The following is a 143,352-nucleotide window of genomic DNA, read 5'->3' as shown; positions in this document are numbered from 1 at the left end:
AGCCTTTTTAAACCTCAAATACACTATACGTTTTTAAATGTCCTGAATTGCAGGAAAGTTCACCTGCAATTGATCAAATTAAGATCGTATATCTATCGGTTCAAACCTAGAGCTACATCTATTTATCTATATCTGTGGGTTCAAACCTCTTGGGATGATGACAGCTGTTTTCCGTTTTAGCGAAATACTAAACTGACCCACTAAACAACATAACATGTCCTCCGCTTGTCCTCAACATCTGGTTTGTACATGAGTTATGTTTGTTACCATGTAGGTAATGGTTGCTTTCCAACATAATTATATGGTTTTAAAATATGCTTGATGTTCATTTTCTATTTTTTGTTGTATATTAGTTTAGTATTTGGTCCCATATTCCTAGCCCGCAATGACTACTTCAAGCTGACTCTTCAAACTTGTTGGATGCATTTGTTTTGATTGTGTTTCAGATTATGTTTTGCCCAATAGGAACAGAATAGTGAATAATGTATTGTGTCATTTTGGAGTCAGTTTTATTGTAAATATACATTTTTTATGTTTCTGAACACTTCTACATTAATGTGGATGGATAACCATGAATGAATCGTGAAGAATGATGAAAGAGAAAGTTAGAGAAAAACAAAGATCATACCCCCACCCCCCCAAATGCTAACCTCCCCTCTTATTGGTAATGGAGACAGGTAAAACATTTTTTTAAAACATTGTGGGGGGGGGGGTACGATCTTATTATAATTTTTTTTTTTTGTGGTGTGATTGTTGGTTACTGAAATATGAATATACTGATAATTAGTGCAGTGATTTATCAAAAACACATGCATGACCCTTTTCTTTGACAAGATCTAACTAAACTGACTACTGGAAATGTTTGCCCTTGAAAGGAATTTGATTGTGAACTAGACACAGGTGTATTTTTAATTGGCAAGCCTTTCCTTGATGCACACCTGTCTTGTATCAGCCCATGTCCATTCCTCCAAGGTCAGCTGTGGGAGCCAAGGCAATCCATCACTGACAGTGCTGTTCAGAAACTACAAGGCCTACTTCCCAAATGGCACCCCATTCCCTACATAATGCATAGGGCTCTGGTCAAAAGTAGTGCACTATATAGGGAAAGCCCATTTGGGACGCACACCTAAGGCTACCCAGAGTGCATTTCAGCCCCAAGTGCCCAGATCAATAAACCCATTTTCTCCTCTTTGTCTCTGCTCTTGGTTTCAACATGGGGTTCTGGTGGAGAGAAGGCCTGGCCACAATAAACACCTATTTTAGCATACCCCAGGTCGGGGGATTGAAATGTGTGAGTGCTCAGTGCTTGTAGATAAACACCGCGTGATGGATAGAAAGTGTGGAATATTCCATGAATCCATCGCTGTGGTAAATCTAAGAACCCCTACTGTCTCTGTCTGTCTGAGTGTCTGTCTGTCAGACTGTCACCCTCCTCCCACAGAGAAAAGTAGTGAGGTAGCCTTGCCAGCTTGAAAGAACCCAACCAACCGTTCCAGAACCAACAAGCTTCCATCTTCCTTCCATTCCACTCAGCATAGTCATCTCTTTATGAATGGACTAAGTGCTTAGAGTCAACAATGCTGATTTGCATATTGTGATGTACTGTAGACATTCCAGTAGGTGTCCAATTTATCCTGTTGATTTGAGAGTGGCTAGATAGCATATGGCTTTCCAATCATGACAGCAAAACATCTCACTGTAAAACGTTTGGGACAGATTATGACATGGTTTGTGGTTTCTGATTGTCTCTGTGAATAAATTGAATGACTGCATATTGTTTTATTCAAAATAACACTCACGGTGCTGTGTGCATGTGGACAGTTTGGCAAACAAAGCTGTTCAAATTATGTAGGACTGCAGCTGCTGTTGCCTGGGCATCAAGATGTCTGCAGTTGGAGAGGTTGTTCTGAAGGCAAAATACAGACAGAATATCACATTATAAAGTCACATTAGACATGGTGTCAGTAGCTACTGCACCGCATCTGATAGGGTTCATTCATATTCATTCAACATCAGGTGGGTTTATTGCATAAGATATTGAAGAATTTAGTGCAAATGAAGACTGGAGAGACTGCACAGAAGGAACTATCATCAGAAACTGATCGGAGAGGCACAACCATCTCTATTCTTGGGTTTGGGGGTGACACTAAAACGCCTGAGACAGGTTGAGATATGAGGTGTTCAGCGATACAGACAGACTATGTTTTTTTCATACCGCATGGGATGCAGATTTGGACGAAGTGCCGCGCACGCAAGCGGTATGCAGTGACCAAAGAGGACTTAACTGTGCTTTTCTTTAGTCTAGCCTTTCCAACTTGATATGAACAGACAGAGATCTTTATCCGAAACCTTTTGCCTGGCTTTTCCAACCCTCCATCGGAGAGCGTTTCAAAGGCCGGCAGGTTCACTGTTGAGACAGAAAAGGGGGTAAGAGAGAGGAGAGCAGTCAGTGGTTTTCAGGACCACTTTGTGGTCAGTGGGGAGATTGAGGAGCCGAGGGAGCCCGAGGAGGAGGCCTCAGAGCCAGACTGGGTGTTGGAAAGGACAACGGGGCCATTGCACAGGCCAAATGGCAAAGTCTGTGAGCGCAAATTACCAAGAAAATCGGAATGGGGAACATTTTTCATAGAAAAATGGGGCCGGGGGTGGGAGTGGGGGGGTGGGGGGGCTCGTCAGGGCCAAGTGCTTGACTTGACTTCTGCTCTACGGGTCTGACCCCGTCTGTTAAAAAATAACAAAAGTTGTCTTCTTCTTGGTCCTGCATTCCGAATCCAACTTCCAAGATCAATATTCCCACAACTGTGTCCCTCTTAGAGATGAGGTGCATCGCAAAAGGCAACCTATGGAGCCCTATGGGTCCTGGTCAAAAGTAGGGCACTGTGTGGAGAATAGGATGCCATTTGGGATGCAGACAAGTTCCTAATGGGGAAGGTTTGAGCCGTTCAAATCCTTTGAACTTCCAACGCTGTTTTGCGCTTCTTGATGATCAAGGTAGTCGGTTGTCACTCAATTCCTGCTTGTGTTATCAGATCCTGGCCTCCTACTGAGGAACATTGAAAGAGAAACCACCTCCTGCCACTGTTAAGCCCGTTTGGTGCGGATGTGTGAGGTGAAGGTAGTCTGGCTGGTACCGATGTCGTTCTTTTCTGGCCTTAATGGCTATGTACTCTTATAGTCTCCACCTGGCACAGCCAGAAGAGGACTGGCCACCCCTCAGAGCCTGGCTCCTCTCTAGGTTTCATCCTAGGAGCCTTTTTAGGGAGTTTTTTTTTCTAGCCACCGTGCTGTAAAAATGTAAAAATGGCTTTATAATTAAATGTCATTGATTGATTGATTTTCAGGAATGTCACGTTAAAATGGGAAAGGAACTAAAGAGAAAGTAGGAAGTGAAATGAAGGAGATGTTTTCATGTTTCTTGATTCGGAGGTTAATCGTTTTTTATATCAAAGAGGTGACAACTAATATACTGTACCTCAATGTTACATTCCATTTACTTTCACACGCGGGTTGTTTTTCAGGTCCGATGTCACATTAAAATGGAATAAGGAATTTAAAAAAGGAAATGGGAAGTGAATTTCAGGAGATGTTTTCACCTCTGAGATTGCTTCGGCGATTTTTTTTAGATCAGAAGGTCAAAACCCTCCTTTGATGCACCTCGTTAAATTCCCTTTTCAATTTTTTATGCGGCATTCCATTTACTTTTCACACACAGGTTGTTTTTCTGATTGTGCGTTTGATCATTCTCGCCGTCTCCCACCTTCTTTCACTCTAACAGATGTTGAGGTTCTCATGTTGTGCTCTGGTTTTCTTGATAGACTACTCTTCAGCCAGACATCTTTCTCGCCATTTCAGCCTTCACAAAGCCTCTCTTTGTGAGAGATGTTTTGAATAATTTGGAAGGTCTAGTAGACCTGGGCCAGTCCAATGGAATACCAAACCAATGTCTCAGAGTATTCCCTCAGAACCATACCAAACATGAATGTCCTCTCTCTCTGTCTCTCTCTTTGTCTCTTTCTCTCCCTTCTTTCTCTTTCTCGTCCTCTCTTTCTCTCCTCTCTTTCTCTTTCTCGCCCTCCTCTCTTTCTTCTTCCTCGTCTCTCTCTCTTTCTCTCTTTCTCTCTTCCTCGCCCCTCCTCTCTTTCTGTCTCTTTCTCTCTTCCTCACCCTCCTCTCTTTCTTTCTCTCTCTTTCTGTCTCTCTCTCTTCTCTCTTTCTCTCTTCCTCACCCTCCTCTCTCTCTTTCTATCTCTTTCTCTCTTCCTCGCCCTCCTCTCTCTCTTTCTGTCTCTTTCTCTCTTCCTCGCCCTCCTCTCTCTCTTTCTGTCTCTTTCTCTCTTCCTCGCCGTCCTCTCTTTCTGTCTCTTTCTCTCTTCCTCACCCTCCTCTCTTTCTGTCTCTTTCTCTTTTCCTTGCACTCCTCTCTTTCTCTCTCTCTGAACTCCTTTCCATCCACTTCTTATTGCCCATAATCCAATGCCAAGCCACAAGCCTGTGTCTGCCCTGGCGTTGCCAAATAATGATTTAATTAAACAAACACGCGCACCTGTCTCCAGTGGGCAGTACGAGACGAGTGCCACGCTTTGGTTGGACCACCTGGCACATTCCTCCTATCACCTCTTTTTAGGCTAAGCTGTCAATCAAAGAGAGAGAAAGACAGACAGTTTCAGCACTAAAGGAATAATGTTAGTAGTAGAGGAAGGAAAATATTTCCCTAACTAAGCTGCATGGTCTCTGGGTAACCATATGAGTGAGTAGTAAAATGACATTCAATGTATTTAAAACCAGAGAGGGATAAGACACAGGCCTACAGTAAATAGTATAAATATTAATCATTCTTGGGCTGATCAGAGTGAATTAATTCCCCTGATATCTGGGCTATCTATAGCAGGCTAATAAAGCCTGTCATAATCAATCACTGCATGAATTAAGTGTCTGGTTTAGAATATATTTGCCTAATATTAGCCTGTATCATACATTTACATAGGAGAGTAAAACGCCACTAGAGAACCAGTCTGCCTACCTCATAGGCCTACAGTATGTCCTCAGCAAAGTATTCAACTTTTACTGGGTCTGGCCTGATAGTTGACACCTCTAGTTATTTATAACATCATGTTTCATATGCAGCGTCAGCGTAGCAAGAGAGAAATGCTACCTCTCCTCTCGGTTTGCACTTTATCATCAATTGGAAACCACGCATTGATCCTAGGACCTGGAAAAAGAACACTGATCTAGATAAATCAGATTCATCTCACTAGGGCGGCAGGTAGCCTAGCGAATAGAGCGTTGGGCCAGTAACCGAAAGGTCGCTCTTTTGAATACCCGAGCCGACAAGGTGAGACATCTGTTTATGAGCCCTTGAGCAAGGCAGTTAACCTTCATTTGTTCCAGAGGTGCCGTAATACTATGGCTGACCCTGTAAAACAACACATTTCCCTGCACCTATCTGGTGTGTGACAATAAAACATATACACTGTGTGCTACAATACCTCAAGGCATACTCTGAGAAGCAGTAGTTAAAAACACTTGCAACAAATGTATTTTTACAGGAGCACAGAAAACAGCCTGAGTTACTGTATACCAGTAAGTATAAGTATCATTTGACACTTTCCTATACAGGCTGTACGATACTATCTAACCTACTGCATGTAGTGTTTCACCTCTTATAATGATGGGTTATTGATCACACGTTCATGCCATTTTTACTGAGCAATAATGATCAAATGAATCAATAACGGCTATTTAAAAATATATTTCTGTTTTAAACTATAGATGTTTGGCAGCTGGTTATTGTAATGCTATTTGAGTTATTATTTCCTGAACCATGGATATACAGACTGACATTCAAAAGGAATGTGACTCACATTGACTACAGTAGCCTAGTATAACAGTCACCGTAAAACGTACATGTAAACATGGACAAATGACATGAAAAAGTGTTCTTCTATGTCTGAAAATAATATCACTTAAACTTGACTCACGGGGCCGCCCATGGGCTACCTATCCATTAGGACACGGCGCTATATAAAACGCTATTGAGAAACACGCGTCAGAGAACCTGCGGTACAGCCTATCCGCAGCATTGGAATATTCCTCGCGCTCACTCTCCGGTCATGAAACTCCAATCAAACGGATTTAAAAGCGGTGAAGGCAATTCTGTTGGGAAGTTGTTGAACATTTGTTTTCCGAGAACAGTGGGGAATATGAACTCAATGTCATCATCCTGCCGAAGAGATATCATGGAACAATGGGTCTTCTTTTAGACTACTTTTATTCTGCCCCACTCGGTTTAGGAAGACTTTGGTGAATGTGTTTCGTTTTCAACGGTTTCTTTGGATTATATAGATACCTGTATATCTATCTGCAATCTGGTTTTAGAAAAAACACCGGGGACTATTCCGTTGACAGGGTGGACATCACCATTGACTGGAATTATTCATCCCTATCTGTAATGGTAATGATTATTCATGAAATATTTTCTTATCATAATTATTATGGCTTTTTGTGTGTGTGTGTGTGTGTGTGTGTGTGTATGGCAACAGTATTAGTAAAGGGTAAGCAAATGGACAGCTTTGGAAAAAAATAACCCTCCTCAAAGAAATGATGCTAAGAATGTTTCAGAGCCACAAAGACATGTCAGTGGTATGTTTGGCATGGTAGTGCATATTCAAAATAGCTAAACACACCTTCATCTGAATAACAATTACAGGGTGACATAAGGTCATCATTAGTCATTGAGTAGGGTGATTAGGATGATAGTGAAAGGTGAAAGGTCAACCCAGAAAATGTATTTGGATGTTTTCTGATTCATCCTCAGTGACTTGATACGAAAACCTATTTGAGTTGCATTTACAGTAAGGGTGAGCTGTGCCTGGAGAACTGTTTTCCTCAAGTTTAGTGAGTATGTAGGTCTATTCATGACGCATATATGCATTTATGCTGAATGTAAACAGGTGCAAAACGACCTGTTGGGATTTGTTTTTACCATAGTAGAACATAAAATAATAGAATATAATTGAGTAGAATAGAACAGCCTAGTTATTCAATGAGTTGGGTAGAATAATCTTTGCAGCATATATCACCTCAATCAGTGACGTTAGACCAGTGAATAAAACAGACAGATCTGTATTAGAAACATAGCCTCTAGACTGTCTGCCACATCAATACAATATAGACACACGGTTGAAGCACAAACACGTGTGTAGAGTTGTCAGAAATGTGTGTTTTTGCTGAAGATGTATTGCTTGAAAGTCTACTTTTACACCAACGAACGCAGACCATTTGAGGCGGTTTAAAAAAGAACCATCGCCTCAATGTGATGTCCATGTTTCCATGCTTCCCAAAGACAAGTGTCAATGTGAGGAAACCATTTTGTCAAGAGAGAGAGAGCGAGAACGTGTGTTGCCTACCGCCTCCCTGATCTAGAATAGAGCCCGGGGGATTGAAGCTGCTCATGGAATGTGTCTCAATAGTTGTGCGCTTGTCAACAGGGAACTGTTATAACTTGCCCTTAGTTCTAACCCGTCAGTGGCGTATGACTAATGTACAACAGATTGTGTGATACAACAGAGTGTTTTTCAGCAGAAAAGTCATTACACCAGTGTGTGGAGACACTGCAGAATGGTTGTGTCTATATTTGTGTGCAGACAGCCTCTCAGTTGTATCACAAAAATATCAGTTGTTTCACAACTATTGTGTCAAATGTGTACAACCTGAATTGAGCAGCTGTTTTCTGGGATTAGGTGGAAGCTGTCTCTAACCGCTGATACAGGATCAGATATTGTTTAATGATTCCTTAATAGTTATGTTTGGGAATTGGGGTAGAATGAGCTGATCCTAGACCTGTGGTTAGGGGTTAGGCGCTATTACCTCAAATAAAAATGTAAAATAAAGTAAAATCATAATTTGTCATGTACACAGTTTATAGCAGGTATAAAGGTTGAAGTGAAATGCTTGCGTGATAGACGCTCAACATTGCAGTACAATATCAATAAAAAGCAAAAGCAAATAAAAAAGAATGAGTAATTAGAGCAAGGTAGTATTCATAGTAAAACTGATATATACACAATATAATATACAGTATAGATCATGAATGTGTTATGTCAAGTATGACTGTGTTACAAATATAAAGTGGAGAGTGTCTTGGTTGCGCAGTTGAATAAATGGTATATAATAGAACAGCAGTGTTAAGTGTGTGTGTGTGTGTGTGTGCTTGTGTGTTTGTGCTTGTGTGTTTGTGCTTGTGTGTTTGTGCTTGTGTGTTTGTGCTTGTGTGTTTGTGTGTTTGTGCTTGTGTTTGTGTGTTTGTGCTTGTGTGTTTGTGTGTTTGTGTGTTTGTGCTTGTGTGTTTGTGGTTTGTGCTTGGTGTATGGATGTGTGGAGAGTCAATGCAAACAGTCTCTACGGTACAGATGTTCTCTGAGGTGCAAATAGCTATTTTTTTGTCAAGTTTAAGTTTAAATGGGCTTTAAACCATATTCTATCTATGTGGGTTGAATAGGATAGAGAACAGTGTGAATTTTGACACACCTGATTCTGTGGTGTCATTCACAAGTTCCTCATCGTCATGATATGTTATAGCTAGTAGTTAGCTAGATAGGGAAGAAGACATGTGTTGCTGAAACTTGAGAGTCTGAATTCCAGTATTGACTGTGTGTGTTTTCCATTTATATTGCTACCTATACGATGACCCCATTCCCCCATGTTACTTACAGGTCATTGAAGCCTGAAATACCACTATAATCATATTGTCTCTCTCCTTCTCTTCCCAGCCTCTCTCAGTGATGGGGTTCCTGACCTTCAAAGCCCAGTGATGCTAGCTATGAATCACTACAACCTCTCCGGGCCCCCGGGGGCCCTAGACCCTGTCTCCAACCTCAGCCAGTGGGACACGGAGATGGTAGGTAGGCCAGATATTAGAGAAGTGGAACAGTAACCAGAAGGTCACTGGTTAAAGTCCCGGGGGCCAGAACTAGCTAATGGAGGGAGGCTGGTTTCACTTCTGTGTGTGTGTGTGTGTATGTGTGATGTCCGGTGGTTTGGATAAAATAAGACAGCACAAAGACACAGTTCAGATTGTGATTGGACATAAAGTTGTATTGCATATTGTATAGGTGGAAATGGAGAGTCTGGCTCACCAGGGGAACCTCACCTCGGACAGGCCTATGTCCGGAGGCCCGATTGCAGCCGCTCTCTCCATGACCCTGGGCGTCATCTCCAACATCGTGGCCTTGTTCATCCTGGCCAACGCCTACTCCCACCAGCGCCGACGCTCCAAAGCCACCTTCCTCCTCTTCGCCAGCTCCCTGGTACTCACAGACTTTTTTGGGCACATCATCCCGGGAGCGCTGGTCCTCCGGCTTTACCTCTCCGGAGGGGTGTTCCCCGAGGCGGTCGCCGCTTCCTCAAACGGCTCGACCGACCCCATGTGCCAGTTCCTGGGTGGATCTATGGTGTTCTTCGGTCTGTGCCCGCTGTTTCTGGGCTGTGCGATGGCCGCCGAGCGCTGTCTGGGTGTTACGCAGCCACTGCTCCACTCCTCCTTAGTTACTACCACCCGTACCAAGCTGTCCCTCTCTGGTATCTGGCTGGTGGCCCTCTGTGTGGCCCTGCTGCCCTGTTTCCAGCTGGGGTCATACACCTACCAGCACCCCAACAGCTGGTGTTTTATCAAGGTTAGTAGCCAGCAGGGCTGGGGTCAATTAGAATTGACAGCTGTCACTTCAGAAAGTGATTTTAATAAAAAAATGAAGAAATGGAAAAACGTTTGAAATAAATAGCTTCTACTCCTCCGTTTATTAAGAAGTAATTAAAAATAGATGCTGTTTTTTAATGTATTATTTATTGATTGAATTCAATTCGAATTGACCCCAGCCCTGGCAGCCAGATACTGAGCTCCCCTAATGCTTTAGGTTGAACATTCTCAAAGTTATATGGCAGTTATTTAAACAATGTGACGTTTAGCAAAACTACCACCAAAAGTTTCATAGAAATAACACTAGTGTACAATAAGACAGGATAAAGTACAGAGTTATATACAACAACGACTAAATGTCTGTCTTCTCCTTCATCAAGGTCTTAGCTAACGACACCCAGGAAGCGGACGTAGCCTTTGTTACGCTCTTCTCCGGGCTGGGCCTGACGTCGCTGGGGGTGGCCCTGGTGTGTAACACCATCAGCGGGCTGACCCTGGTTCTGGCCAGGCTGAGACGGAGGCCATCGGGCTACTCATCGTCCCACAGCCACCGCTCAGTGGCCAAGAGCCATGATATAGAGATGGTGGTGCAGCTGGTGGGCATCATGGTCACGTCCTGTATCTGCTGGAGCCCTCTGCTGGTGAGTGGGACAACCTAGGACATGAACAAGTGTAGATGCTGATGCCACTGATTCCATCCACCACACCATGCCTATTCCCGCCCGCTACGCCCGCTACACATCTAGAAAAAAGTCACCCAACAACTATTCCCTACGCCCGCTACACATCTAGAAAAAAGTCACCCAGCAACTATTCCCTACGCCCGCTACACATCTAGAAAAAGTCACCCAGCAACTATTCCCTACGCCCGCTACACATCTAGAAAAAAGTCACCCAGCAACTATTCCCTACGCCCGCTACACATCTAGAAAAAAGTCACCCAACAACTATTCCCTACACCCGCTACACATCTAGAAAAAGTCACCCAACAACTATTCCCTACGCCCGCTACACATCTAGAAAAAAAGTCACCCAACAACTATTCCCTACGCCCGCTACACATCTAGAAAAAAGTCACCCAGCAACTATTCCTTACGCCCGCTACACATCTAGAAAAAAGTCACCCAGCAACTATTCCTTACGCCCGCTACACATCTAGAAAAAGTCACCCAACAACTATTCCCTACGCCCGCTACACATCTAGAAAAAAAGTCACCCAACAACTATTCCCTACGCCCGCTACACATCTAGAAAAAGTCACCCAGCACAGGCCCCTGCAGTTTGATGCATTTGTACACTGAAAATACACAAGATTTTATTTTACACATAATTATTTGAAAGAAATCGAATTAGGCCGTCAATAAAAAAAAATAGGTTGCATGATGCTTCTGGATCAAAGTACAACAATGAACAATTATATCTCTTCTCTTATGCCCCAGATCTTCGGGCTCATGTCTGTGATGCGCTCCTATAGGGGCTCCATTGATAAAGCTGACATGGCCACCTACGAGACGTTGAATTTGATGGGCGTGAGGCTGGCTTCCTGGAACCAGATCCTGGACCCCTGGGTCTATATACTGCTACGTCGGGCCGTCCTCCGCAAGATCTACCTCATCACCAAGTGCCAGGCCGATTTGAATGGGAGTGTGCTCCGACGCTGGGAGGGGAACTCGTTTCAGAGCAAGAGCTCGGAGAACAGTCCCGTTAACAGGATATGAGATCATAACCAAGCGCCAGGCCGATTTGAAGGGGAGTGTGCTGTTACGCTGGGAGTGGAACCCCTTTCAGAGTAAAAGCTTGGAGAAGAATACAGTCAACAGGATATGACTGTGTGACCGACAGTGTTCGAGTGAATGCCAGAAGAAGACTGCATTAGCCCACTAAGCTAAAGCCTAGTACTGACCAGAGAGCCAAAGCAACTCTTTAGGTCTCAGGCAAGGTTACTCATCATGCAACAAGCGTGGTCCTTGGTACTTGTGGTGGTCACCGACAGAAAAAGAGGACATTTCTGTTATCCCGTATAGTGAAGGATACGATGCTCTGAAAAATGAGGATTACATGTTCTTCAGCCATGGCAGTATCTCTCAATCTTCTTTATCACAGTGACTGGCAAGCTAAGATCATCCTCCTTTGGATATCTCTTAAATTAAAATTAGGAATTGAGTACGGACATACCTGGTGTCCGAGTACGGTCTATTGGACCAGTCAGTCTGCATTATCCCACAGACGGAGAGTTGGGAAACACAATACCCCACAGACGGAGCGTTGGGAACACACTACCCCACAGACGGAGCGTTGGGAAACACACTACCCCACAGACGGAGCGTTGGGAAACACAATACCCGACAGACGGAGCGTTGGGAAACACAATACCCCACAGATGGAGAGTTGAGAAACACAATACCCCACAGATGGAGAGTTGGGAAACACAATACCCCACAGACGGAGAGTTGGGAAACACAATACCCCACAGACGGAGAGTTGGGAAACACAATACCCCACAGACGGAGAGTTGGGAAACACAATACCCCACAGACGGAGAGTTGGGAAACACAATACCCCACAGACGGAGAGTTGGGAAACACAATACCCCACAGACGGAGAGTTGGGAAACACAATACCCCACAGACGGAGAGTTGGGAAACACAATACCCCAAAGACGGAGCGTTGGGAACACACTACCCCACAGACGGAGCATTGGGAACACACTACCCCACAGACGGAGCGTTGGGAACACACTACCCCACAGACGGAGCGTTGGGAACACACTACCCCACAGACGGAGCGTTGGGAAACACAATACCCCACAGATGGAGAGTTGAGAAACACAATACCCCACAGATGGAGAGTTGAGAAACAAATTACCCCACAGATGGAGAGTTGAGAAACACAATACCCCACAGATGGAGAGTTGAGAAACACACTACCCCACAGATGGAGAGTTGAGAAACACAATACCCCACAGATGGAGAGTTGAGAAACACAATACCCCACAGATGGAGAGTTGAGAAACACAATACCCCACAGATGGAGAGTTGAGAAACACAATACCCCACAGATGGAGAGTTGAGAAACACACTACCCCACAGATGGAGAGTTGAGAAACACAATACCCACAGATGGAGAGTTGAGAAACACACTACCCCACAGACGGAGAGTTGAGAAACACAATACCCCACAGATGGAGAGTTGAGAAACACATTACCCCACAGATGGAGAGTTGAGAAACACACTACCCCACAGATGGAGAGTTGAGAAACACAATACCCCACAGACGGAGAGTTGAGAAACACACTACCCCACAGACGGAGAGTTGAGAAACACAATACCCCACAGATGGAGAGTTGAGAAACACACTACCCCACAGATGGAGAGTTGAGAAACACACTACCCCACAGATGGAGAGTTGAGAAACACAATACCCCACAGATGGAGAGTTGAGAAACACAATACCCCACAGATGGAGAGTTGAGAAACACAATACCCCACAGATGGAGAGTTGAGAAACACAATACCCCACAGATGGAGAGTTGAGAAACACAATACCCCACAGATGGAGAGTTGAGAAACACAATACCCCACAGATGGAGAGTTGAGAAACACAATACCCCACAGATGGAGAGTTGAGAAACACAATACCCCACAGATGGAGAGTTGAGAAACACAATACCCCACAGATGGAGAGTTGAGAAACACATTACCCCACAGATGGAGAGTTGAGAAACACACTACCCCACAGATGGAGAGTTGAGAAACACAATACCCCACAGATGGAGAGTTGAGAAACACAGATGGACCCCCCACAGATGGAGAGTTGAGAAACACAATACCCCACAGACGGAGAGTTGAGAAACACACTACCCCACAGACGGAGAGTTGAGAAACACAATACCCCACAGATGGAGAGTTGAGAAACACACTACCCCACAGACGGAGAGTTGAGAAACACAATACCCCACAGATGGAGAGTTGAGAAACACAATACCCCACAGACGGAGAGTTGAGATGGAGAGTTGAGAAACACAATACCCCACAGATGGAGAGTTGAGAAACACAATACCCCACAGATGGAGAGTTGAGAAACACACTACCCCACAGACGGAGAGTTGAGAAACACACTAACCCACAGATGGAGAGTTGAGAAACACAATACCCCACAGATGGAGAGTTGAGAAACACAATACCCCACAGATGGAGAGTTGAGAAACACAATACCCCACAGATGGAGAGTTGAGAAACACACTACCCCACAGATGGAGAGTTGAGAAACACACTACCCCACAGACGGAGAGTTGAGAAACACAATACCCCACAGACGGAGAGTTGAGAAACACAATACCCCACAGACGGAGAGTTGAGAAACACAATACCCCACAGACGGAGAGTTGAGAAACACAATACCCCACAGACGGAGAGTTGAGAAACACAATACCCCACAGACGGAGAGTTGAGAAACACAATACCCCACAGATGGAGAGTTGAGAAACACAATACCCCACAGATGGAGAGTTGAGAAACACACTACCCCACAGATGGAGAGTTGAGAAACACACTACCCCACAGATGGAGAGTTGAGAAACACATTACCCCACAGATGGAGAGTTGAGAAACACAATACCCCACAGATGGAGAGTTGAGAAACACAATACCCCACAGATGGAGAGTTGAGAAACACAATACCCCACAGATGGAGAGTTGAGAAACACAATACCCCACAGATGGAGAGTTGAGAAACACACTACCCCACAGACAGAGAGTTGAGAAACACAATACCCCACAGACGGAGAGTTGAGAAACACATTACCCCACAGATGGAGAGTTGAGAAACACAATACCCCACAGATGGAGAGTTGAGAAACACATTACCCCACAGATGGAGAGTTGAGAAACACATACCCCACAGATGGAGAGTTGAGAAACACAATACCCCACAGATGGAGAGTTGAGAAACACACTCGCATAGTGAGTAGGTCAAAGGCTTGAAGCGTATGAAGATGTGCAGCTATATCAGCACAGAGGTTCATCTGAGAGATCAGAAGTTGAAAGCCTCGCTACATATCTTCATGAATAGAATGTAACGCAGAAGAATATCACAATTCATTCAACATATTGGATCTCATTTGTGGAACGTTGATTATTCTGAAGTCTGTTGGTTAAGGTTTAACAATGACATTTAACATCATCGATGTCTAACGATTCCCGGACGACTCCAAAAACGGAGTTGTATGCTATGTAAATGTTATGCTAAGATTAAGATCGCTTGTTAAGTAAAGGGAGAACTACGATTTTTTCCTGAGCTTCTGATGTATAAAAATGCTACTTCATGTCAAATATTGAAGAAGTTATAAATATTTATTGCTTTTCCTCAATTCTCTGGGGACGTGTAAAGAAGTTATGGAACGTAATTGAATGTGATGAAATAAATAAGAATGTTTTGACTGAATTAGATACCGTTGTTGTCCTTTTTTCTCTCCTCTCCGCCAAGGTATTAAATACAGTATTACAATAATACAGTATGTTCAAACGGTGTACAGTATCCTGAATATACGGTGGAAAAACACACGATGCAAAGAAATCAAATGGTGTAACTGGGTCCATTCTAGTAAACAGTGACTATTATGCTCAAGTGAATTTTCTTTGATAGGAAACTGAAGATAAATGCTGCAGCCTGCTCACCGCCTACGTAGTTCTCTGAAAACTTTCCTCTCACATAACTGTATATTTGACACAGCTTTTAAATCATACGTTTGGAGAAAGGCCAAAGTCAGCAAAACCCCAAATTCCCAAAATACATGCAACATCACAAGCCAACCCAGCAAACCAGGACCGAGGGTCATCATAACACCTCATAAAACATCCCTGTTCAGTTCTAAGTCCAACGCTTGATTTATTTATTTCTCAGGGCCCCGCAGTCTTGTCTACAATTCATATATTCTGTCTGACTTGGTCTTTTTTTTCATTCAAATGATAAGATGCTGGACACTATGCTCGAAATGTGATTCCCATGGGACAAGAGCAAGAAAGGAATGCTGGTTTAGAGTCAGTAAATTAAATAGCAAATTATATCGACCATGGCAGTCAATAAATAACACTCATAGTTCTTTCCTATAAAATGTTTGACTCCAAGCCACACTGAATAAAATTGTGGTAGCCACGTATGTACAGTTGAAGTCAGAAGTTTATATACACTTAGGTTGAAGTCATTAAAACTCGTTTTTCAACCACTCCACAAATTTCTTGTTAACAAACTATGTACTTTGTACTTTGTGCATGACACAAGTAATTTTTCCAACATTTGTTTAGAGACAGAATATTTCACTTATAATTCACTGTATCACAATTCCAGTGGGTCAGAAGTTTACATACACTAAGTTGACTGTGCCTTTAAACAGCTTGGAAAATTCTATAAAATTATGTCATGGCTTTAGAAGCTTTTGATAGGCTAATTTACATAATTTGAGTCAATTGGAGGTGTACCTGTGGATGTAATTCAAGGCCTACCTTCAAACTCAGTGCCTCTTTGCTTGACATCATGGGAAAATCAAATGAAATCAGCCAAGACCTCAGAAAAAATTGTAGACCTCCACAAGTCTGGTTGATCCGTGGGAGCAATTTCCAAACGCCTGAAGGTTCATCTGTACAAACAATAGTATGCAAGTATAAACACCATGGGACCACGCAGCCGTCATACTGCTCAGGAAGGAGACACGTTCTCTCTCCTAGAGATGAACGTACTTTGGTGCGAAAAGTGCAAATCAATCACAGAACAACAGCAAAGGACCTTGTGAAGATGCTGGAGGAAACAGGTACAAAAGTATCTATAGCCACAGTAAAAAAGTCCTATATCGACATAACCTGAAAGGCCGCTCAGCAAGGAAGAAGCCACTGCTCCTAAACCGCCATAAAAAAGCCAACTACACATGGGGACAAAGATTGTACTTTTTGGAGAAATGTCCTCTGGTCTGATGAAACAAAAATAGAACTGTTTGGCCATAATGACCATTGTTATGTGTGGAGGAAAAAGGGGAGGCTTGCAAGCTGAAGAACACCATCCCAAACGTGAAGCACAGGGGTGGCATCATCATGTTGTGGGGGTGCTTTGCTGCAGGAGAGACTGGTGCACTTCACAACATAGATGACATCATGAGGCAGGAAAATCATGTGGATATATTGAAGCAACATCTCAAGACATCAGTCAGGAAGTTAAAGCTTGGTCGCAAATGGGTCTTCCAAATGGACATTGACCCCAAACATACTTCCAAAGTTGTGGCAAAATGGCTTAAGGACAACAAAGTCAAGGTATTGGAGTGACCATCACAAAGCCCTGACCTCGATCCCATAGAAAATTTGTGGGCAGAACTAAAAAAAAGTGTGTCTGAGCAAGAAGGCCTACAAACCTGACTCAGTTACACCAGCTCTGTCAGGAGGAATGGGCCACAATTCACCAAATTTATTGTGGGAAGCTTGTGGAAGGCTACCCGAAACATTTGACCCAAGTAAACAATTTAAAGGCAATGCTAGCAAATACTAATTGAGTGTATGTAAACTTCTGACCCACTGGGAATGTGATGGAAGAAAGAAAATCTGAAATAAATCATTCTCTCTACTTAATTCTGACATTTCACATTCATAAAATAAACTGGTGATCCTAACTGACATAAGACAGGGAATTGTTACTAGGATTAAACGTCAGGAATTGTGAAAACTCAGTTTAAATGTATTTGGCTAAGGTGTATGTAAACTTCAGAATTCAACTGTATCTCCACCAGTTTGAATATCTCAAATAACACCTGGCTGCCACCTACTGTAGGCCATATCTAGGCCATATCTAGGCCATATCTAGATATCTAGGCCTACAGTAGGTGGCAGCCAGGTGTTATTTGAGATATCCAAACTGGTGGAGAGAGTGCTGGGTAAAGTGAAGGCTGTGAGGATCACGAGAGGCGGGCTTGTTTAGATTTGTTGTGCTTCTGCAGATCAGAAGGAACGTGTGTTGCGTCTCACCCAATTTGATACGTTTGAAGTGTTGTGTGTTTCTCTTCGAATCGGGCACCCTCAAGGGAGTTATAGCTGGCATCTCGTGAGAAGTTGATTTTGAAGAGATTTAAAAATATTCCTGGAGTGATTGATGCACATCGGATGAACAAGCATTTCGCTACACTCGCATTAACATCTGCTAACCATGTGTATGTGACAAATAAAATTTGATTTGAATTGTGAAAAAGTGAAGAGTTTATCTTATTTTATTTGTTGATATGGAGACTCTCCCTACTCAAGTGCAGTTGGGGTATATAAACTACAGAGTCGGCGCATTCATCCCAAGACCAATGGAGTGTGGCTATTGTAAAGCTTTTGGTCATGTTTCAAGTGTTTGCAGAAGGGAGAAGCCGAGATGTCCAAGTTGTGGAAAAGATCATATCATGTGTTTTAAAAGTGAGGAAAATGTGACATGTTGCAATTGTGGTGGGAACCATGAAGCTAAGAGAATGAGGTGGCCAAATTCAGGACTGTCCAGAACATTTCATATGCACCTGGTGTTGCTGGATTCTTCATCTGCGGGACAATGGCAGACTACAACCACTAAAGGTGTTATGCCGCCACCCACTGGATGAGTTGAAGAACCAAAACAATTAAAAAATCGTCATTATTGCGCGACACCGCGCAGCTCCACGCCCCCAAACAGCGCGACATTACTGTGCCTCCTTCCTTCTCAGGTGAGTGTTTTTAACGATATAGAAAAGGTTGTTGCTTTAGTGTTTGTAAATTAACACAAACGTTCTGCTAGCGATGCATTTAATTGCAGTTATGTGCTGAATTAAACATAAAAAATGTAGTAGCTTACCTTGCTAACCACAGCATCTGGTACGGTCTCTGGTCTGGTATTATCATGCTAGCTATCTTGCCATAAAAATGGCGTCGGCACCGCAGGTTGAAAACAAATTATGTTAGCCCAATTGGTTTGCAGCGTGTGTAATTTAGTTTTAAAACCAAATTACCCAAAGCTGTATGGACAGCTGCTTACACATTTGGTGGTAAACAAACAGTTAGTTAGCATAGTTTACCTACACTTCGATTTTTAAATTGTATATATTACCTGCACGTTTTTGTGCAACTGCCTGGTATGTTTACGAATGTTAGCTAGGTAGTTACCGCAGGGATGTCACGTGGTGTACAAGCCTGCCGTACGTCACATTAAAGTTTCACCAAATGTTATTATACAAACTGTATATAGTTTTCTTTGCCATGTGTTTATCATGAGGTGGTGCATTGTATAGAGAGTGATTTTCAGTGTTTCTGTTACCATGGCTACAGCAGGTGTCACACAGGTGGCAGTTAAAAGACAAGCTCATGGCTATGGCAGCAGAGCCAGTGCCAGATGCAGTCTGGGACGAACGCCAGGCCTATGAAGAGCTCCTGTACTGGGACAGCCTGATACAGCGAGGCCATCGCCTGCTACCACACGACTTTGACAGGTACTGTATCGCTCCAGGGTGACGTTTTAATGAGGTACAACTCTAGGGTCCACATCCCAATCCTAATCTTAAAGGAAAACTCCACCTAAAACTATATTTGGCTATTTGTTTCATTAGTCCATTGTTGATTTAGTCCCAAAGTGTTTTGCATGTCAGAAATATAGAGTTTTCCAGACAAAAACATTTGAAATACATAAATATAGCCAGTATGATGGATTTACATTATATGGTGCAAAATGCTTCATACCGGCTGTATTTATGTATTTTGAAAGTTATATGTCTGGAAAACTCTTTCTGACATGCAAAAAAAATATTTTGGGACTAAATCAACAACGGATCTAAGAGTTTTGGGTGGCATTTTCCTTTACCATTAGTGGGGAAATGCAAGCGACACTGACTGAAGAGCAGTGCCTTCTCTCATCCATGCCTTTTACTCTTACTCCACCTGGTTATAATAATGTTACATTATGACAACTACATTGTAGTATTTCTACACACAAGGCATTTCAATTCTCTCCAAATGTTGCACTAATCTCTGCCAAATTGGTCGATGTTGAATCTACACAGGTAAACTTAGTACTGTAATTGGTTTCTATTCTAACTACTTTGTCTCTCTCCTCCCAGATATGAGGAGCTACGCTACTGGTATGACTGTCTCTGTTACGAGGAGGAGTTGAGGCAGTACGATGAGTACATCGCAGCCATACAGGAGATCGAGGAGAACCGACCCCAAACTGAGGTTCAAACTTCCACCTCGACTGTTTCTCTCCACGTCAATACAAATTCCCTGTGTGTGTGAATGTAGCGCGGGCTAATGCCTGTCACCTCCGAATGAACACAAGGGTTGGAGAATCAGAATTATCCCTAGGTGTTGTGTTGAATTCTACTTGAATTCACCTGTGCAGCACAGGAGGCTGGTGAGAGGAGGCTGGTTCATTATAATGGCTGGAATGGAGTGAATGGGATGGTATCCAGCACTTGGAAACTGTTTGATGTGTTTAATACCATTAACTCTGTTCTAGCCATTACTATGAGCCGTCCTCCCCTCACCAGCCTCCTCTGCGGTGTATACTGTTTATAGGCCAACACGAGCAGCCAATTGCACCTACTTTGATATGTTGGACAAATGGTCCTATGATTTGTTTCCAACATGATGGCCATTAATAAAATATTTTATTTCCCTCTTGCTAAGAGGCATGTAATTGCAGAAGTTGTAGATGATACATTAACTATAATTTTCCAGTCACAGTTTTTCCCCTCGGTCTATTTGTACGTACTAGTCATACTGGTACTCCAGATCATTCACACCCATCCTATTCCATTGGAACAAATGAAAGCCGTGCTTAGGGCTGGCTCGGTAACTGTATAACCGTGTAACCGACGATTATGGATGAAGACTGCCATGAAAATAAAATAACTGTTTAATACCATAATGTTTTATTTAAAGTTAACGAACTTTACCCAAAACCATTAAAGTAAAATAAGCCTGCTTCACATCTAACAGCCAATATAAGGAGAGACTAGAGGAGACAAAACTAGCCTGTATTAGAATTTTGTGTTGTGGAACGAACAGCTGTCTAAAGATGGCTGGGCATTCAAAAAGGCAAGACGCACGGTTGATTTATTACAATAAGAACATAGATTTCAGTTTTCCTTTATAAATTGTTTTCTTACTGTGTGCCCAACTGACCACGACCCACATCTCACGTACACTTTTCCATCTTACCTTCTCTCTTCCAGGCCCCTCCGGTGCGCACGCCTCCCATGCGTATCTTCGTGAGCGACGACCGCCACATGATGGCGAAGCACGCGGCGGTGTACCCATCGTCTGAGGAGCTGGAGGCGGTGCAGACAGTCATCTCCCACGTGGAGTGTGCCCTCAAGACCGTCTCCGACCTGCTGGATGTGGAGGCCGGAGTCGGTGTGGCGCCTGTACCTGTGGAGGGGCAGAGAAGAGGTAAGAAAGACTGATCAAAGACCCTGGTACTGCAGGACCTATACCAGGCGGTGTCAGAGGAAAGCCCATAAAATTGTCAGAGACTCCATTCTGCCAAGTCATAGACTGTTCACTCTGCTACCGCACGGCAAGCGGTACCGGAGCACCAAGTCTAGGACCAAAAGGCTCCTCAACAGCTTCTACCCCTCCCCTTTTGTACACTGCTGTTTATTATCTGTGCATAGTCACTTCACCCCCACCTATGTGTACAAATTACCTCAACTAACCTGTACACCCGCATACTGACTTGGTACCAGTGCCCCTGTATATAGCCTCGTTATTGTGTTACTTTTTATTATTACTTTTTACTTTAGTCTACTTGGTAAATATTTTCTTAACTCTTCTTGAACTGCACTGTTGGGCTTGTAAGTAAGCATTTCACGTTAAAGTCTACACTTGTTGTATTCGGCGCATGTGACAAATAAAGTTTGATTTGATTTGTTTGGAAACGCTTCCTCCTTCATTTCCTTGAGTTAAGCACAGATTGATACATGATTGGATAGCTGAGAGCAGGATTAACATCCTATTACTTTCACTAATCCAAGCAATTAAGATATGTGACTCTTAGGCTGCAGGTAGCCTAGTGGTCAGTAACCGAAAGGTCGCTGGTTCGAATCCCCAGGCCGACTAGGTGAAAAATCTGTTGGTGCTCTTGAGCAAGGCACTTAACCCTAATTGCTCCTGTAAGTCATTCTGGATAAGAGCGTTTGCTAAAACTCTAAAATGTCATGAATACTTCAATATAGGAAGGCAAGATGCATTTTTAGAGAGCGAGAGAAAGAAAGTGAAGGATAACAGTACATCTAATCCTGGATATGTGTGCTTCTTCATATCTTGTAGAATTCCTTATTGCATTTGTCTCTGAATAAGCATTTCCTTGGTTCTCCCTCCCCTGTCCCAGTGAGGTGGCTCCCCCTCCAGAGCGTATCCTGCGTGGGGTGATGAGGGTGGGCCTGGTGGCCAAGGGCCTGCTGCTGAAGGGAGACATGGACCTGGAGCTGGTGCTGCTCTGCACTGAGAAACCCACCGTCACCCTGCTCAAGAAGGTGGCTGAGAACCTCTCCACCCAGATTGAGGTAGTGTATCTATTTCGTTGAACCTTTACTCAACCGGGAAGTCCCATTGCGCTCAGAAGACCTCTTTCCCAATGGAGACCGATGTCCTTCGATGATGTTAACGTTGTCTCTCTTTGGTAATTTTGAAGTGAGAGTATGAGAGGGACTGAGAGAGTTGCAATAGGACCTATATTTAAAAAGGTATTTTTGGTTGTGAAAGGTGCTGCCTCTATGCTAATATTGTCTCTCTTTCTGTACTGTAAGACAAAATCCTAACTGATTTATTTTCCCATCATTCCAACTCTACTAAAGCTCGTCACAGAGGACAAGTATGAGGTCACCCAGATCCCAGAGGAGGCGGAGATTGTGATCAAGAGCATCAAGGAGCCCGTCCTGACCCTAACCATTCACCTGACCTCCCCCATGATACGCATGGAGGCTGAGCCAGAGGGTGCCGGAGCTACCACCCCCCTGGAGGAACCACCTGGAGGTATGACCCCCCCCCCAGGGACCAGCCTCCAACCTGGCCAGGAGGCTGGGACTACCCAGCACAACCACGGCTGTGTTCAGGGCACAGCGTTGTGGGACGTCTCAGATAGAAATATGATGTAGAGATCTATTTGTGATAGATATGTGCACCAATATATATTATGTGTGATACTTCTATCTGCAATGTTCTACAACATTGTGCTTTGCTGAATGTAGGCAGCGCTGGACTGCACTTAACAGCAGGCAACTTCAGATCAGCTACAGCTGATAATCTATGTGTTACTATTCACTTAAAGCATGTTACCGTGCAGCTCCCTACTGATCCATACACTGAGACACCATTTAAATACCTGATCAGTCAATATAGAGATTAGTAGAACCTGCACAGTGGCTGCTTTAGAACCGATGCCAGTGAACAATCAATCTGATTGGTTCTTCACTGGAGATCAGAGTTCTTCTATTCGCTGTAATTATGTAACAAAACGGCGACAATCTTCATCGCTACAATGCCTCTTTTAGTCGTTAATAATGCATTGTGTAATAATGTGATTTAAATAACAGTAATGTACGACTTAATTTACAGTTAATTGTATTGTTCAAGTTAAGAAATGAAGGCTTTTCTGAGAATGCCAGCCAATGCGCGGATATAGATTTGATTGCATGTGTTTTTAATGCAGAACAGTGTAACGTGAGGCTCGTATTGCAGCAAAACTGATCGGCATGACAGGTAATGTTTTTGGACCCTTCCTTTGACCTGTCTGGTTGAGGAAAGGATATTGAAGGGAAAGTGTATGTGAGAGAGCAATATGTGTGTGTGAGTGAGTAATGCATGGGGGTGTATGTGAGAGAGCAATATGTGTGTGTGTGTGTGTGAGTGATTGAGTAATGCATGGGGGTGTATGTGAGAGAGCAATATGTGTGTGTGAGTGAGTAATGCATGGGGGTGTATGTGAGAGAGCAATATGTGTGTGTGAGTGAGTAATGCATGGGGGTGTATGTGAGAGAGGCAAAGGGGATGAATGTGATCTAATTAAAAGTCAGGAAAAGGGCATTTTGAGTTCAATCTGCTTTAGTAGCTACGTCCTCCAAGAGAATGGCCTTGTCTTGGATCAAGGCCAGATTTGGTTGCTGGGGGAAGCCAAGCTGAAGCCAAGCTGAAGCCAAGCAGTTATCAGTTTTGCTGCAGTACCGAGCCGACCACAAATGCATTCTGATTCCAACTGCCTTGTACAGTAATTCCAAACCTGATTGATTCTCTCTTACTAAGCCTTCTAGTGTGTCAGTTTTTAGGGACGCTGGACCTTTGACCAACTGGCCTCTCATTCTGTCTCGGAAAGGTACAGAGCAGCATGACCCAGTTAAGGGGTACTAAGACTAGGCTTGATTAAGACTAAGAAATCCCCCCAGCAAAACCTTATATTGAGAAATATTATGCTCTGGTACCCCCTGTGAATCTGATGGCTAGAGTACACTCTCATCACTTAGACCTAGCATAGAGTTTTTTGCTACAGGGTGGGTGGGTGGGTGGGTAAATCCATTCTCTATAAATGCGGGGAGTCCCCTTCAATCAAATTTATTCATAAAGCCCTTTTTACACCAGCCGATGTCACAAAGTGCTGTACAGAAACCCAGTCTAAAACCCCAAACAGCAAGCAATGCAGATGTAGAAGTCCTTGTCCTGCCTTGGGAAAAGCTTCCTCCTCCCCAAGCCTCGAGACAGAAACCCCCCTTGGTCAAACCGTACCTTGTCTTCTTATCCCACCCATCGACCAATAGAAAAGCTAACGGTTGACAGCGATGCGCCGGCGGACGTTCTGGACAGGCAGAAATGCCTAACTGCCTTGGCATCTCTCCGCCACTCCAAGTGGTTCCAGGTTTGCATCCCGTCTTTACTTGTCAAATAAAGTGTTCAAATGTGCCTTTTTATTCTGCCTTGTCCCATAATGAGTTGTGAGTTTGTATGCTCTCACAATGCCTCATTGTTTTCTATGATTTCATTCTGTCTTCCTTGGAACTATATTGCTGTTATTTGCTAGTACAACTGATATTGTAGCTACGTTGTTTTTAAGAGTCCCTACACACTATGTAACCATCGCTCATTTAGAGGGGTTGGGTTAAATGCACATTTAGTTTGAATACATTAAGTTGTGCAGTTGACTAGGTATCCCCTTTCCCTCCTAATTAAATGTTTGGCTCCAATGGTACATTGGAGGAATACTGCACTAACCTTCCTATGCTACCTCTGGGTGCAATATTCCTGATGACTCAGTACTTACACAACTGGTTCAATTCGACTCGTATCACACTTTTCCTTTGTGCTGTCCAGGCATATTAGCCTCGTGAGCTGCCTGCATCATGTGAGCTCGCGGGATCATGCGGCTCGCGAGGCTACTGGAATATTGCACCCCTTTTCTTTATTTTATTTGCCAGTGCTCTAGGTAGGTAGGTTGTTGGGTATCGCACCCTTTTTGACTCCGCTCGGCCCGTGCTTGTCTCTCTCAGGCTAAGGTCAACGACCTGAAGTCGGCCGCCGTCGTGATCCGTATCATGAGAGACCTGTGTAACCGCGTCCCCACCTGGGCTCCACTCAGAGGATGGGTGAGTCAAGTCACCCAATAATATTGACTATAATGATATACATGTCACAATAAATTATTACATTGGGTGGCAGCGGTGGGATCCAGGTCTGAACTAGATTCATTATCTACTGTTCTCTCTCTGTTCTGTCAAGCCTTTAGAGCTGCTGTGTGAGAAGGCCATTGGAACATGCGATCGGCCAATGGGAGCAGGAGAGTCTTTCCGCAGAGTTCTCGAGTGCTTGGCGTCTGGAATCCTGATGGCCGGTAAGTCTTTTATCCCTAAAGACCTGTATTGGGTAAATAGAGAAAATAGAGCTTAGCCTTGCAGAACACCTCTCAGAACAATGTAGAAATGACGTCCACCAAATTAAACTAATTCAAATGTTCTTCTGTTGTTCAAAGACGGTCCGGGTATCAAGGACCCTTGTGAGAAGGAGAAGGTGGACGCCATCAGCCACCTGGACACTCAGCAACGTGAGGACATTACACAGAGTGCCCAGGTAAAACAGGCTTCAGTTTCATTCGGTTAGGTGAAATATTTATGCCTATAACGTTCCAGGTAGAATTGTAACAAATGGAGCTGACATGATTCCCTACTCTACTTGAAAAATGATAATATCTGTTCTACACAAGATTTTTTTTGCTGAAAGTTATGTTGTGTCCTTAACACTCCCCAGATAGAATATCAAATGTGTTATTCTCTCCCATGTGCTTCCTTTTGTGATTGACTGTGTTCTATGTTTGTTTTTCCCTGTCAGCATGCCTTAAGGTTGTCTGCGTTCGGACAGCTGTACAAGGTGCTAGGGATGGATTCCCTGCCTGCCAGGGAACCAAGGAGGACCATAGGACCAGGTCTCAGAAACTACGGTTGTTAGTATCTCCTCAGTTTTTGGCGATCTTCCTGGCCTGTCCCATGCTTCTCAAATGTGACTTTCATATTAGCTGTCTAGTAGTAGTCTTGATGTGTTGTGAATTTGAACTTTTCCTGAACCCTGTCCCTTTTCCATGTCCCTACCAGCTCAGATCCTGGCCAGTTCCACCTACCCTCCCAAGAGACCTCATGATGCGGCGGACAAAGGGGGAGATGACAGCAAGAAGAGGAAGTCTCAGAAGTTCCAGAAATATCCTAAATTTCCTAGGAAGTCGTGTATGTATCCGAAGTGGTCTTCGAATGGGATTTTTCGTAGCTATTCTACCATTGAGGCTCTTTCTGAGGAGGTTACATTTTTTCCTGTTCTGATATGCTCTCTTCTTCTTTCTCCCCCATCTATCTCTTTCTCACTATCTCTCCCTGTCTCTCTTTCTGTCACCCTCCCTTCCCCCAGCCACAGAAGAGAAGCCCGGGGACTCTCCTATGGCCATGAACGCCCTGATGCGTCTCAACCAGCACAAGCCTGGTCTGCAGTACCGTCTGACGGGTCAGAGCGGTCCAGTGCACTTCCCGGTGTTCACCATGTCGGTAGACGTGGACGGCGATACATACGAGGCCTCAGGGCCGTCCAAACGCACCGCCAAACTCCACCTAGCTGCCAAGGTAAGGGGTTGTATGCCTAGGCGAAAACATGCTAGCTGTACCAATAGACTTCCAGTCATTGCGCTAACACTAGTTAGCGTTAGTGTGCAAATCTCCCTGCAAGTTCCTTCATACTGCACGTAGAAATGGTATCCACAACTCTGGGTAACTAGACACATCTCGCACTATCCCTTTTAAGATGATGGTTAACTGGTACAACACAAGATGGTCCCAATTTGTAAGTCGCTCTGGATAAGAGCGTCTGCTAAATGACTTAAATGTAAATGTCCCTGGAATCAAATGTTACTCTCTTTGAAAGAAAGAGTAGTGTTTCTCCTCTCTCTGTAACCTTCGCTTGCTTTCATCAAAGTGTTATGTCGTTGTTCTCCAAGAATGTAATCCACTGGTTTTGCATTGAATGCCTTGTCGTCTGTATTGACTCTGTTTTATAATGGCTGCCGTCCACCAAGTCCTCTCTCTCCCTGCCCTTCTCAGGTCCTGCAGAAGTTGGGCCTGCCCACTGGGGCGGATGTGAAGATTGAACCAGGCGAAGAGGGAGGAGCCAACGTACCATCCACACCTACAGCAAGTGATGCGTCCATGGCATCTGACGAGGTAGTCATTCTCTCTATGTTCTCTGGCTTTTCCCTGTTACTTTTTAAAATGGTTGACTTTAATATACTTTCATAAAGCAGCACAAAGCATTGCTACTGTACCTGTAGACTTCCAGTCATTGCGCTATCGATAGTTAGCATTAGCTTGTGAAACCACCACTTCCTTCCTTCCTACTGCATGTAACAACATAAAAATGGTATCTGTGAGTTTACATGCCCCTGGGTACGTAGAACAAGGTCTTAAATGCCAGAATCTCACAGTATACTTTCATAAAGCACTTATGTTGCAATAGAGTTGTTGTTGATGATGTTCATTGGACTTGACTGTTCTGCTATGTCTTCCATACTATCAGAACGGTCCCATCCTCACTAAACACGGGAAGAACCCAGTGATGGAGCTGAATGAGAAGAGACGCAGCCTGAAGTACGAGCTCTCTGCTGAGACCGGGGGCAGCCATGACAAGTGCTTCGTCATGGAGGTCAGTCAGTGGCAGATGGGTGGGGTTTGCACGCTTGGGACAATTCTATTGATTCATTGCGCAAGGATTTGGAAACTACAGTAGATGAATCAACAAAGCATCTCAGAGTAGAAATAGTGATCTAGGATCAGGTCCCCCATGTTTATGTAGAATGTTATTCATTACGATAATAGATCAGCACTACCACTCTGAGACGCTTTATGAATATGGGCCCAGATGTAGTTGACAGAGCAGGATGTGGAAACACAGTAACCAGCATGTCTCTTTGTTACCACCTCCGCCACTCACAGGTGGAGGTAGATGGACAGAAGTTCAAAGGTCGAGGCTCCAACAAGAAGGAGGCCAAAGCCTACGCAGCCTTAGCTGCTTTGGACAAACTTTTCCCAGAGGGGGCGGGGCCCTACTATAACCCTCACTCTGACCCCAAGAAGAAGAAACCAGTCACATACACTTCCATGGTAAGACATGATATAAACTCAGCAAAAAAAGAAATGTCCTCTCACTGTCAACTGCGTTTATTTTCAGCAAACTTAACGTGTAAATATTTGTATAAACATAATATTCAACAGATATAAAATGAACAAGTTTCACAGACATGTGACTAACATAAATGGAGTAATGTGTCCCTGAACAAAGGGGGGGTCAAAATCAAAAGTAACATTCAGTATCTGGTGTGGCCACCAGCTGCATTAAGTACTGCAGTGCATCTCCTCATGGACTGCACCAGATTTGCCAGTTCTTGTTGTGAGATGTTACCCCACTCTTCCACCAAGGCACCTGCAAGTTCCCGGACATTTCTGTGGGGAATGGCCCTAGCCCTCTCTCTCTCCGATCCAACAGGTCCCAGATGTGCTCAATGGGATTGAGATCTGGGCTCTTCGATGGCCTTGGCAGAACACTGACCTTCCTGTCTTGCAGGAAATCACACACAGAACGAGCTGTATGGCTGTTGGCATTGTCATGCTAGAGGGTAATGTCAGGATGAGCCTGCAGGAAGGGTACCACATGAGGGAGGAGGATGTCTGCCTGCAATGACAACCAGCTCAGTCCGATGATGCTGTGACACACCGCCCCAGACCATGAAGGACCCTCCACCTCCAAATCGATCCTGCTCCTGAGTGTAGGCCTTGGTGTAACGCTCATTCCTTCGATGATTAACACGAATCCGATCATCTCCCCTGGTGAGACAAAACCGGGAATCGTCACTGAAGAGCACTTTTTGCCAGTCCTGTCTGATCCAGCGACGGTGGATTTGTGCCCATAGGCGACGTTGTTGCCGGTGATGTCTGGTGAGGACCTGCCTACAACAGGCCTACAAGCCCTCAGTTCAGCCTCTCTCAGCCTATTGCAGACAGTCTGAGCACTGATGGAGGGATTGTGTGTTCCTCGTGGAACTCGGGCAGTTGTTGTTGCCATCCTGTATCTGTCCCGCAGGTGTGATGTTGGGATGTACCGATCCTGTGCAGGTGTTGTTACACGTGGTCTGCCACTGTGAGGATGATCAGCTGTCCGTTCTGTCTTAGGTGTCTCACAGTACAGACATGACAATTTATTGCCCTGGCCACATCTGCAGTCCTCATGCTTCCTTGCAGTATGCCTAAGGCACGTTCACGCAGATTAGCAGGGACCCTGGGCATCTTTCTTTTGGTGTTTTTCAGAGTCTGTAGAAAGGCCTCTTTAGTGTCCTAAGTTTTCATAACTGTGACCTTAATTTCCTGAATTGCCGTCTGTTAGTGTCTCAACAACCGTTCCACAGATGCATGTTCATTAATTGTTTATGGTTCATTGAACAAGCATGGGAAACAGTGTTTAAACCCTTTACAATGAAGATCTGTGAAGTTATTTGGATTTTTACAAACTATCTTTGAAAGACAGGGTCCTGAAAAAGGGATGTTTAATGCACCTCACAATACTATAGAATCATGACTAGGAATAGCCATGAATTAATCCACACACACACACACCATGATTAGGAACCCTTTAGTGACCTCTGACCCTCCCTCAACAGCATATCCCAGGCTTTGGCACTATTCGAGGCATTCCAACCGACACGGAGCCTAACAACCGGGGCCGCGGGCGAGGCAGGGGTCGAGGAAAGCCTACGACTGGCAGCAGCTACAACCAAAGTAGGACGCTTCACTTGGACTGTCTATCTCAGGATCTAGACGGGCCTTAAGGCCTTTAACCTCATCTCTGTGAGAACATGCTCTTATCAGAAAATCATTCAAATATGGCTTATTTTAGATTATTTAGTAAATACATTAATGATTAGACAATAAGCCTATAGTCGGACTGTTCTAGAGGGCTTGTTAGGAAATCGTCCAACTCTTTTCGGCTCCTTTGCCTTAAGGTAATAAATGTATATCTCTTTTCTTGTTAACAGCAAGCTACCGTTATGGAAGCAGTGCTGGCTCTGGTTATCGTAAGTGTCTTCTCTCCACACTGTTGTCAAGGGAACTAATGAGTGATAGGTTAGGTGTGTTCATTTGTGTTTGGTAACTTATCTATTTAGCCTTATCTATTCTGTAACCACTATAGTCTATTGAGTCACTGGTACCCATTTGAATTCCTTAAAAAGTACTTCCTTCCTTCAAGTATAATCACTAGAAATCCAAGAATTAGATAGCCATGTGCCCCCCTTGCATCACCTGTATAAACATGTGTAATGATTGAATTAGTGATTAGGCCTACTTCAAAGAAGGGAGGAATGGGGCCCCAGAAGTGGGATAAGGGGCTAAGTGGGCTAAGACTGCTAGCTTTGCTTTCTGTCCTCCTTGGCCTCTAAGTTGAGTCTTAACACTTACACATTGATTCTCTTATTTAAACCCTAGCATCTCTCCATCATGTTGACTTAAATGCTGGGGCTGGGCTGCAACACAATGTTGAGCATTTGTCATAATAATAATAATAATGTATAATAAAACAAATTAAAAGGAAAATAAACAGTATTTTTACTTCCTAGTTGAAGTTGTGTACATTTCTCAGTTTTTCTCAAAAAGATATCCCCTTCAAAGCATTTGCTAAGTGTTCCTCCAACCAATACTAAATGTCCTCCTTTCACCAATCACACTATTGTAACTTCATTGTCCATCTCTCCCTCAGACAATCTGTACAGTATGGGTGCAACAGAGGCTGCTTCCACAACAACCACCTCCACCGGTGACGCCTCCACAGAGGCAGATGCCAGCGGCAACACCACCGGCTACGGCACCTTCTACCCCGAATCATCCTACACAACACCGGCCATAACCACCTCCGCCACCTCAGCCGCCATGACCGCCCAAGCCCAGGTCGGTGCATCTTCCCTGGGTGACTACCAGTCGGTGCCCCCTCCCCTGGACCAGCAGAGCCCCTATAGTTATGGCTACGGAGGGGATAAGAAGAGTCTGCTGACTGCAGCTCAGTCTCAAGCCCAACAGACCCAGCAACAGGTGGACTACTCTATGTACAGTACAGCCTACCCCAGCTCTGTCACCGGGGGCCAAATGTACAGTTACGGTGAGTGGGGATTCGGTGAGTGGAAATCTATATAAGGGGCCAAAGGAGGCCCCTACCGCCACACACACTCATACACACATTGATATACCGGTAACTGCTCGATGTAACAGTGCCTTCAGAAAGTGTTCTTACAGATGATGATAATGATGATGTGTGGAGTACAGAGATGAGGAAGTCATTCAAAAATCATGTTCAACACCATTATTGCACACAGAGTGAGTCCATGCAACTTATTAATTACTGGAATGTAATTTAGCCTTGTCATAGCAAAGGGGTTGAATACTTATTAGCTCAAGACATTTCAGCTTTTCAAATGTGTTTCCATTTCTAAAAACATAATTCCACTTTGACATGATGGGGTATTGTGTATAGGCCAGTGACAAACAAATTCACGTTTATTTGATTTTAGATTCAGGCTGCAACACAACAACATGTGAAAAAGGTCAAGGAGAGGGAATACTTTCTGAAGGCACTGTATGTGTGTGTATACTAATATATAGATTTTTATCTGGTATTATTTCTGATATTGGTTCTGTCTTTAGTCACTTGATATCCAAATGTGGTCTTAATAATGGCTTAAAGAGTGTTAGTAGAGCATCTGATTGGTTGATTATTTAATGTCTTGTTCTTATTGATGTTTCATTGGTCCGTAGGCTACGGAAACCAATCGAGCTTCAGCATGTATGGGAACGCCTCCTCCCAGGGCTATGGGGCGGCGGCTACTCCCCAGACCCAGCAGACTTCCTACCCCACGGCATACGGAAACATGAACTATCAGTACAAATAGGGTGTACCACACACACACACCACGTCCCTCTCTCAAGCCTCCAACCAACCCTCTAAAGCCTTCGCCCAGAGGAAAAGAAGACCCTCATGTCTTTCTCTACTTTCATTATATTGATCTAATATTGATGAATCCTAAACACTCAAGTCATTTTCACCATCACTTTATTTCATAAACCAGACTATCTATTTCTTTATTTACCATGTGGTAAATGTAACCTACATGTGTCTAACAAGTAGTTCAGTTCTGTATAGGGATTAGAAAAAGGACATGATAATAATAGCACTTTCAGGATGATGCTATCTTGGGTCATAGACTTCTTGTTCTGTTCAAGTTTCTTTCTTTTTTACACTTTTTCTGTTTTTCTGTTGTCAAGCCACCTGAGGTTGAATGTGAATGTGAACGGAGAATCTGTTCTTATTTCAAAGACTTGTTTTCTTTATTTTTAATTTTAATTTGAATCACTGTTTTATGTTTTAACTGTTATTATATTAACCAGCAGTGTGGTAAAAAAACAAACAAGTTGACAGTAACTTGGATTTGTATGTGAAAGAGCAATGGAAATGTGTTAATTGCTGTTTCATTGGAAGGTTTCGTTAAAAGGCTTGTATCTGGTTGTTTGTAAGAATAAATTACTTTTATTTTGGAGCAAAGTGTCATACATACACTGACCACTGTTTTTCAGACCTGGGTTTAAATACTATTTGGCTTCTTCTCCACATGGCGACCGATCCCCTCACATGTTTTCATGCTGCGAGCCAACTGGTTATTTACCACCTTTAGTTCTGTATTGAATATAGACTAAATCCTATAGTTGACCTGACTGGCAGTGGTTACATTTTAAATCCCTAGAAAGACTATGCCCATCTTGAGCATCACTTTAAAATACCAGGGATGTTCATCACAAGTAACATTACGATGCCGATCATGGCTCATGCATTGTGAGCCAATGACCCAAATGCTTTCTCTGAAGGTATGCTATGCTTGAGTTTCTACTCTTAGCCAATAGCCACTGAATGCACTTCCTCATTGTGTTTCTAGAGCCTGGCCTACCATACCCCACTGTATGTACTGTAGCTAGAAGGGTTTATTTGCAACTTACAACTATCAGTTAATCATTCTTCAAAAAACCATATGACATAAATGGAAAAACATCCATTGTGGTGTACATTTTACATTTAAATATAGCCCCATATACATGCAATATTGTTTAATTCACAGCTTTTTCCCACAATTCTGATTAACCTCCATACATATTCTCTGTCCTGTTCTACTACTACAGGGGTGTCAAACTCATTCCATGAAGGGCCTATTGTCTGCTGTTTTTGTTGTTTAAGACCTAGACTACCAGGTGGGGTGAGTTCCTTACTAATTAGTGACCTTTAATTCATCAATCAAGTAAAAGGGAGGAAAGAACCCACAGTTTAACATGGAATCAGCTTGAGGAAGAGGCGATGCGAGAGGGATAACGGCCCAAAATCTGTTTTCTCCATCAGGTGGTGTTTTTTCGCTCGCCAAGCTAGTAGTTTTTGTGTGGAGGTCAATGAGTGTCGAATTTGGTTAACAAAAAATGTAATGGCTTATTTTCTGCGTGTGTCTTATTTGATCTAATGTACGTTTTTGTAATGCTTAGGTTGTTCTGAGTCTACTGATATAAGTAGGACAGGTAACATCCTGGCAAATTTGAGAAAAAAAACACTATTGGAGTTTATCAAACGGATCAATCACTCGCCACCAGCATTTTCTATTGAACTGTGATCGTGTCTGCTGCAAACATGGAGACCATGTAAGTCCCTCCTGTGTTTCACAGCTGTGATTGGATAAGTTTAAAGTAGCATTGAAAAAGTCATCAATATAGATATCTATCTATACAATGCTGCTACATACGTGTGTGTAGATATATAGATAGACCGTACCAATCAAAAGTTTGGACACCTAGTTTGGACCATATTCAAGTGTTTTTCTTTATTTACTATTTTCTACATTGTGGAATAATAGTAAAGACAAAAAAAACAATGAAATAGCACATGGAATCATGTAGTAGCCAGAAAAGTGTTATTCTGTGCTATTCTACAATGTAAAAATAAAGAATACCCTGGAATGAGTAGGTGTGTCCAAACGCATTAGCTGGAATGGGTCCCAACTGATCCCTTCCATTTTGAAGACATGTATTTTCATTGTTAGAGCGGCCAATTGAGTATCTGGTCAATATAATGGATAATCTGTGGTTTGACATGTTAAATCATTGATGTGCAGCTCCTTTGACCTCAGGACCTCTCAGGTCATGTTTCTGAGAATCTGCCCCATACATTGACAGATGAATGAATATGGCAAGGTCACACAATGCTGCTAGGTGGGGCCTGGTGGGGTCATAGAGGTAAATGTACAGTAGTAAACATCAGTGAAGTGAAACTAGCTGTGATTTATAAGCATGTAACATTGTAAACATATGATTCTAAACATATGATTGGGGGGGGGGGCATGTAACATTGTAAACATATGATTCTAAACATATGATTGGGGGGGCATGTAACATTGTAAACATATGATTCTAAACATATGATTGGGGGGGGGCATGTAACATTGTAAACATATGATTGGGGGGGGGCATGTAACATTGTAAACATATGATTGGGGGGCATGTAACATTGTAAACATATGATTGGGGGGCATGTAACATTGTAAACAACATATGATTCTAAACATTGTGATTGATTGGGGGGGCATGTAACATTGTAAACATGTAACATTGTAAAATTGTAAACATATGATTGATGGGGGGCATGTAGCATTGTAAACATTGTAAACATATGATTGGGGGCATGTAACATTGTAAACATATGATTGGGGGGGGCATGTAACATTGTAAACATATGATTCTAAACATATGATATAACATTGTAAACATATGATTGGGGGGCATGTAACATTGTAAACATATGATTGGGGGGCATGTAACATTGTAAACATATGATTCTAAACATATGATTGGGGGGCATGTAACATTGTAAACATATGATTGGGGGGGCATGTAGCATTGTAAATATATGATTGGGGGGGCATGTAGCAAAACATATGATTGGGGGGGGCAAGCATTGTAAATATATGATTGGGGGGGCCATTGTAAACATATGATTGGGGGGGGTATGTAGCATTGTAAACATATGATTGGGGGCATGTAACATTGTAAACATATGATTGGGGGGGCATGTATAGATTTAGGATAAAAGCGACTTACAGTCATGTGTGCATACATTCTACGTATGGGTGGTCCTGGGGAATCGAACCCACTACCCTGGCGTTACAAGCGCCATGCTCTACCAACTGAGCTACAGAAGGACCACATGTAGCATTGTAAATATATGATTGGGGGGGGCATTCCAAGAAAAGGAAGAAGACCCCTTGCTCAAAAGCAATCCATCAAGCCTTCAAGATACCGGTGAACAGAGGATAAGGAGAGAGAGAGCAAACGGAGGAGAGATAAGGAGAAACACTGAGGTGGAAAATGTGGAGTCTGACCATTAGCTTTTATAACCAATGTCAGTCACATGCTGCCAGCACTCCTCCTCTGGTCCCAAGACTGACTCGGGGTCAAGGGTGTGAGCAACTGTCATGCTCCAGTGGCATGGTTGTGGTCTGGGTTTGATCACAGACTGGCCTGGGGTGGTGGCTGGGGGTGGGGCAGGGGTTGTGGCTGGGGGTTGGGAGGGGCTGGCCCTGGGGTTACCTTGGTTCTATCAGGACAGACTGACAGGAGCTGATAAAAGAGGAGTGGAGACAGACTAGTGTTGACACGGCTGCAGTAGGACACTCAGGACAACTCACCACCATCACTTATCACAGTGAGTGTATTTACATGACATTCTTATCAACCTGTAGGGTTTCAGTGTAGGAGATACACTACTTTCAGGATTGTTTCATAAGGAATATGGCTGGCTATTTGTTTTTTGCTAAATAGATCTGCATTTTCTGTTTTCACTCCATGTAAAGTTGACTGTCTGTATCTAGGTGTTGGAGAAGTAGTTCTGTAGGTGAGATGTAGGTTATTTAAAATAATTTGCTAGGTACAATTCTTTGACACTTCTAATGCAACGGGCATGAGAGAGATGAGATCACGAGTCATTGACTCTTCCCTGGGTCATGGTTTGACCGGATACAGCTTATGTCAAATTGAATTCAAAAGTTGAATTTGTTAGTGTTTTAGCTAACCCTAACATTAACCTAATTATCCTAACCGGTTATGAAAGGTCAACTCTGACAAGCTGTAACACTGTCTTTCCTGCCACAGTGGTACTAGAACTCTGATTGGCAACAGCGAGTCCCAGCTGGGATTGGTCAACTCACTAAACAATCAATAAGCAGCCATTTTGGATTTACAAGAAGTGGTACTTACTCTGGGGAAGATAGAGAATTGAGTCTGTCAACACATGATGTGAGAGCCTTGGTTACTTGTGGTAGTTTTCTTGCTTAGTTGGTGCAATGTAAGCTTATTGCTTGTGCTGAGTTGGCAGTGTTTGCATGTTTTAGTTTCAATCTGTAGTTTGTGCTTTGTCATCTGTATTCCTAACATTGGACTTGGATTTTGTCAAATAAAACCAAAGCAAGTTATCATGAATTGTTTTTGTTCTTCAGATGGCCCTTCCCCTGTTCACCCTCCTGCTGACTGCCCTCCCTGTGGTCCACTGCCTCCCCACTGCCTTCCAGGACCTGGAGCAAAGCAGTAGTATGTACATTTAGAACAGTGGTGGCTGGTGGGAGGTGCTAGAAGAGGGCGGGTCTCATGTAATGGCTGGACTGGAATACATGTAATGGTATCAAATATATGGAAAACTCATGTTGGACTCCGTTCCATTGATTCCATTCCAGACATTACAATGAGCCCGTCCTCCTATAGCTCCTCCCACCAGTCTCCACTGCTATTTCAGTTATACTTCCACTGACACATCCCATTTGACTACAAATCAATCTGTTATAGCAAGTTGTGTATATACACTACATTTTCTGAGACGCTATGTGTTTGTTGGAGGATGTAATGGTAACCGTTTTCAAACCCCGATTCCTGCCATGGGTTCTTGAACTGATTTGCCTGCTGGTTAAATGGTAAAATAAAAATAAAAAAACACTTGAACTGTACATTTCTTTGGTTAAAAGTGTTTGTTAAATGGCTATAATTCTACATGTATGGTGGTGGTGGTTTCTCCCCCAGAGAACCAAACGTCCATCCGGTTCCTGGCTCTGGGGGACTGGGGCGGGGTGCCCTACCCTCCCTACATCACACCGGTGGAGAAGGCTACAGCCTGGGAGATGGGCAAGATAGCAGAGCAGATGGGTGCAGACTTTGTTCTTGCCCTGGGTGATAACTTCTACTACTCTGGAGTGAACAGTGCAGATTCCCCAAGATTCCAGGTCAGTTGTTAAGCAGAGTTACTCCAGCTATGGCAGAATGGATCAAATATCCTTACTTTCTTTGCTGTGAATGTTTTTCTGATCCTAATGGTTAGTTGCTGTGTCTGTTACATCTTGAGGAATTTTAAATGTGTTTGGTTTGCAAACGGAATGCGCTTGTTTATCAATCTAAAATGACCTTTGCCCTCTCAGGATACCTTTGAGCACGTGTACACGGCTGACTCTCTCAACATTCCCTGGTACATCCTGGCTGGAAACCACGACCACGCGGGCAACGTCAAGGCTCAGATCGACTACAGCCGCAAGTCTGACAGATGGTAAGAAACGGACACGTAGACCAGAGACCGAGGCGAGACATCTCACTCGCTCCTCTTTTCTGGTTCATGAACTAAGCAGACAAGACCCAGCTGATAATGCATTGGTGCCTATGCGACAGCCACTCCTTCAACAGAACGGAACTGTGACCCTTTTTTTCAATGGTAAACGGCCTGAGTGGGACATCTTCATTTATCCACTGTCTTTGCTTAGACCTTATGCAAGTCTTTGACAGCATAAAACCTTTAAAGTTTTTCGTATCTGTTCATCATGAATGTTTTATCATGCAGCAGAATCAGTCTTTTCACTGCATAACCCTAGGCTGCATCCCAAATGTCTAAAATAGTACACTATGTTGGGATTAGGGTGCCATTTGGGATTCAGACCGTTTCACTGAGTTGTTTCTATCTTAACCTTCATTGATTAGTCTTCATTCATTGAGCCTCAATCCCCCCTCAGGCGGTTCCCTCACTACTACTACGAGCTGAACTTCCGTATCCCAAACACCAAGCGCACTCTGAGCATCATGATGCTGGATACAGTGATGCTGTGTGGTAACTCTGACGACTACGATGATGAGAAGCCTCGCGGACCCCTCAGCACCATTGAGGCCAACCGACAGGTACACAGATTATTCTGGGCTTTGTTAAATAAAATGTTTTTGGCTTGAACTTTTAAAGTCATTTTAAGACTTGAGATTCTATTGACTGACTTTGTTCCACCGACCCTGTCAACCTGACCATTGTTGCAACTGAATGTACTTTTTACACTTGTTGTTCTTCTTGTCCTTAAGGTTAATTAATTGCAACTGCTGACAAATTCTCCATCAGAAATCCCAAAAACATTGTAATAGAGGAAATGATCAAGAACTAAGTCTTAATTTACTGTATCCACCTACCAGCTGACCTGGCTGCAAAAGAGGATGGCCCAGTCCAAGGCTGACTTCCTGCTTGTGGCTGGTCACTACCCGGTGTGGTCAGTGTCCGAGCACGGCCCCACAGAGTGCCTCCTGAAGAGACTACGCCCCCTTCTGGTCAAGCACAAGGCCACTGCATACTTCTGTGGTCACGATCACAACCTGCAGGTTTGCGGAGGTTTTGAAACTTAATTTCGCATAGTCTTCTCCTAAACTATTCTATCAACCAGAGGGTTGCTGTTAGATAAAGGAAGGCCATATGGAAGATGGATTGTTTACTTTAGCGTGTCACTTTAGCATTCTCGATTTATTGATGGATAATGTTAACTCCCTCGGAATCAGTGTCCTTTCCACAGGACGGTTGAGCTAACGTAGGCTAATGCGATTAGCAAGAGGGTGTAAGTAACAAGATCATTTCCCAGGACATAGACTTATCTGATATTGGCAGAAAGCTTAAATGTTTGTTAATCTAACTGCACTGACCAATTTGCAGTAGCTATTACAGTGAAATAATACCATTCTGTTTGAGGAGAGTGCACAATTTTGAACATAAAGTTATTAATAAAGAAATCAGGCACATTTGGACAGTCTTGATACAAAATTCTGAACAGAAATGCAATGGTTCATTGGATCAGTCTAAAACTTTTCAGACACTGCTGCCATCTAGTGACACATCTAAATTGCACCTGGGCTGGAATAATACATTATGGCCTTTCTTTTGCATTTCAAAGATGAAGGTACAAACATTTTTATTTCTTTGTAATATCTTTTACCAGATCTATTGTGTTATAGTCTTCTAGATTCCTTTCACATTTCCACAAACTTCAAAGTGTTTCCTTTCAAATGGTACCACAAATATGCGTATCCTTGCTTCAGGGCCTGAGCTACAAGTAGTTAGGTTTGGTTGTGTCATTTTAGGTGAAAATTTAAAAAATGGGATGAATACTTAAGCGGTTTTTAAGTTGCATCATGGTATTTTTCAGAATGGCAAACTGTAGAAAAATGTTAAACACAATTAAAAAATATTTTCAGGTAGTGGCTCTGTTTTAAAATGTTTGCGCTCTCCCAAACATGACCCTGACTGACCCCCCCCCCCCATTCTCTCCTCAGTACCTGAAGGAGTCTGGTGTGGGCTATGTTGTGAGCGGTGCCGGTAACTTCCTGGACCCAGACACGCGTCACTGGCACCATGTCCCCAAAGACACCCTCAAGTTTTTTACAGGCCAGGCCTCTACCCTGGGAGGCTTTGTCCACGGAGAGGTCAGTCATAAATAGAATTGTCCATTCTACTGTTTTAATGAATTGTCGTATCTGTATCCTGTTTGTGGTTTTGATACTTGTAGACTGACTGGATTGGATGTGTCACATGGCAGCCTATTCTCAATACTCTCTGATCAATAGTGCACTACATGGGGAATAGGGTGCCATTTCAGACGTACATTTGCCGTTCCTGGAGGAGGGGGATCAATAAAGTTGTATTGTATTGAAGGTAACCAAGCACAAGATGACCCTCACCTTCATCCAGGCTAAAGGGACGTCTCTGTACCGCACTGTCTTGCCACGCAGGGACATCGACGATGACCAAAATGGCAGCGACGACAAGGATTAGCCCTAGTGGAAGAGATGACGAAATAGACTGTCACAATTGACCTGTGTGTATATATATGACCGAGCCCTTAAATTAAGGACCTCATTGATTTATTTTACAATACTTCTACTTTAGCAGTTCAATTCTGTCAAATTACAATTTACTCAGATGTAGTCCTTCGTAAGGGCTAGATATTGACCATGTACAATAGGATGGATGGCAGAGGTGTGGATACAGACTGGCAGGTATTATAGCTCATGTTTTGTGGATGGATGAGTTCAGGTTGAGTTTTTAGAAAATAACTTTGGCATTATGAGTTTGCCTGAATGTAGCATGAAGGAAAATAATGTATTTTAATAAATAAGGAAAGGATGTTGTATGATTTTTATTTTTTGTGTATTCATTTAAAGAATAAATAACCTTTTGGATTTGTTTTCCTGTAGTTTGTACATATTGATGCCAATCTGTTAAATATTTCAAGGCTTTTGCTATATTGATCATTGGGTCTCAGCATTAGCCCATTACTTTGGCATTGAAGGACCAAATCATCTATTTATCCTTGTACGTGCTGCCCTCTGGCGACTAGGCTATTTCCCTGCACTGCAGTTAAGAATCGGGGACAACGCTTTGCCAGTGTCCTAAATTAATTGACTTAAAAAGGCCAGGCTCTGACAAGGGTTGATGACTGTAATAACTCAACTGAAGGGTGTTCATGTAAGTCCAAACGTCGTGATCAAATTGGTCTTAGATAGTTGGACAGATTGACAGTTGCTCCACTTCTTTTCAAACAACATTTGCTCTATTTAGATCTAAGTCTCTCAGTCTCTCCCTGAACCCACTGGCTGTAGGGAGCAGAGGTGGGTGAGTGCTGCTGACCATGCTCTTTTTAAAGATGGTGGCTAAATGATGTCCCGCTCACACTGTCTTAATATGGCACAAAATGGTCAGTTACTGTCCCCTTAAGGGGTGGCACTCCCATACTGTAGGCACCAATGCTTTCGCGTCTGGGTCTGGTCTGCGGTAGTTCATTGACTGCATATGAACCAGATAAAATGAGGGAGTAGGATGTGTCTGGTTGTGCTGCTGACCATGCACTTTTGTCCATTGGTGAAGAGAGCCTCTGGTCTGCTGCCAATAGATGAATAGGGATCGGGGCTGAATGGTGTTGGCACCGTCAAGACCCACCAATAGGATTGAACTCAAACACACCGTACCAGTATTGTAGTGTGTATTGTCCTAGGTTGATGTCAATGCATGTTGAGTGGGTTAGTGTGAGGTAGCCTACAATACCTTAACGTCTTATCTTTGGCCACATTGCACCATTTGTTATTTACCAATGTATGCATGCAAATCATGAAGTACACTAGAAAATAAAAATTGTTCGAGGTTAAATATAAGCCAATTGTGGAGTAGCCAGGCAGGCCTGGATCATCCAGTTGCAATCGTCACGTCACGCTATTGGCAGGTACAGTAGGGAGCTGAGCTTAGTGGACCTGAGAGCAGGACAGGGACAGAAGACGGGATAGGGCCAGAGACTTAAAACCGAGAACAGGTCATGTAGCCAGATGGCCGAGTCAGTCACACCATGGAACCAGGTCCTCTTAGCATGGGGTCAAAACCTTAAAGTGGAATTCCACTCCAAAATGATATTTTTGGTATGTTTTTCATTAGTCCACTGTTGATTCAGTCCCAAAATGTTTTGCATGTCAGCAGTCAAGTTTAAAAACCAAACAAGAGTTGAGTGATGACCCTTTAAGGGTCATGGGTAGGGTTTGTTACAACATTCTGTTTTGACTAATCTGAGACGATATCGAGATGTCTGAATTGTTAATGTAATTAATGAATAGATACATTAATTCAATATTTTTCAACTAACATCAAGGCGCTGTCCCGTTCCTGTAGGTTCATGCTCTACAACGGCAGAGTAATGACCTCGTTACCTGACTTTGTAGCCCTTGTGAAACACTTATATACTGTAGCTTGTTTTTGTACCTTTATTTAACTAGGCAAGTCAGTTCAGAACAAATTATTATTTTCAATGATGGGTTAGGAACAGTGGGTTAACTGCCTTGTTCAGGTGCAGAACGGCAGATTTTTACCTTGTCAGCTCGTGGAATTCCGTCTTGCAACCTTTCGGTTACTAGTCCAAAGCTCTAACCACTAGGTTACCTGCCGCCCCTTATATTGTTAAACACTGTAGCATGTTTACATTATTAGGTACTTTAGCAAGTTTACATTATTTAGGTACTGTAGCATGTCTACATTATTAGGTACTATAGCACATTTACATTAGATACAGTAGCATGTTTACATTAGATACTGTAGCATGTTTACATTAGGTACTGTAACATTTACATTATTAGGTACTATAGCATGTTTACATTAGATACAGTAGCATGTTTACATTATTAGATACTGTAACATGTTTACATTATTACTAATCTGATACAGTAGATGTTTATACAGTAGCATGTTTACATTAGATACTGTAACATGTTTACATTATTAGATACTGTTAGGACAGTTTACATTATTAGATACTGTAGCACGTTTACATTATTAGATACAGTAGCAACGTTTACATTATTAGATACTGTAACATGTTTACATTATTAGATACTGTAACATGTTTTCATTATTAGATACAATAGCATGTTTACATTATTAGATACAGTAGCATGTTTACATTATTAGATACTGTAACATTTTACATTAGATACAGTAGCATGTTTACATTATTAGATACTGTAGCATGTTTACATTACTGTAACATTTTACATTATTAGATACTGTAGCATGTTTACATTATTAGATACAGTAGCATGTTTACATTATTAGATACTGTAACATGTTTACATTATACAGTAGCATGTTTACATTATTAGATACTGTAACATGTTTACATTATTAGATACTGTAACATGTTTACATTATTAGATACAGTAGCATGTTTACATTATTAGATACTGTAACATGTTTACATTATTAGATACAGTAGCATGTTTACATTATTAGATACAGTAGCATGTTTACATTATTAGATACTGTAACATGTTTACATTATTAGATACAGTAGCATGTTTACATTATTAGATACTGTAGCATGTTTACATTATTAGATACTGTAACATGTTTACATTATTAGATACTGTAGCATGTTTACATTATTAGATACAGTAACATGTTTACATTATTAGATACAGTAGCATGTTTACATTATTAGATACTGTAACATGTTTACATTATTAGATACTGTAGCATGTTTACATTATTAGATAGTAGCATGTTTACATTATTAGATACTGTAACATGTTTACATTATTAGATACAGTAGCATGTTTACATTATTAGATACAGTAACATGTTTACATTATTAGATACTGTAACATGTTTACATTATTAGATACTGTAACATGTTTACATTATTAGATACAGTATCATGTTTACATTATTAGATACAGTAGCATGTTTACATTATTAGATACTGTAACATGTTTACATTATTAGATACTGTAGCATGTTTACATTATTAGATACAGTAGCATGTTTACATTATTAGATACTGTATGTTTACATTATTAGATACAGTAGCATGTTTACATTATTAGATACTGTAGCATGTTTACATTATTAGATACTGTAGCATGTTTACATTATTAGATACTGTAGCATGTTTACATTATTAGATACTGTAACATGTTTACATTATTAGATACTGTAACATGTTTACATTATTAGATACTGTAACATGTTTACTGCATGAAACTTGATCTCTTCATTACTCATATAGCTGAGGATGTCAAAGACCACTTGTCTACACACAATGTTCCCCCAAACCAGCTGCGCCTTTTCTATAATTTGGCAGTCACTACAATAGTTAAATCACAGCACGACTTTGCATGCACCATCACAGGTGTAGAAAAATGTGAATCCTCCAGTTTGGCCAAACCTGCCAGTCACTACAATGTCCCAAACTGCAGGGATCGGTAATCCACTCGTCACTTGTTCCAATCTCCAATCCGTTTTAGGATTATCCCAAAATGTCCTCTGCCGCACTTGGTTAAACTGTATCTCTACCTAGCAGGCCTATTCTCCCACTATGGACTGACATCCGGGCCTGATCTTTACTGGATAACCAAGTAAAACATTAATTTTCCTTGTATAAACACGTTTATGAGTGGTTAAAAATCCAGTAAAACTGTCTCTCGCACATTGACATTCTAGAAATTTTACATACATTTATTAGAATAAGTTCTAGAACATTCAAGTGGGACTCCAGCGGTGTCCCAGTTAGTCTGCGTCAGAACGACCTTTGCGGAGTCCTCATTAGTCCTGCATTAAGCCCTCTTTACCGGTGTGGGGCGATACCGATTCCCAACACCAACGTGTCTAAACAGTGTCCCTGCTGGGCTTATGATTTTTATTAGGCCTTGATCTGCTCTTAATACGGCAGTTAGCTTCAACCATGTGCTGACTGCCCAAGACAATGTGATATACCTCACCACCCCAAGAGGTCCTGCAGGTGTCGTCTTTGATATATAATAATAATAATAATAATATATGCCATTTAGCAGACGCTTTTATCCAAAGCGACTTACAGTCAGTCATGTGTGCATACATTCTACGTATGGGTGGTCCTGGAATTTCTTGTCAATTTACACACATTCTCTCATATATAGTTTCCTATTAAAATGTGCAGAGTAGTTGGTTCATATCATCTGGTCATGGTCAAACAGCTGAGTCAAGGCTTATAATCCAATTGACAGTAACACTAATAGTTTGATAGGTTTAACCTATATGAGATTGAGCTTTGTCCTCCAAAACTGGGGATGAAATTAACTCAGATGAACTTCTGTTCTGTCTCCATAGTAATAGTGTGACGTTCTGCCATCCTAACTGAGCTGCCAGAGAGGAAGGAAACAGATGTTTTAATCACCATTGGTCTCATGGTCACATCCCTGAACAGTTAGTTACCTTCCTCTCCAGAAGCTCAGTTAGGATGGCAGACTATGCCAGAGTTCAGTCAATGGTTGAGATGGAAGAACACTGTGGATGGATCCATCAAGACTAACGTGACAATACATCTCATTTCCCGTTGGTACACTAAGCTGCAGTCCTGATAAGATCATTCCATAACAGCTGTCTGTGAGGTTCTGAGCTTCTGCCTCAGATTAAACTGCTCTCTGAGCCTCTAATTCCCTGGCTGAAAAGTAATAAAAGGAGGCTGTATTATAGAGGGCTAAGCTGTGTGTGTAATCTTTACTCTTTAATCCCCCTCTTCTGCTCTCTCAATAAAGGAAGACAGGCACTTGAAAGACCCGCACAGATGGATGAACGCAGTCGGCATCAAGCTTGACGATAAAAGCTATAAAATAGCATAACAGTATCAAATCCTACATGCAATATCAGGTAACATCCAGCTTAAATAATAATTGTTTGTTTTAAGTTGTGTAACACTATGCCTTTCTGGAGAACTACATAAATTATGGAACATAACTAGCCACAGGAAGCAACAGGATTGAAATATACTACACTGTACTTTAATTCTACTACTGTGTGCTTACCCTCTAATATTTGTTTGCATAAGGTAGTGTGTTTCCACTTAAAATACTGTTTAGATAAGCCTATCACGAACATCTTCCCAGGCCACCTGTATGGGAATCACACAGACTCACCTTAACCTAACCTCACCCCTACTAACTGAATTAATTCAACCCTACTAGTTAATTAGTAAATCAACTAATCTAATCCTGCTGAAGCCTGGAAATAACCTTAGTATCAGGTGTTATCAAACAGAACAAATCTAATACCATATTCACACGAACATATGTTTACACAAAGTCCTCTTTAAATTGAAAGTTTTGAATGGCTAACCCACACTCACTTTACCATAACGTTTGACCACAGGAGGCTGGTGAGGGGAGGAGTGCTCATAATAACGGCTGGAATGGAGTCAATGTAATGGTAACAAACACATGGCAACCATGTGGTTGATACCATTCCATTCATTCTGTTCTAGCCAGTTATGAGCACTCCTCCCCAATGAAGATGCCACCAGCTGCCTTTGACACCCATACGGTTAAAGAATTAACAGATATAGATAGATATAGATAATAGATATATAGGCCTACTGAACAGATTCATTATAAAATACTCAGATGTGGCCGTTTTTCTGTGTTTATTGGTAGTTTTAATGTTTAAATGCTCGAGGAGGAAAAGTCACTAGTCTGTTGGTGTCAAAGAGAGGAAGGAAGTGTGGTGACTTGGCACAAATCCGATGGACAGTTCATAGGGAAGTCCGGCATCCCTCTCCTTGTCCCATGGCCATTAATACACAACAGCCAGTCAATCTGAAGCCATCCCTTCAAGCTTTAAAGAGGGATGATAGGTAACGCTTCCATCATTGCACTGCTCCCACCAACTTTGGTTTTTAAATCAGAACCCCCTTTAGTTTCACCTTTTGTTAACCAGGTGGTCCCATTGAGGTCAGAAGACCTCTTTGCCAAGGGAAACCTGGCCAAGTGAGGCAGTATCCCTGCCTGTGCAACTGGGGTTTCCTTGATAGGAAAGATGTGAAGAATATGTCCACTTGGGCCAACTCCAGAAAAGGTCCATCCATATACATTAAGCTTGACGGATATCTGTAACTCTCCAACCAAGTTGGTGAAATTACAAAAGCGTCATAAAACCGTCAATCGATTGTGTGCAGTCCCATGATGTCCCGCAATTTTCTTTTCACCTGGTGAATACACAATGATGTGCCCAAAACATTCAAAAGTCTTTCTTTTGTTCCTCTGACATTTTTGGATGGAATGTGTTGAGGCTAAACAAGGAAGTTTGGTACTGTTATACTTCGGGATTTTGGCAATGAGGCCCTTTATCTACTTCCCCCGAGTTAGATGAACTTGTGGATACCACTTTTATGTCTGTGTCCAGGAAGAGTATGAAGGAAGTTAGAGGTAGTTTCACAAGCCAATGCTAACAAGCGTTAGCGCAATGACTGGAAGTCTATGGGGATCTGCTAGCATGCTACAGGATGGGTACTGCATAGAGATCTGCTAGAATTCTACAGGTTTGGTACTGGAAATTACATGAGCCATATGAATCAAATTAAGATGAACACCAGAATAACCGCTAATGGAATAGCTAACTAAATATGGTTTACCAGTACTGGATTAAAATGTACCTTTCTGACTGTAAGCCTACTGTCCTCAAAAGAACCATTAAAATGACTTTTATTGCACCATGCTTTGAATGGCTTCAGATGATTTTAGACAAGACACTCACGCTAAACAATCCTTCATCTTTAGAGCAGGTGGGTCACCTTTGATAAAGTACTTATTGCATCATCCCACGGGTGGTCCCTAGGCCTCTTGCTCTCTCTGTGGCTATTTCACCGTATCTTGTGGGTGGGTGCTAATATTTGTCCTAATTCGCACAAATACAAGTGTGTGAATTGGAAAATGTGATTTTTATATCCCACTTTCCCTGAGACACCCTCGGAGAATGGGGTCAAGGCCAGAGTTGGCCATTACTAGCGACACTTCGGTTACTGGCCCAAAGCTCATACCGCTTGGCTACCTGCCTCCAGTGGTCGGCCTTAGGCGTCCGACTCTCTCATCTCTCGGCCATGTAGGGAATGGCTCAACGCAGGGCTGTTGACGCTGAGCGAGTGCGGGAAGAAGGAGGGTATGTGGGTTATGACATTCAGCAGCGGGCTGGCCAGAGGGCTCCCCTCGATGGGAGTCATGGGGATGATGATGTTGTCTGTGTCCCAGACGTGGAAGGCGTTGTGGTGGGAGTTGGTCATGATGGGGGGCATGTGGGAAGGACCGCAGGGCTTCAGGTCACCATCCTTCAGGGGATCAGGCTCCACGGGACCCAGCAGGCAGTCTGTGTGGAGAGAGAGAAGTGGGGACAGATGGTGTGATTAGTAGCATAGAAATGAATGGGGGTTAGAGATATGACTCATTTCTCCTAGGTTTCTCCAGTTCATAAAATGTAGGCTATTATCACATCCAAATATTTCACAGAGGCCTGATAAACAATAGAAACTCAATGGGTACAAATTGTCTTCAGCAGGCAGTCAGTGGATAGAGAGAGGTGGATGGTGTGATTTAGGGCCTACTTTGTACCTACTTAGGCCGATCATGCCTCAAGGAGCATAGGCTATCCGCGGCTCTCTGTGATTAGTAGGATAGAAACGAATGGGGGCCGGTATTACACAATCCCTCCTATACAGTAGATTCTCCCACAAAAGCATTACATTTGCTTTAAGTCAAAATCGTTTCCCACAGAGACCTGCTAACAAAGTCAATGGGTCCAAAGTATCTTCTCTAAGAAATTCTGCAATTGCAATGATCTATTAATACTCCACTCTAGCCTACAGTGCTGATGTGTGCAGTCAACATGTCAGTCTGAATCTCATTCCTTATCCTCTAAGGTAACCCCCTTTCAACTGCTGTACAGTCAGAAACCTAATAGGCTAAAACATATCTCAAATGTACAATTATCCATCAGTATGTTCTTTCTACTTAAAACTCTGATCAATATAGTACTGGAACTTTAAAAGAGAACACTATCACAGTATGTGCAGGTTACCTGTTAAGCTAATCACAATCTCGAGTAACATTCCTTGTCCTTAAATTCCCCCCCAAGAGATTAACTATCAGATATTTCCAGGGCCAGGTCCTTGATTTTCTTTAAAACTCTGATCAATATAATACTGAGTACTGAGCGCAGGTAACCCGTTAGGTTAATCCCAATCTCAAGTAACATCCCTTGTCCTTAAAGCCCCCCAACTACCTGCTATGTCCAGGGCCAGGTCCTTGATGAGGTGACCAACGATAGCGTAAGCCACAGCCACCACCACGACAGCTGCCATCAGCAGATATAGCATGGATTTAGGCAGCTGGATAATGTCCCTAGGAGGAGGCTTATACTCCTTATAGAGAATATCCTCATCATTAATAAGGATTTTGATCAAATGTCCTGCTTTGTCTGTTAAGTTCAAACTTTTCACGACGTCCATGTTGGCGGTGATCCGCTGCTTTGTAAATGCAGGATGTTTTCTGCGATGAGTTCCTTCACAACGTCCACAAAGTTACTCCACAATGTCCGGAGGTTGTAGGATTCTCTTATCCAAGCCTTTCAATGAGTCAATGCTGCATGCAGACTTAAATACACAGAATAAAAGTACATTAACTGACTGTGTATTCATTTCAACAAATGGACACAAAAGCAAATGCGTGGCATATTATTCACTCAATATCATGAAAAGAAAATGAGTCATTGATAGAGACTGATTTCAAGTATCACCTCTAAACACAAATAGGCTGGGGAAAAACATAAACGCTCACCTTGGAATTTCACTTACAATCACCAAAATCTTTGATCAGGTCTTCACAACCACCTGTTCTTTTATGTTCGATCATATTGGGATATGTGATCACACATAACTCTTTGAAAAAGTGTTCCAGTGTTGCCTAGGTGAGCAAGCAGGAGAGGTTCCTTAGCAGGAGAGCTTGATCTAGCGTAGGTCGGAGAGCAGGTGCGGTGGCCACTGTCCAGGGTGCTGAAGGCGCTCTGGCAGTACCCTCTGGTAACAGTGATGAGAGAATAGCTCACCGAGACAGGATTGGCGGATTACTGTGAGAGAACAAGAAACCTCGGGTAGTCCCGCCCCCTAATCCACTCCCCCATGATCAAACCAGAGGATCAGAACAGAAGTCAATGCAAAAGAAGGTAGTGTCGGTTGACAATCAGCTTATCTCTCGTGGACAGATGAAACGGTGAGAATCTGTCAAGGCTCACGTAGAATTGTGATTACGAGCAGCAGTAGTTCCTGCTTTTGGGTTTTCGTCATTTATTATTCACTGAAGGCGGTGCTTAAGATGGTGCGGTGATTTTCAAGCCTGTATGCAGATGATAAAAGGTTTCCACTAGATTCCACAGCTACAAAGTCAGAATTGGCTAAATTTGCTTCCTTCCTTAGCACAAAGGTAATGATCGAATCCCAAATCACCCCCTTCCCCATGCCCCTCGGGCCTCCATTTGCGTTCACACACGCCTCCACCATATGCACAAGTGTCCCTCAAAGCTGAAGGAGTGAAAATTATGTAGGGAGTACGGAAGGGACTAATTCGACTAGAGCTGGGACGATAAACCCGAACACCGACCATACCGATAACTTATTGCAGCTATTTTGCTGATAACGTTCATTATGATAAGTAGCCTATACTAAAATGTGAAGTTTGAAATTAAATATGTTTGCTAATATGTGTGATTATAAATGGGACAATGGCTACAACCATCAAACTAGTAGTAGTTTAAAGGATGATTTTTAAAAACTGTGCTGCACATCATTATAAACTTATTGTTCTATGTATTGTTATCGAACCAATTTAGGCAATTTTTTGCAATATGGATTTTTATCCATATTTCGCCCAGCTCTAAATTAGACCCTCCAACAACCACTTCGACCAGAACGTGGAATCCCATAAGGCACCGCAGTATTTTTGAGTTCGCGTAAATTAGGTGTGCCTAATTACATGCCTTGTGCATTTGACTGTCATATTTCTATATTTCACATGTAAAAGATTAAATACATCCCAAATGAAATGATTAACTATTCCCAAGGGTTATATCTTGTAAAACGACAGGGGGAGATTTGTTCATTTGAGTTTCATGCTCATTTCATTATTTATAAGTGGAACATGAATTGCATCATTCAAGTCACGATTCTGTCTCGAAGTTGATGAGTTTACTCACCCCCTCGTCACTCTCTGGAAGTCACCCTCTGAGTTATCAGCAACACATGACAACGGATAGCGGACTAAACTCCACTCCATTGTGAAAAAAAGTTTCTGATGACTCCACCAACGGAGTGGAGCAGAAACCAAGCTTTGTGGAATCTAGCTGCGACTACATTGATTCCCCCAAGGTGAATACTTAAAAAAATATATATATAATATAAAATGACTACCTTGTACCTATGTTTGTCCTCTGTAGTTGTGTGTATTTGCTGAAATCCATACTTTTTCAATAAACATTAATCAAATACCACCGATTTGTTTCCTTGTTGAATTCAATCATCTTATGAGCAAACAGTCAGTATTTACTTGATTTAACATTTATTGAAAAATATGGATTTCACCAAAAAAAAAAACAGGCATGCAACTACAGAGGACAAACATAAGTACAAGGTAGGCATTTCATTATTATTATTCATTGACCTTGGGGCATATCAATGTAGTCTGAGCTAGATTCCACAAAGCCTGGTCTCTGCACCACTCCGTTGGTGGAATCAACATAAACTTCCTTCACTATGGAGTGGAGTCCACTAGACCAGTGGTTCCCAAACTGTGGGGAGCGGGCTCAGCAAGGAACTCAGTCAGCTTTCAACTTACTCTGGAAAGTTGTAATAGTAGTCACCTTGTCCTAGAGAGATTTACATGGTTATGAAAACATCATGCCTGGGTAAGCCAGAGTGGTGCAGCGGATTAAGGCACTGCATCTCAGTGCAAGAGGTTTAACTATAGTCCCTGGTTCGAAACCAGGCTGTATCACATATAGATGTGATAATTCTATAGTCCCATAGGGTGTTGTCTGGCATAGGTCGTCATTGTAAATAAGAATTTGTTCTAAACTGACTTGCCTAGTTAAATAGAGGTTAACTTAAACAAATAACAAAAATATTTAAGCCTACACAAAACACAGCCCTTACATTAATTGTTTCTAAAAATCCCCTATGGGAAAAAAAATGTATGGTGGAAAAACAATTGCTGCCAGGTTTTATGGGTATTAGGTCTCATACTTTGGTACTCTATTCAGAAGTAAAACAGGAAATGTTTTACTTCATTCACTAGAGCATTTTACTTATAGGTAACCTAGATTAACAATCAGCAGAATTGTATAATGTCCGACTGTGGTTGTGTTAACTCAAATCAAATGTTATTCCCTCAAAATAAAAAGCTGACCCTGAAAGGCTCTCAATATTGCCCCACTAGCGCTCGAGGCTAATGTTAGGTAGCTATTTTCCCGGGAAACTAACAGGCGCGCAATTTCACATTCCATCTCAAAATCAAAGGCTTACTTTTCTTACACGGCGCTTGTAGTAAGTAGCTAGCTATTTTGAAACATTATACTCAGAGAATTGTAACAAGGTCGTACCATTATTAACTAGCTTGCAAGCCAGGATATAGTACCAAAATTATCTAGCTAACGTTAGCTTGTAAACAAACCGCATCGTCGCTGTAAGCGAGCTACAGGTTTTAATTCATGTAACTGCAGTACAAGACAAAATGCAATAACGTAAGCTAGCCAACTAGTTAATGTTACCTGTAGAAGCAGACTTTTCAAATAGCTGTCTTCTATAGAGTTCGTCGTTTTTCATTCCAGTGCATTTAGTTAAATGTTTCCCGTCCAACCTACTGTCACAGCTGGCTAGTTCATTTCTTATCCACCCACTAACGTTACCTACCTAACAGTTAGTTAACGTTAGCTGAAACAGCGACCCCCACTGTTCTGTCACGCGAAGTGCATTGCCATTGTACCTCCAGATATAAGGCGAAAGTCTGAACATTCACATTTACTTCTCATATGTAATCTGAAGATCTGCAAATGGATGCCTTTTTCTTTGACAAGCTGCCTTCCACCTCACAATCAACTCCTAAACCCAGACATGAGACTACCCAGGTACAGCTATTGATTGACCTTTTCTGACATTATATATCTAGTTACAGTAGATAGTTAAATCGGATTTACATCGTTGATTCTAATAGTTCCGCTGTATGTTCTTGTGATTGCAGATGAATGTCTCCTGCCCCCAGATGGACCCTGATGAAGGTCTTGGCACTGACCACGACTCAGCCAGTGAGAGATCTTCATCCATGACCATGAGCACGGATGAGAGTCAGGAACACCAGATAAGGTATTTAAGTCCCTAGTCAAGACTCTTTATTTGTTTGTCCTACTCCGGTCTCCGTTTCAGCTCATTTATTGCGCGATTTGGGGACATATAGTAAAGGAAGAAACTCAAAGGAAAGTCACGTCATCTGTGAAAAGTCAACCAATGCGTTAATGTTGATTTAAGATGAATGAACTAAATGTACTTTCTTGCTTTAAGTTCCAGGATAGATGACATTGGCAAGAAGGTCCAGGACCTGGTTGGGAAGATAAACGACAGCCGCACCATGGACCAGACGATTATGGACAACTTTCAGGACAAGCTAGTGGAAAAGGTATGTAGTTGACTGCCAACATCACAGTTTATCAAACCACATTTTATTGGTCGTGTACACATATTTAGCAGATGTTATTGCGGGTGTAGCAAAATGCTTATGTTCTTAGCCCCAACAGTGCAGTAATACCTAACAATACAAAACAATACACGCAAATCGCAAAAATAAAAAAGGAATTAAGAAATATAAAATATTAGAACGAGCCATGTCAGAGTCCAGAATATAAATATATATGTATGTGATGCTGTGTATAGGCATTATGGACAGTATATGAATAGAAAAGGTGTGTACAGTAGTAGTTATATAGTAAAAGCCTTGACTAGAATACAGTATATACATATGAAGTGGGTAAAACAGTATGGAAACATCATTAAAGTGACCAGTGTTCAATGACTATGTACATAGGGCATAGTTATCACACCAGTTGCTCAACAATTCAAAATGTACTCCCAATGTGTATTTACTTCAAGAAACTAAATGCACATATGTATAAATTAGTGTTATATTATGTTATATTTGTAGGCCGTTGTGTTGTACTACATTGTCATAGACTGTCCAACAGTTTCATTATAGCGTACTCTACATGCTATTCCATGTCAATGCTCTCCATCAGGTGGGTGAGATCTGCGGGCAGATGAAGGAGCACATGTACACTGTCTATGAGGAAAACAGCCATGCCATGCAGGCCACGCTCCAGGAGCTGACTCTGGTGCTGGAGAGCTGCAGTAAGCTCAACACTGAGCTCCACACCGTCTCCCAGGCCCTGGCAGGACTCAACAGGGGCCTGACTCTGCACCGGAGTACTGAGTGACTACACTCTTAGAAATAAAGGGTTCCAAAGGGGTTCTTTGCCTGTCCCCATAGGAGAACCCTTCTTGGTTCCAGGTAGTATCCTTTTAGTTCCATGTAGTACCCATAAAGAACACTTTACACAGAGGGTTCCACATGGAAACCAAAAAGGGTTCTCCTGTGGGGACAGCCGAAGAACCCTTTTGGAACCCTTTTTCTAAATGTAGTTTGACAGCCTTTGGAAAACCATTGATGACCCCACTGTACTGTGCCAGCCCCCGTGCAGTGGTTGGTTATAGTATAACGGTGCTGGTTCAAGTGTTAACTAGCTGATTAAATATACCTGCCTTGTAGTTTCAAGTCTGGTGCTTTTGTAAGTGCTGTTTTGGTTAATAAACCTGAGTGTGTTGTTACAAAGCCAAGGCTCGCTTCTTTGTCATTTCAGTTAGTGTGATTGTGTGTCAATGGCTTTTTTGACCAGATTATGTGAAATAATGAGAAAGAAAATCATTTGCAAATGATTCCCTAATCCTATTACTATTTCGATATGGCAGATCATTGAATTGGGATATTCTCTGTCCTCAAACTGGGCACTGATTTAGGTCAGCCGTCGGTATCACAATTACGAAATTCTACAATTCATAATTTCAAAATATGCTTTATGTACAGTTCATTTCTTTCACCTAGAAATAAATCAAATAGACCAGTTGTGAACAAATCTCTAAAGATACACATACATACTGTACAACCTCTCACCCATTAAGTGAACTTATTCCATAACATATCTTTCTAATCGATACAGATCCCTTATCAACATGCTACATGCCATTGTGACATCCCTTCGTAGTAGGAGACTGAAGCTACTGTATCAACATTCAAGCTGACATTGTATTTCAATCGTAGATTGATTGAGTACAGGTACATAAGCAAAACAAAAACCGTCTCATATTTGGACCCGGTGTTTCTTTCAGGTTGACTTTTACTTTAATATTCTCTCACCAAACAAAGGCACTTGGGGATGGAAGTCCATCAGCAGTCAGGCACACACCCTCACTGATTACTTCTCAGAAGGCAGATAGATGGGCAGCTCAAGGCTTTCCCAGTCTACTTTAAGTCCGTTATTCAGTCCGTTGTAATAGGAGGACAAGGAGGAGAGTTTACTTCTCAACAGTGAATGACTGCAGTCCAGTGATGGCTCGGCCCAGGATCAAGGCATGGATGTCATGGGTACCTAGAAGAACAAGCAAACACAACCGCATTGTGGGTAGATTATTTAATAAGAGAAATGTGCAAGTGAGGCTAAACTTTTTAATTTAAATTACATTAGATATTGTAGGGATATATAATACATACATACTGAGAGCACAGGAGGTTGGTGGCATCTTAATTGAGGAGGACAGGCTCGTGGTAATGGCCGGAGCTGAATAAGTGGAATGGTATCAAACACATGGGTTTGATGCCATTCCATTTACTCCGTTCCAGACATTATTATGACCCGTCCTTCCCTCAGCAGCCTCCACTGACTGAGAATTATACCACAAAACCAACAAGTAACTGTAACACTTCATTTGTACACTACTGACCTCTGTTGGTCATCCAGTCTCATTGTCTCTCTCAATCCAGCCTACTTTCTGCTCATGTTCCAATCACCTGTTCTCCTATCCAACCTTTCCATCCTTTAAATACCATATTCAATCAATCTTCTCCTCACCTTCGTATGTGTTGACGGCCTCCAGGTTCATGACGTGTCTGATAATGTGGTACTCGTCTGCGATGCCGTTGCCTCCCAACATGTCTCGGGCCTGCCTGGCGATGTCCAGGGACTTCCCACAGCTGTTCCTCTTCAGCATGGAGATCATCTCAGGGGCCGCTCTGAGGGAGGGAAGACACACAGGATAGAGATCAGTGTTTAATATAATGAAGAAAGATGGACACATACAGTACACACACAGAGATAGTCTCTCTTCACATATAAAAACTGAAACTAGTACACAGACGAATGCATAAACACACATTGCAGTCTCTCCTCACATCCAAAAGCAAACATTTCACTCACTCAGTGGGGACAACACTCACTTCTTGTCATCGATGAGTCTTCCTAGTGCCAGACAGGACTGCAGGCCGATGGTGATCTCTGTCAGCATGTCAGCCATCTTCTTCTGCATCAGCTGATTCCTGGCCAGGGGCACGCCAAACTGGATCCTGAATGGACCAAAACAAAAGAGAACGAATCAGATGTCAGCAACATAGAATAGGGTCCTAAAATGCTGAAAGAAGAGGCAGGATGGCAGCTTGACTCCCTTCAATACTCTTTACTACTGAGCGAACGTCTTCCTGAACAAGCTACTTCATCCGTTCATACCAAAAAGTGCTCTGAATGAATAGAGTTGATGACATAATGAGTAGGGAGAGAGGTGTTTACCTGTCCAGTGTGTACTGGCGGGCAGCGTGGAAGCAGAACTCGGCAGCACCTAGAGCTCCCCAGGCGATACCGTAGCGGGCGTTATTCAGGCAGCCGAAGGGACCCTGACCAGAAATTAGACATATACAGTATTATATTTTAACAGAGCACCTTTTCTTCATCTTTAGAGAACTGACTTTGTTTTCTAGATCACATCTCAAGAGTTCTCTAAACATACAGTATCTCGGCCAGTAACTTTGATTCAGTCAGAATTGTTCCTATAGTACATCATTTTATTTAAAGTATTTCTAAACATCATTATGTGTTTGAGTCCAACAGTTAGGCATACTCACAGCCAGTCCAGAGACGTTAGGCAACATATTCTCTTGGGGCACCTCCACCTCGTCCATCAGGATCATGCCCGTGGCCGACGCCCGCAGAGAGAACTTGCCCTCGATCTTAGGCGTTGCCAGGCCCTTCATGCCACGCTCCAGGATGAAGCCTCTGATCCTGCCATCCTCACACTTGGCCCAGACCACCGCGATGTCTGCCACGGGTGAGTTGGTGATCCTGGGGAATAGGGAGAGAATACGCTAAATCAGTTACCCATAGTGAGAGTTAGGGTATTATAGGTTCAACTACATCATATATGAGGGTAAGCGTATATAATATGCTGGGGGGGGGGACAAGCAGGGAAAAGCTAAAGGGCCAACTAGATAAGCTCATAATTATGGCCCTGAGTTTTAATACAAGCGCAATGGGGTTACTGCTTGCATTACGAAACATATATAGAGACGTAACAGTGCCAACAGTCTGGTGTGGGCTTTGCCAACAACTGGTGTAAGGTTACTGCATCTATATATGGATGGCTATGCATGAAGCTGTGCATGAGGTCCCTCTCATAACGTTCTTTCCATAATGAGACGGTCACACGTACATCTAACCTTCATGTCATGCCACCTAAGTTTCCCACAGTGGAGACAACAAACATTGTGGAAGTACTGTTTGTTACACCTGCATTTTTCAGCAGCCATATAACTGAAGGGATATGTCTCCTCATTGGGACATTTTATAGTTGACTCATAACTACTCTACCTACCTAGCCTGGTCTTTCAAAGAAGTGAACTAAAGCAGAAACGTATGTTAACCCAGACTAGAACCTCCCCAGTCAGACATACATGCCGACTGGTCAGATAGATAGACTGGTACCCAGGTTAGAAGAACCTTACCATGTCTTGGCTCCGCTGATGGTGAAGGTGCTACTGGAGGGGTTGTATTTGGCCTTGGTCTCCATGCCCGCGGGGTCACTGCCGTGGTTGGGCTCAGTCAGGCCGAAACAGCCCAAGATCTCCCCACGAGCTGCAGCATTACAGAGAGAGATGGGATTATGAAGAGGCCTTATCTAACTGGAATATGAGCTCTGCTTCAGTCTGCATTAGTTTCATTCTCACTTTCGCACCACATTTACTTTGTACAACAACTTAGACTTTTGTCTATGTGCCAATATTAACTATCTATAAACACTTGTTGTTTGTTCATCTACGTTATTTTTCTATATACTTATTTACCGAAAATGATTGATACTGACCGAACCAACCATTTATTGAGGACATTGATATTGAGGACATTGATATCGATAATAACGATAAGAATCCTTTACTAGAGGAATGTGAAGTTTGAAATGAAGTAAGTCTGCTAATATGGGCTATTGCTAATGGGACAATTGATAGCTGAGTGAGTGCAGGTTTTTCCTTTCTTCAATCGATAGCTACAACATCTAAAGTAGTAGTAGTTTTAAGGGTAATGTAAAAAAGTAACTGGCGCACATTAATGTTATGAATTTATTGTTATTGTGATGCTTCAGTCAATTTATCAGGATATGGATTTTTTTTCCATATCGCCCAGCTCTAGTTTCTATACTATGTGTCATTTTACTATGGAACATATAGTAGTTATTGCTTACCTAGCCTGGGTAGCCACTTCTCCTTCTGTTCCTCTGTGCCGTAGGCGTTGATGGGGTGCATGACCAGTGAGGACTGGACACTCATGACTGAGCGGTAGCCACTGTCCACCCTCTCCACCTCCCTGGCAATGAGCCCGTAGGCCACGTAGCTGGTTCCAGCACAACCATAACCTGGGTGAAGAAGAGACTAAGTTGAGGAAGATGGACAGTTAGTGGACTAATCGAGTTGAGGATGAAGATTGAGTATGAACACATCAATAACAGGATGATGCATGTTTCATATGTTATTTACCTTGGATGGTTGGCCCCAAGACACCCAGCTCTCCCATCTCTGAGACAATCTCACGGTGGAAATCTGTGGGGGGGGTGAACAAACAAACAGAAAGTGAGCATGAATAAATAGTTTATAGAGAAGTTCCTTGTATGACATGAGAAGTCTTCTCTCCAGGCATAGCACCTCAGCCTGTGTTTACATTTGTGTCTGTTGGCCATGTGTCAGTGTTGACATTTATCTCCGTTGGCCTTGTGTCAGTGCTGACGTTCGTGTCCGCTGGCCATTTGTCAGTGCCTCAGCTTGTCGCTGTTGGCCATGACCATGCCTCAGCCTATGTCTGTGCTTACACACTGTGCCAGTGCTTACGTTCGTGTCTGTTGGCCATGACCATGCCTCAGCCTGTGTCTGTGCTTACACACTGTGCCAGTGCTTACATTCGTGTCTGTTGTCCATGATGATGCCCCAGCCTATGTCTGTGCTTACACACTGTGCCAGTGCTTACGTTCGTGTCTGTTGGCCATGACCATGATGTCCTTACACAGCCTATGTCTGTGCTTGCCTCACACACTGTGCCAGTGCTTACGTTCGTGTCTGTTGGCCATGACCATGCCTCAGCCTATGTCTGTGCTTACACACTGTGCCAGTGCTTACGTTCGTGTCTGTTGGCCATGATGATGCCCCAGCCTATGTCTGTGCTTACACACTGTGCCAGTGCTTACGTTCGTGTCTGTTGGCCATGACCATGCCAGTGCAGCCTATGCCTCAGCCTCTGTGCTTACACACTGTGCCAGTGCTTACGTTCGTGTCTGTTGGCCATGATGATGCCCCAGCCTATGTCTGTGCTTACACACTGTGCCAGTGCTTACGTTCGTGTCTGTTGGCCATGATGATGCCCCAGCCTATGCCTAACATGTCTGTGCTGATGATGACACACTGTGCCAGTGCCAGTGCTTACGTTCGTGTCTGTTGGCCATGATGATGCCTCAGCCTATGTCTGTGCTTACACACTGTGCCAGTGCTTACGTTTGGCCATGATGATGCCTGCCTGTCTGTGCTTACGTGGCCATGATGATGCGTGGCATTAGTTTCTCCTGGCAGTAGGTCCTGAAAGAGTCTCTGATCATCACCTCCTCCTCTGTCAGCAGGCCGTCCAGCTCCAGGGCGTCACGCCAGTTAAACTGCACCTTGGCTGTAGAGGGCCATGGGAATTAGAACATGAGGTGACACAAACATGGTGATGTCATACTGTCCACCACCACGTTTCATAATATAATACACCATGTCTGCATGTGTAGCCAGTGGCATCTAGCGGTTAAGTTTACATATGTAATACATTGGTAATGTACACAAGATGTGGTTTGTCCAATACTGTAGCTTTACGAGTTTAACTTGTATAAATGACTTACGTGCTTTTACTGGCTTCTTGGTGGTCACTTCGGCTTCTGAAAGAGTCAACGGCGCAATAAGTCATCAACCGAGACCAACACAAAAGCAGCAATACAGTCTAGACACTTAAAAATGTCACTTTAATACAATCCCATTCTATGTTATTTGTTGCTCACATGTAAACTCACCGTTTTGGGCTGGTGACGCTGCTGCTGTGCCCTGTGCCCGGGAGGCTGAGACTGCAGCACGTTTCCCAGCGTTGGAGAGCAAACGAGTCACAGCACCTCTGAGAGCCATGGTACACAGTCTGAAAGAAATCACAACACAGGACACATTTAATGGTACACTAAGGAGAGTAAAGGTTATACATTTACAAAACATGATATTATCATATTATCAATTTATTTTGAGAAAAATGTATGACATTTAAAACAATGTGATGGTCAAAAATCACATTTGAAGCATTTCAGTGACAATACTGTAAGATATTGTACCAATAATGGCAGTTATAATCAAAAGGAAAAAAATCCTATGGTACAGATTCTTGTTTTAATATCATTTTCCTGGTGTTCCTCCATAGCTCTATTTGAACGAATAAGATAAGAAATGTCATGTTTTATGGTAGCTGTCCTTCATTACACAAGCCTGTTACAAAACATTGTATAACACATGTTGAACAGCAGGTTTTAAAAAACCGTTCTGAACAGTAGCAGTAAAAACAGGTCTTCCTCCGCAACAATGTAACATTGCAGTGAGCAACTTCATGCACAACATAGTATCATTACTGTACCTGTTCTTGTCTGATAATTATTTCCGATGATCTGATAACGTCGAATGGTGATGGCCTTATCTCGTGCAATGCTGGTTGTTTTGTAATCGCTGCAATGTGACGTCAAATGGCTGCGTGGGGACAGCTTTTCATCATAAACGAGTCAAGCCAATAGACACGAAACCTGTGATGTTGAAGATTATGCAACAGAGTGCGTTATGAAACTTTGATTTTGTTAACCTTGAATTAAAGCATAAAAACAAAAGCATATATATTTGCATTATACAATTATTTAGAATGTAATGATTCATAAAGTTATGTGTGGGTTAAATACTTTTTGTCATTGATTTTTCTTTTTGGATCATTTTCCAAAAGTGAAGAATGCCACACTCAAAATGGCGCTAATGTATAGCCATCTGACCGAGGGCGTTGGCACACTTCCTTCCCATCTCATTGGCTGTGAGTATATAAATGCCGCGTTCAAATGCTTCTCGGATTTTTTTGATTTGCCAATTCGTCATATGCAGCCTTCAAAACAACTGGCAACTGGGAATTCGTAAATATCCGACTTCAGTGGGGTCAAGAAAACTGGAAACTCGGAAAAAACGAGCTCCGACTGGGAAATATTATTTTGAACGGTCATCCAACTCGGAATTCCAAATCGGCCTAGAGGGCCGACTTGAAGATCACTGACGTCATTATTTGACCTCGTATATTTCAGTGTTCCCAGTTGTCTTGAATGCACCACTTGATTGTAAAAAAATAGGTACAGCTGACAAATGGCCAAATGGAAAGTATTATGCAATTATAGGGTTTATTTACCATAACCATACACATATTTGTTAAAAAAACAAAACAAAAAACATATTTGTTGAACGTTTTCAATTAAACACATTGAGAAGTGAAATGTAAGCTTTATATTAGGCAGTGGTGGAAAAAGTACACAATTGTCATACTTGAGTAAAAGTAATGATATCTTTAATAGAAAATTATTCAAGTAAAAGTGAAAGTCACCCAGTAAAATACTACTTGAGTAAAGTCTAAAAGTATTTGGTTATAAATATACTTAAGTATCAGAAGTACATGTAATTGCAAAAATATACATATAAAAAATAAAAGTAAAAGTATAAATCGTTTCAAATTCCCTACGAGCAAACCAGACAGCACGATGTTCTTGTTTTTTAAAATTTATGGATAGCCAGGGGAACACTCGAACACTTAGGCAATAGTTTACAAACAAAGCATTTGTGTTAAGGAGTCCTCCAGATAAGAGGCAGTAGGGATGACCTGGGATGTTCTCTTGATAAGTGTGTGAATTTAACAATTTTCCTGTCCTGCTAATGTAATGAGTACTTTTGGGTGTCCGGGAAAATGTATGGAGTAAAAATGATGTACTTTTCTTTAGGAATGTAAGTGAAGTAAAAGTAAAATTTGTCCAAAATATAAACAGTAAAGTACAGATACCCACAAAAACTACTTAAGTAGTACTTTAAAGTATTGTTACTTAATAAGTACTTTACGCCACTGATATTAGGCTATGTGGCATTAATCAGAATTGAATGACATAAGCCTAAATGTGTTTGTTTGGTGAACAACATGTGTGGTTGGGATATTTTCATATAGAAAAAGTAAATAGCTCAACAGGATACTTTGAATAGATCGGTTTGCTGAATGAAATGTGTGTATAATGACTACAGTTGTCAATGCAAATGAACAACAACATAAAATGCATTATGCAGAAATGATTAATTAGGCAAACATGATTACTTCCAAGCATTCAAAGGCCAGGAAACTAAATATATGTGTAACCTCCTTCATTATTCATGGTATGTTATGTTAGACGAATCTTGGCATAGTTCATCCACATGACACCCCTGAAAGCAAGGATAGGGTTGTCAGGGCTGACCACAATAGCCTCTATTTGCCATGTCACCCGGCCTACACGGTTGCCGAGGTAGGATCTCTCTCTGTCTTAAATCAATTGAAAGGGGCTTTATTGGCATTGGAAACATGTGTTTACATTGCCAAAACAAGTGAAATAAACAATAAACAAAAGTGAGAAGATACAAAACAACATCAACAAAAAACGATTTGAATTTAACAGTAAATATTGCACTGAAAAAGGTTTAAAAAAAGATAAAGACATTTCAAGTGTTATATTATCAGCTATGTACAGTGTTTTAGCAATGTGCAAAATAATTGCTGTACGAATAGTAGGGGAAGATAAATATGAAATTGGTGGTATTTACAATGATGTTTGTGCTCCACTGGTTGCCCTTTTCTCAAGACAATGGACCACAAATCGTGTTGCTATGAATGCACACTGCAGTATTTCACCTACCAAATATGGGAGTTTATCAATATTTGATTGTTTTCAAATTCTTTGTGGGTCTGTGGGAAATATGTATCTCTAATGTGGTCATTCATTTGGAAGGTTAGCAAGTGCAGCTTAGTTTCCACCTCATTTTGCCAGGAATGCCTACGGCGACCTCTATCAATAGCAAGGCTATGCTCACTGTCTGTACATAGTCAAGGATTTTCTTAATTTTGGGTCAGTCACAGTGGTCCTGTATTCTGCCACTGTTTACTCTATGTTTAGGGACAGATAGCGTTCCAATTTTCTCTGTTTCTTGGTTGATTCTTTCCAGTGTGTCAAGTAATTGTGTTGCTGTCCTGAAGCTCTGTTGGGTCGTTTTATGTTTGTGAACAGAGCCAGCTGACTGAGGAGACTCTCTGCAGGTGAGAGCTTTGTGGTGGAACGTGTCGACATTGTTTCCTTTTAGGTGGTCGTATAATTGAACAGCTCTTTTCTGGTGGGTCTAGTCCTAATACTCTGACTGCATTGTTTGGGGTTTTGCGTTGTACACAAAGTATATTTTGGGGTGTTTGTTCCATTTTGTGAATTATTGGTTGCTGGGTGGACCCCAGACCGCACAACCACAGAGGGCAATGGGTTCTATAACTGATTGAAATATTTTTAGCCAGATCCTGATTGTGATGTCGAGTTTTATGTTTCTTTTGATGGCGTAGAAGGCCCTTGCCTTGTCTTTTAGATTGTTCACAGCCTGGTTGAAGTTACCTGTGGTGTGGATGTTTAGGCCGAGGTAGGTATAGTTCTTTGCAGTGGCGATTTTAGCATGTAAATCTTGGTGGGGCAAAAATAAATCAAGTGGGATTTAAAAAGCCACAATACAACACTAAACAATACATGAACTGTACTATAACGGTGACAAACGGTTCCCACAAACTGTTAGGGCCTACATGAAGCTGTCCCAACAGCAGTCCCAACACCTTACCACTGCTACACCTGGCTATCAGCAGCTACTGGTCTGGCAGAGCCTTGTCTGGCAGCGAAACAGCTTCATTTACTGACTTTAAAAAAACATAGCTGCTATTAAACAAATATGGTTTCTAATGACAATTGAGATGTACAAACTGTGGTATAAGGGGACGACAAGTGGATAAAAGGCAATCCGTGATTTAGATTAAGACATTAATGAGCGAGTTAGGACGGACGTAGTCAATATAACCATTTTTTAAAGCACTTTTGAAATGTACAGCGACAGAATTCAGAACATGGGCCGTTCTTACAGTGTTCTCCTGTACACCAAGTCAGAACCATAGAATAAATAAAGGGGCATATAAACACACAATGAAAGCTCTTACAATATTCTCTCAAATCTTTCTCTAAAACAGGCTATAGGCTACATGTGCACCACCAAGTCAGAACAGTAGGCGAAATTAAGATGGGTAAATAGACCAAATTATTAGGGTGAGGCACATGGGCCACTAACAGCAGCATACAATACATTTTTGGACTCACCTTGTTGTGCTGTGCTCACTTGAACAGGAAGGTGGTGTGACGGTCCTTCGTGGGCAAATTTTGCTGTCAAAATTTGGAATTCTCTGGATTTACGGTGATTTCAAAACATCTGGAAACACAGTTGAAATATGATGATGTCATAGATCTTCAGGTCGTAGCTCTAGAAAGAGGCCAGATTTACAATTCTGAGTTGGATGACCATTCAAAACTTATTTTCCCAGTCGGAGCTTGCTTATTCCCGACTTCCCAGTTGTCTTGAACTCACTGAAGTCAAGTTTTCGCAGTTACGGGTTAACAGTTGTTTTGAGCACGGCACAAATCACACTTCATTGACAGCATTGACCATGTTGAACGTTTATCATTTTAAATTTGGAAAATCCCAGATCTGGGACCCCACAGCCACTGTCACTGTTTCCTTCCAAACCACACATTGTTGAATTTACGATTTCCAACTTGTTGTGTAATGTTTATGTCCAATGGCCGATGAGCACCGATACGTTTTATCTATACTTTTTCTTCATTATATATCTTTGTATGAAAAGGACTAAAAAGGATTTGCTAGTAGATTGTCGACTTCATTCATGATGATGACTGCTAGCTAAGATTTTGAAAGTATGAAGTTGACATGATCAGTCCGATCAATGCTACTGTAGATATAACATGATTTGATGCCATTTTATCTGTGGCCAATGACCTTGAGCCTTCTTGGATGGGAACTTCTAATTTAACTCTATGGCAGCATCCAAAGTGCTAGAATTTTCGAGGTCTACCCTTAGACTTGGAGGTGAAGTAGTGTCCCCATGAGTGACAGAACACTGAGCCAATCGCGCCGTAAAGTTCTGTATGTCCTGTTGGCTTGATCCACCACCACAGAAAGCACTTAGCTAGGCTGAAACACTGTCATTATGGACCTGCCTTACTCAAGAAAACAAAAATAGACCATGTTTGTATGTGGCTCTATTAAGTCCATTATATATATATTTTATTTACATTGTTTGCAAACTGATATGTGACACACATTAATGACAAAATTACATGCAAAACAGGCAAGACCCCCAGAAATGTGGGAATTAGCATACCCCCTGAGTCTCTTCCCTGTGTAACACCTAGAGGGCAACCAGTCGGTCCATCTCCTTTATACCATGTTTCTGGCAGGATGACAATGTCTATATGCCTGATTTCCTTGGTGAAGTCTGGGTTTCTGCTCTTTAGGTGAAAAGCCTCAGAACCCCTTCTCTCTCTCTCTCTCTCTCTCTCTCTCTCTCTCTCTCTCTCTCTCTCTGTGTGATTTTAACACAAGTGCTCTCTTTCTTCCTCTCTTCACTGCATGCACCTTTTTACTGTTTGCATTCTTTTCGATTTTGTTTGCTATCAAGTGAATTTTTCCACTCAAAGCTGTGAGAGATTTCCTTTAAGTTTTAACAACTTACAGTCTCTATATTTTATTTGCATGTTGTAAAGAATAATTTTGCCTAATGATTTTGACATTAAAATAGGCTATTCACAGTGTCTGACCGCACAACCCTTCTTCACATTCCTTTGAAGTGGCAGCAAGAAATAAATAGTTTTGGTCCGGCCTTCAGGGTTACTTAATTGGCCGAGCAAGCTGTCAGTTGTTAGTTTTTTATAGCTGATTGGCCACTGTCTCTCTCTCTCGTGGTATGGAATGTATCATGATTTGGGATGGGGTCTTGCCACACACAGTACGTTTGGTTTTGACAGCGAATCAGGGAATCGCTCACTGTGTTATTGATGTTTTTTTCTTCGACATTTCCATGGTAACTGTCCAAAATTTGATCAGCAGGCAGCAGCGAGAACACCCAAGTATTCAACCATGGAGCTAAACGAGAAGAACCCGACTCCGGACTCGAAATATGGTAAGAAATGTTCCCTTTCTTCGCATTCTCTTCGCACTGTTATTTTAGAAAAAATGGGTGTGGGTGGAAAAAAATGGAAACAATGACTCGTGAATGATGGGTGGGGACCGGCCGCGTGTGTCCCACTCCCATACAGATTTACATCGCAACATCATCATAATCAGCGTGCAGAATAATAGTTTACGTTTCCCATTAAAAATACCCTTTACAAATAATCAATCCTGCATTTATCAAAGGCTTGCAGCTGTGCTGTTTCAGCCTACATCTATCGAGAGATTTTTTTTTTTTATTTGACCTTTATTTAACTAGGCAAGTCAGTTAAGAACAAATTCTTATTTTCAATTACGGCCTAGGAACAGTGGGTTAACTGCCTGTTCAGGGGCAGAACGACAGATTTGTACCTTGTCAGCGCTCGAGGGTTTGAACGGTTTGTTTATGTTCAATTTAAGGACTAAGTGATATTCATTGTTGCCCTATTATGTACACTGATCATATGGAAATGAATAACCCCATATGGCCTCGGCCAATATGTCTCCCACATGGTCCATTGTTCCCACTAAATGGAATCAGAAGAATCAGAAAGCAAAGTCGGATAGTCTATTCTACAGCCTTTGTCCATTTGACTTTAACCAGTATATAGGACAATGCTATTAGTCAAATGATGCTTTGCGGGCAATGATTAATTCATTGCCAATTCATTTCTATAACAGAATAATCAGAATAATCAATAGAGTGAATGTGTACTGACAGTTTATAACGGTGAGGTTTGCTCTCTCACAGGAGCAGAAGTTGTTTGTGTGACAACACCCATGTGGTGATATCTAGAATGCCATATGGTTATTACTCACACACACACACACACACACACACACACACACACACACACACACACACACACACACACACACACACACACACACACACACACACACACACACACACACACACACACCACCGCTGCGGAAACAATTGGCCCTCAGCTATAGTACATCATTAACACTGATTTATTTAAGTTTTGCTAAAAAAATGTCACTCATTGCGTGGCATGTCACATGTCTCTCAAGAGGTAGACAGATAGTCAGCCTGTCCTTCGCTGCAGTTGCACTTCCAAATGGTGGTTGGACTTTGGGTTGAGTTGTTGTTCAGAAGATCTGTTGAGTCATCGAGGTCCTCCATCCTGTTTAGCCTTAATCCCTCCAGTCAATGTCATCACATGTTGGAATAGACCTGCACTTCAAACCTCAACTGATTACCAACATAGCAGGCTTACAATACGTTGTCGGTAATTCAGCATTTAGGCCCCACCCTAGTCATATTATGATGAAGATAGAGGCCTAGGTTTGTAATAATATATATAATATATATATGCCATTTCACAGACACTTTTATCCAAAGCGACTTACAGTCATTAATTCCAAAGTAATCTAAGTCATGTTAAATTGGATTCACTGATATCCATTCAGTATGACTGGTTTGTAAGAAAGGGAGTGAGAGACGGACAATAGTTGACTTATAGGCACATTCTCTATGGCAGGGTTCCCCAACTGGCAGGTGATTTTATTTGGCCACCCAAGTTATCTGAGCCAAACAAAAATGTATTTGAATAATCATCATTTTTGGTTGGAATTTTCATTGGTGGACATAAGACTGTAAAAACACCAGAAAATCAGCTCCAAGTGATTTTAACTTTGGAAATCTGTTACAAAGTATTCCCACGCATAATAGAGAGACATGATTGTATACAAATGTAAGCAAGGTTTGAAATTATTATGTTATTATCTGTTTGGGCTTCTTGCAGTCAATTTGCAGTCTACAAATGATTTGTAACTATGTTCCGGCCCACCGACCATCCGCTCAAGAAAAAATAGTCCTGAATCTAGTTGATGATCCCTGCTCTATGGTTTATCTAAGGAGCCACTGATGTCAGTACAGTATCCTTGTGACTTTCCTGTTGCCATGTAAACAGGCCTTGTCCTCAGTCAGCTCCCTACCCACACATCACACATCAGCCAGAAAGATCATAAACTGAACGGAAGGCCTTTAAACCAATGTTTCAGGTACCTATAGAGAGTCAAAGCCTGGATCCCAGTTTTCTGCTAGCCAGGGCCTGTATCCATAAAGTGTCTCAGAGTAGAGGAGTGCTGATCTAGGAGGAGGAGTGCTGATCTATGAGGTAGGAGTGCTGATCTATGAGGAGGAGTGCTGATCTAGGAGGAGGAGGGCTGATCTAGGAGGTAGGAGTGTTGATCTAGGAGGAGGAGTGCTGATCTAGGAGGAGGAGTGCTGATCTAGGAGGAGGAGTGCTGATCTAGGAGGTAGGAGTGCTGATCTAGGAGGATGAGTGCTGATCTAGGAGGATGAGTGCTGATCTATGAGGTAGGAGTGCTGATCTAGGATGAGGAGTGCTGATCTAGGAGGAGGAGTGCTGATCTATGAGGTAGGAGTGCTGATCTAGGAGGAGGAGTGCTGATCTATGAGGTAGGAGGAGGAGGGCTGATCTAGGAGGTAGGAGTGCTGATCTAGGTGGAGTGATCTGGAGGATCTGATCTAGGAGGTAGCAGTGCTGATCTAGGAGGTAGGAGTGCTGATCTAGGAGAAAGAGTGCTGATCTAGGAGGTAGGAGTGCTGAGGAGGTAGGAGTGCTGATCTAGGAGGTAGGAGTGCTGAGTGCTGATCTATGGAGGTAGGAGTGCTGATCTAGGAGGTAGGAGTGCTGATCTAGGAGGAGGAGTGCTGATCTAGGAGGTAGGAGTGCTGATCTAGGAGTGCTGATCTAGGAGGTAGAGGCTGATCTAGGAGGAGCTGATCTAGGAGGTAGGAGTGCTGAGGATGAGGAGGAGTGCTGATCTAGGAGGTAGGAGTGCTGATCTAGAGGTAGGCTGTCTAGCTGATCTAGGAGGAGGAGTGCTGATCTAGGAGGAGGAGTGCTGATCTAGGAGGAGGAGTGCTGATCTAGGAGGTAGGAGTGCTGATCTAGGAGGAGGAGTGCTGATCTAGGAGGAGGAGTGCTGATCTAGAGGTAGGAGTGCTGATCTAGGAGGTAGGAGTGCTGATCTAGGAGGTAGAGTGCTGATCTAGGAGGTAGGAGTGCTGATCTAGGAGGTAGGAGTGCTGATCTAGAAGGTAGGAGTGCTGATCTAGGAGGTAGGAGTGCTGATCTAGAAGGTAGGAGTGCTGATCTAGGAGGAGGAGTGCTGATCTAGGAGGTAGGAGTGCTGATCTAGGAGGTAGGAGTGCTGATCTAGGAGGAGGAGTGCTGATCTAGGAGGTAGGAGTGCTGATCTAGGAGGAGGAGTGCTGATCTAGGTGGAGGAGTGCTGATATAAGAGGAGGAGTGCTGATCTAGGAGGTAGGAGTGCTGATCTAGGAGGTAGAGTGCTGTTCTAGGAGGTAGGAGTGCTGCTCTAGGAGGTAGGAGTGCTGATCTAGGAGGTAGGAGTGCTGATCTAGGAGATAGGAGTGCTTATCTGAGGTAGGAGTGCTGATCTATGAGGTAGGAGTGCTGATCTCGGAGGAGGAGTGGTGATCTCGGAGGTAGGAGTGTTTATCTTGGAGTAGGAGTATTGAAACTGATCCTAGATCAGCACTACTCTGAGACACATACAGGCCCTGGTATCATGTCTCATTGTGCTGTTTTGCCAACAACCTGGAGACAGCAAAACAGACCAAACAGCCCACGGACCAGGCTAGTTTCCTGCCATGTTGTCTGTCTATATGAATATCCTCTGACTGTGTATTAGTGGGCCAGTGTGCCGGCTGGATGTCTTGTCTAGTCTAAAGCACCCGCCGGTAGCAGCATGCACAGGCCTGTTGCTGAGTGTCTGATGTACCCACTCATCACACTGAGTCTAGGGGCACTGAGTCAACTCATGAACTCAAGTGGCACACACACACACAGCATATGAATGAGTGTGTTGTTTCACAATGATCCTTTGTCATGCTGTCTCTGGCTGTCAGGTCACAGCAAAACTGTTAGACAGAGTTGCTTAGTGTGATCGTAGTGAGCCATGTAGGGAATGAGAGGGAGCGGCAGGCAGGATTTGGGATGGATTTATTTGGCAACCAGCGGCAAGTATAGACACTTCAGAAAAGGGAATTGAACACGCCCCCCTTCAGTCTCAGGAATATCTGACGGCTTCTCTCAGGCTACTGCCAAAGAAGAGTTTACTCTGGAAGCAGTTGAGTTGTGCAGTATAAACTACACCATGACCTATTCCATATACACATCAATATGATGTACTGTTGTTGAATTGCCACCTACACCAGATAGGTGCAATGAAATGGGTTGTTTTACAGGGTCAGCCATAGTAGTACAGCACCCTGGAGCAAGTTAGGTGTCAGTGCATTGCTCAAGGGCACATCAACATATTTTTCATCTTGTCTGCTCAGGTATTAGAACCAGTGACCTTTTCATACTGACCCAACAATTTAACCACTATAGTAACCTGTGTTATTAGCGAAGTCCTTCCAAACTATTCCTGTACAGACACATGGAATTAGTAATAACTCATCAATATACAAGATTCATATCGACACTCAAATGCCATGTTTTTGAGTAACATTGGAACCACATCTGCTGACACTAGAGGCTTCTTTCTCCACCAGACCACCTATCTGCTGCTACTGTTATGTTGGCCATCCAGCCATGGCAGACACTAAACCATTAGATCACTAGACCACAACAGACCAGCAGACACTAAACCATTAGATCTAGACCACAACAGAAAACCACAACAGATGATCACTAGACCACAACAGACCAGCAGACACTCCCATTAGATCACTAGACCACAACAGACCAGCAGACACTAAACCATTAGATCACTAGACCACAACAGACCAGCAGACACTAAACCATTAGATCACTAGACCACAACAGACCAGCAGACACTAAACCATTAGATCACTAGACCACAACAGACCAGCAGACACTAAACCATTAGATCACTAGACCACAACAGACCAGCAGACACTAAACCATTAGATCACTAGACCACAACAGACCAGCAGACACTAAACCATTAGACCAGCAGACACTCCATTAGATCACTAGACCACAACAGACAGACCAGCAGACACAACAGACCAGCAGACACTAAACCATTAGATCACTAGACCACAACAGACCAGCAGACACTAAACCATTAGATCACTAGACCACAACAGACCAGCAGACACTAAACCATTAGATCACTAGACCACAACAGACCAGCAGACACTAAACCAGCAGACCACAACAGACCAGCAGAAAACCATTAGATCACTAGACCACAACAGACCAGCAGACACTAAACCATTCGATCACTAGACCACAACAGACCAGCAGGCACTAAACCATTAGATCAGTAGACCACAACAGAACAGCAGACACTAAACCATTATCAAGACCACAAGACCAGAAACCATTCGATCACTAGACCACAACAGACCAGCAGGCACTAAACCATTAGATCAGTAGACCACAACAGAACAGCAGGATCACTAGACCACAACAGACCAGCAGGCACTAAACCATTAGATCACTAGACCACAACAGACCAACAGACAGACACTAAACCATTAAACCATTAGATCACTAGACCACAACAGACCAGCAGACACTAAACCATTAGATCACTAGACCACAACAGAAAGCAGACACTAAACAATTAGATCACTAAGACCACAACCCCATTAAGAGTGTCTAGGTAGTGGACATTCAATAGTCCCACTGGGTCTGGAAGTGGAACATGTCCATCATGACAGCACTGTGTGGCTCAGCTGGTAAGGGCATTATCCCAGCAACGTCAACCCTTGCTTATAATCATGTGACAATTGACAAGACAGCACAAACAGATCTGCTGCCAGGCTACTCCCACTCTAGGTCCCATTGTCAGACTGAAATCTGTCAATACATACAAGTCAGTATTGTCTCCGCTGTGTGTCTATCACATGGCCTTGGAGGTTGGAAGGTGGGAAGGTGTCATGGCCAGACCAGGGAGAGCATGTAGGAGGGCATATGTCCTTCCAGAACAGACACAGATATGTATGGTGGTCTATGCAGGCTGCATTTTCATTTTTGATTGAACCTTTATTTCGACTGGGAAGACATATTGAGAGCTCTCTTTTCCACATGTGCCCTGTCTAATGCAATATAAAATACACATTCAAATACACATTCAAATACAATACAGTACAAAAGAAAATGCTGGGTAGACTACAAACATTGCCAGTGTTTTGTTGAAAACTCATTTATAGACTATAGACTTATAGATCATATATTTGATAGTTAATCAATTGTTTGTAAATCATATGTAGTCTAGTTATAGATACTTTCAGCACGGTTGTGAAGGCAATCAGGAGTGAAACGTTAAAAAAATACGTCTTAACTTTGAAACAAGAAGTTAGAAAGTTCAGAGAAGTCCCATCATCGCTGGCTAGCGAGAGAACTGCCGACTCATATGAAGGATCCTCTTCCTGTAGGCTTTTTACAGATATAAGGTTGCATGTGTTATTTGAAGGAACATTCTGGATGAACCACTAGACCTAACTAAGTCATGCACAGTGCGCCACACACTGTGTGTTCTGCAGTCGACCCAGTTAGGTGCATAGCCTGTTGCTATCCCCTGAATAGGAAGGGAACTGCAGTTGAGTTTTACGAATGATCATATTATATCAGTGTCTACATACTTGACCTACATGAGAGTGATAGATGTTTAGCTTCGTTTCTAGTCGCCCTGACTTTTGCATCCACACCCATCTATTTTTAGGATAGATGCAAGTCCTGTAAAGCTTTTAAAATCCCCTCTATTAGGGTGAACTCACCAAAAGTCATTTTAGGAGTGAAAAAGGTTAAGTTATGCCGGTGAAGGGAAAAGAAAAACACTGTTACCTCTCTCTCTCTCTCTCTCCAACCCTCCTGTGTGCCACCCATTCCCATGATAACAGCCCAGTAAAATAGGCAAAGAGAGGGAGAAATGAAGAGAGCGAGGGAATGGAGGGAGCGTAATGGTAAAGGAAGGCAGAACAAGATTTGACTCGTTCTTTATTTTGCAATACACAGGAAGAAGGAAGTGAGGTCTGAGGTGGTGGTCTGGAGTCGAGACACACTTAACGCATTAAAAGTGTACTGAAATAAATATAGGCAACACAACACAACACATGAATACAGCCAACCTGTTGATGAAAAAGACAGAAAGGGAGTGACTGAGGAGTGAGAATGGCAAAGAATAAAGGTATTGTAAATATTCAGGACGGCGGTGTAACGGTTTTCGTTGTGCCTGTTGTTTCTTTCACTTCTCACTGATTGAGGGCATGATGGGAGTAGCCTTTTCAGTTGTTGTCTGTGACGTTGATTATGTTTTGAACTGAACATTATGGGCTGTAATTATAGACAGTAAATGAATGAGATTGAGGCAACTCACTTTTGTTTACAAACCAATATGGTTTATTTTATGGGACACTGGGTGGTGGTTGCAACGTGTGTGATCTGATGACACAGTGAAATAGTGTACACTCTTAGAACCAAAAAGGGTTCTCCTATGGGGACAGCCGAAGAACTATTTAGGAACCCTTTTTTCTAGGAGTGAAGGCTACAGTGTGTCATCACATTGCAGCTGTTGTGTACAATGGGATTTCCAACACTCATACAATAATGTTCTTAAATACTGTACAGTCAAACTAATTGTTCAGCCATCTGAAGAAAAGGGGTGTTTCCTATTTTTTTGTTGAGCAGGATGGAAAGCCTGACTCACTGTTATATCTCACGTTGACAGAACAGTATATCATGCCGACAAGAAGCTGCAACAATGTTCTCAGTCACACTGTGCTCTATGTTCAGAAAATAATGTGACACGTTCGTTAACAAGACACATGGCCATATGTCATAACAGGATAAGGGTCAAGATCTTAGATGCAAAACAGGAAATACAATGTTGCCCCACATCATTTGCGTATTGTAGAACTGTGTAGCTCAGTTAGTAGAGCATGGCATTGGCAATGCCAGGGTTGTGGGTTTGATTCCCACGGGGGGGGGGGGAATGCACTCAGTACTGTAAGTCACTCTGGGTAAGAACTAAAAATGTTTTTGGGTGATTGAGCTTTTTGTGTTGGTTTCTAGATGTTATGTAGAATACATTTTATCAGGACCATTCCGACTGTATACACAGCATTATAATTGTCTTGCTCTGCTACCAGACTATGGTGAATTGAGTAGATGCGCTGTCTGATGTGGTGCCTGCCTAGTCTCTGAGGTGTTACCATAGCGTTACTATGGCGCCTAAGAATGTCCACCGGGAGCTCTGAGTCACCGGGGAGCCATTTTGTGGGTTGCTAGGCATGTCAGTCTTGCGGGAGAATCCTTTTGTTATGGAAAATATGTCTCAGCGTTGTTAATGTGTACACACACTTACAGATATACTGTTACACACATATAAACACACACACACACACACACACACACACACACACACACACACACACACACACACACACACACACACACACACACACACACACACACACACACACACACACACACACACACACACACACACACACACACACACACACCTGTGTATAAATATAAAGAAAAATAATAAACTCTCTTTGCTTGTTCACAGGTGAAGCACGGAAGTTTGACCCTACCTTCAAAGGACCCATCCACAACAGGTAATCATCTCATTATCACCTTTGACAGCCAAACCTCAGTCTATCAATTACCTACATAGCAAAGCGTAATAAAGCTCAACGTCAAAAATAGCAGTCGAACCATCTCTCTCTCTCTCCTCCCTCTCTGGTTGCCAGGGGCTGCACAGATGTGTTCTGCTGTATTCTCTTCATCTTGGCCATACTGGGATACTTTGCTGTGGGGATCCTGGGTCAGTGTCTCCACAACTACACTATTACTGGCCATTACATCAGTTCTAGGGCCCTGTGTTTTGGTTAATCATGTCACATGAGCTGGATTTGAACTTTTATTGTAAGCCTTTTCCAGAAATGATAATTGGACCAAAAATGTAAGAAATTGTCTGAGGATGGTGCTGGGCCGTCGGACATAAAAAGAAAAGGGGGCAGTTTGATGAAAGAGCTTTAAATAAAGTTTCAATTCCAGGTCATGTGACATGATTAACCAAAATACAAGGCCCAAATATGACACAGTAAAGTTATATTTTATTCTATTTGAAATGATTCTATTAGATTCCATCATGTGTCGTTATGATAACTGGACAGTATCTGAACTACAGTGTTGTTATACTTCCTCCTACTCCAGCCTGGTCTCAGGGGACCCCAGGAAGGTTATCTACCCGACTGACAGCAGAGGACAGTTCTGTGGCCAGGCCGGGACCCCCTGGAGTAAGCCCCTTCCATTACCCCCTATTTATTCTGCCTTTGAACATCTCTCTTCAACACTGATTCTTTAGAATTCCTCTTGTCCATTCACATGTCAAGATATTATCTGTCTCTTCGTGTTAATATGTCCTGTGGTATCATGCTGATGCTCTGTGGGGAGCCTGAAAAATGGCTTAAGGACAACAAAGTCAAAGTATTTCTGTGGCCATCACAAAGCCCTGACCTCAATCCTGTAGAAAATTTGTGGACAGAACTGAAAAATCGTGTGCGAGCAAGGAGGCCTACAATCCTGACTCAGTTACACCAGCTCTGTCTGGAGGAATGGGCCAAAATTCCCTAACTTATTGTGGGAAGCTTGTGGAAAGCTACCTGAAATGTTTGTCCCAAGTTAAACAATTTAAAGGCAATGCTACTGAATACTAATTGAGTGTATTTAAACTTCTGACCCACTGGGAATGTGATGAAAGAAATAAAAGCTCAAATAAATTATTATCTCTACTACTATTCTGACATTTCACATTCATAAAATAAAGCGGTGATCCTAACTGACCTAAGACAGGGAATTTTTACTAGGATTAAATGTTAGGAATTGTGAAAACTGAGTTTACATGTATTTGGCTAAGGTGTATGTAAACCTGTAATTGTCTCTAACAGGAAGAAACCTCTCCTGTTCTACTTCAACATCCTGAAGTGTGCCAGTCCCCTGACCCTGCTGGAGTTCCAGTGCCCCACCACTCAGTTATGTGTGGAAAGTTGTCCTACCAAACACACGACGTTGCTGAAAGCCTACCTGAACAAAGGAGAGCAGGAGTACTACAAGCAGTTCTGCAAGGAAGGAGTGGACTTCTCCAAAATGGTGGGTGACAGAGGAGATACATTTGCAGTGGTAAAGTATGTAGTTAGGGAAATAATGTGTAACTAAGGGTGACTTTGTTTTGTTTCGCAGAGTGCTACCGAGATCCTAAGGGATGGCCTGTGTCCTTCCATGCTCATGTCCAGCAAACCATGTAAGTCTTCTCAGGAGCCATAGCGTGCACTGTATGTGTGTGTGTGTGTGTTTTTATAAAGACTTAGTAAATGTATAGTGGCCACACAGTTAGTGATTCTTGATCTCCACTCTCTCTCCTCTCCCTCCAGTCACTCGTCGGTGCCTTCCAGCTCTCAGTACCATGAAAGGTGGTGTGGTTGTCGTTGGCAACGAGACTATTTTTGACAACGGGGAGGGAGAGAAGGTGAACGCCACTGATTTTCTGGACGCTTCAAAGTGAGTCCTCATGCCTCAACCTGAAACACCGTCAATATACAGTACCAGTCAAACGTTTGGACACACCTACTCATTCAAGGGTTTTTCTTTATTTGGACTATTTTCTACATTGTAGAATAATAGTGAAGACATCAAAACTATGAAATAACACATATGGAATCATGTAGTAAACTATTTTTTAAAAACAAATGAGATTCTTCAAAGTAGCCACCCTTTGCCTTGAAGACAGCTTTGCGCACTCTTGGCATTCTCTTAACCAGCTTCACCTGCAATGCATTTCCAACAGTCTTGAAGGAGTTCCCACATATGCTGAGTATTTGTTGGCTGCTTTTCCTTCACTCTGCGGTCCAACTCATCCCAAACCATCTCAATTGGGTTGAGGTCGGGGGATTGTGGAGGCCAGGTCATCTAATGTATCACTCCATCACTCTCCTTGGTCAAATAGCCCTTACACAGCCTGGAGGTGTATTGGGTCATTGTCCTGTTGAAAAACAAACGATAGTCCCACTAAGTGCAAACCAGATAGGATGGTGAATCACTGCAGAATGCTATGGTAGCCATGCTGGATAAGTGTGCCTTGAATTCTAAATAAATCACTGACAGTGTCACCAGCAAAGCACCCCCACATCACACCTCCTCCTCCATGCTTCACGGTGGGAAACACACATGTGGAGATCATTCGTTCAACCACTCTGCATCTCACAAAGACACGGAGGTTGGAACCAAAAACCTCATAATTGGAATCATCAGACCAAAGGAGAGATGTCCACTGGTCTAATGTCCATTGCTTGTGTTTCTTGGCCTAAGCAAGTTTTTTCTTATTATTGGTGTATTTTAGTAGTGGTTTCTTTGCAGCAATTTGACCATGAAGGCCTGATTCACGCAGTCTCCTCTGAACAGCTGATGCTGAGACGTGTCTGTTACTTGAACTCTATGAAGCATTTATTTGGGCTGCATTCTGACGTGCAGTTAACTCTAATGAATTTATCCTCTGCAGCAGAGGTATGAGGTAAGAGTCTTCCTTTCCTGTGGGGGTCCTCATGAGAGCCAGTTTCATCATAGCGCTTGATGGTTTTTGCAACTACACTTGAAGAAACTTTCACATTCTTGAAATGTTCCTGATTGACTGACCTTCATGTCTTAAAGTAATGATGGACTGTCGTTTCTCTTTGCTTATTTGAGCTGTTCTTGCCATAATATGGACTTGGTCTTTTATCAAATAGGGCTATCTTCTGTATACCACCCCTACCTTGTCACAACACAACTGATTGGTTCAAATGCATTAAGAAGGAAAGAAATTCCACAAATGAAGCTGTTCATTGTGACTGAAGAGAGAATGCCAAGAGTGTGCAATGCTGTCATCAAGGCAAAGTGTGGCTACTTTGAAAACACTTATTTGGTTACTACATGATTCCATATGTGTTATTTCATAGTTTTGATGTCTTCACTATTATTCTACAATGTCGAAAATAGTCAAAACAAAGAAAACCCTTGAATGAGTAGGTGTGTCCAAACTTTTGACTGGTACTGTATGAATGAATTAATGAATGAATCAACCTACCTACCTACCTACCTACCTACCAACCAACCTATCAATCTGTCTGTCTGTCTGTCTGTCTGTCCGTCCGTCCGTCTGTCTGTCAATTGTTAGCAAAGTGTTAAGTGGACTTGTTGTTCTTACAGGAAGTCCAATGTGGTTGTTGAGGCTCGCCAGGTAGCCATGAGGATCTTTGAGGACTACACTGTGTCCTGGTACTGGATACTGATGTGAGTGTCTCTCTGTGGTAAACACACTCATGACACAAGACAATAAAGAAAGTTGCACACTCTATAGTTACCTGTATTATCCCAATAATGTATTGCTGAGCCAACATTTCCCCATAGAGATAAATGTTCCCTCACAGGAATAACAAAGTTCTGTGAATTTGAATATTATCTGTATTCCTCCAGCAGTCTGGTGACAGTGTGTGGGAGGGGGGTCAGTCTCATCTTAATAAGGTTCTGTGAATGTGAATGCGATTTCCTGTCTCTCCTCCAGTGGTCTGGTGATAGCCATGGTGGTCAGTCTCATCTTCATCGTCCTCCTGCGCTACCTGGCCGGGATCATGATCTGGGTCATGATCGTCATGGTGATACTGGTCATCGGATATGGTATTATATTCCCCTTTCCCGAAACCTATCTAACTGATAACATATTGTTGTTTTACCTATTTAAAGTACCATTAAAAATAATAAAATCAACATTGTGCTTTATCAAGTTAACCATTAAGAAATGTTAGAGGTAGGCTCAGTGATATGACGTAGGTGCACTAAGTAAACATCAAGAGTGGGTCAATTTCCGCAACAACTAAGAGCGTTGAAGTGCAAGGCTAAACTTCTCGGCTGATTTGGTCCCATGGCTACCAGGCTGTAACGGTGTGAAGAAAACCCCGTACACGTGTACAGATACTGTGTCACTGTGTGAGAGCCAAGTATTTCATCTTGCTCATCGCAATATCTGCTGTGCTGCTCGTGCAACGTCATTTGGCTGACTCTTACCTTTAAAATGTTTAGGGATCTTCCATTGTGCCATGGAGTACCGCAGCCTGAAGGGAGAGCCGGGTTCTGACGTCACTATCCGTGATCTGGGACTGCAGACAGACTTCTCTGTTTACCTGCAGATCAGACAGACCTGGCTGGCTTTCAGTGAGTACATGCACTCATTCTTCCTCTTTCTCTCTCCCTCTATTTATTTTTCTCTCTCTTCTGCTCTCTCACTTTCTCTTTCTCTCTCAATTCATTTGAATTTGCTTTATTTGCATGATGTACATATTGCCAAAGCTTACTTTGGAGATTTACAATATTAACATAATTACAATAATATTAATCAATATAGTCAACAGGACAACAGTAACAACAATAATCAAGGGTCAAAATAACCATACATTGAATTATAACAATAAGCATAGAGGACATGTGCAGGTTGGTTGGTCTGGCAGACACTGTCCCTCATGTTATGGCAGGCAGCAATGTAGTGCGCTGCCAACCCACAGCTCTCTGCGTCCTCCCCCAACAGGACAGGCAGCCTACTCTCATCAGAGAGGTCTTTGAAACCTTGAATAAGTATGTCAAATTTGGGGAAATGACACTCTCTCTCCCTATCTCTCCATTTCTATACTCTTTCTCCCTCGCTCTCTCACATCAACTCATTCAACTCAAGTTGAGACACACACACACACCAACACTCTAACTACACTCCGCTCCTTCGTCAGTGATCATCCTGTCCATCGTGGAGGTGGTTGTCATCCTGCTGCTCATCTTCCTCAGGAAGAGAGTCCTCATCGCCATCGCCCTCATCAAGGAGGCCAGCAGGGCTGTTGGCCATGTGATGTCATCACTGTTCTACCCTCTGTTGACCTTTGCCCTGCTGGCCCTGGTCATAGCCTACTGGGCCATCACTGCTGTGTATCCTTCAGCTGTCAATCATGTTATTCATGTTTACATGTCTGTCAAGGGAAAGAAGTGTTCCTGTATCGGTCCTTGTAATGGTGTGAAATGTGCTAGATTACTTTTAGTTATAGGTTTTGTTGTAGCGCTAGCCTAGATAGCCGTAGATGGTGAAGGGAACCATGCAGATTGAAATGTGGACAGACTGAGACCGTCAAGGAAAATAACTGGGACGACTCCTCCACAAGTCATCGCTGCGGAAACTAAATGTATCCATAAAGTTTCCATGCAGATGGTCACGTCTGTATGACATGTCTCAGTATCTACTTCTTTAGTGATGGAACCTCCTTGACCACCTTTCCCAGCTTCCTGTCCACCTCCAATGAGCAGGTGTACAAAGTGTTCAACACCACTGAGTGTAATTACTCCAGAGACACCTGCAATCCCGAGGTGAGCCACAAGATGTCTCTGTTCTTCCATATCTGCCTGTTTACACATCAGGCTTATTTCTTGTAAACTTTTATATTCCTTCTATTCTATCTGTATATAGTGTTCAAAAACGGCCTTTTTTCTAATTTATTGAATATAAGTGGACTACTCCTTTAAGACCAGCAGAAGTGCTAATATCACAGAGATTTCCCCTCTCTTTCCTCAGACGTTCAACACCACCAACATCACAGCCCGGTGCCCGGACGCCGAGTGCCTGTTTGCCTTCTACGGAGGCGAGACCTACTACCATAAATACCTCATCCTGTTCCAGTTCTACAACGTGTTCCTCTTCTTCTGGTGTGCTAACTTTGTGACAGCGCTGGGTCAGGTGACCCTGGCTGGGGCCTTTGCATCCTACTACTGGGCCTTCAAGAAGCCCGACGACATCCCAGCCAACCCCATCTGCTCCTCACTTGGTCGAGCCCTCAGGTAGGCGGGGTAGTGTGTGGGATGGGGGGTGGGGGTTTGGATGCATGTGTGTGTGTGTGTAAGCAGTGCACGTGGGTGTGGGGGGTGAGTGACTGAGTGAGTGTGTGAGTGAGTGATAGGGTGAAAGAAAGAAAGAAAGAAAGAAAGAAAGAAAGAAAGAAAGAAAGAAAGAAAGAAAGAAAGAAAGAAAGAAAGAAAGAAGGGTTGCATGGAGAGTTAGTGAGAGACCAATAATTTGGATACAATCTTTTACCTTCTTCCCCCTGTCTAGATACCATACAGGCTCCCTTGCCTTCGGTTCCCTCATCCTGTCTCTGGTTCAGGTCATCAGGGTTCTGCTGGAGTACCTGGACCAGAAGCTGAAAGGTGAGGTGGTGTTCTCACATATCCTGTTCCATTCTCAGATGTGAATGACTGGGATACTTCCTCATTGACATCATACAGTGGGAAATGGACCAAAAAATGTCACTACTAATTATTACATTGTAATAGATGGTTGTTATCTAAATGAACAGGAACAGATGTCATTATCTCCTGTTTGTTTTTATGTACCCCACTAGCTGCCCAGAATCGCTTTGCCAAGTTCCTGCTCAGCTGCCTGAAGTGCTGCTTCTGGTGCCTGGAGAAATTCATCAAGTTCCTCAACAGAAACGCCTACATCATGGTGAGTTCATCAACCTAACTGTGTGAATGTGTGAACGTTCTTTGTGTGTTAAAGACTGTGTGAACAGTGTGAATTGAAGACAGTGTGAACTGTGTGAATTGAAGACAGTGTGAACTGTTTTGAAGACAGTGTGAACTGAATTGAAGACAGTGTGAACTGTGTGAATTGAAGACAGTGTGAACTGTGTGAATTGAAGGCAGTGTGAACAGTGTGAACTGTTGAATTGAAGACAGTGTGAATTGTGTGAATTGAAGACTGTGAAGTGTGAACTGTGTGAATTGAAGACAGTGTGAACTGTGTGAATTGAAGACTGTGTGAACTGTGTGAATTGAAGGCAGTGTGAACTGTGTGAATTGAATGCAGTGTGAACTGAGTGAATTGAAGACAGTGTGAACTGTGTGAATTGAAGACTGTGTGAACTGTGTGAATTGTGTGAACTGTGTGAATTGAAGACAGTGTGAACTGTGTGAATTGAAGACAGTGTGAACTGTGTGAATTGAAGGCAGTGTGAACTGTGTGAATTGAAGACAGTGTGAACTGTGTGAATTGAAGACAGTGAACTGTGTGAATTGAAGACAGTGTGAACTGTGTGAATGTGAACTGTGTGAATTGAAGACAGTGTGAACTGAACTGTGTGAATTGAAGACAGTGTGAACTGTGTGAATTGAAGACAGTGTGAACTGAAGACAGTGTGAACTGTGTGATTGAAGACTGTGTGAACTGTGTGAATTGAAGACAGTGTGAACTGTGAATTGAAGACTGTGTGAATTGAAGAAGAAGACAGTGTGAACTGTGTGAATTGAAGAGTGTGAACTGAGTGAAGAAGACAGTGTGAACTGTGTGAATTGAAGACAGTGTGAACTGAAGACAGTGTGAACTGTGTGAATTGAAGACAGTGTGAACTGTGTGAATTGAAGACAGTGTGAACTGTGTGAATTGAAGACAGTGTGAACTGTGTGAATTGAAGACAGTGTGAACTGTGTGAATTGAAGACAGTGTGAACTGTGTGAATTGAAGACAGTGTGAACTGTGTGAATTGAAGACAGTGTGAACTGTGTGAATTGAAGACAGTGTGAACTGTGTGAATTGAAGACAGTGTGAACTGTGTGAATTGAAGACAGTGTGAACTGTGTGAATTGAAGACAGTGTGAACTGTGTGAATTGAAGACAGTGTGAACTGTGTGAAGACAGTGTGAACTGTGTGAATTGGAAGACTTGAAGACAGTGTGAACTGTGTGAATTGAAGACAGTGTGAACTGTGTGAATTGAAGACAGTGTGAACTGTGTGAATTGAAGACTGTGAACTGTGTGAAAGACAGTTGAAGACAGTGTGAACTGTGTGAATTGAAGACAGTGTGAACTGTGTGAATTGAAGACAGTGTGAACAGTGTGAACTGTGTGAATTGAAGACTGTGTGAACTGTGTGAATTGAAGACAGTGTGAACTGTGTGAATTGAAGACTGTGTGAATTGAAGGCAGTGTGAACTGTGTGAATTGAAGACAGTGTGAACTGTGTGAATTGAAGACAGTGTGAACTGTGTGAATTGAAGACAACTGTGTGAAGACTGTGTGAATTGAAGACAGTGTGAACTGTGTGAATTGAAGACAGTGTGAACTGTGTTGAAGGCAGTGTGAACTGTGTGAATTGAAGACAGTGTGAACTGTGTGAATTGAAGACAGTGTGAACTGTGTGAATTGAAGGCAGTGTGAACTGTGTGAATTGAAGGCAGTGTGAACTGTGTGAATTGAAGACAGTGTGAACTGTGTGAATTGAAGACAGTGTGAACTGTGTGAATTGAAGACAGTGTGAACTGTGTGAATTGAAGACAGTGTGAACTGTGTGAATTGAAGGCAGTGTGAACTGTGTGAATTGAAGGCAGTGTGAACTGTGTGAATTGAAGACAGTGTGAACTGTGTGAATTGAAGACAGTGTGAACTGTGTGAATTGAAGGCAGTGTGAACTGTGTGAATTGAAGGCAGTGTGAACTGTGTGAATTGAAGACAGTGTGAACTGTGTGAATTGAAGACAGTGTGAACTGTGTGAATTGAAGACTGTGTGAACTGTGTGAATTGAAGGCAGTGTGAGCTGTGTGAATTGAAGACTGTGTGAACTGTGTGAATTGAAGACTGTGTGAATTGACACTGTATGTAACACCACATGTTTCCCCTAGGTGGCAATATATGGTAAAAGCTTCTGCACCTCAGCCAGAGATGCCTTCTTCCTCCTCATGAGAAATATAATCAGGTGAGTGTTGTTGACTACTGAGACGCCCTTCATAAACCCTACATAAACCCTCCATGAACCCTTCACATCTCCTTCTCAAACCCAAGTCTCTGGGACCTTTTCTGAAGAGCAATAGCATCTTTAACAACTCCACATCTCCATTCATACAGACAGTATTCATGTATCTCTTTGGGTTTCTGTCTCTTTTGATTCATTTCTCTGTTGGCTTCTCAGGGTGGCTGTCTTGGACAAGGTGACTGACTTCCTATTGTTTTTGGGGAAGCTCCTCATCGTTGGAATTGTGGGTAAGTGATCCTCAGAAACACAAGCAGAGAGACTTGATTGACACCTTGTACAGTTTCCCACCATCTGTGATACCTTTCAGTGAGCCCTCATATCCTAATAATATGCATCTCTTCTTCTCTTGCTAGGAATCTGTTCTTTCTTCTTCTTCTCTGGGAGGATTAAGGCTGTGGAGCAGACTGCCCCCTCTCTCAACTACTACTGGGTTCCCATTCTGGTGAGATACAGGCCTGAATGAACTCTTATACTGTTACTTCAATCCACGTTTCTCAATGTTTTTTGTGCTAGGGATTGGTAAGCTAAAGGTCATACTTATTTAAAGGACCGTTACATTAAAACTGGTCAACATTATCCCAGGGCCGGTCTACTGACTCAAGACTGAGGAATACTGCCTTAGAGTGTCTAAGTGTTGTTTGTATTGATTCCAACACTGTGCGTGTGCCTGTTTCTCTCTTCCTAGACGGTGGTGGTGGGATCCTACCTGATTGCCCATGGATTCTTCAGTGTGTACGCTATGTGTGTGGACACACTCTTCCTCTGCTTCTGTAAGTAATATCCTATTTTATTGGTATACTCTTTAGTCACTCACACAACTTTCCAAATCTGAAATGCTCTTTTTACCTGAGATTCCTCTTTTGCCTGCCATGTTTCTGACTTTTCCTTCTCTTTGTCTCTTCCCTCCTTATTCCACACTTCACTATTTCTTATTCCACACTTTTTGCTTCTGTTATTTTTTACCACTAACCCGAACAAACATAACCCCGTAATACACATCAAACACACACACAACGAAGGCGAAGACCTGGAGAGAAACGACGGCTCTCCAGAAAGGCCGTACTTCATGTCTCCGGAGCTTCACGAGATTCTCTCCAAAACCAAAATGGCGGAGGAAGAGGACAACAAAGATGGTACGGAACAGCCAGACGCTGACCCAACTGAACCTACACTGATGGACGAAGTTCGCCTGGAGGAGGAAGTACCGCTGAAAGAACAAGATGGAGAGATACAACTGAAACGCCAAGATGTGTTCATGCAGGCCAATGAAGAGGAGCGACCTCTGAAGGAGAAGACCGAAGAGGCGGAAGTGGAAGAAACACAAGAGAAATCTGAAGTGAAGGAGGAGGAGGAAGAGAAGGGACCAGAAAAGACGGGACCAGAAGAGGAGGAAGGAGTGGAAGAAAAGGGATCAAAGGAGGACAAACCTGAAGAGAAGGATCACCAGCCGACAGAACCTAAAAAGGAAGAGATAGAGGAAAAGAAACCTCAAGAGGCGGAGCCTAAAGACCATTCTTCTACACCCAGGAGTAGTGGTTTACGTTGTCATGGAGACGTGAAGCTTGGTAAACCTCATAACTAGGTCAGGAAATGCTCCTGGCCCTCCTCATATAACATGTGCCGTATGGAGCCAGTATACACTACCTGTTACTAACGACGTAATATGTAATTCTATGCTAATATGTAATTCTATGCTAACGACTGTGTGATTTGAACCAGTTAAATGTATGACCAGCTTTTAAATGCAAGACTTTTCACAGTGCTAATGTATTGTATTCACACATAGGGTTGTTTTAACATAAAGGTAGATGGTTTTAACAAGGTCCTGTGGTTGTAAAAGGCTGATCAAAAACCCAGTGCATCTCTGTAGCTTGAAAATATTATGTTTATTTATTGATTATTCATTTATTGTGTTGGTTTGGTTTTAGACAGTGATGTTTTTTTATCGTGAGGATCTGTAGATCTGTGAGTGCTGAACCTGTGCCTGACTACTACAATTGTTATTATGAATATTTAATTGTCTTAATATCATGAAGTAATGAGTAATGAATGCACTATGAATTCACTATTACAATGTTTACAGTCAATCAAAACAAAACTTCAACTAACGATGAAAATGAACAATGTTTACATTGATACCAGCTGACACCAAATGGTAAATCCTTTGATATCCTTTGATATGAAAATGTGATTTCCAATGGAATCAATGTGTATGTACAGTATGTATTTATTAATAGGTATGCTTATTATGTCTTATTACATCTGTGTGCAATTATTTATTTAGCTTATTAAGTTCTGTATCAATTATATAGATGATCCCTCCAGCCAAGAACACGTTTTTGGACTCAATGTATTGTAGGGAAATTCCACAAACTACTTGCCTTGGAATTTCAGACTGGCTTAACTGCTGTGATTGTGTTGCTGTGACGCAATCGTTTTAACCTCTCAGATCTAGGTCGTATTAACCACAGGTGGTCGGTTGTACCTTAATTGGGGAGGACAGGCTCTTGGTAATTGCTGGAGCGGAATCAGTGGAATGGTATCAAATACATCAAAAACATTGTTTCCATGTGTTTGATGCCATTCCATTTACTCCATTCCGGCCTCATTATGAGGCGTACCTGAACTTGTTTTTGTTTTCCGTTGCAAAATGTTTTTAAACGTTTTCCGCTGCATGGCCTAATGAATGCAAGCCCTGCTCAATGTTTACTGACCCTATTTGCCTTTGTTTTCTTCTTTCTCTCGCTCTCTTTCTCTCTCTCTTCCCTATCTCTGTGCTGCATGGTGTTTCAGTAACATTGCCTTTGAGTGCTTTATCAAAACTAACCTTGCAACCTTCTGTCAATATTTTCTATCTGTTTCTGTCAGTGTGTGTCACATTGTAACCATGTTAGCTGATGTAGTATTTCACTTATATATGATACATTCCACTCAGTTTGCTTCTGTTGGATGCAGCTGTTGATTAAAGTTTGTTGTATGGATCAATATCTAGCTTTTTTTTTTGCATGTAAATGACAAATGTAATCATATTGAATGACGATAGGACAGTGGGAGAATGACACAATGGTGAGTTTCTATTCACTTTGGGACAGTTTCCCAGATACAGACTTAATAAGTTTAGTCCTGGACTTTACACAAGCACTTTCATCAACGCATGCTTTTCAGTACAGGATTAGCTTAGATGGTGTCTGGGTAACCTTTATGTTGTTAGGAATAGGATACTGTTTTACCTGAAGAGATGTTGAGTTTGACAATGGTTGCTTCTCTTATTGTTGTCTCATCAATCCATTGATTTTCCAGTGGAAGACCTGGAACGCAATGACGGAACTGCAGAGAGACCCTACTTCATGTCTCAGAACCTTCTCACCATTCTGAAGAAGTCCAACGAGGATCAGGCCAAGACTGTAGACTAGCTGTTGGTGTGTGCGTGCGTACGTGTGAGGAGAACAGAGAAAGATGCGGTCAAGCCGCCTTGCCTGCGCAGTGTGCTGTGTGTGTCAAATGTGCCTTAAGATCACGATACTGTATGGCTACAGAAGGATGCCATCGTCACAAACGGAGAGGTCTGAATGAGTAGCCAACATATTTCGTTGTGTTTCCCACAGAAGGTGTCTATGACAGAGCTTATAATATTTGTTTTTTTAAAGATGTAAATCTGTTATTGTTTTATTATCATTTTTGTTGTTGCTTTTTGCTCTGCCTTTTGTTGTTTTACTTTGGCTTGTTTTACTTTGGCTAGGCTGTTTTACTTTGGCTAGGTTTTTACTTTGGCTAGGCCGTTTTACTTCTACCGTTTGGCTAGGTTTTACTTCTAGGCGTTTTTACTTTGGCTTTTTTACTTTGGCTAGGCTTTTACTTCTAGGCCGTTTTACTTTGGCTAGGTTTTTACTTTTTACTTTGGCTAGGTCGTTTTTTACTTTGGCTACTTACGTTTTACTTTAGTACTTAGTTTACTTTTTACCGTTTTACTTCTGCTTTATGGCTACACTTTGAGGCCGTTTTACTTTGGCTAGGCTGTTTTTACTTTGGCTAGGCCGTTTTACTTCTAGGCCGTTTTACTTTGGCTAGGCCGTTTTACTTCTAGGCCGTTTTACTTTGGCTAGGCCGTTTTTACTTCTAGGCCGTTTTACTTTGGCTAGGCTTTACTTTGGCCGTTTTACTTTAGGTCTTTTACTTTGGCTAGGCCGTTTTACTTTAGGCTAGGCCGTTTACTTCTAGGTCGTTTTTACTTTGGCTAGGTCGTTTTTACTTCTAGGCCGTTTTTCTACTTTTATTTTTGGCTAGGCCGTTTTACTTCTAGGTACTTTGGCTAGGCCGTTTTACTTTGGCTAGGCCGTTTTACTTTGGCTAGGCCGTTTTACTTCTAGGCCGTTTTACTTTGGCTAGGCCGTTTTACTTCTAGGTCGTTTTACTTTGGCTAGGCCGTTTTACTTTGGCTAGGTCGTTTTACTTTGGCTAGGCCGTTTTACTTTGGCTAGGCCGTTTTACTTCTAGGTCGTTTTACTTCTAGGTCGTTTTACTTCTAGGCCGTTTTACTTCTAGGCCGTTTTACTTCTAGGTCGTTTTACTTCTAGGCCGTTTTACTTCTAGGCCGTTTTATTTTGGCTAGACCGTTTTACTTTCTGCAGTCCTCTTGAAACGCTTTGAACATACAAAACTTTGTTACCTTTTGGGGGTTTTGTGGCTGACTCTGTATAATGTGTTCAAATTGAACACATGTTTTACATGAGAATTCTCCAAGTTTTTGTCAGTTTTCTCAAATGTATAATGAATTACATAGATTTTCTCACATTTCATTTACAAAAATGTTTTGCTTTAAATGCTAAATAATTTTTGCATCAGGTTTGTTAATAATATTATTTTCACTATTGCTGCTGTTGATCTTGTATAATGGCTGCATATTGCAGTGTAGATTTACTGTAACTTACCAAAGTAAAGAAAACATGTTCTAATGCAGTATTAGTTTTGGGACTGAAGATTTGTTAAGTAGTCCATAGGCCAGTGAAAATGTAGTCCACTTTGGGGTGGTAAAGGTTTAATAGTCTCATCTTATTCCCCCATTCCTATGAACAAATAGATATGATGCCCACTCCAAAATAGTAGCTTTCCAAGCTTTTCACACCTTTATATGTCTTGTTGTTTGGGAATCTATGCAATAGAATGTTTGCAGGCTGATAAATACATTTTAAGGCAAGTTGGAATGTTCACATGCTCATTGAAAATGACTGTGTCAAACAACAATAGAACATTCCATTGGGTGGATCCCATCGTAAAACATGGTACTTGGTACATTTTTGCCATCTCTTCGAAATGATTGACCTAGACTGACTCATCGTTGAAACAACACTGTTCTGAATGGCGGAACTAGATATTTCTATACTTCCCATTCTGTCTTGATATTCCCCAAAATGCATACATTTATGACCTTTGACCCCTGAAAGATTGGACCATAGAGATGTCATTACCATTCCTGTTTTTTCATACCTTAATATGTTGTATTATGAAGTGAATAACAAAGAAAATTCAATTTGTTTGAAAAGATCCCAGATAATACAACATTATTTCATACCATCAATCCTGTGGCACCAACTAACCACATAGAGGTCAAAACATAAAATGCACACATTTATCTACCTCAGAATCATGGATATCATACCAACATGTAACCTAAATGAAAATCCTCATTAGACTTTGCCACCCCAAAGTAGACAAATATGTGAAATTTGGCCTGCTGGCCCATCTCCTTAACCTCAAATGCAAGCTTTTGTATATTTCATTTTCAAGAGAAGGATTGTGTAAACGTGTGTTTTTGTAACAGGATGTGTTGTAAATAATACAGTTTTTTTTTACTGCTACATACTAAATTATTATTTAAAGTTATTGTGTCTAGAAAAATACATAATTAAGGTGAGCTGAAGTCAAGTCGGTGCTGCTTTGTGGTTTGCTCTCCAGGTTCGTGTTCGGTCTCCAGCCTCGACCTGATAGGGAAGTCAGTGTACATGTTGCTAGGCAACGAGAGGCCATCTGAACGACGGTGTTTTCACGCGAATTCTGCTCATACAAGGACAAAACTACCTAAAAGTGCGTCAGTTTGCATCTAATGCTAGCTAGCTACTTCTAAAGTCGACTATTAGTTTGTGATTAGTGCACACTGACAATGCCGTTCAGCGCCGAGGCCATTAAGCCGCCCCTTCATGACCAAATAACAGAACTGCAGAGGAAAATTCAACTTCTTGGTAGGTTAAGACTTGCAGCAGGCTAGCTAGAACCGGTAACTTATGCTTGTTAACTAGCTAGGCCTAGTTGTGTGTGTAAACGCCATGTTGAATAGCAAATTCAGACTTTGCATTAGCGCTATCTTGCTAACATTATACTAAAGATTCAACGTTACCTCCATCTGTGAGGTTACTTACAGGTTAATTTACTCTCGCTGAGAAATGTATGGCCACATGAAGCTATGATGAAAGATAGAACGTTAACTACTAGCTACTTTGTTGCAATCATTTTGCAAGGCCAGATGATGTGTAGGCTATGTTGCCAGCAAAATGGGCTTAGCTAGAAATAGTAAAATGTCTGTTGAGATATTTAGCCTACCTTTCCAGCCATTAACACCCCTGAGTAATGGGAACAGTTTGGGACACAAAAATATAAATGGCATTCAACTTTTTATGTAACAGCTAGTTCCCTGTTTCTTTGAATAAGACTAAGAGAAGGCCAAAAGTCAGTCAGAGGATGCTGAAATAACGAATTTGTGAATTCGCCCAACAGAGGGCGACAGAAGTGCATACTATGAAATGTCTCAGTCAAGCATCAAGAAAAACAGGAATTCTATCCTTCAGCTGAGGCAGGAGAACAAGAGACTACACAAGAAGTTGGCTAACGCTCTTGCTGTAAGTAAAACCGGTTATTCTATCAAAGACGTTTTGGTTTCAATGCTCAGCTTGTACTTCCCAGGTTGTTTTTCCCTGTTAGAATGTTGGAGTGCAGGGTCATATTCATTAGTGCACATCGTAACAAAACATTTTGGAAGTTGAGGTAGTCCTTCCCGGTTACAGACCGTTTTCTTTCTCTCTTCCAGGGGGACGAGCAGGTGATAAAGGAGGCCTTCCAAAGCCGAGGCATGGAGAAAGCTGCCTTCAGAAACATGTCAGGGAAGGTGGGGACATCGCAAACACATAGCTATGTTAGTTTGATGTATGTGTATTTTGATGTATTATTGACTATCATCTGTAATGCAAATTGCCCATTGGGGATAATCAAGATGATCTATTTTGCATTCTGGTGAGCAGGCTGCTCTCAAGGTGCTGGACCAGAAGGTGTGTGACAAGATGAAGAAGCTGAACGCTCTAAAGCACACCACCCAGACGTACCGTCGTCGCCTGGAGGACCTACAGACACTGTACCAGAGTATGAAGCCAGAGAACAGGGGACCAGAGAGAGACACGGAGAGACGCAGCGAGGAGGCCAAGGTACTATATAGAGACAAACAGTGCAGCAGAGGATGCCACTGGAATGGAACCCTATTCTCTATGTAGTGCAGGACCGACTGACTGACTGATTGATTGACTGACAGATTGATTGACTGACAGACTGACTGACAGACACACACACACACAAAAATAGTGAATATGGTGGTATGAATATAGTGGAGGTGACTGATGTGTTGCCCTTGGTCCACAGAGTGAAGGAGAGGCAGCTGAGGAGCATCCCCAAAAGGTTACGCTCTTTCCTTCCACGCTGCCTCACCCCTCTGATTCTAGCCAGTCTTATCTACAATCAGAAACCTTTCAAACACTTAGCATGCCCAGCTCAGGATCAATCAACCGTCTATAAGTGTGTGTGTGTGTGTGTCGTCTTCCAGAACTTGCGGGTGCTGGAGAATCGTCTGGAGAAAGCCCAGCTGAAGTGCCAGGAGGCTGAACACATCATGAGAGGCTATCTGAAACTAAAGGCCCACCTACAGGTTAGTCCTAGCCTGGTTCCAGATCTCTTTGTGCTGTTTCGCCAGCTCGCCCCACATTTAACTTTATGCAACCAAGCCATGCCTACATACCCTCTCCAATGTGCTCTTTGGGTAGTTGAATCCTTTTCCACGACCTACTCTAATGTCTCATTTTTGTCCTGTGTGGCTCAGTGGCTAAGTCGTGGGTTCAATTCCCGCTGGGGCTACCCATACGGAAACGTATGCACTCACTGACGTAAGTAGCTTTGGAGAAAGGCGTGTGCTAATTGGCATATATTATAATTAGGAGGAGAGCCTGACCTTCCAGTCCCAGCTGGATAAACTAGAGGCTGAGATCCTGAGACAGAGACAGGAGCTGAAGGACCTGCAGGTCCTGAACAGTGACGCACTCCTCTCCAAAGACACTGCCAAGGTGACCAGCACACATACACACTCCTCTCCAAAGACACTGCCAAGGTGACCAGCACACATACACACTCCTCTCCAAAGACACTGCCAAGGTGACCAGCACACATACACACTCCTCTCCAAAGACACTGCCAAGGTGACCAGCACACATACACACTCCTCTCCAAAGACACTGCCAAGGTGACCAGCACACATACACACTCCTCTCCAAAGACACTGCCAAGGTGACCAGCACACATACACACTCCTCTCCAAAGACACTGCCAAGGTGACCAGCACACATACACACTCCTCTCCAAAGACACTGCCAAGGTGACCAGCACACATACACACTCCTCTCCAAAGACACTGCCAAGGTGACCAGCACACATACACACTCCTCTCCAAAGACACTGCCAAGGTGACCAGCACACATACACACTCCTCTCCAAAGACACTGCCAAGGTGACCAGCACACATACACACTCCTCTCCAAAGACACTGCCAAGGTGACCAGCACACATACACACTCCTCTCCAAAGACACTGCCAAGGTGACCAGCACACATACACACTCCTCTCCAAAGACACTGCCAAGGTGACCAGCACACATACACACTCCTCTCCAAAGACACTGCCAAGGTGACCAGCACACATACACACGCCTCTCCAAAGACACTGCCAAGGTGACCAGCATGGGTATTATTATTGTAACTGAGGACTGTCCCGTATCTCTCCCCCTCATGCATCACCTTACAGTCATCGATGTGTCCATCGTGTAAAGTCCAGCTGTCTCTGAGTTTACGGCTATTTGTTGTGAGTTGAATGCTTTTCTTTGCTGTTTGTACGATAAACGGTAGTTAATTGACTCTCTTGGTCTCTCTCTTTCTCTCTCTCTCTCAGGCAGAGCTGCAGCGTCAAGAAGAACAGATGTATAGGGAGAGGAAGGACAGAGAGTGTATCCTCACCCGTTACAAGAAAGAGGCAGAGGACCGTAAGGCTCAGGCTGAGAGAGTGGAGAGAAGGGTTGGTCCCCACCACTTTACACTTACATCCATAGAATAACAATGACAAGAAGGGATTTTCCTATTCAAGTCAACGTTCCATGATGGCTGGACCGGCTGCCATATTGGGTGTACCCAGGGCCGTTTCTAGCATTTTGGGGGCCCTATGCGAGATTTGGTTGGGGGCTTCCACCACCTAGTGGGCAAAACATTTCAGTGGCCACCCTCTTGGAAAATTGTCAAGTTAATGACCTGCAATTCTACATGTTTTTCCATGGGGCAGAGAGAACATTTAGCAGTTTTAAAACATATGTGATTCTACTAATTTTGGCGTCCTGGGCAGGTGCCTTGCGTGCCCGGTCAGTAATTCAGCCAGGAATACTACAATGTTTAGATAGCAACTGACCTAACAATCTTTAACATGTCAGCTGACATGGATAATTGAGTGACTGTCAGTGACTGACATAACAAGAGAAAAAACTGCTGATACACAACCACATTTCAAAATTGCACCTTGTGTGTTCTACTATTGTAACTAACAGTAAGTTAAGACCCCGACTGACTTCCTAAAACAAATCTAAATAAATGTTGTGTTATGCCTAGAGACGCGGCACTGGGTGTACCCATATCAAGGAATATAACATGAGGTGCTGTGTCCATTCTATTTAGCTATATATCTACACTTCTTACATATCACTTAGTCTACAGAGTAAATGTCCTGACGTCTGCCCCCTTCCCTCCAGGCCCAGCGGGCAGCCATGCAGCCTGACGAGCTGAGTAGCGACGCCCAGCGCAGTGCCACCGGGCTGGGGGAGGAGGAGAGGGCCATCTCCACCTTCGAAGAGGCCTTCAGACGCATCAAGGAGGCCACGGGGTCACTGACACACGGGTACGGAGAGGAGGTCATTTTATATGATTCTTTCATTTTGTGTGTCTTTGTATGCAAGTGTGTGCGTGATACATGTGTGTTAGTTTGTCTATGCACCTACTGTATCCATGTGTGTGTATGCAAGTGTTGTTTGTTTTTCAGCTACTTGTGTGTGTGTGTGTATTAATCTATATCTGTGTGTGTATTGATCTATATCTGTATGTGTGTGTGTATTAATCTATATTTGTGTGTGTGTGTATTAATCTATATCTGTATGTGTGTGTGTGTATTAATCTATATCTGTATGTGTGTGTGTGTATTAATCTATATCTGTGTGTGTGTGTGTGTGTGTGTGTGTGTGTGTGTGTGTGTGTGTGTGTGTGTGTGTGTGTGTGTGTGTGTGTGTGTGTGTGTGTGTGTGTGTGTGTGTGTGTTGATCCATCTCCATGTCCCTATGCAGGAGGTGGTGGAGAGGTTCATCTCCCAGGGAGACACCCAGCAGCACCTGGAGGATCTGAAGAAGGAGAACCAGAGAACCCTGGTACAGCTGAAGGAGGACAGGGACCGTCTGCAGGAACACTTCCAGGACATCAAGTACTCCGGGGAGACCAAGCTCTCCAGGTCAGTGGGCAGGGGTTAGAGGTCAAGGGTAAGGGATTACACAGCAAATGTAGCAGACCAGAGAAGTTGTAAGCGGATGCTGACACCTTCAATGGAAGGTATTATTTATTAAAACAGTGACCCTCAGAACAGATCCTTGAAGATTGTAAATTGTGGGAGAACTTGTGGGAGAAGACTTGTGGTGGAACAGAAGTTGGTCTGAAAGGTTCCCTTCCTAGTGTTGAGTTGAGTGTGTCTGTAAAGTCATTCTGATGGATATTTCTTACTGTCTTCTACAGTGGTCAGCAGATGCTGGAGGACTGTAAGCGCCACCTGCAGGCGGAGCAGGGGAGCCGTGACGCCGCCAAGGAGCGTCTGGACTGGCTGACCCGTACCCTGAACACGGTCCGGGCCGGGGTGGAACACCTATCTGACAAACTGCAGCACATCAAGCTGGTACAGAGAAGACCCCATTAACAATATAATGTACACTGACCTGAGACCCGTCAGATTCTTTAGATCAAGTTGAAACCTCGTAAATAAATGTGAAGGTGCTCAGAAACATTACGTCAATTGTGTCCTCAAACACCTCCCCTCCTCCAGGGTGACCGACTGGAGCCCCAGCTGCCCCCCGGCTCAGAGGAGTACGTGGTGGAACTGCTGTCCCAGTCAGAGCAGAAGCTGCTGTTATTGCAGGAGGAGCTCCAGGGGAAGGACCTGGCCGCCGTCATGAAGGAGATGGAGGAAGAGGAGGTGAGGAGGAGGGGGAGGAGGAGAGGGGGGGTAAGGGGAGGGAGAGGGGAAGGACATGGCTGCCATCATGAAGGGGATAGAGGAGAGGATCAGAGATACGACTCTTCCTTATTCGTTAAACATTGACTGTTGTTGCCATAGAAATTGAATGAATGGAAAAGCCCCTTAGACCAGGGCAATTTGACAGTACACATGTGTAAACTCATTATTTTTTCGGTGGTTGCTGCTCCCAACAGTGAATGTGGTATTGTAGAGACAGACAGGTGTTTCAGACAGTACATGGAGCATCTACTCAAATAGGTCCTGTAAAGCTTTGTGACCTGAAACCATCTTCTTATTTTCCGTCCATTCGCTAAGGTTTTTGCCAGCCACTCCAGGCAGACTAGTTGCTACATACAGACCATGTTCTTTAATCTGTGCACTGGTGCTTGAATAGCTTATCTGTTCCTGGATGGAAATACGGCTATTAGGTGTTTGATCTTGATTATTAACGAGTCACAGTCAGCCGGCCACCTTGAAGTCACCCCTGGTGTGTGTTTGAGAACACTGTGTTCAGGAGTCAGAGGGTACGGGTTGTTCAGGAGTCAGAGGGTGCGGGTTGTTCAGGAGTCAGAGGGTACGGGTTGTTCAGGAGTCAGAGGGTGCGGGTTGTTCAGGAGTCAGAGGGTGCGGGTTGTTCAGGAGTCAGAGGGTAGGGGCTGTTCAGGAGTCAAGAGGTACGGGTTGTTCAGGAGTCAGAGGGTACGAGTTGTTCAGGAGTCAGACGGTGCGGGTTGTTCAGGAGTCAGGCGGTACGGGTTGTTCAGGAGTCAGAGGGTACGGGTTGTTCAGGAGTCAGAGGGTACGGCTTGTTCAGGAGTCAGAGGGTATGGATTGTTCAGGATTCAGAGGGTACGGGTTGTTCAGGATTCAGAGGGTACGGGTTGTTCGGGAGTCAAGAGGTTCTAGGTTGTTCAGGAGTCAGAGGGTACGGGTTGTTCAGGAGTCAGAGGGTACGTGTTGTTCAGGAGTCAGAGGTTACGGGTTGTTCAGGAGTCAGTGGGTACGGGTTGTTCAGGAGTCAGAGGGTACGGGTTGTTCAGGAGTCAGAGGGTACGGGTTGTTCAGGAGTCAGAGGGTACGGGTTGTTCAGGAGTCAGAGGGTACGGGTTGTTCAGGAGTCAGAGGGTACGGGTTGTTCAGGAGTCAGAGGTTACGGGTTGTTCAGGAGTCAGTGGGTACGGGTTGTTCAGGAGTCAGAGGGTATGGGTTGTTCAGGAGTCAGAGGGTACGGGTTGTTCAGGAGTCAGAGGGTACGGGTTGTTCAGGAGTCAGATGGTACGGGTTGTTCAGGAGTCAGAGGGTACGGGTTGTTCAGGAGTCAGATGGTACGGGTTGTTCAGGAGTCAGAGGGTACGGGTAGTGGTACACCGTTAGCTCTTGTGATGTAGCAATGTCTGTCTGGGATTCTCTAATGACGTTGGCTTTGACTGGTCTCAAGTTGTATGCCTTTACATTTTAAGGCAGATCTTTGTGCTTTATAGCCAACTCCTATGGTTGAATAAACAGATCTTCTTGACTAACATGTTCCATTTGACATCTTATTATGATGAGAACAACTGTCTCTCTGTGTCTGTGGTTTTGTGTCTGTCAGTTCCATGCCAGCATCGAGGGGAAGCTGCCCCATTGCAACACCCGCATCAAGCTGCCTGAGGCTCAGAGACAGGACCCATATGATGGTGAGATGGGATCAGACGCATAATTGCATACACACCCACAGACACACAGACACACTCTATCTCGCGATCCCTCTCCCTTTTCCCTCTCTTTCAGAAGAGGAGGAGAGCGGGGACGATGAGGGTGACATTATCACCAGGGCGATACTGAAGCACCAGTCTCAGCTCATCATCGACTCCAAGACTAAGAGGAAGACCAGGACCAAGAAGAAAAAGGGCAAGCTCTGATCCTAGATCAGTTAGGCTGGCTAGAGGTCACAAGAGCCATAGAAATATAATTGCTAGAATGGGGAGTTTGTGTTTAGTGATAGGTCATAGGTCATATTTGTGCCCTGGATTGAGTGAAAATACTTTTGCTTAGATGGCATAGGGGACTTGAGTGAAATCTTACTCCTCACATATAATTATTCAGTTAGCTAAATAATTATATTCCTTATTAACTAATGGAATGCACAGTAAATGTATATTGTATATTTGGGATGATACTATAGCTAGGGAACGTTGTGGTGGCAGATCATATAGTACCTTGCAGTCATCACATTAGCTACTTTATGAATGCAAGACTTGATTTTATCACAAAGCAGTTCAACACAAAATCATTTCCCACTTGCACCACTGATTTGTAGATTATAAAATTGTAATCAAAATAGGAATGAAAATCAATAAAAAGCTTGATTTGAAGAATTACTCAATTACTCAAGGTAAGATTGCTCTAATGCAGGGGTGTCAAACACACAGCCCGTGGGATGTTTTTTGTTGTTGTATAATATATATATTTTTGAATCTGCATTGAAATGACTTAAATATTGAAACTGTGTAGGAATCAGGGCTTGACATGAACCTTTTTAGCCTTTGGACAAGTAGGACAGATTTTTTACTTGTTTACCAAAGTCACTTGTCCCCCCCAAAAAAGGTCTGTATCACAAGTCAAAAGGGTGAGTGAAAATGAGTGAAGTACACATATCCGTGGGAATTAGGGGTGTTGAGGGTGCAGCATCACCCCCTAATAAATCACTTTATTCATAAATGAGTGATTCAATTAGTGTACTAGGCCTTTATTACTCCTGTATGATTACTGCTGTATGATTACTCCTCTTTGATTACTACTGTATGTTTTGCGCTGCTTTGGTGACTCTTAGCTGTCTACATTGTCCTCTTGCTTTTTGTAAATATAACATTTATTGAAATAGGCTATAGCAAATAGGAATATAGGCAATTTACTACCCTGCTGTCTGATCCAATTCTGATCAGAGTAATTGTTTGATATTGTGATTTAAAAAAAACTGAAATCTATATATTCTGGTTGTCCGATTTTAAAAACTTGCACCAGGCAAGTGGACAAACCTTAAGGTTGAGCCTTGGAAATGATAATGGCCCTACATCTACAGTCTCTTCACTCTGCCCAGATTCATAACCGTCATCGGAACGAAAGCTAGACAGTCAGGGAGCATGGGGAAATTCCAAAAGCAATGGATAGAGATTTTTGCTAATTTTGACAGCTAGGAAACATAATCAATCTAAAGTGAGGCCCTATTGACCTCGGGGAAGACTGAATGCGGCACTCCTGCTCTAATTTTGTACAGGGTTTCCCAACTGCCGGCCCGCGGGTCCTCAATTTATTTGTAAATATGTTCCGATCCCCTGACCATCCACTCGAGAAAAAATCATCCTGCGGCTGAATCTAGTTGATGATCCCTGATTTAGTAGAATATACAATATAAAAAACGGTTGAATTAGTCATGCCATGCATCATTTCCCTATTTCTCCGTAAAGCTGGTAAAAGAAACTCCATTTATAACAGGCCATGTTGTTACAACAGAAATGTTATACGGCATCTTCTTGTTGGCACAACAGATATTATTTCTATTTTGTACTGCTTGTATTTACTTCCTCTGTTTTACCAAGAAAAACTGGGCTGTTCTCAGATCTGTTTGTACTGTCTTGCCAAATCATATGGTCATTGTCATGCCAAACATGGTTGCCTACCCACGAAAACATTTCCTTCACTATTACTCACACCTGGGTCTCTGGAGTGGCCCAGCGGTCTAAGAGACTGCATCTCAGTGCAAGAGGCGTCACAGCAAATCCCTCGTTCAAATGCAGGCTGCATCACATCCGGCCCTGATAGGGAGTCCCATAGGGTGGCGTCCGATTTTGGGCGGGGTAGGCTGTCATTGTAAATAATAATTTGTTCTTAACTGACTTCCCTGGTTATATAAATAATATTCTGGCTTCATTAGAATTTTGGACCCACTGTCTTTACACATCAATCACGCCATTCTGTACTGTATGTCTTTACAATATGAAACAAAACACCAACTTTAATTAGTGTACTGTACACACTCTGAAACTGAAAATAATTGAATAAGTGTTTACCCTGACAATATAGTGTATTTGAATGAAACTACCGGTACCAAGTATATTGACACGTCCACTATATACTTAAGGTATTGTGAATAGTATGAAAGCATCACTTGGTTTCATAAGAACAGGTCCCCTGTTTCTGTTCTTGACTTTTCTCTTTTATGGTCGAAACCCATCTATTGTAATCATTTTCAACTTCATAAAAACACATTTTCCCATCTGAAGAGGTTAAATACATAAGAATACTATACTAAATGCCTATTAAGTGCCAAATAAAGTAACAGGGTTGACCGTGACAGGGTTGACAATTTCATCTTAAATCAGCCATAAATTCCCTTGTGGCAGGGGGAATGGAAGTTTGTTGTGAACCACAGGGAGGTGCAATTGAATGCAAGTTGGGTAAGAGGGTTGATGTGTTATTGCTTGAGCCACTCAGTTTTCCACCACAAACACCCCAAAATTGGCCAAAAAAGAGTATAACAGTATCTTAAAAAGCTTCTTAGATTGATGGCACCTGACACATAAGTTCGTTTTAGTATTTAATTGTAACTTAGAATAACATTCCCTAATGCACCTGGCGTAAGCTACTTGAGGCTTTCTCAAGAACGATTATACATGGCAGACATAGAAAAACAATCTTTTGGTAAACATAAATATACCAGGTTACTACATTCCCCCATTTAAAGCTAATAACCCAACTTAAACATTTGATGATTTTCTAATAACAACCACATGCTATTTTTATATTACATTTTTTTCGACCATGATCTCCCTTAGGATCTAAAATAGTCTGGCGGACGTGTCTCTAATAGAACATCTCAGAGTACTTCACCCCCTAATGGTGAAACAAAGTCCTTTTGTGGAGACTTCACAGGAAGGGGTCATCCTGGAATGGTGGTCTCAGGAAGTTGAGACTTGTTGATCTCAGGTTGTTTGTCCAACTACAACTCTGGGGAACATTCCAATGTCCTGTCCTGCTCGTTTAAGCATTGATCCATGTCCACGGATGGAACTGGAATTCGAGCTCGGATCTGATCCACGTCTCCTTAGTCTTTGTCCACTTCTGATGATCACAGTATAGGATACTGGTCCTGAGCAATCCTCAATTGTAGCTGGAATCCATTTAGGACCAAACCCATAGTTCCTTGTGTAGACATCTCCAGGTGAGAAACCTCTGAGTGTGGCTCTGTTGTCATGATTCTGTTTTTGATTCCATTGCTTTTGTTTGTATTTTCACTTTCAGGTCTGGTCTGATGAGATCCAAGGTTGCCCTTAACCTCCTTGACGTCAGCATTTCTTCAGGTGACAACCCAGTTGTAGCTTTAGGAGTGATCCTGTAGCTAAACAATAATCTGGACACCTTTGTTTCAATGCTGCCCCTTGTATCTTCCTCATCCTTTGTGGCCTGAACTGCATGTTCTGCTAATCTGTTTGAAGATGGGTGAAAAGGGGCCAACATTATATGCGGAATTCCATTTTGTTTCATGAAACTTGTGAATTCAGTGCTTGTAAAACAAGTAGCATTGTCGCTAACCAACATCTGAGGCAATCTCATGACACTGAACTTCTCAATCGTAGTGTACGACGTGGACATGTTCACGGGGTTAACATCCATCCACTTTGAATGAGAATCAATCAGCACAAGGAACATTTTCCGAGGAAGGTTTCAGAATAGTCCACATGTAGCCCTGTCCATGGTTTTTCTGGCAATTCCCATGGATGTAATGGTGCGGTGGGGGTGACTTCCTGTTACTCTGACAATCTGTACACGGCTAACCTCATTTTCTACATCCTGGTCCATCTTTGGCCACCAGACCTATGACCTTGCTAGGCCTTTCATTCCCGACATACCTGGATGTGATTGGTGCAAGAACTTCAGTAGCATACCCCACCCTTGTGGTGGGATAACTACTCTTGAACCCACAGAACACAACCATCTCCAACACTCAAGGCCAAGCGACAAGCGTAGTAAGGCATGATCTGAGGCTCTGTCACTGTAGGCCATCCTTTCAGGATAAATTCATGCACTTGTGATAACGTCACATCCTTTGAAGTCCATTGGCTGATTTGTGCTGTGTTCACCGGTGTGTCATCCAACACATCGATCATCAAGACTTGGTCATTTTCTCCTTCCTGAGCGATGATTTGTGGAACGGGGCAGCCTACTCAGAGCATCGGCATTCCCATGGTATCTACCTGGTTTGTAAATTATTCTGTACTCGTAGGCCCTGAGCCACACAGCCCAACGTTGAACTCTTGGAGAGACCATTTGTGGTACTGGCTTTTGTTCATGGAACAGAGAGATCAGATGCTTTATGGTCCATTATTTCACATTCCTGATTTTTAGGATCAAATGGTGTTAGCGAGCCCATTGTTGCCTATAAGCCATCTTTTCCGATTCTCTCTCCCCTCACATAGTCAATAATTTGTCCTATCCGTATCCAGGGAATCAATCCTTCCGAATCTTCCACCGCTCACCTGAGTCTCACATCCAGCGCCAAACACCAAACACTCCGTTGAATTCGTGACAAACAAATCCAAAGCAGTCCTCCATATTCATCCTCGTCGCCAAATATGTAGTAGCTTAAAATGCATCTTAGATTGATGACACCGAACACAAAAGTACATTTTAGTATTTAATTGTAACTTAGAATAACATTCCCTAATGCACATAAATATACCAGGTTACTACAAACCTCTTCTACTTTTGTTTATTTTTACCCCTTTTCGTGGTATCCAATTGGTAGTTACAGTCTCGTCCCATCGCTGCAACTCCCGTACAGACTTGGGAGAGGTGTGTGTCCTCAGAAACACAACCCAGCCAAGCCACATTGCTTCTTGACACAATACCCGCTTAACCCGGAAGCCAGCCGCACCAATGTGTCAGAGGAAACACTGTACACCTGGCAACCATGTCAGCGTGCATTGCACCCAGCCCGCCACAGGAGTCTCTAGTGCACAATGGGACAAGAGCATCCCTGCAGGACAGACCATCCCCTAACCCAGATGACGCTGGGCCAATTGTGGACAGCCCATGGGTCTCCCGGTTGCGGATGGCTGTGACAGAGCCTGGACTCAAACCAGGATTTCTAGTGGCACTAGAGTGCTCCACTCGGGAGGCCTCCACTTTTACACTATGATTTGACTATTAGATGTTCAATGTTTCTTTTGAGAATTTATTTATATATATTTTTATTTAGAGAAACTTGTAGAAATGTTGGAGTTAAAATATTCCTAGATGTCACAGAGGATGCACAGAGAGACATTTTGGCACTAGTTAGTCAGATTTATTGAATTCTCCATGTGGTCTATACTAAAGGGCACTTCATTTAATATAACAGGCTTTTAAAATTCAATATTGATGCACAATGTCTACTTAAAATATCAAAGGGATGCAAAGGCACTCATTTGGTGTAACAACCCAGTTGTTTGTGCTTGAGTTGAACTATGACTAATGACACTGTCATCTCCTCCCAACACGTTGTTGATGGGACAACCTTTCCTCATATCGTAGAATCAGAGATGCAAGTCCAAGTACGTTCACTCTCTCTCTGTCCTCTCCCTCCCTCCCTTCCTCCTTCTCCGTCTCACTCTTCCCCCTCTCTCTGTCTCTCTCTTCCCCTCCTTCTCGCTCTCTCTTCCCCTCCTTTCCTCTCTCTGTCTCTCTCTCCCTCCATCTCTCTCCCTCCCTCCCTCCATCTCTGTCTCTATCTCTCTTCCCCTCCTTCCCTCCATCTCTCTGTCTCTATCTCTCTTCCCCTCCTTCCCTCTCTCTCTCTTCCCCTCCTTCCCTATCTCTTCCCCTCCTTCCCTTCCCTATCTCTTCCCTCTCCTTCCCTCTCTCTCTATTCCCCTCTGTCCCTCTCTCTGTCTCTCTCTCTTCCCCTCCATCTCTCTCCTCTCCCTCCATCTCTCTGTCTCTATCTCTCTTCCCCTCCTTCCCTCTCTCTTCCCTCTCTCTTCTGTCCCCTCCTTCCCTATCTCTTCCCTCCTTCCCTCTCTCTCTCTTCCCCTCCTTCCCTTCTCTCTCTCTCTCTTCCCCTCCTTCCCTCTCTCTCTTCCCCTCCGTCCCTCTCTCTGTCTCTCTCTCCCCTCCATCTCTCTCCCCTCGCTCCCTCCATCTCTCTTTCTCTATCTCTCTTCCCCTCCTTCCCTCTCTCTCTCTCTTCCCCTCCTTCCCTATGTCTTCCCCTCCTTCCCTCTCTCTCTTCCCCCCCGTCCCTCTCTCTCTTCCTTCTTCTCTCCATGCTCGCTCACATGATGCTGGCTGTGTGACTTATGTAACGAGACAGACAGACAGACAGACAGCTGGGGGTGAGGGACATGCAGAGGGACAGAAGTTTTTTCAAACCAGCACAATGAGTCATTGGGATTAAGCATTCTTTGTTGTGTGTGTTTGTGTGAGTTTGACAGTATGAGTGCCTGGCATGCATGGTGCACAATATGTTTCAGACAGTGTACTGTAAGAGTACAGAGGAGAAATGTACTTGGAAATCGCTTTAGTTCTGCTTGGTTAATGAGAACAGGCTTCAATTAGTAGTTTTGTAGCACCTGCAAATCTATCTGATATTTCATTATTGATACTCAAAGGGCTGTAACAGGCCTTAGCAACCAATGTTTAAGCGGTACATTTTTTCCACAGACGCAACAAGAAAGAAGGATGTGCTAGCTTTAGATTGGGCGTTTGACGTTTCTGAAGTTATGACGCAGTTACAGAGGGTAAGAGGTGAATGTCAAGCAGGGAGGCAGAACAAAGGCCAGGGCGTAATGGGTGTGTATATTTGTTATTCTTCTATATTTTTTCTCCTAACAGGAAACAATATTGACTTCATTTCAAAGGGCCTAATAAAGAGCTCGGGCTAGATTTCCATTGGTTGCTCTCACACCATACACACAGACACACCCATTAGCCTACACATGAAATGTATAGATTGAATGTGACATACATTTTTGCAGTTTTATTGAATTCTCCATGTGGTCTATATTAAAGGGCACTTCATCTAATACAACAGGCTTTTCATTCTTAAAAGTGTAACTGTATAAAAAAAATATTGAATTTGGCCTTTACTGGTATAGCCAATATAAACTCATTGAATGACATTCATAAATGGCAAAAAGAAAATACCTGTAAACAAATACATCATAAAGAATAAGATTTGGAAGCATTTTCACTTTTCATGTATAGGCCTATACCGTTAATCTAAGCTTTAAAATATTCATGATTTGTGTGCTTTGAATCTTAGTTTTGGATATAAAACTCATAGGTTCACACAGGCAGCCTAATTCAGATCTTTTGTGAATTAGGCTGCCTGTGTGAACGTAGCCAATGAGACACACCTCCCAAATGTCTTTATTCTCTTGAAGAGTACGTTCTAACAACCTGTCTGAACATCATTCAAGGCACACTACCACATGCCCTTATTCAACCTGATGACTTGAGAGAGAGCGAGAGGGAGACCAACAGGTACCCTCCCTCTTTAAGATAATTAGCTATGCAATCAATTAGTCATTGTACACCTGTGTTTTCCTAAATTGAACTACCCTTCCACTCCACACACTCTGTCAATTAGGCCAGTGTGTATGGATGGACTTCTAATCAAAACAATGTTTATGAAATGACCATCATGTGAAATGATAATGAAACATGCTATCAGCCCTGGTTAGAAATCAATGCAAATGTGTAATGTGGGGGAATTCTCAGGTAAGAAACAAACTATTGTCTATATAGTTGATGGTCAAAAAACGGTTTAATCTTAATAGTTGTAGGCCTTAGGCCTAGTATTTCCTTATATATTAATTGTCAAGCAATACAGGCACGATGCACACAGAGAGCCAGTAGCATGGCTCATCTCTCCAGTGTTGATGGTTTGCCAACAAGAAAACAAAAGGGAGTTGGGGGCTCGCTCACTTTTAATGAAGAGATCTGTTAAGCGGAAAGATATTGGACCTGACAGATCTGTAATCAACAGATTACTTATACAGGACCGTAATTACACAACGGAGAAGAGGGGAGCAGGGAAAGAGGAAAAAAGGGGACCACCCGCCCTTCTTTCCCTCTCTCTCTCTCCATAGTTCAGCTGTTAAAGCGCCAACCAGTACAAGCAACAATCACAGAGTGACCATTCAATGCCACTCTCTCCTGCTCCAAGCTTCCCATCAACACAGTTTCCCTGTATGGAATGCTCTTGTCATCACTCAGAGAGAAACTGTACAACCATCATGGCTCCAGAGATGAATCTGGGCTGATCTGTCAAACTGCGGTTTAGGAGACACTCGCCAATCGAACGCAGTAAGTTACTGTACTTTCTATTTGTGTTTCCTAGCCTGGGAAGCTAGTCTGTTTTTGCTTTAGCCAACTCTTCTCTGTGTTCATTCATTGCCATGAAGAGTTGGCTAAGGAACTCTTAAAGTCCTAGGTCCAGGCGATGTGTTCTCTAGACCTTTTGGGGAAGGGACAGGTTGAGATGCATGTGAAATATTATAGACAATCAGATTGGTATGACCAATAGTGTCATTCATGTTCATACATTATTGTGAAGCATTATTTAATTCAACCCAAGTGGCAACCAAAATGTAACCATAAGTTTTTCAAGCACCAATCAGTACAATCACTGAGTGACCATTCCATTTTGTCTTCTAAATATTTGATTGTGTTTATTTTTGGCACCACTTATGTTAATGACTCAAAGATGGAGGCGTCAAAGGATTATGTGGGTAAAAATGGCTGTGATATTATTATTATTATTGTTATAGGTAGCCTAAGTCATGCTATGCCTCCTGTCCCTATTTCTCCGTAAAGCTGGTAAAAGAAGCCCCATTTATAAAAGGGCATGTTGTGACAACACGTTGTCTGGCATCTTCTTGTTGGCACAACATATATCTTCTGTACTGTTTGTATTTACTTCATCTGTCTTAGCAAGAAAAGGTTGGGTGGTTCTCAGATCTGTTTGTAGTCTTGCCAAGTCATATGGCATCTCAACACAGTTTCCCTGTATGGAATGTTATGTTCATGACTCAGAGAGAAACTGTACAGCCATTATGGCTCCAAAGATGAATCTGGGCTGATATGTTAAACTGGGGTTAAGGAAAAGCTCTACCAGTCAAATGCATTAAGTTACTGTACTTTCTATTTGTCTTTCCTAGCCTGGTAATATAGTCTGTTTGTTCTTCAGTCAACTCCTCTGTGTGTTCATTGCCATGTTGTTGGCTACAGAACATAGTCTAGCACCAGGCTATGTGTTGTCTACACGTTTGGGTGAAGGGACGGGTTGAGATGCATGTGAAAGACTATAGTGAATCAGATTGGTATGTATGACCAGCCTCACTCATGTTCACACAGTACACTATTGTAGACCGTTATTTAGATCAACTTAAGTGACGACAAAACTGTAACCATAATATTTTGTCACTTATGTTAATGCCTCAAAGGTGTGGAGTCAACAAAGGATTATATGGGTTTAGAATGAACAAAGCCTGTCGGTCCTGGAAAGAGCAGCGATTACGTAGACAGACGGCGACTTCTTGACTGACTTGGTCATGGTTTCATAGATTGACTGGAGGAGTTTTCTCAAATTTATTTTGGGTATTTTTCCTGTGCTTAAAAGTAGACAACATTCCCTGGATGTCATTGTGCTTCTATGAACCAATGAATATGTTAGGGTAATGTACAGGAATTGCTATCCAGCCCTCTAAATACCACTAAGAAATTCCCATGTTGAATGACTCTTTTGTCTTCTTTATTGAACCTCTTCCTTGCAACATAATATTACTGAATTTCCTAGACAATTGGCAATAAAGTATCGGCATGTAACATATAACAAAGGAGGACTTTCATTCTGTCCTGTAGACCTATCATTCATTCGTTGTCACTTGTCCTACATAGTTGTACTATAGTGTGGTGGCTAAGGGCTCTCTCTACTCTCCCCTTGTCAGGTGAGAACCTTGATGACTCTACTACCTGTGGATGAGGATGCGGTCTACACTATCTCTCTGTGGAGGAGAAGGGGAGGGCAGGGGCCTGAGAGCCCGGGTAGGCAGGATGAAGAGACTGCTGTGCCTTCGACACACCCACCGTGTGGATGTCCTGTCGGACATGGAGCCAGGGCTCTGGCTGAGGCGCTTCCAGCTGCTGGACACAGACGTCACTGAGGTGAGTTGGTGGAAAGGCGATGTTTGCCCTTTTGTTATAGCTAAGGGCCAAAGAGAGTGGAGTGGGTTGCATTGCGTGTCAATGCGTAGAGGATTAAAGGTCTGTCTGACTCAGTATTGTGTAAAGTACCTATCAAATGGTAATGTATTAATTTAGGAGGTTAGATTTGGTGGCATGGTGTTTTCCCCTTTCCAGTTAGGTAAAGAGTTGCTTGAGTCTGAATGTGTAGAGGCTGAAGGGTTTTGTCTGACTGATACCCTATATAGTTATTGTGCGTACACATTTGAGCAGTCAGTTAGCTTGGTAGCTCCATTAAAACCATATCAATGTCAGGTATTAGACCTACAGGGAATTGGCAAGTGAAACCAGTGAGTGGGAGCCTCCTGAATATGACATGAAAACACTTTTCTTGTGTCAGAATATCCAGTTGCCTTACTTTTGGAAGCTTCCGCTTACTAGGATTGATTTATAAGAGCCTGACATCTCCAGTGACGTCAGTTGCAGAGCTAGGGTTGAGATTTATAGGTGCCAGCTTTACTGTCTAGGTTCGGGTACTGCCTAAATGGTATGAGGGAGGGGTCATCACTGTGCTGTATAACAGCTGTCATGTTGTACCTCGGTGTGAGTTGGTTTTACGTCAGAGCAGATGTGGTTTTCATGTAGGCTGCTGCTTCAGTTTCCTTTTTCTTCAGTAGTTTGTGTTGTTGAACACAGTAGCTATTTTGACACTGAGGAGGAAGGAAGTACACCAGGAAGTGTGTCTGTCACTTCTGAAGCGTGTTGGTTTTAACACGCTTCTTCTGATAAGGGCTATCATTTGGACATGTCCCACATTTGTAAACCGTATTTCATACCAACAAAAATATTGTTCCAAAAAGACACTTTACTCATGTCGTCGATTATACAAAATCGAGATGAATTTGTTTTGAAGTCATCTAATCGGACAATTGTTGTGCGTTGTTGTGAATTCACTGTGTCTCATTAACGTTAATTATTCACCCTGCCCCCTCTGCTACCCCCTCTCATTCTCTTTGTGCCTCTGGACTGGCAGAGTGTGGCATTGGGTGGCCATGGTTCAGATATTCAGAGGAGGGGGGGAAACTCATTAAGCAACAGTTACCCATTCTCCCCTTTTGAAACCCAATGTTTGCTAATGAGGGGGGTTTATAATAGAAACAGCCATTGATCAAACGCCATCTGCTGAGATAGACACTTTATCATTGGGAGGTCAAGGTGCTTTCTCATTGGGACAATTTAGGGATAAAAGTAGATTAGACTACAATTTTATAATCAAATGTGAGTAGTGAAAGGTTGGGAAGTCGATCCCTGGCCGAGTCATACCAAAGACTGTAAAAACGGGACCCGATGCGTCTCGAGTGGTACTCAGAATTAAGGAGTTATGTTGAGGGTAAGGCCCTGCAATAGACTAGTGTCCTGTCCTACATGTTTCTCTTCACTCTTCAAGTGATAAATATGGTCTGCTTGTAAGTCATTTTGGAACTTTCAGCCAGCCAGTAGAAAAGGACAGCAACAGGTGACACTGGCTTGGAACACTCAATAGGAACAAAACAGACTCGTTTTCCTGTGGAATTTCCAACCATTCCAACCTCTTACAGACACCATGGGTTGAGAGCAGTCCTGTCTAACTGTCCCGACTGGATTTTAGAATAGTGGCAGTAAGGTAGGAAGGAGATACCAGGAGCAGTCACCTGAGAAGCACATTACAGGCCCATGGTTCTTGCCTGAATAATTTTGTCAGACTTGTGATGGTTTAAGAATTCCCAAAACACTAATAGCAAAAAGCTCATACTGTACCTAGAGAATAGAAAGTGGATTAATGCTTTTAAGGAAAAAATGCAAATGTTCCCTTTATCGCGATAGTAGGCCTACAGTAATCAGACATCATCTATACCTACTAAGATGGTGCAAATGTTTGTTTACTACATTGTTTTCAATTATTTTTATTGACCTAAATAATCAGAAAAAAACATTACAAGTGTGAAAGTTGCCTGTTACCGTCAGTTTGTGACACTGCTATCACCAAATATGTTCACGTAAAAGCGCGTGGTATCGAGATTCCCGCCCTGCCCTCACCTGCTAGTACAGCCTCTGCTCACGCGCTCAGGTGCAGTTAGTCACTGCGACTTTGAACAGAAACCGGCTGTCCGCACAGCTCACAGCGAAGCTCACACAGACAGGCTGTGTAGCGATTAGGCTATCGAGTTTGAAGCTTGCTTAGAAGTATATTCATCTATTAATGTCGTTTGAGTTGATACAGTATATAAAATATACTCTATTATTATACGAAATTCAGAATTGTTCTTTTGGTCGGATCAGCGACATCCCAGGTAATTTGCGGAACTGGGCTACTGGCCATCCAATACTTATTTCGGTTACTCACGGATTACTTCATTGGAATATCAGTAAATACCAGCAGCAAAACAGAAGAAATGGCTCCCTAAACTACTGGAAACTTTAACTTCTTTCATCAACTAAAACGACTGGGAATATGGGGAAATGGCGTTTGTCAATGGTATTAGTTTTACCTTTATTCATTGCTTACTGTACTTTTGATATGTCTCTGTTCTTTTGGTCTACTAGTTGGTCTACTAGTTGGTCTACTTTTGTCACATGCAATCAATTAATTACACAGCTTTTTATCCTGTGAGATTTTAATATTTAAAAAAAACAATAGCCTAAAATAATTAAATCATAATATTTCAAATAATGAATACATTTACTGACAAAGCAGAGAGTAAAAAGTATTATTATAGGACCAGATTGTGATTTTTCCTGCTAATATTATTTTGTTTTCCATATAGTGTAATCACAACTTTAACTCAATATTGTCTTCATGATTTAAGATTTTGGTTATGTCATTTTTTGATTCTTTTGAAGGTGAATTTGTGTGTATTTGTTCACACACCAGACAGGGACAGAACATTGAGGGTGCCTATTGGTCCAGACCAGTGTACCATGGAGAGTTATCAACAAAACTTGCATGTCTGGCATATGGAGGACACAGATCTGGAGGGCACAGTAAATAGTGGCTCTTGTTCTCATTCCCTCTGCAGCCAGCCAGACTCCATTAGGTGTTGTATAATGACAACAAACAGTCATTTGGAACCTGTCAATGTTCTTTACGACAGACTATGGATATCGACAGGCTTTTAGTGGCTGTGAAAAGCATCAACCAGAGACCGATATAGGGAGAGTTTGGACGTTGCCGTCTATATGACTCGGATCCAATATGTCTGACCGTGTGGAAAGTTCCATGTTTCCTCATCCTCTATTTATGGCTTGATTCTCCATTGTGTGCCAGTGGGCTACTAGCTAGAATCTTCACCCTGGAAGATATTATATGGAATTAATGGGATCTCCAGGGACTGAGAACTGCTAGATGTTACTGAAATGTGTTACTCCGATTTGGTTACCGACGTGAACAGAACACAGCGATACTGAGAGGTACTGTAGTGCTCTCCAGTGCATGGGTAGGCAGGCCCCATGGATACAGTGAGTTCTGCTTTGCCTAAAAGCTACAGGTCTAGGTAGGGTCTTCTGTCTACCCACCCAGTCGGGTCAAAGTCTAGGGGCTACAGAGCTGGTAGCGCCACACCCTACCCGCTCTACACTCTGCCCTATCAGTGAAACTGAAACTTCATCCTCTGGTTACATTGTGAGGTATAACCTCTGTCAAGTCTATGGGATGTTGGGCTAATATGGGCTATGTGGGTCTCCTTCTGTATGTCAGGAAGTGTCTGGCTGTGTGTCAAATGGCACCCTGTTCACTATGTAGTACACTACTTTTGACCAAGGCCCATGGGGAATAGGCTGCCATTTGGGATGTACCCTCTGTGTGAAATGGTGTTTGGTTGGTTTTAACACCATACGTTGGCGGCTTCTTCAAAAGAGATGGAAATGCCATAGTGTTTTTTTTGCAATTGTATTTTTTTTAAACAATTTTAATAGCACAATTGAACAACACATGGATGCAATGCATTTAAAAAACGTTGAGAACTTAAACGTATTTCCATTGTGGTTCTCTTTGATGGAGATTGAATATTATCTTTACTTTGCTCTGGGTGATGGAATGGGAGTTGATGTAGTATAGCTTGAGTGGAGGGAGCAACGATGTTGCATATGTCTTGCTTAAAACGTTCCACATTTTAGACATGCAGGTCTATAACTAGCAATTATACATTTCAAAATGTATAATGTGCTCTCATACCAGTCAGATGGGATATAATCATACAGTATAGTAAAAACATTTCTAGCTGAAAACATGCCACACGTTGACATTTAGGTCCCTATACATTGTGAATGTATAATATCTATTTAATGATGTCACATACCTGTTGCTGTACAGGCATTCAGTCTAAAAGCAGGTACCTCTGCAGCATTTACATTTGCATAGATGGATGTCTAGCTACAAATGTGCCACACGTTTTACATTTGGTCCCTTAACATTGTGAGATGTGCAATCAATGTTTAAAAAGCTCTCATACCAGCTGCTAGACAGACTAATTGATGCCTCTGCAGTGCCTGCGTAGATTGAACTGAGAATTCTATGTTGTTTGAAAGCAGCGTCTGTGGAACGTTGCTATTGACGTAGCTGTACTTAACCTTCTCACTTAAACTGCTCATTTCCTGAATGCTTTGAATGTGGCTAGTGGTGTTTGTGTCACAAAGCATGAGGAAAATGTAGGCCGCTTCACTGCAGTTGAAGTTGAACGTCTATGTGAATTTAGTAGAACCGGCAAAACCATTTTGATTAATTCTGTGTGTTATGGCACTTTTGGCTAATGCCAACAACCCTTAATGTGCAATTACTATTCTAGTCTATTGAAGTCTCACCTCCACTTCCTTTGTCTCCCACCAGGACCCAGTGCAGGAGTGGGGGGAGGAGGTGGAAGAGGGGGCCGTGTTCGGCATAACCCTATGTAGGGAGCCTGTGCTCCCCAGCCCCTCCACCCAGGTCCCCTCAGAGCCTCTCACTATGTCCCTGTCGACTCCATCGGCTTTCAACTTCATCCAGTACCACACAGTGAAGGTAAAAGCACTTTGAGAGAATGAATGATCAGAGAGAGATGTGGAGAAGGAAAGACTGGGGATAGACAAAGGACAAGAGGTGGAGAAAGGGAAAGATGTAGGGAGAGGGAGACGGGCACTTTGTGACAACTGCTAATGTAAAAAGTTCACTATGAATAAAGTGGATTTGTATTTGATTGAAGGTGCGTCGGTTGAAAGCGGGGACCCTGGAGCGCCTGGTAACCCACCTGCTGGACTCAGAACACCAGGAATCTGACTATGTCAGAGTGTTTCTGTCTACCTACAGAACCTTCACCACCTCCAACACACTCATAGAACTGCTCTTCCAAAGGTGAGACACAGAATAGGATTTCATGGTGGTTGTTGTTTTTTGTTATTCAGAGCAACATACTGAATTACATTTGTGTTAAATGTATGTGGCACTGTGCTGTTGCTCTTCCAGAGGTGAGATGGTTACAGAGATTATATGATGCTATGTTACTTCTGAATGTTTTGTGATATGATAATGTATTTAGCAGACACTTATTGTTAACTTTTAAATGCATGTGTTTTTTGTAAATGGGAAAAGTAATTGAAAACAGTTGACTAAAGACATCTTGTGAAGTAAACCCTTGAGTCTTGCCTGGAGTCCTTGGCCTAGATAGGACCCATACAAAATGACCTGAATTCTTATCAGACTAATAACCTTTGACTAATCTCTGAGGCTGCACTTTGGTTGCACCTCTTTCAACAATATTTGGAAGGCATCTGGCATGATGTAGGACTACCAGTCAAATGTTGTAAGTCTTTCCTAGTTTGAATAATTCAGTTTCACCCCATACATATTTGTGTGACGTCGTGGGGAGGCGACAGTCACTCAGTTATGAGTTTGCCTAACCGGTTCCTAATTACCTACCACATGACAGGTCCAACAAGAATGTCTAAAGACTCCTTTTAAAAATGCTGCCTCATAGGTTATTAATAATATTTTATGCAAAATAAAAATAAAATAAAACTGAGGTTTTCCAGATATCATAGTTTGAGGATTCCTGGATCTCCTGCTTATTCCCTCGCAATATCCAGTAATTCTCTAACTGGAATTTCTGGAAAATCTGGGAACCTTATTCTGTGATAACATTGTATTTAACTTTTCTGAGCTATCCACTAGTAAGACCCTTTACCAGTACAGTAGTTAGCATTAAACTCCAGTAAAAAGCTATCTGCTTTGACATTTAGAACCCTAGAAATAATGATTAATTGGTTGTTAAGCTGTCATCATAATTTCTGCAGCGCTGGTAGCAACAGGCTACCTTATGAAACTGATGTCACCATATGCTATCCCCAGGGCACATGGATTGTAATCGACAATAATGGGCTTTCCGCCGAAGGTCAGGTCTCTGTAGTTTATATGTTAGTAAAGGGCTACTCTTGCTTGTCAGATTCATGGTGTGGCAGGAGAGTAGCAGAGGGCCAACTATTTCTTTGACAAAGACCATGTTGGTCAAAACATTGCTTTGTACCCCTAAATCCCTTGTAGGAGCAGTAACCATTGAGCAAACATTCAGTTTTTTTCTAAGTACTGCATGTCTCTCTTTCCATAGGGATGATATGATTGCCAACCTGGACAACACAGTCTGCCCAAGGAGGTATGAGGAACTTCACTCTCTCAACTACTTCTACAATGTCTTTTTACCATAAAACACCCTTGATATTAATCACCCCCTCCTCCTCCAGCACCCTGGTGCCCCTGATCAGAACCTGGCTAGAGGAACACAGGGAGGACTTTAGGGAACCCCCTCGGCACCCCTCCCTGAGGCTGCTCTGTTTCCACCTCCGCCACCGCCTCGCCTTCCGTCGCCTCGCACAAGCAGCTGAGACGCTGCTCAAGAAGCTCCAGGAAGAAGGTTGGTAGCATTCAGTAAGGCAAACCGTAGAAAAATGTTTTTCAACAGAAATCAAATTCTTGGTTTTTATTGGACAAATGTAGGTAGTACCTCGCTGTTTCAAGTTTTTATCCTTGCCCCTTTCTCTCACAAGAAAAAAACTGCATCCTACCTCACCAGCAGAAGTCTTACAAGTTGTGATTATGCTTATTTTTTTGCTTATTTTCTTCCTAGATTGCATTAGTCTGCATCAGTCTGCACCAATAGATAATAGTGATTGTCAGCAGAAAGAGGAGGGGTCAGGAGAGGAACTACCGAAGGAGGCGACTGGAGACTTTATGGACTTCCCTGTCATAGAAGTGGCAGAGCAGCTAACACGATTGGACGCTGTAAGTGTTAATCATCTTTATCACCCAACCCTTTCTGTTCAATCACTCTGCATGAATGACAAATCTTAAAGTGTATTTCCCTCCTTTCTATAGGACCTCTTCATCAAGGTGGTCCCGTTCCAGTGCCTGGGCTGTGTCTGGTCTCAGCGGGACAAGAAGGAGAGCCGCAACGTGGTGCCCACCGTCCGTGCCACCATCGCCCAGTTCAACGCTGTCACCAACCGGGTCATCACCTCCCTGCTGTGCTCCTCGTCAACGTCTCCGATCTCTGTCTCCTCCTCAACCCTGAGTCCATCTACGGCCCCTAGCTCCCCTCTCCTCCCCGACACCAGCCCCACCCTCAGGGCCAGGGTGCTAGAGCGGTGGATCGCCATAGCACAGGTCAGCAAGCCCAGATGGTATACATAGAACATATTTTTAAGATCTTTAGAGACATGTTTAGCTTTAATTTTTTTTTTAGATATTTAGGAAAGCAACAGGAAAACTGTTTCTTAAGTGGCTAAATGTAGGCATTGTGTTCGTTCCTGTCCTCTGTAGGAGTGCAGAACGCTGAAGAACTTCTCCTCTCTGAGAGCCATCCTGTCAGCCCTGCAGTCCAACGCTGTGTACCGCCTCAAGAAGACCTGGGCTGCCGTCAACAGGTAAGATATGCAGAGGCACGGTAGCAGGTTTACATTTTGTCAGCCAGTGATTCTGAGGGTAAGTTCTCAGACCCAGATTTACTCTACTTCTGAACTGAAACCACTTGAATATTCTTCTTTGAGCGGAAAGCAACCCTGAATATGGTGGCTGAGATGCATACTGCACATTTCTGAAAACTGACAATACATTTTATTTTAGGGATTGTATGGCCTGTTTTGACCAGCTGTGTGAGACGTTCCCAGATGAGAACTGTTTTCTGACCAGCAGAGAGATCCTGGTGGAGGTAAGAACCACAGAATAGAACCAAAGAATGGTAGTGGTTAGAGCGTTGAGCCAGTTACCGAAAGGTCACTGGATCGAATCCCCGAGCTGACAAGGTAAAAAAAAATCTATCGTACTGAACATGGCAGTTAATCCACTGTTCCCGGGTAGGCCGTCATTGTAAATAAGAATTTGTTGTTAACTGACTTGCCTAGTTAAATAAAGGTTCAATTTAAAATAAAAAAAACACAGAATGGCACCACAACCATAGAGTTCAACAGTAAGAACACCACTTAAAAATACATTTTCCACCTGAGTAGCAACATTTACTGTTCTGTTCCATAAGCATTTTTTTTCATTTACATTTTAGTAATTTAGCAGATGCACTTATCCGGAGCAATTAGGGTTAAGTGCCATCCTCAAGGGCATATTGACAGATTTTTCACCTAGTCAGCTCAGGGATCCGAACCAGCGACCTTCCAGTTATTGGCCCAACCCTCTTAACTTCTAGGCTACCTGCCGCCAACTGAAAGACTGATATGGGTGTTAATACAGTATAATGATAGGGCTGTTATCATATCGGAAGTGTACACTTCAGCACAAAAGAGCCATTGTACTTTGGCCACACAATCAAATAGGGTCCGTCATATCCGATAGCACTGTCTATCATATTATATTCACTTTTACTTGGCTTTGTAAATGGCCCACATCTAAGGTGGCATATTCAATATGACTGCCAGTTTCGGGCTGGGCACATTGAGTCACACTGCTTTGACTGAACCCACACACGCCTCCGGGTAAAGCTAGCAACACCTATTACCAGGCGGAGGTGACTTGGTATGTGTTGATTCCAGAGGAAGCTGGTGAGGGGAGGATGGCTCATAATGGATGGAATGGAGTTAATGGAATGGTATTAACACATGGAAAACCAGGTGTTTGATACAATTCCATTAATTCTGTTCGAGCCATTACTATGAGCCCGTCCTCTCATTTAAAGTACCACCAGCCACCACTGGCTGCTTGTCTAAAGAATCAATCTCAGCCTTATCATGACGGGGGACAACCAATCAGACACCACACCCAATAATAACAAGAACTAAGTAGTTCTAATTTAATTAATTAACTTAACTATGTACTGTACAAGGAAGTATGATAGAACAGCTATTTGGCTTGCTATGATTTCCCCACCCATCTCAAACTCTATGTACTTGTTTAAGCCCAAAACAAGTAGATGCAGGTAGTGTGACCGTGAATAATGCACACTATTTCAAGCACTCTCATGTGTAGGAACCTTTTAGAGGACTTTATTGATTCTTGGCTAATGGTTGGCAATTGAATGAATGATTTTCCGTGCCCATTTTATGCCAAGGCTAATGTGACTGTTGTTTTTGCTGTTCTTTAGGATGGCAGCCAACCGGATGACAACGCCACCCCCAAGTCACCCCAGCTGTGCCCCATGTCTAAACAGATGGTAAGACTACTTCCTGCCCGTGCTTTAGGTGTTCTAACATGATTTGTACTAAAATGATAGAACTTTTGTCTGAGCACCTACAAAGCACCTACAGTATATTGTATGAACAGCTAGCATGCTGATAATATTCAGTTACTGTCCACAACAATCGTGTGAATCCATTCAAATCTGCCGACATTATGTAGCTTCCTTATTCTTTGACTTTGGACCACAGAGCACGAGATACGTGGAGAAGACTAAAATAATACTGTTAGCTCAGCAAACAAGTCTCTTCCTAATGCTTTAGAGCGAAAAGAGGAAGTGAGGTAGGAATACCCCTTAATGGTCCTGACCCGTCCTAGTTTCGACTTCTCTGAAACAAGTTACATGCAGCCTCTGTCTGTGATACTGGATGCTTCCTGAATGGCACCCTATTTTCTATATAGTGCAATACTTTCTGGTCAAAAGTAGTGCACTATTTAGGAATAGGGTGCCATTTGGGTTACACAGTAATTCCCTAATATAGATCTCTCTCCGTTCCAACCTTCCTCCTTTTAATTTCCATCCTCTCGTCCAGTGGAAACTCTTAGTCAGCTCAAATCACAACACTTGCCTTTTGCACACTTTAATGACACTTGAATTTACGTTGTACAAAGTTAACTTAACTTAGACCATTTTTAGTCATTGTGGATCATCAGGTCAATGTTATATAAAGGTTAGGTGATGCTTTCTGTATAAACACAATCGCTGTGAACTGTTTTATGACGTACCATCCCATTGTCCTTCACACAATATAAACTGTTGACATTGTTTAGAACGTGCCCCAATGGCTCCTTATTTAGTGCACTTCTTTTGACCAAGGCTCTGGTGAAAAATGAGTGCACTAGGCAGGAATAGGGTGCCATTTGGGACGAATGTATAATACAGGATAGGCTGCTGTATGACGTAGTGTCTTATCGTCCCTCAAACAGAGCCCTACCAGTGGTGTAGTCCCTTACCTGGGCACCTACCTGACAGTCCTCACCATGCTGGATACTGCACTCACAGACACAGTAGAGGTGAAATCACAATTCTAATATCTAACCCAATGTATTCAATACGAGTGTGGCTTTGTGATGTGGCCTTCCTAGACCTTTTGGTGGTCAGAACATTCTTAACTTCTCACTCCTATTTATGACCCACTTTCCTTATCTATTATTTGTCTGCATTTACAATGGTCTGGTATGTGAGCTCATTTCAATCCTATTTGTATTTTAATTCACAGGGTAGCCTCATTAACTTTGAGAAACGTAGACGGGTAAGTGTCACCCCCTAGTGGTTTTTAAAAGAAACGCAACCAATCTCAGTAACCATACAGTACTGTGTGTGTGGGCTGTATCATGACATTCTCTCCCTCTATCAGGAGTTTGAGATCCTGTCTCAGATTGGCCAGCTGCAGGCGTTCTGCTCCTGCTACAGCCTCCCGGTAGACCAGACCATATCAGCCTGGCTGCAGAACCACACCATGCTCAATGACCAGGAGAGTTATGAGCTGTCCCGTGCTCTGGAGCATCCGGTCGACCCTTGTCCAAACTCGCCCTCTTCCTGGAGCCAGCGCCTGCTCAACAAGAAGTTCCCCTCGTAAGTCTGGCCTTCCTATGCCCAAAATGTCAAGAATCCTTTCTGACACAATTTATTATTTACCCTGTGCCACTCTCTACCCAAATACAATACTCTACTGTGTTGTAGCTAGGCTGGGTACCAGTCTTTTTCTAGCTAACATTCCACTCCTGTCATCTCTTTGTCTTCAGCCAATGACAGGAGTATATTTAGTGATTTAATGGGGATCCTAATAAATACAGAATACACTCCTGTCATTGGCCAAAGACTATGTTAGGAATATACTTTATCTATTGAGGGAAAAGAAGTAGCAAGAGTCCTGCAGGTATTCCCAAACAACAGCAGGTGCTCTTGGAGGGGAATAGTCATTTCAAAAGCTAAAGGAAAAATTATATCCACAAATGGTTAAGTGTTGGTAAAAAAAATCAAAGTCCAGGCACTCGTGTGGGTTTGAAAGTTAAAAAGCATTTGTGTGGGCTACAGCATTATTAAAACACACCAGCGTGTCTTGGCTAATGCCTTCAGGGTGTCTGTCTATACCTCAACTCTATTGAACATGTGAGTGTTTTTGAGAGCACTTTAATTAACCCTTTCCTTTTTTGTGTGTGTGTCGGTTGCTGTCGGGCACTGATGTCTCCAGCAGAAAGACCCATTCAGACCAGCTCAGTGTGTCGTCATCAGGCTCCAGTGGTTCTGAGATGGAGGATCTGTCCTCACCACAGCCCTCACCCCTCAGAGTCAAACTCAAGGTAGATAACCATGTCCAGGATTCAATCAGATCTGGGTTCAAATATTTGATTTCTTTCAAATATTTTTTTGCGTTTTGATTGAGCTTTTTGGGTGGGGTTTGCACTTTGGGGAGTATTCCAATGTGGTTCCAATGTGCCAGGAAAGTTCAATAAAGCACAGCTAAAGTACTCTTTGAATCCAGGTCTGAAGTTCTATGTTGACCTTGTTTATGTATAACAGCTATTAGCCAGTTAGCATGGAGCATTTATTATGCCTCCTCTCTCCCAGTCTCTGTCAGGCTCCCTCCACAACGTGTCTGAAGGCCTCTCCTCCAACACCACCTCCCCCACTCCCTCCAACGCCTCCTGCAGCTCCTCCCAGCCCGACCTCTCCTACTCCTCTATGGCCATGAGCCCTGACTGCTCCTCCTCCTCCTCCTGTTGCTCCTCCTCCTCTCCTCCGTGCTCTAAGCCCGTCTATAACAAGCAGGTAGCCGACTCCTGCATCGTGAGGGTGAGCGTGGAGTGCGGCAACAACGGCAATGTCTATAAGAGCATTCTGGTGAGTGAACTCTAACAAATATTCCCCAATGTGCCCCAATGTAGATCTCTCTCTTCACTGGTTAGGGATGGTAGTTGATTTTCTAGATTGTAGTAATAATAATAATTGGGATTTCCACCTCCTATAAGAGTGTACACTTGAAGCAGCTTATATGTCCAGTGTGTTCTGCTAACCTTGTCTCTCTGTTCCTCTTGTCCAGCTGACCAGTCAGGACCACACTCCTCAGGTGATCCAGAGGGCCCTGGACAAACACAACCTGGAGAACATGAGCTGTACAGACTTCAGCCTCACACAGCTGCTGTCCCAGGACAAAGGTGAGCGCAGTCAGAGTAGGAAAGAAGCTTACTCTCCCTTGTCTCCTTTCTTCCTCTGCACTTTTAAACTACATTTTGTATTGTGTTCACCTCTGTTGTTGATCAGTACAGATAAAGGAGAGGAGACAAGGAAAAGAAGCCACCATAGACAATGGAGATACACCCCAAATGTGTATGGCACTCAATATAATCCCCATACTGATCTATATATTCCCTTCCTCTCCCACCAGAACTCCAGATCCCTGACAAGGCCAACGTGTTCTACGCCATGGCCACCTCGGCCAACTATGACTTTGTCCTCCGCCAGCGCTGGAGGAGCCACAGCAGACGCCTAGGCACTTCTTCTAGCCCCGGGGCCCAGGCCAGGGGATGCCATGCCAAGTAGACGGCACCACAGCTCCACCTCCTAGTCTGGAGGGAGAACTACAGCAATAGAAAAGGGTGGAAGTGGAATTGTGCCCCACTGGAACCATGGCGTAGTCACTGTAACTGAGCTAGCTGCTGATGCTTGGTAGAAATGCGCATTTAAGCCTTTCATTGGCCACAGCCTGAGAACTTGCATTGTGAACACCATTATGAAGTTTCTGCACCAGGACGTGGTTGACTCATCATTGGAAAGGAGATTATTTTGATACTCATGGATTCAAGGATGGGAATAGATGCATTCCAGGAGGTTCCATATTGAAGGATGGAAAACCAAGAGATAAATATGCCAAGAGGTGCTGTTTTGAGGGGATAGGTATGTGGAAGATGGAGTACTCAGAGATTGAAACTGAACAGGTGAATTGAAGTGACGCAAGCAGACATTTTGTGGCCTCATATCCACTTCGGTGGGTTGAAGCCATCTGGATGTCAATGGAAGAAATGAGGAATCAACCACAACCATTTTTATTTTCTACACAAGACTAACACCAGCTAATGTCAACAAATATGCTATGGCACTTTTAGAATGTTGACCAGTGTATTGAACCAGCACTGCATGTCATTAATTTAGCTCCGAACAGCAAAGACTATTATCAACACAAGTGACTATGCATCTACTTATTTGAGGAGAAAAGGAACCTGGAGGCAGGAAATTTCCCTTTCTACTCTAAATAGGTGTTATCTTCCAACATAAAGGGCATGCAGGTCATTGACTCTGGGTCGATGGAAGTGTCCAACATGATTGAGTGGGGTGTGTAGGTCTCACATAATGATGCAGTCCTTATGGGCTGAGGGGATGACCATTCACATGGTCCACACACCTGGGTACGCGGTTCTAACATTTCAGAAAGTGAGGAAGGAAAGGTACATTTAAGTGTTGAAGCAGGATGTGTTCCATAGGCTTTAGATATAACATACACATACACACACACACAGACCAAGACAGAAATAATTAACAGCGGTAGATATGATAGTGTTATTAGCAATATGAATATAGACCAGATCGTTTCAGAAATTATTCTCAATGCTATGTTGCATTTCAGTGTTTCAGCTTTGAGCGAGGGGATTTTTTTTTTTTTTTTTACAAATTATAAAGTGATATTTGTTTGTAATTTGAATTGTTCAATTGAGGGAGGGGCAGTGCCTGGTAAATGTACAGTATGTTTAATGTCTTAACTATAATGGGATGATGGCACTTTAAGTCTCTTATCAGACAGTTTGTTTTGAATGTCAAATGAAGGATATAAACAGTGTACAGAACATTAATGACTCACACTGACCAGGTGAAAGATATAATCCCTGATGTCACCTGTTAAATCCACTTCAATCAATGTAGATGAAGGTTCATGGATTTTTAAGCCTTGGATTTTCTGTGTCACAGGGTGAATGGCAAGACAAGATTTAAATGCCTTTCAACAGGATATGGTAGTAGATTGCAGGCACACCGGTTTGTGTGTGTCAAGAACTGCAACACTGCTGGGTTTTTCACGCTCAACAGTTTCTTGTGTGTATCATGAATTGTCCACCAACCAACTTGACATAACTGTGGGAAGCATTGGAGTCAACATGGGCCAGCATCCCTGTGGAACGCTATTGGCACCTTGTAGAGTCCATGCCCCAATAAATTTAGGCTGTTTTGAGGGGAAAGGAGGTGGTGCAACTCAATATTAGGAGGGTGTTCTTACTGTTTTGTACACTGTGTTTTTCTATACGTGACTACAGGCTATCTGAAGAAATGCAGAAAAAGAGAGCGGAGGAGGGAGAGTGTTTCCCCCAAACAATGTCTGATAACAAACCCCTAACCCACCCTAACCCCCACCCACCCCCGTGGTTAAAAAAAAAAGGCCCATTTGATTTCAGTGGGGATGAGAATGACTATTGAATGTGGATGTTGAAAGACACAGAATGTGATGGTGTTATTTATGGTGAATTCATTAGCCGGTGTGAGGGCAGTGGGTGGTTGGTGAATGTGGGTATTGCTGATAGTGTTGTGAGGTGTAGAACTGTTTACAAGTCAGATGGGGAGACAGCAGAGAACAAGCATGAATTGACCTTTTGTGCTGCTTAAGATTTAGCTGAAACCCCTATCAGTGTTTTATTCGGAGAATCATTTGTCGTTTGTGCACATTTTACTAAACTTGTGAGGACCAGAAGTCCTTACTAGAATAGTAAACCAACAACTTCAGAGCAGTGAGGACGTTTGGCCGGTCCTCACTTATAAAAAGGCTATTTTAGGGTTGTGGTTGGGGTTAGGGTAAATAGAGTTAGGGAAAATAGGGTTAGGGAAAATGGGATTTTGAATGGGAATCATTGTTGGTCCGCAAAACGTCCTCACGAGTTTAGTAAGACATAGTTGGGTGTTTTAATTCAAGCACTTTTCTTTCAATGTCACTTTGTTTTAAACTATGGGATATTAATTAATAAAGATTTAATATACTCAACTCATGTTGACTTTGCATTATATCTTACGCACTAGTCACCTAGTCCATGCAAAAAATATAGCTTTATTTTTCATGATCGAGGTCCGTATTGCCCCCGCTCTGGGACTATAAATAGGGAGGGACTGGTTAAAAAGTAAACAAAAGCGTCCCTTCGACCTATGCAGGTGAGCATTTTTGTACCTGAAGTTTATAGAGACTGTGTGGTGTCGTTGCTATGCTGTGTCTGAACCATTTGGAGAACCATGCTGTTTGAAGAAATGTCTTGGGTGTGGAAAGGTAATTCCACTGTTTACTTTGATTGTTAGTGTTTTTGTTTTGAGTTTGACAGACTATTGCATTATTTATTGCTTTATCAATGAAAATACCTTACTGTCACTGCAGTAGTATCTTTGTTTGAAGTTTATTCTGTTTTATAGAGATGTGATTTTGAACCTGTCCTCCATTGAAATGTGGTGGCTGACTTTGAGCATTGAATAAATAATGTATGACATTTTAATATGGGCTATGCTCTTTCTCGCCACATGGTGGCACTACAGTCTGAGTGGAACTCTGAAACCGATAGAGCCGGCCGGGGTGAAGTATTTGACAAAGATCCAAATGGATATAGAAAAGTATCGGTGTAGTAAAACACCCACCCCTTGCAAACCATGCTATCCAAAAATGTTTACACACCTTTTGTTGGCAATTCCACACAGTTGTCCATGTCTTATGTATGTTCATATGATACTAGGGGTCGAAGCCCGACTGAGTTCGCCCACATTTTTTGTATTTTTAGTCTTGAATCGCGGCCAGTATTTCCCCCGTTCCTGGTCCGGTTGTTGAGTAGGGAGGGGTGATGGGAGACTGTTCTGACGATCTGTGACTCCAGTCTGTATTTCAACCACTAGTGGGCAGAAGCGCTTTATAAAGTCTATTGGAGACAAAGAACAATGAAGAGAATGTAAGACTGTTCCAAATCCATTTCAACACCTCTGGAATGTACATACACTGAATTCACAAAACATGAAGAACCTGCTCTTAGAACAGCCGCAGTTCATTGGGGCATGGACTCTACAAGGTGTTGAACACATTGTCAAGTTGGCTGGATGTCCTTTGTGTGGTGGACCATTCTTAATACACACGGGAAACTGTTGAGTGTGAAATCCATCAGCGTTGCAGTTCTTGACACAAACCAGTGCGCCTGCTACCATACCCCAAAGGCACCTGCTACCATACCCCGTTCAAAGGCACCTGCTACCATACCCACCTGTTCAAAGGCACCTGCTACCATACCCCGTTCAAAGGCACCTGCTACCATACCCCGTTCAAAGGCACCTGCTACCATACCCCGTTCAAAGGCACCTGCTACCATACCCCGTTCAAAGGCACCTGCTACCATACCCCTGCTACCATACCCCGTTCAAAGGCACCTGCTACCATACCCCGTTCAAAGGCACCTGCTACCATACCCGTTCAAAGGCACCTGCTACCATACCCCGTTCATACCCCGTTCAAAGGCACCTGCTACCATACCCGTTCAAAGGCACCTGCTACCATACCCCGTTCAAAGGCACCTGCTACCATACCCCGTTCAAAGGCACCTGCTACCATACCCCGTTCAAAGGCACCTGCTACCATACCCCGTTCAAAGGCACCTGCTACCATACCCCGTTCAAAGGCACCTGCTACCATACCCCGTTCAAAGGCACCTGCTACCATACCCCGTTCAAAGGCACCTGCTACCATACCCCGTTCAAAGGCACCTGCTACCATACCCCGTTCAAAGGCACCTGCTACCATACCCGTTCAAAGGCACCTGCTACCATACCCCGTTCAAAGGCACCTGCTACCATACCCCGTTCAAAGGCACCTGCTACCATACCCCGTTCAAAGGCACCTTCAAAGGCACACCTGCTACCATACCCCGTCAAAGGCACCTGCTACCATACCCCGTTCAAAGGCACCTGCTACCATACCCCGTTCAAAGGCACCTTTACCCCGTTCAAAGTCTTGCTCTTTCTCTTTCTGAATGGCACCATACACACACACACACACACACAATCAATTTCTCAACTGTCTCGAGGCTTAAAAATCCTTCTTTAACCTGTATCCTCCCCTTCACCTACACTGATTTGAAGTGGATCTAACCAGTGACATCAATATGGGATCTTAGCTTTCACCTGGTCAGTCTGTCATGGAAAGAACAGGTGTTTTTAATGTTTTGTACACATGAAACTATAAATCTTGAAATGTGCACCATTCACAGCCTTATTGTGGTGCCTAAACAAACATCAACAGACAGGCACACCACAACCCCATGAGGGAATGTGAAGTGCACTGTGATCTAACCACGTTGTTCAGCACTGGCTGTTCTTTTTAATTGTAGGACAGAGGACAGACTGAAACAGGGCGAGTCTGGATTTAACTAATGTTTTCTAAAATTGCCTACGGCAAGCACAGCCTTAGCATTAAAATGACCATTACACAATGTGAAAGTGATATTTTCCTACCACATCATCCTTCCGGTTGCTGTCCCCTAATCTTTTGAATGGGTTTGATGATTATATCAAATTCAGGAAAAATCTGTAATTTAATCAAAAACATATTTGTGTCTGGATGAATTTACATCTGCCAGATGCCTTTTATGAAGTTTTGCCACCGAAGTCTATTGCGCAACATTTTTGCACATTGAATACAATTCAAAAAGCATAGAAAAGTTCAAAAACGACAAGGCTACTAACTCTGAAAAAAACAATACGTCTCTTTCATACCATATTCACAAAGAAGCCAAAAGCCTAGTCAGTCAGTTGACGTCAATGTTCCATAATTGAAATAACATCATAACACATCCTCAACGATAAGCTGAAGGCCATGGGGGAAGGAGAAAGAACGACACCCGTCTCAGCCACTCTCCCTCCTCCTCCTCCACTCTGACCTTCTCATCATGGATACCAAACAGAGGTCAGAGGTCAAAGTGACAGATGCTCATGTGAGCCCCTTATAGATAGAAACAAACCAAATGACCGTCCGTCAGGGCCGAGACATCACACGCCTCTTCTAAGTATCCACCCCAAATAAGGAAATAAGGGCCTCCCTTCCCCCCTGTGACTGCTGTCTGGTGACCGCAGCATTCCAAAGGTCATGACCCTGTCTAGCACATTCCTTTTGTGGAGGGGGGTGGTGGTCCTTCTCGGTGGTGGTCGATGTTGTGGTCTTCACAGGTCCTCATTACCATGAACCAGGCCTCCATTTTAACCTCTGAATGCTCATCGTGTGTGTGTGGATGTAAAACATGGGTTTAGGTCAGGGTTAGGGTTAGGGTTGTGTATGAATGTAAAACATGGGTTTAGGTCAGGTTTAGGGTTAGGGTTGTGTATGAATGTAAACATGGGTTTAGGTCAGGTTTAGGGTTAGGGTTGTGTATGGATGTAAACATGGGTTTAGGTCAGGGTTAGGGTTGGGTTGTGTATGAATGTAAAACATGGGTTTAGGTCAGGTTTAGGGTTAGGGTTGTGTATGGATGTAAACATGGGTTTAGGTCAGGGTTAGGGTTGGGTTGTGTATGAATGTAAAACATGGGTTTAGGTCAGGTTTCAGGTTAGGGTTGCAGATGAGTGTGAAGAATGCTGTTTGGTTTTGAAGTTGTAAAAAGAAAAATTGAATTGAATTCACTTTTTGGAGTGTTGAATGGAGGGAGGCAGTATGTTTGCCGTTTGTGAGGGTGAGTGTGAGGGTTTACGCAACCCTGATGCAAAGTACTTCCCTCTTTACTGTAAAGACTTGCCTCACACTCACCCTCGGCACATTGGCGCCCACTTAAAACAGACTTTGACCTCGTGTTTTCTCCCCCTTTAACCTTTCCCCTATCCCTCTCTCTATCCCCCTCAAACCTTTCCCTCTCTCTATTCCTCTCCAACCTTTCCCCTATCCCTCTCTCTATCCCCCTCAAACCTTTCCCTCTCTCTATTCCTCTCCAACCTTTCCCCTATCCCTCTCTCTATCCCCCTCCTTTCCCTATCCCTCTCTATCCCCCTCAAACCTTTCCCTCTCCTTTCCCCTATCCCTCTCTATCCCCCTCTAACCCAGCCCGCTCTCTGTCTCCCTCTAACCTTTCCCCTATCCCTCTCTCTATCCCCCTCTAACCCAGCCCGCTCTCTGTCTCCCTCTAACCTTTCCCCTATTCCTCTCTCTATCCCCCTCCTAACCCAGCCCCTCTCTGTCTCCCTCTAACCTTTCCCCTAACCTCCTCTCTACCCCCTCTAACCCAGCCCGCTCTCTGTCTCCCTCTAACCTTTCCCCTATCCCTCTCTCTACCCCCTCTAACCCAGCCCGCTCTCTGTCTCCCTCTAACCTTTCCCCTATCCCTCTCTCTACCCCCTCTAACCCAGCCCGCTCTCTGTCTCCCTCTAACCTTTCCCCTATCCCTCTCTCTACCCCCTCTAACCCAGCCCGTCTCTCTGTCTCCCTCTAACCTTTCCCCTATCCCTCTCTCTATCCCCCTCTAACCCAGCCCGCTCTCTGTCTCCCTCTAACCTTTCCCCTATCCCTCTCTCTACCCCCTCTAACCCAGCCCGCTCTCTGTCTCCCTCTAACCTTTCCCCTATCCCTCTCTCTACCCCCTCTAACCCAGCCCGCTCTCTGTCTCCCTCTAACCTTTCCCCTATCCCTCTCTCTACCCCCTCTAACCCAGCCCGCTCTCTGTCTCCCTCTAACCTTTCCCCTATCCCTCTCTCTACCCCCTCTAACCCAGCCCGCTCTCTGTCTCCCTCTAACCTTTCCCCTATCCCTCTCTCTACCCCCTCTAACCCAGCCCGCTCTCTGTCTCCCTCTAACCTTTCCCCTATCCCTCTCTCTACCCCCTCTAACCCAGCCCCCTCTCTGTCTCCCCCTCTAACCTTTCCCTATCCCTCTCTCTACCCCCTCTAACCCAGCCCGCTCTCTGTCTCCCTCTAACCTTTCCCCTATCCCTCTCTCTACCCCCCTCTAACCCAGCCCGCTCTCTGTCTCCCTCTAACCTTTCCCCTATCCCTCTCTCTATCCCCCTCTAACCCAGCCCGCTCTCTGTCTCCCTCTAACCTTTCCCCTATCCCTCTCTCTATCCCCCTCTAACCCAGTCCGCTCTCTGTCTCCCTCTAACCTTTCCCCTATACCTCTCTCTACCCCCCTCTAACCCAGCCCGCTCTCTGTCTCCCTCTAACCTTTCCCCTATACCTCTCTCTACCCCCCTCTAACCCAGCCCGCTCTCTGTCTCCCTCTAACCTGTCCCCTTTCCCTCTCTCTAACCCTCTATAACCTTTCCCCTATCCCTCTCTCTACCCCCCTCTAACCCAGCCCGCTCTCTGTCTCCCTCTAACCTTTCCCCTATCCCCACTCCCCTTCTACCTTCATCTTTCTATTTAAACTAGGTGTGTGGGCTTATGAACAGTCTGAGTAGTAGGCAGGTGTTCAAGCTTGTTTGGGTAAGATTAGGAAAAAAGGGAAAATGACACTGGAAGATAATTGATAGGATAATATTCTGTATGTGGTTTGTATTTGTGTTGTGCTTTTGTATTGTGTATTTCTGTGAGGTTTGAACGAGTGTGTTAGAGAGAGTTTGTGGGTCATATGTAGCCTCTATGGAGAGTGTAACTTTATATGACTACCTGTGGATCAGTGTGAAGCTGCCCTACTGACACTGAGCCACTGACTGACTGACTACCTGTGGATCGGTGTGAAGCTGCCCTACTGAGCCACTGACTGACTGACTACCTGGGTCTTTGAAGGAGTAGTTCTGTTCCGTCTGATTGTGTGGGAGTCTGTGTGTGTTTATGTAGCCTATTTTAGAGCTCCCAGTGTGTCATTTTACAGATCAGTATCAGGCTGCCCCACTGACTGACTTTTAGTGTGTGTGTGTGTGTGTGTGTGTGTGTGTGTGTGTGTGTGTGTGTGTGTGTGTGTGTGTGTGTGTGTGTGTGTGTGTGTGTGTGTGTGTGTGTGTGTGTGTGTGTGTGTGTGTGGTGTGAGTGTGTGTGTGTATATCAGTAAAAAAAAAAAAATAGGTGGGTAAACGCTTATGGCCTTTTGCGGTTTTCATGGTGAATAAAGTAACCGTCCTTCTGTTTTCATAGCATTGATGCTCAATACAAAAAGGTGCGTAAGAGGCATATACGTGCATTTACCCTCCGCTTCACCACTGGTGTGTGTAATCTGTGTATGTAACCTCCGTTATCCTTCCCACTGTGTAACTTTACCTTATTACCTGTATGTGGATCCGTGTCAGGCTGCCCCACTGACATAATGACTGACCGGCCTCCTCCTCGTTCCACGCGAACATGTCTGATCTAACCCAGTTAGGCTGCTTCCATTACAGGGAGAGAGAGTGTGTGTGTGTGTCCATCACACACACACACGCGCCTGCCTTTGTGCCCCAGTGCTCTATTTCCGTCCATAGAGACAGACTCGTGCGTCACCTATTCCAGCCAGTTGGACCCTAACACACTGATCAGGCTTGTGTCCCAAATGGCACCCTATTCCCAATAGTGCACTACTTTTTTTTTTACCAGGGCCAATGTCAAAAGTATACCAAACAGGAGGAACACTTTCCTAATATTGAGTTGCACCCCCTTTGCCCTCAAAACAGCCTCAATTCGTCGGGGCGTGGACTCTACAAGGTGTCGAAAGCGTTCCACAGGGATGCTGGCCCATTTTGACTCCAGTCCATCGCACAGTTGTGTCAAGTTGGCTGGATGTCCTTTGGCTGGAGGATCATTCTTGATACACACAGGAAACTGTTGAGTGTGGAAAAACCCAGCAGTGTTGCAGTTGTTGAAACAAACCGGTGTGCCTGGCACCTACTACCATACAGTACCCCATTCAAGAGCACTTAAATCTCTTGTCTTGCCCATTGACCCTCTGAATGGCACACAGACACAATGCATGTCTCAAGGGTTAAAAAAATCCTTCTCTAATTTGTCTCCTCCCTTTCATCTACACTGATTGAATTGGATTTAACAAGTGATGTCAATAAGGGATCATAGCTTTCACCTGGTCAGTCTACGGTGCATTCGTAAAGTATGCAGACCAATTGAATTTCTCTACATTTTGTTACGTTACCGGCCTTATTTTAAAATGTATAACATGTTTTTTTCCCCCCTCATCAATCTACACACAGTACCTCATAATGACAAAGGAAAGGTTTTTAGAAATGTTTGCACGTTCATTACAAGTAACAAAGTTGTCAGACCTTTTACTTATTTTGTTGAAGCAGCTTTGGCAGCGATTACAGCCTCTTGGGTATGACACTACAAGCAAGGCTGTAACGTAACCAAATGTGGAAAGAGGGAAGGGTTCTGAATGCACTGTATGTCATGGAAAGAGCAGGTGTCCTAAATGTTTTGTATACTCAGTGTATGGGGAATAGAGTGGTGTTTGGGACGCTGACCTTTATTTAGAGTAGACCTGTATTTAGAATGTCTCTCATTTATTCAACCATGATTGAAAACTCAGGACCAGTCTTAATCAGAGATCAGTCTATATCCATGCGTGTTTGTAGGCCTGTGTGTGTGTGTGTGTGTGTGGGTGGGTGGGTGGTGTGTTTACGTGTGTGTGTGTCCCTTTCATGTACATCTGTGTATGCCTGGGTGCATGTGTGGCTGGATACATGTGTCTGCTGCTGCTGATGGTGTGTGTGTGTGTGCTTGTTTAGTTGTGTGATGCAGATATGGGGCGAGAGCAAAACGCCTGTTATGTCCCGTAACAGCGGGTGGTTGGGGGCTGTGGATGTGTCTTTTCATGACGTGTGTAACAGCCAGATGGAGTAGAAGTCTGAGACTAATCTAAACAGCTAATCTGGTTATAGACCCACCATGGTGTCCATCACTGACTGTCAACACGCTGGTTACTACTTCAACACATAACACATAAGCTACCGCTGGCTATTAAGTTGACTTGTACTGTGCATACAAATATAGTCCATTACTGACTGTGTTCAGGCTGGATACTACTTAACCATGGAATATACTGTGTACTGCTGGCAAATAGGTTGAGACATATACTGTACATACAAATGTACTGTAGGCCTACTTAGGCTTATAGAGAATTCAGCGAACATCATGGATTCCATCACTGACTGTCAACCCGCTGGTTACTACCAGCGCCGGATTACCGAAAGGCCAAGCAGGGTTTTTAGTTGATGGTCGGGGGCCACCCAGCTAGCATATGAACACGTCATAAGCAATGGCAAAATGTGTAGAATTGTAGGAAATTAGCTTAAAACGGCAACTTTTTCTCTCCTCCTCCTGACAAAATGTGTAGATTTGCAGGAAATTGGCTGCAAAACAGCACCATTTTCTCTCAGCTTCATGGAAAAATGTGTAGAATAGCATTTTATAACTGCAAATTTCTCACTCTGCCCAATGGCAAAATGTGTTGAAATGCAGGAAGTTTTGGGAGTTGGGGGGGCCCTCTGGCGGTAGATGCCCCGGGGCCCCAAATGCATTAGTCCAGCCCTGGTTACTACTAGTACTTCAACACATAAGACATAAGCTTCTGCTGGCTAATAGGCTGACTTATACTGAAGGCCTACATGTACTTAGGCTTTTGGAGATAACATTGCATAACCTCATGGAGTCCATCACTGTCAACAGGCTGACACTACTTAGATACATGACTATTAGCACCCACTTACACTTACTGGTCTCACTGTAGGTTACTGTTGGCTAATAGATGGAGCCAAATCAAATTTGATTTGCCGCTTAAACATTTTTTTGCAGATGTTATCCCCAGTGCAGCAAAACGCTTATGTTTCTAGCTCCAACAGTGAAGTAAATACCAAACAATACCATACACACAAATTCCCAAAATCAAAATGAAGAAATATCAGAATGAGCAATATCAGAGTCCAGAATATATGATGGTGTGTATATACTGTATGGACAGTATATGAATATAAAATGTGTGTCCAGCATTAGTTACATAGGATGAGCCTTCACTATAATACAGTATATAAATCAGTGTGTAAACCAGTGGGTAAACCTTATTAAAGTGACCAGTGTTAATGACTGCAGTGCCTTCAGAAAGTATTCACACTCTTTTTCCACATTTTGTTGTGTTACAAAGTGGGATTAAAATGGATTTAATTTACATTTTTCGTCAACGATTTACACAAAATACTCTGTCAAAGTTGAAGTAAAATTCTAACATTTGTCAAATAAAAGGTGAAAAATAAAACTGATATACTGTGTCTTGGTTAGACAAGTATTCAACCCCCTGTGTCAATACATGTTAAAATCACCTTTGGCAGTGATTACAGCTGTGAGTCTTTCCCAGTGAGTCTCTAAGATCTTTACACTCTTGGATTGTGCCACATTTGCCTTTTTATTATTTTCAAAATTCTTCAAACTCTCTCAAAGTGGTGGTTGGTCATTGCTAGACAACCATTTTCAGGTCTTGCCATAGATTTTCATTGCAGATTTAAGTCAAAACTGTATCTCGGCCACTCAGGAACATTCACTGTCTTCTTGGTAACCAAATCCAGTCAAGATTTGGTCTTGTGTTTTAGGCTATTGTTCTGCTGTAAGGTGAATTATTCTCCCAGTGTCTGATGGAAAGCAGACTGATCCAGGTTAATGCCTGTGCTTACCTACATTCGGTTAAAAACTCCTCAGTCCTTAACGATTACAAGCATACTCATAACATGATGCAGCCAACACTATGCTTGAAACTACAGTAAATCACCAAAATTATGTGGACGCCTCGTCAAATTAGTGGATTTGGCTATTTCAGCCACTCCCATTGCTGACAGGTGTATAAAATCAATCACACAGCCATACAATCGCCAAAGACAAACATTGGTAGTAGAATCCGTACTGAAGAGTTCAGCGAATTTCAATGTGGTACTGCCATAGGATGCCACCTTTTCCAACAAGTCCGTTCATCACATTTATGCCCTGCTAGAGCTGCCCCGGCCAACTGTAAGTGCTGTTAATGTGAAGTGGAAATGTCTAGGAGCAACAACAGCTCAGCCGCGACGTGGTAGGCCACACAAGCTCGCAGAATGGTCCCGCTGAGTGCTGAAGCATGTAGCGTCTAGAAATTGTCCTCGCTTGCAACACCAACTACCGAGTTCCAAACAGCCCTGGAAGCAACATCGGCATAATACCTGTTCATCGGGAGCTTCATGAAATGGGTTTCCATGGCCGAGTAGTCGCACACAAACCTAAGATCGCAATGCTCAATGCCAAGCATGAGGCAGCAGTCTCTAAGGTGCAGAGTGTAGTACTGGGTGGTTGCTGAGTAAGTTCAGGGCAGGTTACTGGGCAGAGGCCGGCTAGTGGTGACTATTTAACAGGCCTGGAGATAGAAGCTGTTTTTCAGTCTCTCTCTCGCAGCTTTGATGCACCTGTACTGTCTCCGCCTTCTAGGTTGTGCAGGGTGAACAGGCAGTGGTTTGGGTGGCTGAGGTCCTTGATGATCTTCTTGGCCTCCTTGTGACAACAGTAGTAGATTGGAGGTTCCCAAACTGTTTCACTCAGGTCCCCCTTCCAGCATTGGGGAACATCCCGCCTCTGCGCACGTGCATTTCTATCGGCACAAGCACTGTTCATGACACAAACTGTTCACAACCTTCTTATTGGTAGAAATAACATTCTGCAGGTTTATAGCTTATTTCCTGCAATTCTACACATTTTGTTGTGGGGCGCAGAATTATTTTGCCGTTTTAAAAGCAATTTCTTTTGCAATTCTATACATTTATCCATGTTTGTGTGACTCAAACATTACACCAAATTTTTTGGGATAAAAAATATAGCTAAAACATGATAGCTCACTTGGGCTAGTTGATCTGGACATTTCTGACAAGTTATAAATAGCTCTCTATGGTATGCAATGGCTGACAGTTTGGGAACCACTGCTGTAGATATCCTGAAGCTTGTGTTTCCCTGGTTATACGTTGGGCTGACCGCACCACCCTCTGGAGAGCCCTGCGGTTGCGGACTGCTCTCAATGGTGCATCTGTAGAAGTTTGTGAGTTTCCTAGGGGGGTCCTAGACAGTGTGGTTAAGAAGGCGCAACAGCTCCTCTTACCACACTGTCTGTGTGGATGGACAACTTCAGGTTGTCAGTGATGTGCACACTGAGGAATTGAAGCTTTTCACCCTCCACTGCGGCCCTGTCAATGTGGATAGGGTGTACTTTCTCTGCTGTCTCCTGTAATCCATGTTCAGCTCTTTTAGTTTTGTTTACGTTTAGGGAAAGGTTATTTTCCTGGCCCTCACCTCCTCCCTGTAGGCGTTCTTGTCATTGTGGTAATCAGACGTACCACTGTAATGTCATCTGCAAACTTGATGATTGAGTTGGAGACGTGCATGGCCACGCAGTCATGGGTGAACAGGGAGTACAGGAGGGGGGCTGAGCACACACCCTTGTGGGGCCCTCGTGTTGAGGATCAGCGTAGCGGAGGTGTTGTTGCCAACCTTCACCACCTCGAAGTCCAGGTCCCAGTGAGACAGGACGGGGTTCAGACCCAGGGCCCTGAGCTTAGGGATGAGCTTGAAGGGGACTATGGTGTTGAACGCTGAGCTGTAGTCATTGAACAGCATTCTTGCATACTGTAGGTATTCTTCTTGTCCAGATTGAATAGGGCAGTGCGATGGCATCATCCTTGGGATCTGTTTGGGCGGCATGAAAATTGTAGTAGGTCTAGGGTGTAGGGTAATGTGGAGGTGATATGATCCTTAACTAGCCTCTTAAAGCACTTCATGATGACTGATGATGAAGTGAGTACTACGGGCCGATAGTCATTTAGTTCAGTTACCTTTGCTTTCTTGGATACAGGAACAATGGTGGACATCTTGAAGCAGGTGGGGACAACTGATTGGGATAGGGAGAGATTGAATATGTCCGCAACACTCCAGCGAGCTGGGCTGCACATGCTCTGAGGATGCTGCTTGGGACGCCATCTGGGCCGGCGACGTTGTGAGGGTTAACACGCTTCAATTTCATAAGTTACAGTATGTTCCTGTCCTCACACTAGCATGCCACTTAAAATGCATGCAGCAGCATGCCCAATACATTGCTTCATTCAAATGAATATGCTAGTGTAGATATTGGAATGGGGTCATACTGTTACTGTACATACAAATATACTGTATATAGGCCAATGGAAATCCAATACATTACAGACCTAAATACATATTAATATCTACACATTACAATTGTGTAATGCATAACTACAGCAGATATGTGGGTTATTATTGACAATATACAGCAGATTGAGTCATATAGGCATATAGTGACTGTACAAAACATTAAGAGCATGACATAGACTGACCAGGTGAATCCAGGAGAAAGCTCATTGATGTCACTTGTTAGCATTAGCATTTGTGGGTTCGATTACAGGCTCAAAATGGCCAGAAACAAATAACTTTCTTCTGAAACTCATCAGTTTATTCTTGTTCTTTGAAATTAAGACTATTCCATGCGAGAATTTGCCAAGAAACTGAAGATCTCGTACAACGCTGTGTACTACTCCCTTCACAGAACAGCACAAACAGGCTCTAACCAGAATAGAAAGGGGAGTGGGAGGCCCCGGTGCACAACTGAGCAAGAGGACAAGTACAATAGAATGTCTAGTTAGAGAAACAGACGCTTCACAAGTCCTCAATTGGCAGCTTCATTAAATAGTACCCGCAGAACACCAGTCTCAACGTCAACAGTGAAGAGGAAACTCCGGGATGCTGGCCTTCTAGGCAGATGCAAAGAAAAAGCCATATCTCTGACTGGCCAATAAAAAGAAAAGACTTAGATGGGCAAAAGAACACAGACACTGGACAGAGGAACTCTGCCTAGAAGGCCAGCATCCCGGAGTCGCCTCTTCACTGTTGACGTTGAGACTGGTGTTCTTAATGTTTTGTACACTCAGTGTATATGCCAGGGCTCTCCAACCCTGTTCCTGGAGAGCTACCATCCTGTAGGTTTTCACTCCAACCCTAATCTAGCACACATGATTATAATAATTAGCTGGTTGAAAAGCTGTATCAGGTTAGTTACAACTGGGGTTGAAGAGAACCTACAGGAGGTTAACTCTCTAGGAACAGGGTTGGAGAACCTGGTATAGGCCAATGGATATGGTACAAACATATAATAGTAATATGTTCTAAAAACGTAAAAACACAGATCAACGTTTGGAATGAGATAGCTGGGTCATTCTCTATACAATTTCCTGCTGTAGTGACAGAGTAGAACATACAGTTGATTGGCAGTCCTAGAGGCAGTAGGCATGGAATGGCCATAGTGTGAGTATGATGTGTTGGATCTGTAAATGCCAACATACCTAGGATGGTGTTAGTGCCTCTCCATGACATACTATACACACACGCACGCACGCACGCACGCACGCACACACACACACACACACACACACACACACACACACACACACACACACACACACACACACACACACACACACACACACACACACACACACACACACACACACACACACACACACACACACACACACACACACACACACACACACACACACACAGCCCAGCAGTTAGCCCAGTGGCCTACTTCCTATTCCCCTAGTTCTATTTCTGCAGGCTCTGGCTCTGCCACCTGCTGTCCTTTTTGATCCCACTCCCACATTAAGTTGAAAGTGTTAGAGTCAAAATGCTTTTTAGTCTGGCGTGCTGCTTTTAGTGTTTCCAGATGATGTCCATAGTGTCACAGCAAGTTATTTCCTCTCCATCTCCGATAAAATGTAAGGCCTGATGAGGGTTGCCTGGTTAAGGTCTTTCTTCCCTCCCTACTCCTCCCTCTTTTCTCCCCCTCTTCCCCCTTTCTTTCCCTTAATGTAATAGACATCCGTGGAGATCTGTCGACTGTAAGGTCAATTTAGGATCTGAAGGGGTGTTTGTGTGTGAAGGGCCAAGATTGACCTACATTTCACTGAGCACTTCGACCCCCCCCCTCCTCCCTCTCCCTTCCTATCCCCTTGCCCCTCCCTCCCCCAAGGCCTTACCCTCCTTAATGCTTTTATGAGACGCTATCTCTCTCTCCCACTACCTCTCTCTTTCCCTATCTCTCTCTCTCCCTCGACTTACCGCTACCTCTCTTTCTCTCTCTCTACCTCTACTGTAGCTCTCTACCCCTCTCTCCCTCTCTCTCCCTCTCTCTCTCTCCCTTTCCATCTCCCTCTCTCCCTTAGTTTCCTTCATTCTCTCTTTCTGTTTCTCCTATTCTCTCTCTCTCTCTCTCCTCCTTTCTATCAGTATTGGTTGTGGTGAGGCTTAGACTGGCTGTTTTCATACGTCTACTTACACAAACACCCCCAGACACACACCTACACTCTTAGAAAAATGGGTTACAAAAGGGTTTGTCAGCTAATAGGAGAACCCTTTTTGGTTCCAGTTAGAACCCGCTTTGGTTCCAAACCTCTGTGTAAAGGCTTCTAAATGGAACCAAAAAGGGTTCTTCAAAGGGTTATCCTACAGCCTAAGAACCATTTTTAGGTTCTGGTAGCACCTTCTTTCTAAGGGTGTAGCCATCTAACCTAATTGTTACAGAGAACTGTTTGGGGGGGATGGGTGGTGCTAGGCAGCAGACAGGGGTAAGCTGAACTGCTCAGCAGTCAGGCATGTAGCCAAGCATGTTAGAGAGGCATGTCTCTATTTCTACACAACAACAACCCCAACCCTCCCTGACCCACATCTACACTACACCAAGAGTTTGTCCCAAATGCCCCCGATTCCCTTTACAATACACTACTTTTGACCAGGACCGGATGTTTTAATACTGAAGCTTATGTGCTACAATTAGAAAATAAAGCTTTTACAAAAGTTAGTAGATTGGAAATTAGCAGAATGTGAAACTAAGCAACTAAGGGTATCGGGATGTATTAACTTGTTGTAATTCATACAATTTATAAAAGTTGAACGTTTGCTAGCAAGGAATGGTTCTACAAATGAATTCACTCATTCTGGCTCAGTGTACAAAACAGTTCCACAGTGTTCCTCTTCTATCACTGTAAACTTTGTTTCCTATCCGTTTGACTGAATAATTGAGTCATGTTGAAATGTCCCTCTCTCTAACCAGTAGGACCATTAGGACCCAGGAGTAAATGACTAGCATCATGACCGTCGTCGGACGGGGCCACAATGTCCCCCGCCTCAGCCTCTGCTGCAATAGTCTATGTGCTGGGGGGCTAAGGTCAGTCTGTCCTATCAGATGTAATTCTCAAGACTTATCTGGAGTCCTCTGTGAATTGAATTATTCTCCCTCTCTCTCTCTCTCTCTCTCTCTCTCTCTCTCTCTCTCTCTCTCTCTCTCTCTCTCTCTCTCTCTCTCCTCTCCTCTCTCCTCCGTCCCCAGTCTCTTGGCTGTCCGCGTCCCCAGTCCTCTTGGCTGTCCCCTCCCCAGTCCTCTTGGCTGTCCCCGTCCCCAGTCCTCTTGGCTGTCCCCGTCCCCAGTCCTCTTGGCTGTCCCCGTCCCCAGTCCTCTTGGCTGTCCCCGTCCCCAGTCCTCTTGGCTGTCCGCGTCCCCAGTCCTCTTGGCTGTCCCCATCCCCAGTCCCCTTGACTGTCCCCATCCCCAGTCCTCTTGGCTGTCCGCGTCCCCAGTCCTCTTGGCTGTCCCCGTCCCCAGTCCTCTTGGCTGTCCCCGTCCCCAGTCCTCTTGACTGTCCCCGTCCCCAGTCCTCTTGGCTGTCCCCGTCCCCAGTCCTCTTGGCTGTCCGCGTCCCCAGTCCTCTTGGCTGTCCCCGTCCCCAGTCCTCTTGGCTGTCCGCGTCCCCAGTCCTCTTGGCTGTCCCCGTCCCCAGTCCTCTTGGCTGTCCCCGTCCCCAGTCCTCTTGGCTGTCCCCGTCCCCAGTCCTCTTGGCTGTCCCCGTCCCCAGTCCTCTTGGCTGTCCCCGTCCCCAGTCCTCTTGGCTGTCCCCGTCCCCAGTCCTCTTGGCTGTCCCCGTCCCCAGTCCTCTTGACTGTCCCCGTCCCCAGTCCTCTTGGCTGTCCCCGTCCCCAGTCCTCTTGGCTGTCCCCGTCCCCAGTCCTCTGTCCCCGCTCTTGGCTCCCCATCCCCAGTCCTCTTGGCTGTCCCCGTCCCCAGTCCTTTTGACTGTCCCCGTCCCCAGTCCTCTTGGCTGTCCCCGTCCCCAGTCCTCTTGGCTGTCCCCGTCCCCAGTCCTCTTGGCTGTCCCCGTCCCCAGTCCTCTTGTCTGTCCCCGTCCCCAGTCCTCTTGGCTGTCCCCGTCCCCAGTCCCTTGACTGGCCCTTCCCCAGTCCTCTTGCTGTCCCCGTCCCCAGTCCTCTTGGCTGTCCCCGTCCCCAGTCCTCTTGACTGTCCCCGTCCCCAGTCCTCTTGGCTGTCCCCGTCCCCAGTCCTCTTGGCTGTCCCCGTCCCCAGTCCTCTTGGCTGTCCCCGTCCCCAGTCCTCTTGGCTGTCCCCGTCCCCAGTCCTCTTGACTGTCCCCGTCCCCAGTCCTCTTGGCTGTCCCCGTCCCCAGTCCTCTTGACTGTCCCCAGTCCTCTTGGCTGTCCCCGTCCCCAGTCCTCTTGGCTGTCCCCGTCCCCAGTCCTCTTGGCTGTCCCCGTCCCCAGTCCTCTTGGCTGTCCCCGTCCCCAGTCCTCTTGACTGTCCCCATCCCCAGTCCTCTTGGCTGTCCCCGTCCCCAGTCCTCTTGGCTGTCCCCGTCCCCAGTCCTCTTGGCTGTCCCCGTCCCCAGTCCTCTTGGCTGTCCCCGTCCCCAGTTAGTAGTCGTGCTACTAACCCAGTTTCTGCTGTTCTGCCTGCAGCTATGGAACTGGAACTGCTGTTTTCGAACCCCCTCCCTCCCTACCGCACCTGCTGTCTCGACCTCTGAATGCTCGGCTATGAAAATACACCTGACATTTCCTCCTGAGGTGCTGACCCGTTGCACCCTCTATAACCACTATGATTATTACTGGTTGTACTCTTATAATCTCCACCCGGCACAGTCAGAAGAGGACTGGTCACCGCTCAGAGCCTGGTTCCTCTCTAAGTTTCTTCCTAGGTTCCTGCATTTCTAGGGAGTTTTCTACATCTGCATTGCTTGCTCTTTGGGGTTTTAGGTTGGGTTTCTGTATAAGCACTTTGCGACATCTGCTGATGCAAAAAGGACTTTATAAATACATTTGATTGATTGATTGATTGATGTCTTGGCAGCCTGATGACCTGACAGCCTGATGACCTGACAGCCTGATGACCTGACAGCCTGATGACCTGAATGACCTGACAGCCAGATGACCTGACAGCCTGATGACCTGACAGCCTGATGACCTGACAGCCTGATGACCTGCCTGATGACCTGACAGCCTGATGACCTGACAGCCTGATGACCTGACAGCCAGATGACCTGACAGCCTGATGACCTGACAGCCTGAGACCTGACAGCCTGATGACCTGACAGCCTGATGACCTGATGACCTGACAGCCTGATGACCTGACAGCCTGATGACCTGACAGCCTGATGACCTGACAGCCAGATGACCTGACAGCCTGATGACCTGACCCTGATGACCTGACAGCCTGATGACCTGACAGCCAGATGACCTGACAGCCTGATGACCTGACAGCCTGATGACCTGACAGCCTGATGACCTGACAGCCTGATGACCTGACAGCCTGATGACCTGACAGCCTGATGACCTGACAGCCTGATGACCTGACAGCCTGATGACCTGACAGCCTGATGACCTGACAGCCAGATGACCTGACAGCCTGATGACCTGACAGCCTGATGACCTGACAGCCTGAGCCCTGATGACCTGACAGCCAGATGACCTGACAGCCTGATGACCTGACAGCCTGATGACCTGACAGCCTGATGACCTGACAGCCAGATGACCTGACAGCCAGATGAGAGTGGAAACTGTTGTTTGTGGAAAGAAGTAACTATTGCGTAACATACAACCCTGTCACATGTAAGATGAGGCAGTGGCAAAGATTGTTGATTTGAGAGAACATGCTTTGGTTTAGATTAGAAGGAGGGGAATATGAGAGATAGAACAGAGTACAGAATTTACTTGTGGTTGATTTACTTTCCTGCATCGAGTCACACCCAGACAACATGTAGAAACCCAAAATGCATATGCACTCACAAACTCCCTCACCCCCTCCATACTCACTCACTCACCAACATACAGTGTTAACACTGTGTTTTTCCTCCCTGCCTCCCTCCCTCCCTCCTCATTCCATCCCGCCCTCCCCTCTGACCTACATCCAGCATCAGAGTGGTGGTTATGTAACTCTGGGTTGTGTTATTCACGACCGGCTCAGACCCAGACCCAGACCCATTGCATTGGCTTCACTTCGCGAGGGGTGGATCTCTATACACTCTGCAGTCACACACACACACACACACACACACACACACACACACACACACACACACACACACACACACACACACACACACACACACACACACACACACACACACACACACACACACACACACACACACACACACACACACACACACACTACAGTCAGCTGCACTGTGTTCTACGGTATTAAACTGTATTTCCAGACAGGAAGTTGGGTAGACCGGGAGCCCAGAAACCACACCAGGGCCACTAATGCTATATTATAGGCTACTGTACACCTGTGTGTGTGTGTGTGTGTGTGTGTGTGTGTGTGTGTGTGTGTGTGTGTGTGTGTGTGTGTGTACAGTCAGCTGCACTGTGTTCTACGGTATTAAACTGTGTGTTTCCAGACAGGAAGTTGGGTAGACCGGGAGCCCAGAAACCACACCAGGGCCACTAATGCTATATTATAGGCTAGTGTGTGTGTGAGAGAGAGAGTATAAGAGAATAGCAGAATAGAATCTTCCTTGATGAAAGAAAACAGTGTTCTAGTGCTGCGTATCCCAGGGTAACAGGGCGGGACACTGGTAGGCCTATTACCTTATTTCCTGCTACTGGTCATGGCAAACATTTCAAATCCCACCTGTGGCTGTTCTACACAGATTACTGTTTTTTTGTCATGAATCTTGTTCTGGAGGCAGCTCTGCAGAGTGGTCACAAGCT

At 43.4% G+C, this 143,352-nt stretch overlaps 7 protein-coding genes and 2 long non-coding RNA genes across 18 annotated transcripts; 7 read left to right on the top strand and 2 right to left on the bottom strand.

Moving 5' to 3' along the window:
* The first annotated feature begins 6,026 nt into the window (after positions 1–6,026).
* Positions 6,027–12,769, top strand: LOC118379826 (prostaglandin E2 receptor EP1 subtype-like). Its single transcript, XM_052509606.1, has 5 exons — positions 6,027–6,451; positions 8,769–8,896; positions 9,111–9,671; positions 10,072–10,332; positions 11,131–12,769. Exons 2-5 carry the CDS (start codon positions 8,810–8,812, stop codon positions 11,407–11,409), a joined length of 1,188 nt encoding a protein of 395 aa, XP_052365566.1. The 5' UTR covers positions 6,027–6,451; positions 8,769–8,809; the 3' UTR covers positions 11,410–12,769.
* A 6,276-nt stretch (positions 12,770–19,045) lies between these two features.
* On the top strand, positions 19,046–32,824 carry LOC118382037 (interleukin enhancer-binding factor 3-like). Its single transcript, XM_052509616.1, has 20 exons — positions 19,046–19,164; positions 19,789–19,903; positions 20,905–21,037; positions 21,076–21,121; positions 22,062–22,236; positions 22,528–22,705; positions 24,481–24,578; positions 25,207–25,302; positions 25,436–25,547; positions 25,686–25,783; positions 26,042–26,153; positions 26,302–26,430; positions 26,609–26,817; positions 27,292–27,411; positions 27,764–27,889; positions 28,180–28,347; positions 29,898–30,015; positions 30,273–30,311; positions 30,992–31,387; positions 32,041–32,824. The coding sequence occupies exons 1-20, from the start codon at positions 19,046–19,048 to the stop codon at positions 32,172–32,174; spliced, it is 2,721 nt and encodes a 906-aa protein (XP_052365576.1). The 3' UTR covers positions 32,175–32,824.
* A 3,047-nt stretch (positions 32,825–35,871) lies between these two features.
* On the top strand, positions 35,872–40,824 carry LOC118371122 (tartrate-resistant acid phosphatase type 5). Its single transcript, XM_052509609.1, has 8 exons — positions 35,872–36,013; positions 36,804–36,894; positions 37,378–37,577; positions 37,770–37,894; positions 38,352–38,514; positions 38,794–38,976; positions 39,919–40,068; positions 40,298–40,824. Exons 2-8 carry the CDS (start codon positions 36,804–36,806, stop codon positions 40,415–40,417), a joined length of 1,032 nt encoding a protein of 343 aa, XP_052365569.1. The 5' UTR covers positions 35,872–36,013; the 3' UTR covers positions 40,418–40,824.
* A 14,244-nt stretch (positions 40,825–55,068) lies between these two features.
* Positions 55,069–61,407, bottom strand: LOC127924930 (glutaryl-CoA dehydrogenase, mitochondrial-like). Its single transcript, XM_052509605.1, has 13 exons — positions 61,241–61,407; positions 60,639–60,757; positions 60,471–60,506; positions 60,140–60,253; positions 60,020–60,046; positions 59,083–59,145; positions 58,791–58,961; positions 58,057–58,186; positions 57,181–57,397; positions 56,849–56,952; positions 56,503–56,628; positions 56,138–56,298; positions 55,069–55,657 (listed from the first exon to the last, which is right to left on the bottom strand). The coding sequence occupies exons 2-13, from the start codon at positions 60,745–60,747 to the stop codon at positions 55,584–55,586; spliced, it is 1,332 nt and encodes a 443-aa protein (XP_052365565.1). The 5' UTR covers positions 60,748–60,757; positions 61,241–61,407; the 3' UTR covers positions 55,069–55,583.
* Positions 61,408–67,964: 6,557 nt separating this feature from the next.
* On the top strand, positions 67,965–70,895 carry LOC127924940 (uncharacterized). Its single transcript, XR_008119393.1, has 3 exons — positions 67,965–69,234; positions 69,474–69,535; positions 70,001–70,895. It is a non-coding gene; the product is annotated as an uncharacterized LOC127924940 (long non-coding RNA).
* Positions 70,896–73,918: 3,023 nt separating this feature from the next.
* On the top strand, positions 73,919–90,678 carry LOC127924938 (choline transporter-like protein 2). Its single transcript, XM_052509610.1, is given in 22 exon segments — positions 73,919–74,133; positions 75,520–75,568; positions 75,704–75,777; positions 76,170–76,175; positions 76,178–76,256; positions 76,904–77,105; positions 77,196–77,256; positions 77,387–77,513; positions 79,197–79,280; positions 79,552–79,664; positions 80,067–80,198; positions 80,765–80,957; positions 81,305–81,389; positions 81,595–81,857; positions 82,129–82,223; positions 82,418–82,521; positions 84,693–84,766; positions 84,980–85,050; positions 85,177–85,265; positions 85,509–85,593; positions 88,124–88,386; positions 89,137–90,678. Coding segments are annotated over 21 exon segments (2,115 nt in total). The 5' UTR covers positions 73,919–74,117; the 3' UTR covers positions 88,237–88,386; positions 89,137–90,678.
* Positions 90,679–90,780: 102 nt separating this feature from the next.
* On the top strand, positions 90,781–100,348 carry LOC127924939 (outer dynein arm-docking complex subunit 3-like). The gene is made up of 13 exons (XM_052509611.1): positions 90,781–91,059; positions 91,592–91,713; positions 91,902–91,979; positions 92,113–92,292; positions 92,685–92,786; positions 93,073–93,198; positions 94,076–94,198; positions 94,920–95,078; positions 95,508–95,665; positions 95,944–96,100; positions 96,248–96,397; positions 98,031–98,115; positions 98,210–100,348. Exons 1-13 carry the CDS (start codon positions 90,981–90,983, stop codon positions 98,338–98,340), a joined length of 1,650 nt encoding a protein of 549 aa, XP_052365571.1. The 5' UTR covers positions 90,781–90,980; the 3' UTR covers positions 98,341–100,348.
* A 5,657-nt stretch (positions 100,349–106,005) lies between these two features.
* Positions 106,006–123,725, top strand: LOC118375363 (ral guanine nucleotide dissociation stimulator-like 1). Of its 4 annotated transcripts, none has more exons than XM_052509593.1 (19): positions 106,006–106,177; positions 106,676–106,765; positions 108,409–108,625; positions 113,505–113,675; positions 113,857–114,005; positions 115,255–115,299; positions 115,388–115,557; positions 115,771–115,925; positions 116,019–116,306; positions 116,463–116,566; positions 116,766–116,850; positions 118,231–118,299; positions 119,250–119,336; positions 119,543–119,575; positions 119,681–119,898; positions 120,521–120,626; positions 120,895–121,167; positions 121,367–121,481; positions 121,712–123,725. In XM_052509593.1, the coding sequence occupies exons 3-19, from the start codon at positions 108,440–108,442 to the stop codon at positions 121,864–121,866; spliced, it is 2,409 nt and encodes an 802-aa protein (XP_052365553.1). In that variant the 5' UTR covers positions 106,006–106,177; positions 106,676–106,765; positions 108,409–108,439; the 3' UTR covers positions 121,867–123,725. The 4 variants fall into 4 exon arrangements, with proteins under 4 accessions (XP_052365553.1, XP_052365551.1, XP_052365552.1 ...); XM_052509591.1 differs by having other exon boundaries at positions 106,007–106,177; positions 120,518–120,626; XM_052509592.1 differs by having other exon boundaries at positions 106,007–106,177; positions 106,626–106,765; positions 120,518–120,626.
* A 580-nt stretch (positions 123,726–124,305) lies between these two features.
* Positions 124,306–126,316, bottom strand: LOC127924924 (uncharacterized). 7 transcript variants are annotated; one of them, XR_008119372.1, is made up of 5 exons: positions 126,289–126,316; positions 126,168–126,221; positions 125,872–126,114; positions 125,606–125,713; positions 124,306–125,525 (listed from the first exon to the last, which is right to left on the bottom strand). It is a non-coding gene; the product is annotated as an uncharacterized LOC127924924 (long non-coding RNA). The 7 variants fall into 7 exon arrangements; XR_008119371.1 differs by having other exon boundaries at positions 126,262–126,309; XR_008119377.1 differs by having other exon boundaries at positions 125,633–125,713; positions 126,262–126,309.
* Positions 126,317–143,352: the final 17,036 nt, after the last annotated feature.

The sequence above is a fragment of the Oncorhynchus keta genome, unplaced genomic scaffold, assembly GCF_023373465.1.
Source record: "Oncorhynchus keta strain PuntledgeMale-10-30-2019 unplaced genomic scaffold, Oket_V2 Un_contig_4759_pilon_pilon, whole genome shotgun sequence".
Classification (NCBI taxonomy): Eukaryota; Metazoa; Chordata; class Actinopteri; order Salmoniformes; family Salmonidae; genus Oncorhynchus; species Oncorhynchus keta.
Note: the sequence above shows the minus strand (reverse complement) of the source record. Positions and strands in the feature narration are given on the sequence as shown.

Excerpts from the sequence above, each read along its gene's own strand:
- LOC118379826 (XM_052509606.1), top strand. The coding sequence starts at position 8,810 with ATGCTAGCTATGAATCACTACAACCTCTCCGGGCCCCCGGGGGCCCTA. Across the intron at positions 9,672-10,071 it reads ACAGCTGGTGTTTTATCAAG|GTCTTAGCTAACGACACCCA; the intron begins GTTAGTAGCCAG and ends TCCTTCATCAAG. Across the intron at positions 10,333-11,130 it reads TCTGCTGGAGCCCTCTGCTG|ATCTTCGGGCTCATGTCTGT; the intron begins GTGAGTGGGACA and ends CTTATGCCCCAG.
- LOC118382037 (XM_052509616.1), top strand. The coding sequence starts at position 19,046 with ATGGCAGCAGAGCCAGTGCCAGATGCAGTCTGGGACGAACGCCAGGCC. Across the intron at positions 19,904-20,904 it reads AGAACCGACCCCAAACTGAG|GCCCCTCCGGTGCGCACGCC; the intron begins GTTCAAACTTCC and ends TCTCTCTTCCAG. Across the intron at positions 25,784-26,041 it reads ACATTACACAGAGTGCCCAG|CATGCCTTAAGGTTGTCTGC; the intron begins GTAAAACAGGCT and ends TTTCCCTGTCAG.
- LOC118371122 (XM_052509609.1), top strand. The coding sequence starts at position 36,804 with ATGGCCCTTCCCCTGTTCACCCTCCTGCTGACTGCCCTCCCTGTGGTC. Across the intron at positions 37,895-38,351 it reads AGCCGCAAGTCTGACAGATG|GCGGTTCCCTCACTACTACT; the intron begins GTAAGAAACGGA and ends ATCCCCCCTCAG. Across the intron at positions 40,069-40,297 it reads GAGGCTTTGTCCACGGAGAG|GTAACCAAGCACAAGATGAC; the intron begins GTCAGTCATAAA and ends ATTGTATTGAAG.
- LOC127924930 (XM_052509605.1), bottom strand. The coding sequence starts at position 60,747 with ATGGCTCTCAGAGGTGCTGTGACTCGTTTGCTCTCCAACGCTGGGAAA. Across the intron at positions 60,254-60,470 it reads CAAGAAGCCAGTAAAAGCAC|CCAAGGTGCAGTTTAACTGG; the intron begins GTAAGTCATTTA and ends GGCCCTCTACAG. Across the intron at positions 55,658-56,137 it reads GGCCGTCAACACATACGAAG|GTACCCATGACATCCATGCC; the intron begins GTGAGGAGAAGA and ends TTGTTCTTCTAG.
- LOC127924939 (XM_052509611.1), top strand. The coding sequence starts at position 90,981 with ATGCCGTTCAGCGCCGAGGCCATTAAGCCGCCCCTTCATGACCAAATA. Across the intron at positions 92,293-92,684 it reads GACGCAGCGAGGAGGCCAAG|AACTTGCGGGTGCTGGAGAA; the intron begins GTACTATATAGA and ends GTCGTCTTCCAG. Across the intron at positions 98,116-98,209 it reads GAGACAGGACCCATATGATG|AAGAGGAGGAGAGCGGGGAC; the intron begins GTGAGATGGGAT and ends CCTCTCTTTCAG.
- LOC118375363 (XM_052509591.1), top strand. The coding sequence starts at position 108,440 with ATGAGGATGCGGTCTACACTATCTCTCTGTGGAGGAGAAGGGGAGGGC. Across the intron at positions 115,558-115,770 it reads CAAGAAGCTCCAGGAAGAAG|ATTGCATTAGTCTGCATCAG; the intron begins GTTGGTAGCATT and ends TTTTCTTCCTAG. Across the intron at positions 115,926-116,018 it reads AGCTAACACGATTGGACGCT|GACCTCTTCATCAAGGTGGT; the intron begins GTAAGTGTTAAT and ends TCCTTTCTATAG.